The sequence below is a fragment of the Xenopus tropicalis genome, chromosome 2 (genome assembly GCF_000004195.4).
Source record: "Xenopus tropicalis strain Nigerian chromosome 2, UCB_Xtro_10.0, whole genome shotgun sequence".
NCBI classification, from domain to species: Eukaryota; Metazoa; Chordata; class Amphibia; order Anura; family Pipidae; genus Xenopus; species Xenopus tropicalis.
The window spans coordinates 62,784,212-62,916,696 of NC_030678.2; the positions used below are offsets into that span (position 1 = coordinate 62,784,212).

General features: G+C 38.5%; 2 protein-coding genes across 3 annotated transcripts; both read right to left on the reverse strand.

Annotated features, from left to right (window-relative positions):
- Positions 1-7,497: 7,497 nt before the first annotated feature.
- Positions 7,498-53,153, reverse strand: c4bpa (complement component 4 binding protein, alpha). Of its 2 annotated transcripts, XM_012964062.3 has the most exons (13): positions 53,043-53,153; positions 51,606-51,703; positions 43,318-43,409; positions 41,495-41,677; positions 40,076-40,172; positions 37,957-38,036; positions 26,763-26,942; positions 24,090-24,269; positions 21,095-21,283; positions 19,430-19,609; positions 17,172-17,360; positions 10,902-10,928; positions 7,498-8,665 (listed from the first exon to the last, which is right to left on the reverse strand). In XM_012964062.3, exons 3-13 carry the CDS (start codon positions 43,397-43,399, stop codon positions 8,604-8,606), a joined length of 1,449 nt encoding a protein of 482 aa, XP_012819516.1. In that variant the 5' UTR covers positions 43,400-43,409; positions 51,606-51,703; positions 53,043-53,153; the 3' UTR covers positions 7,498-8,603.
- A 24,755-nt stretch (positions 53,154-77,908) lies between these two features.
- LOC100495298 (complement receptor type 2) lies at positions 77,909-113,739 on the reverse strand. Its single transcript, XM_031896210.1, has 10 exons — positions 113,601-113,739; positions 103,658-103,840; positions 102,886-103,065; positions 102,513-102,692; positions 101,761-101,940; positions 101,387-101,566; positions 95,048-95,254; positions 94,329-94,535; positions 80,408-80,614; positions 77,909-78,207 (listed from the first exon to the last, which is right to left on the reverse strand). Exons 1-10 carry the CDS (start codon positions 113,737-113,739, stop codon positions 78,194-78,196), a joined length of 1,677 nt encoding a protein of 558 aa, XP_031752070.1. The 3' UTR covers positions 77,909-78,193.
- Between the last annotated feature and the right edge of the window lie 18,746 nt (positions 113,740-132,485).

Genomic DNA, 132,485 nt, shown 5'->3' on the forward strand with positions numbered 1-132,485 from the left:
GTGATTAACATCAGTCATGCTCACAGACATACCACAGATATGTCAGGAACCATTACACCCTAGATCACAAAGGGGTATTCAGCAGGGTTGCCCCCTCTCCCCATCATTTTTACTATAGTTATGGAACCATAAGCCTGCCCAATATGGAAATTACCCAATATTGAAGGGCTCAACTGGGTAATGTTACTAAATGATACCGACATAATTTACACCCATGTATACTGTTCAGGCCTTAATGTAAAAAGGTCAAAATCAGCTCTTTTCAAATCCCTCTCAGTCTTACCCAGAGGCCTCAGGAATATAGGTATCTTTGTATAACCATATACTCTGGTCTCAGGAAATTTGTTGAACTAAATGTCCAACCAATGATTGCTGCTCTGGAATTTCAGATAAAGGCCTGGATTTTCTTAGAAAGTACACAATGTATTTAAGGAATAGAGCTCCATGATGGCATGTATTGAGCTTTCTTACATCCAGTGAAGGCTCCTCTAGTACAGGAGGGGACAAAAAAGTTACAAAAGAAAGACAAGTTGTTGTATGGGGATTCAGCTACTAGAAAGGTGGATAAAGGTGGATAACAAGGAGCAATAGACTGAGGTAGCAAAATTATGACAGGAGATGGTTGAGATGTTATAGTAGAATCAAGATAAGAAGAATGATTGTAATGTTGGATCCAGGAGGTCAGTTTATGACATCAATGTAAAGGGATACAAGAAAAAAGAGCTAAATGACATGAACCTTAAATGAGGAACAATATATAGGTGGAGCAAGTAAAATAACTTTTAATCTGCAGCAGGGAAAAAGGAATTATACTGGACAATGTGATATACAGTATGCCATGATAGAAGCAACATTGGTTAAAACTCTAATATGTATACAAGTAAGGTTTTGGAAGATCAGCTTCTCATAATCATGACAAATAAAGGGTTGAAGTTTTTATGTCAAAAGAAGGTTTTAAAAGACAATTTGTAAGGCTCTGCTGGGGTTTGATTCTGGGACCTCCTGATTGTTGGCTGCTCTCCCTAACCATTGAGCCAGGAAGCCAGCTAGCAAGAGCTCTTTTCTAATTTATTCTCCTATGCACCTGTATACTGGGCTTTGTTACATCACCCCAGCAGCCTTATTGGTTAGGTGTGGTCAGCCAATCAGGATCAACTTTGCCCTATATAAGCCCAACCCTCCTCACATTCTTTGTCTGAGCATTGGCATTACATTGAGCACTGTGGCTTGCACATGGCTCCTTTTCTGTGTTTCCTTTTCTCCAGTCCCTTTGTCCTGTTCTAGTTTCACCCCTGTTCTGCTTTTGTTCCTGCCTTTGCTCCAGCCCTGCTTCACCCTGTCCTGGTCCTAATCTTTGCCTGCTCCGTCCTCCTGTCTGCGTCCTCTCCTCCCTATCACTGATTATATGAACTTGTCACCCTGTTCTTGCCCATACTTACATACGGCGTACGTTGTTGCAGTAAAAGGCTTTATCTGCCAACAACGTGCACCATACGTTGTTTGGCAGATAAAGGTACTCTCTGCAGAAGTGGCATGTGCCGTTTTTAGCGATGATAGCCCCATGGGCAACGAGCCAGGGGGGCTGTCACGTTGGCCCTGCAACGCAATCGTCACAGGGCCGATCCCCTCTTCACTTCCTCCTTCCTGTTTCCCCTCCCCCAAGCACCGGCCCCGGATGAAGACTGAGGCAGGAGGACCAGGACAGGTAAGGTGGGTTTTTTTGCACTTACACACACTCACTTACACAAACTTACATACATTTACACACACTTACAGCAGAAAATTTAGCAGTTTTTTTTTAATTTTGAACACTTATATATACTTATATATACACACTTACACACTGTCACACAACTTTTACACATGTACACACACTTTTTTTTTTTTACCACTTTGTTTTTAGTTTCTTTTCCCTAAAAACTGTATATTTGACAGCGTGACTATTGGATCAGATATTCTGACCACTAATTACACTGTTGTGCGACTTATTTTGTCATTTCACTAATTTGCACAATTTTTGTGGTTTTATTGCATTTTAATCCCTGTATTAGTGTTCCTGATCTGTTTTTAGCATAGCTTTGCCATGTGTAACTTTGGTGTAGAAAAATAACTTTACCTATTTTAAATTCAATCACGCTGACAGGGGGCTCTGTATGCAAAAGCTGAGTTGGCCGGCAAGAAATCCTTATGCGCTATTTTCATTTTGGGGTCAGTACATACCACAGACTTTGGTATATCTATGCATATTGGGCATCAAACTGTTCAGTAGACCATAGGTGTTTCTATTTGGGGTGATTTGCCTCTGTATGCAAAAAATTGTGTGAGATAAATGCGGCAAATTGCAACATTTTTAGGCGATTTTCTGAAATGTCATAAAAATCGGCAAACAGGAAAGCTTTACTGCTTGGTACTTTGGAGTAAAAAGAAATGTGTACCCATTATAGATTCAGGGGAATGTGTACTTTCCAAAAATATATGGCTTTGTGGGGTGAGTGTACTTTTTTTGTACCATTATCCCACATAATGTGTAAACCTATACATATTGGGTATCAGTGCACCCCTGGGGTTCGAATTTAGGGTGTTTTATCTTGGTACCTAATGCTATGTAGGAGATAAGATGCTGCACAGTGGAAGCTTTGGGGGGATTTTTGCAAATGTCATCAAAATTGCTACATTTAGTAAAGCTTTGCGGCTTGGTACTTTGGAGTTGAAAGCCATAGGTACCCATTTTAGATTCGGGGGAATGTGTACTTTCCAAAAATATATGACTTTCTGGGGTGAGCGTACTTTTTACTAGCTTTATCCCACATATAATGATGTAAATGTGTTGATTTTGCTGGAGCTGAAATGACAGAAATGATAGATCATATGGGGTATGTTCACTTTGGGGCCCCTACATGCCACATTCTTGGGTAAACCTATACATATTGGGCATTAAACTGTTCAGTGGACCCCTGGCATTCAAATTTAGGGTGTTTTATCTTGGTACCTAATGCTATGTGGGAGATAAGATGCTGTAAAGTGGAAGCTTTGAGGGGATTTTTGGAAATGTCATCAAAATTGCTACATTTAGAAAAGCTTTGCCACTTGGTACTTTGGAGTAGAAAGACATGGGTACCCAGTTTAGATTCGGGAGAATGTGTACTTTCCAAAAATATAATGATTTCTGGGGTGAGCATACTTTATACTAGCTTAATCCCACATATAATGATGTAAATGTGTTGATTTTGCAGGAGCTGAAATGACAGATCATGTGGGGGTTTGTTTACATTGGGACCCCTACATGCCACATACTTAGGTAAACCTATACATATTGGGCATCAAACTGTTCAGTGGACCCCTGGTGTTCATATTTAGGGTGTTTTATTTGGTTACTTTATGACCTATAGGAGATAAGATACTATAGACTGGAAGCTTTGAAGTGATTTTTTAAAAAATTTCACAAACTGATAAAAACCAATAACTTTAGGAAAGCATTGGCACTTGATAGTTTGGAGTAGACCAGGGGTAGGGAACCTATGGCTCGGGAGCCAGATGTGGCTCTTTTGATGGCTGCATCTGGCTCGCTGCCAAATCTTAAATAAAAAAAAAAATAATGGGGGTCATGGCCTGCGCTCGGCGGATAGAAGACGTGTTCTAAGCCTTAAAACACGTCTTATATTCGCCAAGTGCAGGCCACGCTCCCTTCCTCTGCATTAGATCCGCATCCGGCATCCTTGGGACCCACCCGACCTTGCCCCGCAGCATCCGCGGCCAAACATATTGTATGGCTCTCACGGAATTACATTTTAAAATATGTGGTGTTTATGGCTCTCTCGGCCAAAAAGGTTCCCGACCCCTGGAGTAGACAGACAGTTGTGCCTATTCTGGATTCCCCAGAATCTGTTCTTTGCAGAAATGTGTAATTTTCTGGGATAAACCTTCTGTTAGTGGAATTTTTGGACTTGAAATCTAAAGTATGCAGCTTTCCGAAGCAGTGCTTTGAAAATTTGGTAGTGTACTGCTGGGAGTTTTTGACCTATACAAATGAGAAATCGTCATAAAACTATATATACAGTGGTGTGAAAAACTATTTGCCCCCTTCCTGATTTCTTATTCTTTTGCATGTTTGTCACACAAAATGTTTCTGATCATCAAACACATTTAACTATTAGTCAAAGATAACACAAGTAAACACAAAATGCAGTTTTTAAATGAGGCTTTTTATTATTTAGGGAGAAAAAAAATCCAAACCTACATGACCCTGTGTGAAAAAGTAAAACCTAATAACTGGTTGGGCCACCCTTAGCAGCAATAACTGCAATCAAGCATTTGCGATAACTTGCAACGAGTCTTTTACAGCGCTCTGGAGGAATTTTGGCCCACTCATCTTTGCAGAATTGTTGTAATTCAGCTTTATTTGAGGGTTTTCTAGCATGAACCGCCTTTTTAAGGTCATGCCACAACATCTCAATAGGATTCAGGTTAGGACTTTGACTAGGCCACTCCAAAGTCTTCATTTTGTTGGTGGATTTGCTGGTGTGTTTTGGGTCATTGTCCTGCTGCAGCATCCAAGATTGCTTTAGCTTGAGTTGACGAACAGATGGCCGGACATTCTCCTTCAGGATTTTTTGGTAGACAGTAGAATTCATGGTTCCATCTATCACAGCAAGCCTTCCAGGTCCTGAAGCAGCAAAACAACCCCAGACCATCACACTACCACCACCATATTTTACTGTTGGTATCATGTTCTTTTTCTGAAATGCTGTGTTACTTTTACGCCAGATGTAACGGGACACACACCTTCCAAAAAGTTCAACTTTTGTCTCGTCATCCACAAGGTATTTTCCCAAAAGTCTTGGCAATCATTGAGATGTTTTTTAGCAAAATTGAGATGAGCCTTAATGTTCTTTTTGCTTAAAAGTGGTTTGCGCCTTGGAAATCTGCCATGCAGGCCGTTTTTGCCCAGTCTCTTTCTTATGGTGGAGTCGTGAACACTGACCTTAATTGAGGCAAGTGAGGCCTGCAGTTCTTTAGATGTTGTCCTGGGGTCTTTTGTGGCCTCTCGGATGAGTTGTCTCTGCGCTCTTGGGGTAATTTTGGTCGGCCGGCCACTCCTGGGAAGGTTCACCACTGTTCCATGTTTTTGCCATTTGTGGATAATGGCTCTCACTGTGGTTCGCTGGAGTCCCAAAGCTTTAGAAATAGCTTAATAACCTTTACCAGACTGATAGATCTCAATTACTTTTGTTCTCATTTGTTCCTCAACTTCTTTGGATCTTGGCATGATGTCTAGCTTTTGAGGTGCTTTTGGCCTACTTCTCTGTGTCAGGTAGCTCCTATTTAAGTGATTTCTTGATTGAAACAGGTGTGGCAGTAATCAGGCCTGAGGGTGACTACAAAAATTGAACTCAGGTGTGAAAAACCACAGTTAAGTTATTTTTTAAGAAGGGGGGCAATCACTTTTTCACACAGGGCCATGTAGATTTGGAGTTTTTTTTCTCCCTTAATAACGTAAACCTTCATTTAAAAACTGCATTTTGTGTTCAATTATGTTATCTTTGGCTAATAGTTAACGGTTTTTGATGAGCAGAAACATTTAAGTGTGACAAACATGCAAAAGAATAAGAAATCAGGAAGGGGGCAAATAGTTTTTCACACCACTGCATTTGGTATTGGCACGTCCAGGAGACATGGGACTTTCCAAATCAGTTGTATTTTTGTGCATAAAATAATTTTTGTTTCTGGTATATGTGTTTATATTATGGAAAATGTGATTTATTTAGAAGCCTATATCTTGTTACAGTATTGGAATTACACCAAATTTCTACCATATTTTGAAAGCTTAGGTTGTCCTGAAAAAAACAATATATTGTTTTCCTGGGTAAACTAAAAGTCCCCCTGAGGAAAGGCCCCTAAAGTGCAAAATGTTCAAAAACTGTCTGGCAGTAGAAGTTCTGCTTTGACCAAATTGGCTGGCAGTGAAATGGTTAAAGACTTGCCTTTCCCTTCTCCTCTCTAGCTCCCCCCCCACCTTTTCAAAAAAGCAGGGCCCAACTCAACAAAATAAGATGCCTAAAGTAAATGCAAAAAAACATTTTATTCTGTGCCCCCTTTACCACTCCACTTTGACACTCACTTTAGCTGTAGGCCCCATTTACAATTTTTTTTTTTTTTTGCACTATGCATATGAAGAATGGCTACAGGCTTCTGAGGCATGCCATCTGTATCGAGTGCTGACTAGGTTAGTCAGTGTTTGATCAATGTTTAGTGAGCAGGCTAAGATGTGTAGGCATGCTGCATGAGGAGACTGTATATTTACATTATATAATATTATATATATAAATCAAAAGTGGCATCAACATCACATTATACAACAAGAGCAGTGGGTTTTGAATGAACAACAATACTGACACCTCCTGAGCTTATCATAAGGAAGCAGCCCAGTTATACGGTGTTTTGGCCATAAAGGAGATCCTAAGGTATCCTAAGAGATCCTAGCACAAAAGAAGCATGCATAATGAGGTCAATCTAGTGTCTCCTTTCATGACCCTTAGAGCAATCAGAGAATATTGCACACCTATGAAAATTTACCAGCCTGTCCACAACAGCAGCTGCCATATCATAATAGGAAGGCTTACCATAAAAGAGTACATTTGGTAGATGCAGTACTGTATGCTGTAAAATTGTTGTTGAGTATTTTGCATAAAAGCCAGTGGCAAGTGCCTTTAAGTAGATATAACTGGCTTGGTTCTTACCCAAGCCCGGATTTGTGGCAAGACCTAGGGCGGCACAAACTTAGGGGCGGCATGCCGTCCCGCCGCAGCAACATTTTTAAATTTTGCTCCCATACGGAGCAATGGGGACCTTTCCCAAACTGCTCCATATGGGAGTTTAAACGTTTGCGCATGCGCACTCGCGGGGAGGGGGCACAGAATGGGGGCAGCCTCGGGGCGCGCAAATTAGGAATCCAGCGCTGTTCTTACCCCAAACAGTTATGTTTTGTTCTCACTTGTTTTTTCCTCATATTGGTGTTTCTTTCAAATAAAAGGTAGCTAACTATGGATTAAAGCATTCAAAGCTAAACTCAAAAATGTAGAGATTTACATTTCAGAAATCTGTGGATTTAGTTAAAGACTTATATTGTAAGATCAATGGGGCAGGGACCTCCTTCATACTGTGCCTCATACCACATGGTACTTAATCTCTGTGTATTTATACTTATTTATTGTATTTATTATAACACTTGTCCTGTGTTTAATTGTGTATACTGTAAAATTGTACAGCACTGCATATCCTTGTAGCGCTTTATAAAGTTACATACATACATTTTTACACTGATTTGGTAAGATTACTATTACAAATACAGCGTTATAAAAACCATTTCACCAACAGATGGCACCATTTGAATAAACCCGATTAAAAATTAGAATATACTGTAAAAATCACTTAACATTTACATTTCGTAGTGTACAAAACTGCATTATAAGGCCATTAATGATTAAATGAATGCAAACAACAACCACACTCCACTTTTATTGAATTAATAAATTAATGATGAGATGGAACAAGTGCCAAGTGCAACAATGTATACACATATACACTACTGTTATACACTTCTGTTAAGAAGGTGAAATACAAGGAGTCCATGGATCTAAGGTAGAATGATTTTATTAATGTTCAACCCAATTAAATAAATAAAGAGCAGCAAATGCATTTGTAAAACAAAATTCTGATACCTGCCAACCCCTTTGCCCTCCCACCTAAGAATATAATATCATTGTACCTAATATCAGAAGTGTACAAGTTTTGGACAAAAAGGGAAACTCGTGGGCTTACTTAGCTTGTGATACAAACAAAATAACTTGCGTGGTGTCAAAGAGTGAGTGAAGGTGACAAGTTAAAATTAAGGAACAGATTAGGTAGGGTTAACAGGCACCGATATGTTAAAAAAAAAAATTCTCTTTGGCCTCTTTTACATTACAGTGCCTTGTGTGTAAGGTATCTCTTTGGGATTATATTAGACAACCTTAATCACATCCAGTTACAGTCTATGGAAGGCAGTCAGACGGAACAAACTAGCAGTTGCTATGGTTGAGCACATTTTGCAATGAGCTTTTTTATGTCCAATATCAATACATTTGACTTCAATCACACAATAGAAGTGTAAAATAAATCTTGGGATAAAGTACATTAATAATAGAGCATCATTACAAATACAGTGTGTAGTGTACTATGGAGATAAATAAAATAAGACCCAGAGCTAACAACTACTTCTCCTGACTCAAGCCTAGCAGTTGTTAGCACTTTTTATATGTTATGCTTTACTTATACAGTATTGACATATTACTTGTAAGCATTCACATCATTCCCTGAGTCAGTGTTTCTAAAGGCAATTAACCCATTGCAGCAAGAAAAAAAAAACCCTTATAACAGGGATACTATGCACAATCTCTGCAGGGGTACCACAGACCCAAGCCCAAAATCAAGGGCCTTTTGGTATTTAACATCCACGAAAAGGATTTGGCAAGGTGTCTTCGTAAAGTATAAATTTACTGTTTGTATGTGGCTCCTTGGCAAGACAGATATGTTCACTTTAGGCTTAGACCGTTTAGTCCATCAGTTCAGAAGAATTTCCCAAGTACTTGTGTTACAATAATCAGTGTAAGCATCAGCACAGTGTTTCCTAAAAAGAAAGTTTAATATATATTATAAAAAGGCTAAATACCCCATATATTTAAATATACATTATATCTATATATCATTGGTGCTTAGTGATGTAATTTGTGTCACAGGGGGTGTTCTTTTTTCCCATGAAAACGAGCAATGCGCCAGAGGCCACCCCTTTAGATTAGAGGAACGGGACTTCCATTTGAAGCAGCGTAGGTGGTTTTTCACGGTGAGGGCAGTGAGGCTGTGGAATGCCCTTCCTAGTGATGTGGTAATGGCAGACTCTGTTAATGCCTTTAAGAGGGGCCTGGATGAGTTTTTGAACAAGCAGAATATCCAAGGCTATTGTGATACTAATATCTACAGTTAGTATTACTGGTTGAATATATATAGTTTATGTATGCGAGTGTATAGATTGGTAAGTATAGGTTGTGTGTGCTGGGTTGAACTTGATGGACTCTGGTCTTTATTCAACCCTATGTAACTTATGTAACATAACTCAAGGAAATGTTAATGTATTTAATGTACTATTCTTATATATCCTTCAGTCTCTTATTTAAAACACTTCCTGGCTGCTATGAAAAACTGGACCCTTGCAACAAGATAGCTGCTGAAATCCCACATTGGGGATGGAGAAATTGATAAATAATTCAAATACCAAATAAAAAAAAATGCAAATTGTATTAGAATATAAATGTCTATCATACTGAAGACTTAATATAAAGGTTAACCACCACTTTAAACGGATATTGTCATGATTGTTATGGTAAACTTCAAAATTTTATCCTTGAACCAACAAATGTATTTTTTTGTAGTTGTAATATTAGTATGTATGCAGCCATCTTAGTGCATTGTGCCTGAGTCTGAGCTTTCAGAAAGAGCCAGCGCTACACATTAGAACTGCTTTCAGGTAACCTATTGTTTCTCCTACTCCCATGTAACTGGAAGAGTCCCAAGCCAGACTTGGATTTCTTACTATTGAGTGCTATTCTAGTATCTACTGGGAGCTGCTATCTTGCTACCTTCCCATTGTCCTGCTGATCGGCTGATAGGGAGGACACTTTGCAGCTCAGCAGTAAAGTGTGACTGAAGTTTATCAGAGCACAGGTCACATGGCTGTGGTACCCTGGGAAATGAAGAATATAGCTAAAACATTTTTTTCCCATGACAGTATCTCTTAAAGTTTAATTAGGTAATTCAGGTGAGGGTCCTTGCAAAAACAGGACCCTGAATGGACAAGTAGAATGGTGTACAGATTACCACAGTAACCAGGCAGTGGTTTGAATGAGAGACTGGAATATGAATGTAAGTAATAACAAAATAATAATAAAATTAAAATTGTAGCCTCTCAGAGCAGTTTACAGTGACCCCTGTTTAAAAGCTTTAGAGTCAGAAGGCAAATAATTCAAGAACTATAGTTAAAAAAAAAATTCGAAGACCAATTAAAAAGTAGCTAAGAAATGGACATTCTATAACATACTAAGGGGCTGATTTACTTACCCACGAACGGGTCGAATGGAGTCCGATTGCGTTTTTTTCGTAATGATCGGTACTTTGCGATTCTTTCGTATGTTTTGCGATTTTTTCGGATTCTTTACGAATTTTTCGGATCCAATACGATTTTTGCGTAAAAACGCGAGTTTTCCTATCCATTACGAAAGTTGCGTAAAAAGTTGCGCATTTTGCGTAGCGTTAAAACTTACGCGAAAAGTTGCGCATTTTTCGTAGCGTTAAGTTTTAACGCTACAAAAAAACGCGCAACTTTTCGCGTAAGTTTTAACGCTACGCAAAATGCGCAACTTTTTACGCAACTTTCGTAATGGATACGAAAAACAAGCGTTTTTACGCAAAAATCGTATTGGTAACGAAAAATTCGTACAGAATCCGAAAAAATCGCAAAACATACGAAAAAGTCGCAAAATGTTCGTTTTCAAGTCGGAACTTTTCCAATTCGGGTCGGATTCGTGGGTTAGTAAATCAGCCCCTAAGTGTTAACTTGATGGTGAACTACTTTAAGGCAGTGTTTTGGGCTAAAATGGTAAATTTATAGGTATTGTATTCAGAATATGAAAATTAAAGTGCTTTATATATTTAGTGGAAAAAGTGGTAAATATAAGTAGGTAGAATACAACACAATACACACAGAAATATGCAGATATTAGAAATGCACATCTAAATACTGTAAAAATATGTAATGTGTATATACCGGTATATATACCGTCTGTTTGCGTACAAGCATACAGTGAACTTACCTAAAATTACCCCAGCGGTGTTGCCATCTAAAATAAATAAAAGTAATAAATTATTTGTAGGTAATGTTTCATCTTTACATTACTAAAGAAGGGAGCCTCATTTACTAATACTGTCAAGTTTTATTCTTAACAGTGACCTATAAAAAACGAATGGCAATTAGCTTTAATCAGCCTACCAGAAGCAGAATAATGCTGTAAAACAGTTGTGATTAGTTGCTACTGCAATGGTGCAAATGTCAACACTTTTTCCAGCGTGGTTAATACCTTAATACCCCAGTTTTGGGGGTCACCAGTGATGCAGTTCAGGAGGAGACCTACCTGCTTGTACCTGGTTATAAAAAACAGAACACTGCAGCAGGGTTGGCATAACGTGCATTTGGTGCTCATACAGACCTGCCTTTTACTGCACATGCTCTGTTACCAGGCACAGCAAATAGTTGAACAAACAACAATAGTGGCAGATGCAAAAAAAAAAGCCTTTCAATTATACAGTGCAGTATGTAACTAGGCATAAAAAAAAGTATTCCTACAGAAACTGACATGTACTGATAGTGTCGGACTGGCCCACCAGGATACCAGGAAAACTCCCGATGGGCCCAGGTGCCCTCTTGCTTCTAACTATTTGGCCAACTGAATGGTCATTGGATGGAAGGATAGAAAAAAAGACTTGGATAATAAAAAGGTTGAGGGAGGAGAGGAGGAATAATAGTTTAGAAAATGGGCCTATGGTCCAAGGTTTTTGGTGGGCCCCTGGCATCTCAGTCCGACACTGTATACTGACATATCTGCAATTTCTCTGAGGTGCTTTAAGCAACCTGGCAAAGGGTGTTCACGATGAGGGCACTAGGGAAGCAGATTTGAGTCTAACCCTCTGTTCCCTTTTCACAAGAAAGTAGTATTGGAGTAAAAGACAGAGCTGCGTCCATTCATTGGCTCATGTATGTTCTGTGTGTAAGCATCATTTGTACAAGCCACGGGCAGCCCATATTATATATATTTATTGATTACATGAACCAATGTATGTACACAGCTCTATTTTTTACTCCCACACACTCATTTTACAGTTAGAAATAATGAGGAAATAACTGAAGAGGAAGAAGTGTTGGACTAAGTGTAAGACTGAGACAAAGATCTGCCCATCTTCTGGCTGATAACTAGCTTGCATGCATATGCTTTTTAGTGCCTCAAAAAAGCCACAGGGCACACTTTGTATAAATAAAGCATTTTCTTGAAAATTATATTCTAGGGGGCACATTTACTAAAACTCTAACATTTCTCACTCAAAAAAAAAAATCATGACAAATTCACGTGTCAAAAAAGTATTGAAGCAAAGGAAGGATCTTCCAGAAAAGGGAAGGGACATCTGCTATTGACTACACAATCTCAGCAAGTTTTAGCTGGTGAATTGTTGGACTAGAATTTTAGCTGTTTGGATGCATAGTAAATATTGAAAAGTTGCAACTTTTTTTTTCTGCCACTTCTAGCACTAAAAATCCCCCAAAAATGTGAGCATTAGTAAATGGCCCCCTAGTAGTAGTCCACCCTCTGGCTTTTATGTGGCACTGTGCTTCACATCAGGTTACAGCCAATAAATGGCTATATCATAGAGCTTTCAGTCCTACACTTATTCCTGTTACAGTTAGATCCTGCATTATTTCCTACTAGGTGATCAGTGAGACGCAAACAGAAATCACAAAACAGTGGCTTGAGAAAAAAGTTGTAAAAAGTGTAATATATAAACATTTTATAAAATTGTTATCAGGATTACTTATGATATCAATTATCTGTTGGTTAGCTTTACCCACAGAATGAATACTTAACCAACAGATAATGTATATCCTCATAAGTAACCTAATAAAAAAATCTTACCAAATTAGTAAATATGTTGGTAAATACTCCTCTTTTACATAGTTTACCTTGAGCCACCACTCTATGATGGTCTGTGTGCTCCCTCAGAGTTCACCTGACAGGAAATAATGCAGCTGTTTGTTTATTGGCTGATGTATCCTAGCATGCATGCATACCCTTGTTTTGCATGTGAGCACAGTGCACTGTGGTCCTTGGAAATTATTATAATAGTTTCTTTTTAACAATATTTTATACTATATATATATATATATATATATATATATATATATATATATATATATATATATATATATATATCCTGATGACGATCCCTAGTGGGTCGAAACGCGTCGATATGGAAAACTAATAAAGGTTTTTTATTGATTCATAAGCCGTGAGTGCTATTTATGGAGCGAATGTAATATTTGATATGCACCCGGCTCCTGCTTTTTGCGTATGGTTAGGTCGATAAATATTTGGACAGAGACAACTTTTTTCTAATTTTAGTTCTGTACATTACCACAATGAATTTTAAATGAAACTACTCAGATGCAGTTGAAGTGCAGACTTTCAGCTTAATTCAGTTGGGTGAACAAAACGATTGCATAAAAATTTGAGGCCACTAAAGCATTTATTTTTAACACAATGTCTTAATTTCAAGGGCTCAAAGGTAATTGGACAATTGAGTCAAAGGCTATTTCATGGGCAGGTGTTGGCAAGTCCGTTGTTATGTCATTATCAATTAAGCAGATAAAAGGCCTGAAGTTGATTTGAGGTGTGGTGCTTGCATGTGGAAGATTTTGCTATGAACAGACAACATGCGGTCCAGAGAGTTCTCCATGCAGGTGAAAGAAGCCATCCTTAAGCTGCGAAAACAGAAAAAACCCATCCGAGAAATTCCTACAATATTAGGAGTGGCAAAATCTACAGTTTGGTACATCCTGAGAAAGAAAGCAAGCACTGGTGAACTCAGCAACGCAAAAAGACCTGGATGTTCATGGAAAACAACAGTGGTGGATGATCGATCATAGAATCATTTCCATGGTGAAGAGAAACCCCTTCACAACAGCCAACCAAGTGAACAACACCCTCCAGGGGGTAGGCATATCGAAATCCAAGTCTACCATAAAGAGAAGATGCAAGCCTTTTATAAGCCTCAAGAATAGAAAGGCTAGATTGGACTTTTCTAAAGAACATCTAAAAAAGCCAGCACAGTTCTGGAAAAACATTTTTTGGACAGATGAAACCAAGATCAACCTATACCAGAATGATGGCAAAAAAAAAGTATGGAGAAGGCGTGGAACAGCTCATTATCCAAAGCATACCACATAATCTGTGGCAGTGTGATGGCTTGGGTGCACATGGCTGCCAGTGGCACTGGGACAATAGTGTTTATTGATGATGTGACACAGGACAGAAGCAGCCGAATGAATTCTGAAGCGGTCAGAGACATACTCTCTGCTCAAATCCAGATAAATGCAGTCAAATTGATTGGGCGGCGTTTCATGATACAGATGGACAATGACCCAAAAAAACACAGCCAAAGCAACCCAGGGGTTTATTAAAGCAAAGAAGTGGAAAATTCTTGAATTTCCAAGTCAGTCACCTGATCTTAACCCAATTAAGCATGCATTTCACTTGTTGAAGACTAAACTTAGGACAGAAAGGCCCACAAACAAAGAGCAACTGAAAGTCGCTGCAGTAAAGGCCTGGCAGAGTATTAAAAAGGAGGAAACCCAGCATCTGGTGATGTCCATGAGTTCAAGACTTCAGGCTGTCATTGTCAGCAAAGGGTTTTCAACCAAGTATTAGAAATTAACATTTTATTTCCAGTTATTTAATTTGTTCAATTACTTTGAGCCCCTGAAATGAAGGGATTGTGTTAAAAAATGCTTTAGTAGCCTCACATTTGTATGCAATCATTTTGTTCACCCCACTGAATTAAAGGAGAACGTCTGCACTTCAACTGCATCTGAGTTGTTTCATTTAAAATTCATTGTGGTAATGTACAGAACCAAAATGAGAAAAAAATTGTGTATATATATATATATATATATATATATATATATATATATATATATATATTACTGTGAGAGATGCAATGGGAAAGGTCATTATTTGGTGTATTTCCACCAGTATTTAAGGTGGGATGCAAATGGCCTAAGGTAAAATACCTGGTTTTACAGCAGGTAATGCTGTTTTAGAGTAAATCTCCTTTAAGGTTTGATTTGGCCAGCTGTAAGGAGCTGCCTGATTAGGCTGCAGGTGAGCAGCCAATAAAAGGGCTGTATGATTTACACAGAGGGTTTGGAGTTGGAAATGAACTGTGACAGTGTGAAGGTCACTCTCAGAGCAGGGCACAGAGCAGGAGGGCTGCCTGTGTTAGGAACTCCCAGAGGAGCTGGGGGTGCCACTTGCCACTGCCAGGGAGCAGAGGGAGTTCTGACCAAACGGATGAGTGTTGAGAGGGCTCAGCAAGGCTTACTGTGAAGCCTGAGTGTTCCAGAGTGTGGAACCAACCCTGGAAGGTGAGAACCCTGAAGAAGGGACATCTCAAAACCCTGAACTGTTTACTGAACTGTCTTTATGCCTCTGTTGGGAAGAATGGGCCCTAAATAAACCTGAGTTTTGCCTGAAGACTTGGTGTCCCTGTCTCTATGCTCCAGATCCTCTGCATGCCTGCCTGCCTACCATTGATAATTCCCCCAAAATTGCGTGTACAGGCATTCAGCATGTCACAATACATACAGCTTTTGAGAAAGTGGTGTGATACCACGAAACACATCAAGCGAATGGTCTTTTTCTGTATAAGTACAACATGCTTTTAAAGAGACTAAATAAATAAGGATTTTTGTAAACAGCAGTGTTGGTGTTGCTCCACACAAAGTTTTTTGTTTGCAGACAGATTTACCGTCTGGGTTCCGGCTTGGCGTTGAGCACACACTGTCTGTCCGGTAAGTGTTCCCGTGATTTCAAAAAACTATATAATATATATATATATATATAATATATATATATATATATATATATTAGAATAAATATATATATATATATATATATATAAAAATATATAATAGAATAAAATATTGAAAACATTGAAAAAAATATTGAATTCTATTCTTTTTATTCTATACAATATTTTATTCTATTTATTTCATATTCTATTCTTTATTCTATACGGCTCACTACACCGCCACAGGACTTGCAGTTCAGCAATAGGGTGTTTTCTGTTCTATGCGTCTCTTTTCTTGATTTTGTTCGTTTCTTTATGATTCTTATTTATAACTTTTGGGTGTTTGTGTTTATGTGTTCATTACAATTACTTTTCTTTATTTGAATTTTTTGTTATTTTTTGATTCTTTGTGTTATACACGGATGGGGGTGGGTTTAAGCTGACGACAGTGTGACGTCATCAGCCTGTTTTGGCGCCACTATGGGTTTATCAGTTGTTGGTTGTGTGTGTCATTTTACTTTGAAAAAGGCTGCAGCAGCAGGCGAAACGTTGGTTTGACGTTACAATAAATAAAGTATTTTCTTTTTTCTCCACTAAGACCTGTGAGTGCAGCATTTTTTTGTTCTACATGCTGTAAAAGATTCCTTTTTAATACTGCACCCAGGCAAATTTACACCAATATGGTATTATGTATACTGCACAGAATCCCAGCATTTTTTTAAAGATTCGGTTTCGGACGAATCTGCGGTCCCGACCGAACCGAATTCGAATTGGCATATGCTAATTAGAATTCGGAAAGGGTTAAATGGGCAGTGAAAATAATTTTTGAACCCCTTCCGATCCTAATCAGCATATGCTAATTAGGATTTAGATTGTATATTTATTTACACACACACACTAAGGGGCTGATTTACTTACCCACGAACGGGCCGAATGTGTCCGATTGCGTTTTTTTCGTAATGATCGGTATTTTGCGATTTTTCGGCTAATTGTCGCGACTTTTTCGTTGCCATTCCAAATGTTGCGCAAAATCTGGCGATTTTTTCGTAGCGTTAATCCTTGCGCGAAAATTCGCTAATTTTTTGCAGCTTTCGCGCTGAGTACGAAAGATTCGGATTCATTCAAGCTTCAGTATGGTGACTTTTCTTGGGCCAGGTTGGAGCTGCAGGGTGCCATTGAGTCCTATGGGAGGCTTCCAAAATCATGCCAAGTCTGAAAGTTTCGCCAAGATACGAGCGCATCGTAATGAATACGAAAAACTCGCGTTTTTTCGCGCAAATCGTATTGGTAACGAAAAAGTCGCGACAATTTACGCAAAGTCGTAAAGGCACCGAAAATTCGAAAAAGTTGCAAAATGTTCGTTTTCCCATCGGAATTTTCCCAATTCGGATTCGAATTTGTGTCTTAGTAAATCAGCCCCATAGTATATAGAATAAAATTTTTGAACCAACAACATGAATATGTCCTACCATTACAAGAAGGTACAATAGAACTCCATTTGCCAGTAGCTGTGCAAAATCTGGAAGGATCCCCAACAATTTTCGTGTTATTAAAGCATTGATATGTCACACTCTCCTTGTACAGGTATTGATCCTTTTGTGGAATAAAATGTCCATTTACAATATTTTCAGGTGGTGGACAGATTTGGGCTGAACTGTCTAAGGGTACATAATACAGACACATTTTAACTTTAAATCTAGTTATGAAAATTATATATAAGTATACACAAGCACACAGATAAAATAGGTAAATAGGTACAATGATAAAAAATATTTGTCTGGGGGTCTTCTAAGCAGTTTGATGCCCAATATGTATATGATTACCTAATTATATGCAGAATGTAGAGCACCCAAAAATTTACCATAGGAATTTTCATGGATAACCTTTTTTTAATTAATCATTTTTGCAATTTAACATTTTAAGAAAACCATTTAAAGAAAAACAAGGGAGGAAGAAAGAGAACAGTAGAAGAAAGGAAAAGACTGGAGAACCATACGTACCAGTGAGTGCTTAAACCCAAGCATATAGTTGATCTTTCAAACTATAGATGTTTCTAACAGTTGCTGCTGAAGCTATGCTGAGGATGCAAACCTTGTTTATAAAGTGACTACGTTTTGTTTCAGTTTGTATCTTCTCTAGTGATGGTAACTTTTTCCAACTTCTAGTCAATAAAGTTCTGCTAGTGAATAATGTTTGTAGGATGACATGTTTATGTCTTTAATTTATCTGTTGTTTAACAATCCCTAAATGCGCTAGAGCAAGCTTAAGTTGAAATGCTGGGAAAGTGAGTATTTGTACCTCCTTCCAGAATAATTTTTGATACTGAGAAAAACTACCAGATATGAAAAAAAAGTTCCTGTCTCCTTTTGATACCACCAGCATTGTTGCATGGCTTACATTTCAGTTTCAACAGATGAGGCAGAATTGGCCGCACATTTCATTTTGTCAGAAAGAGCAATTACAAATTCGCAACACAAATAACTGCGTTTATTTTTATACATTGCCACGATTGCGCTAGACCTAACTTCCCCCACATGACCACAATGGTGCTGGAATTAAAGGGGAAAATGCTGCATTGTTGGTAAAAAGAAAAACATAGCAACTGGATCCGAAACTGCACTTTAAATATTGCACATGCAGCTGTAAATGACACCTAGGGGTACATTGCACAATAATGTACGGTTGAGTCCGAATACCAAAAGTTCATATTTTCTGCGTTTTTTCCGTTAGTTTGCACAAGTTTTTTGTACTTTGTGACAATTTGTGTGACAAAATCGTATTTGTCTCAACGAGTACGAAAGTTTCAGAATTCATTCAAGCTTCGGTATCATGACTTTCCTTGGGCCAGGTTGGAGCTGCTGAGTGCCACTGAGTCCTATGGGAGGCTTTCAAAAACATGCCCAGAAGGTTCAAAGTCAAAGTTTTTCGCTCCTTTTACGATCGTTCAGATACGAAAATTTCATAACTTGGTTATCGTACCACAATATTTTCGTACAACCACAATGTGAAATTTTCATACTTTAATTACACATCAGAAAATATCGGATTTAATAAGAATTTTTTGTATTGTGCTTTTTAATGTCCGAAATTTGTACTTTGATTAATGTGCCCCCTACTGTTTGTTTTATATGTGGCAAAAGCAAAGGCACACAAGGCTTTTTTCTACACCTGTGTAGAAACTTTTAATCCACTCTATGTTCTAAGTGCACAAGCATCGAATTGTCAGTGCACGCAGTGGATTTACTTTACTTAATAGCAGAAGAGTAAGTTGACCCCAGAAAAACAATATTTTCAAACTTTGTCCCTGAGGAAGAGCATCGTTAGTGCTCAAAACGTCGGATCTTTTTCAATAAACATTTTTTATCTTTTCCAAAGTCCCTGTGTGTGCAGTACTCTGTTTCTGTTTTGTTGCTTTTTGACCAGCGCCAGGGCGCTTGATTCTCTGAAGGGTGTGCTCCTTTTGTTCTTGTACACACACACACACACACACACACACACACACATTATTAATTTATATATATATATATACATATATATATATATATATACATATATATATATATATACACATATATATATATATACACATATATATACACACACACATATATATATATATATATATATATATATATATATATATATATACATATATATATACACACACACACACACACACATTCATGAATAAAAATGTTGAACCTAAGACAACATGAATATTTCTTACCATTACAAGAAGGTACAACGGAACTCCATTTCCCGGTAGCTGTGCAAAAACGGGATGGATCCCCAACAATTTCCATGTTATTAAAGCACTGATATGTCACGCTCTCCTTGTACAAGTATTGATCCTTTTGTGGAATAAAACTTCCATTTACAATATTTTCAGGTGGTGGACAGATTTGGGCTGAAATGTCAAAGGGTACAGACACATTTTAACTTTAAATCTAGTTAGGTAAATTATATATAAGTATACACAAGCACACAGATAAAACAGTTAAATAGGTACAGTGATAAAACATATTTGTCTGAGGGTCTTCTAAGCAGTTTGATGCCCAATATAACAATCTCTAATAGCACTAGAGCAGGCTGAAGTTAAAATGCTGGGAAAGTGAGAGATTGCAAGTATCTGTACCTCCTTCCAGAATATTTTTACCAGATATGGAAAAAAGTTCCCGTCTCCTTTCGATATTTCCAGCATTGCTGCATGGCTAACATTTCAATATCAACAGATGAGGCAGAATTGGTTGCACATTTCATTTTGTCAGAGAGCAATTGCAAATTCGTAACAAGAACAACTACGTTAATTTTTATGCATTGCCACAATTGCGCTAGACATAACTTCCCCTGGTGACCACAATAATGCTGGAAGTGTTGCATTGTTGATAAAAATGCTGCATTGTTGATAAAAAGAAAAACATAGCAACTGGGTCCGAAACTGCACTTTACATACTACACTTGCAGCTGTAAATGACTCCTACTGTTTGTTTTGTATGTGGCAAAAGAACATGTTTTAATCCGCTCTAGCATCAAATTGTCAGTGCATGCACAGTGGATTTGCTTAGGTATTTCTGTTGCAAAATCATCTTTTTTTGTCCACTTGTGTGCAGAAGAGTAAGTTGACCCCAGAAAAACAATATTTTTAATGTGTATTTGAAATAACATTACTGTTCGGCAGTTTTCTATGGAAAGCAGTAAGGACAGAGCTGGCCTACTCCTGTTGATGCTGTCCTCTGCACCTTGTTGCTCTATCTGGCACAAGGTGTAGAGAACAACCTAAACTGGGGCAGAAGTGCTCCTTGAACATGGACTAAGGGGTGTGCTCTTGTGCCCCTTAGTGCTCCTGTGCTTCTGCCCCAGGTCTTAGTATTAACTGTTTGAAATAGGGAATACATTTATAGGAGGGGGCCATTCTACCACTTAGAGGGCTGGTAAGGCTCCATCTAGAATATGCTGTGCAGATTTGGTCTCCAGTGGTCATATGGTCTAAGTTATGAGGAAAGACTGACCAAGTTAGTATTGTGAGGATAAGATAACTATGTATAAATATATAAGGGGCGGGGGTTATATAATAATCTCACTATGCTTTACTAGTAAGTTCTTCCAGCAGACACAAGGTCATCCATTACAATTAGAAGAAAGGATGTTCCATTTAAATATTTGTAAAGGGTTTTAACAGTGAGAGCTGGGAAGTTGTAGAATTCTCTCCCTGAATCCATTGTACTGGCCAACACATTAAATAGCTTCGAGAAGGGATTTTTAGCAAGTGAGAAAATACAGGGTTACGAGGAACAGGCATGATTGGCATCTTTAAGTCAGGAAGAATTTTCCCCCTCTGTGGCAAATTAGAGAGGCTTCAGAAGGGGGGAAAACATTTAAATTGTGTACTTACATGTACAGAACACATCAGGGGTTGACCATGTGGCATCATGGCAAATTATTGTGGAATTTTTGCCAGAGATAGGGTTGTACCCAATGAGGCAAGCATATTGCACTTCTGCTCCAGAAGAAAAGGTCTTTTGATCGACAAAGTCTGGTTTCAACTCTGCATAAAGAAGACTAGGGGGAGAACCACAGCGCCCTAACAAAGAAACATAAATTTGATAAACATAAAATGCATCATCACAGATCTAAAAGCGGGTTGTATGAAATTCTGAAAGGCTCATTAACACTGCGCATATGCACTCTCCAGATGAAAATCACCATGTTTTTTCTCACGGTTTACATAGAGAAATCCAGCATACTTCTATTACAGGCAAGCATCAAGTTGTGTCTGGCAATATCCTATGCACAAGTAATCACACTAATTAACCCTTTCACTGCCAGACGTTTTGGACAAAGCGGAACTTCTACTGCCAGACAGTTTTTGAACATTTTGCACTGTTGGTTCTTTCCTCAGGGGGACTTTTAGTTTACCCAGGAAAACTATATATCGTTTTTTCAGGACAACCTAAGCTTTCAAATTTCCAAAGCACTGCTCCAGAAAGCTGAATACTTTAGATTTTAAGGTATAACATTCCACTAACAGAAGGTTTATCCCAGAAAATTATAAATTTTTAGAAAGAACAGATTCTGGGGAACAAAACTACAAGTTGCCTAAAGTTACTGGTTTTTATCAAAATTTGTGAAATTTTTTAAAAATCGCTTCAAAGCTTTCAGTCTATAGTATCTTATCCCCTTAAGGTCATAAAGTAACCAGATAAAACACTCTCAATATGAACGCCAGGGATCCACTGAACAGTTTGATGCCCAATATGTATAGGTTTACCTAAGTATGTGGCATGTAGGGGCCCCAATGGGAACATACCCCCATATGATCTATCATTTCTGTCATTTCAGCTTCTGCAAAATCAACATTTACATCATTATATGTGGGATAACGTTAGTAAAAAGTACATTCACCCCAGAAAGTCATATATTTTTGGAGAGTACACATTCCCCCGAATCTAAACTGGGTACCTATGTCTTTCTACTCCAAAGTACCAAGCCGCAAAGCTTTCCTAAGTTTGACGATTTTTATGGAATTTCCAAAAATCACCTCAAAACTTCCACTATGCAGCCTCTTAATTTCTACAGGTCATTAGGTACCAAGTTAAAACACCCTAAATATGAACCCCAGAGGTATACTGAACAGTTTGATGCCCACTGTACATAGGTTTATCAAAGCACATAGCACTTAGAGACCCTCCAAATATACCTTGTGCACTCTAATTTCATGGCTTATCTTTACCTAATTCATAAACACATGGCAGTTTTATGAGGGTTAGAAGCTGCAGAAATGTAGGGTAACCCCTAAAAACCCTATATTTTTGGAAAGTACACATTCTGACAAATCCAACATGGGTAAAGAGTCCTTTCTACACCAAAGTACCAATCTGTAAAGCTTTCCTAAAGTTAGTGGTTTTTATGACATTTCAGAAAATCGCATAAAAATGCGAAAAAATTTATCTCACACAATTTCTTGCATACAAAGCAAATCACCCCAAATAGGAACACCTAAGGTCTACTGAATAGTTTGATGCCCAATATGCATAGATATACCAAAGTCTGTGGTATGTACTGAACCCCAAATGAAAATAGCACATGTGGATTTCTCGCCTGCCAACTCAGCTTTTGCACACAGAGCCCCCTGACAGCGTATTATGTGCCGTAACCCCCCTAACTATACAGAGACCCCCCAGAAAACCATATATTTTTGGAAAGTACACATTCTGATGAATTCAAAATAGGTAAAGTTATTTTTGCATACCAAAGTTACACATGGCATAGCTATGCTAAAATCAGATCAGGAACACTAATATAGGGATAAAAATGCAATAAAACCACAAAAATTGTGCAAATCAATGAAACACCAAAATAAGTCACATGACAGCATAATTAGTGGTCAGAATATCTGATCCAATAGTCAGGCTGTCAAAATAAACAGTTTTTAGGGGAAAAAACTAAAGACAAAGGGGTAAAAAAAAAAAAAAGTAAAAAAAAAATTGTGTATATGTGTGTACACATCTAAAATTTGTGTGACAGTGTGTAAGTGTGTATATAAGTATGCTAAAGAGTGCTAGAGTGTGCAAAATAGCATAAAAAAACTGTGCTAAATTGTGTGTGTGTGAATTAGGCAAATAAACAGCACTTACCATTAGAAGGTCTCAGGGATCACACAGGCAGGGGTCTTCTCTGTGGTCCTTCCAGTACAGGAAGTGCGTGGCGGCGCTGGGGGGGAACAAGCAGCAGACGAAGACACAGCTCGATGCAATCGCATCTGCTGCTTGTAGGTCCATGCTGCGATGCGATCGCATCACTGGAGCGACTTGCCAGCCCCCTTGGCTCGTTGCCAAGGGGGTTGGGGGCACAGCTGACTCTCTGCACCGGCGGCAGAATTGCATTAGCACCAATAATGTAGGTACTACGTTGTTGGCAGATAACTGCTTTTTTTTTTTTTTTTTTTTTAAAACAATGTAGTACCTACGTTTTTGGCAGGGAAAGGGTTAAACTACACTTTTTTTTATGAATTGCGCACAATTAGCAGGTAGCATTGTTTGACTGGGAATGAGGTCACATCCAAAGCAATAATGCAATAGTCTTGGATTTAGCATGTTTGTTGCAAGTCAGTTGGAGCTATTGATGCAATTGTGCTATAAGAACCCTGGGAATTACTCCCACCTCTAGGCTGGAGGTAATTCTAGGATTCTCTATAGCAAATACACTTGCATTCATAAAAGCAGGCTTATTTCATATCAAACTTTAAAGTATAATTTCTATACTTTAAATTATAATTAATGCAGAGTATTAAGTTTATAAAGGCTGCAATTAGGAATGCTACAAACAGGAAAAAAGCCTAGTTTAACAAGTTTCATTCAATATTTTAGCATATAAAAGCTTATACTTACCCAAACACTGAGGCAATGAAGGCTCCCACTGACTATCAATATTGCATTCTATAGTAGATTGTCCAAAAATGTCAAAACCGTCATTACATTTGAAGGTAATAGCAGAATTGAGTGTATATGGGCCAGAAAATCCTGATAGCCTTTTTGAGTTAGGAACATCTGGATTGGCACAATTAACACCTGTTGTAAGAAACATGCATCATTTTTACCAAATATATGTACTAATATGCCAAACCACTGAATGATTCAACTGCTTCTTTATCATTAGAATGAACAAACATCCAAATAAATTCTATAAACAGAAATGATAAGTTCTTATAAGAATATAAGTATTCAGAATCACAAGTAATAGTGTTCTCAAACAATTGTCATAGAGGGCAACACAGGAGAAAAAATACACAGAAAACAAAGTTGGTATCTATGCCTGAAAACAATTTATGTGATCATTGAGGAAACGGATATCCTTTAATTCAATAAGCTGGCCCTTTAGAAATAGGAGTTTTCAGTATAGTATCCAAAATTTGTTATTTTAATATTTTTGGCAGGTAGTTATTTTGGAATTCCTGACTTGGTAGAAAGTTTTGGTTGAATAAAAACAAGATTTACTACCAAATAAAGCCCCCTGTAAGTGGACAGTGTGCATAGAGGCTACTTAATAGCCAATCTTAGCCCTTATTTGGCACCTCCATGAACTTTTATGATGCTTGTGTTGCTCTCCAAGTCTTTTTACATTTGACTGCGGCTCATGAGTAAGAAAGGTTGGGACTCCTGCCCTATACCCTACAACCATGCCTCCTGGGAATATTCTAATATACACAATAGTACCAATTTACCAGTACAGATATGGGATCCATTATTATTATTATTATCCCTGTTATCCAGAAAATTCCAAATTATGAGGCCTATGAAGTCTATCTCCCATAGACTCAATTTTAATCAAATACTATAAAATACATTTTTTAAAAATTATTTTCTGTAATAATAAAACAGTACCTTGTACTTAATCCCAACTAAAATATAATTAATTCTTATTGGATTGCTGGTTCCTATTGCGTTAATTTAATGCTTAAATGTTTTTAGTTGACAAAGTATGGAGATTTTTACCAAACCACGGATTCCTGATACAAAAAAGAAAACCAACAGGTCCCAAGCATTCTGCATAACAGGCCCCATAACTGCATTTTAATTCCCCTAGTCATAACCAAATGGATTTCTCTACTAGATGGATTCTTAGCAAGTGAGGGAATACAGGGTTATGGGAGATAGCTCTTAGTACAAGTTGATCCAGGGACTGGTCCGATTGCCATCTTGGAGTCAGGAAGGAATTTTTTCCCCTCTGCGGCAAATTAGAGAGGCTTCAGATGGGGTTTTTTGCCTTCCTCTGGATCAACTAGTAGTTAGGCAAGTTAGATATAGGCATTATGGTTGAACGTATGTCTTTTTTCAACCCAACTTACTATGTTACTTTCTTTTTTTTTCTACCTGGTTAATGTCTACACAATTAATAATAGACAGAGAAAGAGACCATCTAATAGTTATATCTCACTGTTAGGTCCTGAATATAAATAATCAACAAACTTACCAGTGAAACAAAAAACCATTTATTGGCTCAAATTATTAACAAAAAATTCAAAAAACAAATCAAGCAACAAACAGGTGCTTCCCAGTGCCTCATGGTCCCCATACTGCCCTCCTTACATATTACACACCACTGGGTGATTCATCAGAGGAGGTGTGGCATTACCATATCACTCCCTTTATATACCCTCTATCTATATGTTATACATCATGCAGGGCTACAGTTATACCCTGTATTGAGCAAATAATATACCAATATATAAAATATGCCCTCCACAGGGCCCTAAGTAGAAATCCCCATACCCAGCATAAATCATATGTCTCACCAAATTTTAAGGGTCAGTAACAAGTCAGGGACCTAAAACAAATACAGGTATAGGACCCCTTATCCGGAAACCCGTTATCCAGAAAGCTCCGAATTACAGAATGCCCGTCTCCCATAGACTCAATTTTAATCAAATAATTCAGAATTTTAAAACTGATTTCCTTTTTCTATGTAGAAATAAAACAGAACCCTTGTAATTGATCCCAACTAAGATATAATTAATCCTTATTGGATGCAAAATAATCCTATTGGGTTTAATTACTGTTTTATTGATTTTTCAGTAGACTTAAGGTATTGAGATCCAAATTACGGAAAGACCCCTTATCCGGAATACCCTTGGTCCCGAGCATTCTGGATAATGGGTCCTATACCTGTATCATATTTTTTATTTCTCATATCTTAGTGATCTACCCCCCCATTAGTTTAATAAAATCATACTCTTTATAATATATGATAATTTAGTCACTTTAGTGTTACTAATGTTGCTATTATTACCATATTTCCCAATAAAACAAAACTTCAAATACAAATACATTCCATATTTAATTATAACCTAAAGTGCATAATAATGCAATTTATTGTATTAAATAGTTCTTAATGTCTCCCAAACTGAGGTATTCTTAAGTACTGAGAAGCTAGCTTTAGCTTGAATTCACAAATACAAAAAAAATGTTTAAAACTCTTGAAGAAATATATATTTAATGATATTTCCCCCTAAAAATACAATATTTCTCTTTAGAATCAACTTTTTAATATATTATATGCAATACCTTTACAGTGAGGAACAGCAGAACTCCAATTTCCAAATTCTGTGCAAAACATAGAGGATTTCCCAACTAGTACTAAGTTGTTAATGCATTTGTACGTCACAGAATCCTGGTAATAATATTCATCTTTTGTTGGATTAAAACTTCCATTTAAGATATTTTCTGGCGGTGAACAGATCTGGGCTGAAATATAAAAGATTGCATATATTCAAAATAAAGATCAAATAAATAAAATATACCCCATAGCATTTGATTATCATCATCAGGCAAAATCTTTTCATTTTTATCCTAAACACCCCCCCACAATTTCTATGAGTCCGTTTGTATCTCAAGAACTTTGTTTCTCATGTCTTAAGTCTTTGGTTATTGTGGCATTTATCAATCCTATGGCAAGCTGCATTTCTTCATAATTATTGAGCGTGTCTGGAGTTTGTTTCTGTCTAACTTCTTGTCCTCACATCCAACAATGAAAAATGTCCTCTGAATTGAACTCACACACAAGAGCCTATTTATCAAATTGTATAAAAAATGAATAAAAAGCAGTGTGGAACTAGAAAGGGAAGTTTGAGAACAAACTTCATATTGGGTTGAAAAACATGAAGTCACTGAATGGGCTCTGCCCACTTTCTCTGACCATGGACCACAGTTATACAGTAAAAACCACTGTGCAAAGTTTGGGGACCCTGGTTTTAATAGTGTCTGCATGGCAGCAACTTAAATTTCCCCACTGAAAGTCAATGACATCTGATTGGCGGTTATTGGCTCCACCCCCTTTTTCTAACCTGGAACTGCAGTTACCCAGTGACTAACTCTGCGAAGTTTAGGGACCCTAGGATTAATAGTTAAAGAACGGCAGCAATTACACCAATAAAAGTCAATAGGTGAATTATGATTGGTGGTTCCGCCCACTTTTTCTAACCTTGAGTCAAAGTCACCCAGTGACAAACAGTGGGCACCCTGGCATAAATAGTTTGAGAATGACAGCATTTTAAATTTAAACCAATAAAATTCAATGGATGAAATCTGATTGGCTGTTAGTGGCCCAACCTACTTTTCCTATTTTTGAACTGCAGTCCCCCAGTGACCAACTTTGCAAATTTTGGGGACTCAGGAATTCATTGTGAGGCTGACAGCATTTTACACTTCAGGTGAAATGTTATTGGCTGTTGGTGGCTCCGCCCACTTTTTTCTAACTTTGAAAGGCAAATACCCAGTGACTAACTCTGGAAACTTTAACAACCCTGGAATTAATATTTAAATAATGGCTTCAGTTTAAATATAAGCCAAGGAATCTAATGGGTGGAGATGGATTGGCTGTTGGTGGCTCCTCCCACTTGTTTGGGAACCCTGACATAAATAGTGTGAGCAAAGCAACATTTTAAATATAAACTTAAATAAAAAAATTCAATAGGTGAAGTCTGATTGGCTGTTGGTGGCTCCACCCACTTTTTAAAACCTAAAAATGTAGTTCCCTAGTGACCCTGGTGTTAATACTGTGAGAATGGCAGCAGGTTGAATTTCCCATTGAAAATCAATAGGTAAAATCTGATCGGCTGTTGTTGGCTCCACCCACTTTTTCTAACTCTGCAAAGTTTGGAGACCTTAGTATTAATATTTAAAGAATGGCCGCAGTTTAAATTTAAACATATGAAGTCTATAGGTGAAATCTAATTGGCTGTTGTTGGCCCCACCCACTTTTCTAAACTTGGAACATAGTCACCTAGTGACAAACTGTGCAAAGTTTGGGGACCCTGACATTAAACATGTGAGAATGGCAGCAGTTAAAATTTTCCCACTGAAAACAATGAAAGAAATGGGATTGGCTTTTAGCGGCCCTGCCCACTTTTTCTAACCTTGGGTACAAAGTCACGCAGTGACTGACTGTGCAAAGTTTGCGAACTCTGGCATCAAACCAATAAAATTCAATAGGGGAAATCGGATTGGCTGTTGGTGGCCCCGCCCACTTTTTCAAAACTAAAACTGTAGTCCTCTAGTGACAAACTGTGAAAAGTTTGGGGACCCTGGTGTTAATACTGTCAGAATGGCAGCAGGTTGAATTTCCCCATTTAGAGTCAATAGGTAAAATCTGATTGGCTGTTGGTGGCTCCACCCACTTACAAAAATACAAACCCAGTGTCTGACTTTGCAAAGTTTGGGAAGCCTGGCAACAAACCAATAAAAATCAATAGGTGAAATCTGATTGGTTGTTGGTGGCTCCACCCACTTTTCAAAACTAAAATTGCAGTCCCCTAGTGACCAACTGTGAAAAGTTTGGGGACCCTGGTGTTAGTACTGTGAGAATGGCAGCAGGTTGGATTTCCCCATTGAAAGTCAATAGGTAAACTCTGATTGGCTGTTGGTGGCTCCGCCCACTTTTTCTTACCTTGAATGCGTAGTCACCCAGTGACTGACTGTGCAAAGTTCTGGAAAATCTGGCATCAAACCAATAAAAATCAATAGGTGAAATCTGATTGGCTGTTGGTGGCTCCGCCCACTTTTCAAAACTTAAACTGCAGTCCCCTAGTGACCAAGTGTAAAAAGTTTGGGGACCCCGACGTTATTACTGTGAGAATGGCAGCAGGTTGAATTTCCGCCAAATCAATAGGTAAAATCTGATTGGCGGTTCACAGCTCCGCCCACTTTTGGGCATCCAATAATCATCCTATTTTCATTCAGGCTGACCCCATGACTATGTGATTCAAGTTTGGGGAGTGAAGCCTCAAAGCTGTAAGATTGGCAGCAAGTTCAATTTCCCATTAAAGTCAATGATTAAAATTTGATTGGCTGTTGTTGGCCCCTCCCACTTTGGGGTCATCCAACAAATGTTGCTGCTTCATTCGGGGTGACCCCATGATTAAGTTATTCAAATTTGGGGGGTGTAGCTTCAAAGCTGTAAGTGTGGCAGCAGTTTGAAAATCTTCCCTGTCAAAGTCAATGGGAAAATTGGGGTGTTCGGAGCAGCGCCACAAAAAGACAGGGGGCAGGATCGCTTAGAAAAGCACAAGCAACCTGCTCCGCTATAGGGCGAAGTGTGGAGAGTTTGGGTATTGTACCCCTAAAACTGTAGGAGGAGTAGCGTTTAGAAAATAGGGGGCGCTAAGAAAAAGCGGAAGAATAAGCTAAAGTCGAAGAACAGTATGTTGGGGTTTTCAACCCAACATAATAAACTGCATAGCTATAAAGATATTTACTTTTTAAGTTTCCTGGCTGCTGTATTTAATGCCATTATATACACCTCTTCAGATCTTGCTTAAGTCATTAGTGTCAATGTAAAATATTCAGGCGGCAAGCAAATTCCAGTTGAAAAATGGTTTTAAAAATGACACCCATGACAAGCCACTCCCCATTCTCCAGATGCATCCTCAGTGAAAGCAAAGCAGCAAGCCTGACATTAGGGGGCAGATTTACTAATCCACGAATCCGAATCCTGAATGGGAAAAAATCGGATTGGAAACAAACATTTTGCGACTTTTTCGTATTGTTTGCGATTTTTTCGTCATCGTTGAGACCTTTTCGCGAATTGTCGCGACTTTTTCGTAGCCGTTACGACTTTCGCGAATTGTCGCGACTTTTTCGTATTGAGCGCTTTCGTACTCGGCGCGACGACGACGAAAAATTCACAACAATTTGCTAAAAAGTCGTGACGGCAACGAAAAATTCATGACAATTCGTGAAAAAGTCGCGACGGCGATGAAATAACGCAAAATACCGATCATTACGAAAAAAAACGCATTCGGACGCTTTTGGTACATTGGTGATTAGCAAATCTGCCCCTAGATCAGGGGTGTCGAACTTAATCAGAGAAGGGGCCAAAATCTAAAATCCAGCCTAAATCGCGGGCCGAATGGTTTACTGAACAGTCATAGACAGCCATAGACAGTAGCCCCCACACACAGTGCCCCCAATTGCCTCATACACAGTACCCCTCCATAGACAGTAGCCCCCACACACAGTGCCCCCAATTGCCCCCATAGAAAGTACCCCCAATTGCCCCCATAAACAGTACCCTCCATAGACAGTAGCCCCCACACAAAGTGCCCCCAATTGCCTCATACACAGTACCCCCCATAGACAGTAGCCCCCACACACAGTGCCCCCATACAAAGTACCCCCAATTGCCCCCATAAACAGTGCCCCCAAAAATAAGTACCCCCAATTGCCTCATCATACATAGTACCCCCCATAGACAGTAGCCAGCCCGCACACACAGAGCCCCCACAGAAAGTACCCCCAACAGACCAGTGATGTCGGCGGCTCCTTCTCTCTTATGCCGCGGCAACAGGCACTACTATAAGGTTGCGCCTCATCGCTGACGTGTGACGTCATACGCACGGGCGCAACCTTATAAAAGGGCCTGTTGCCGCGGCATGAGAGAAGGAGCCACTGGCGAAGACTTGCTTGGTATGTTTTTGCGCCGAGTGCGCACTCTGCGTAGGGAGCGGCGGTGCTGGGTGCCCCCCTGGGAGTTGGTGCCCTACGCAGAGTGCGTACTCTGCGTATAGGGAGCGGCGGTACTGCGCATGCATAATAGATTGTCCGGCGAGATCACAAGCCTCCTATGTCACCGCGGTCACCTATGACAGCGCGGTGCGGGCCACATTGCAAGGCCTGGCGGGCCGGATTTGGCCCGCGGGCCTTGTGTTTGACATGTGTGCCCTAGATGTATGTTGGGAGCTCTAGCTGAACACCAACTTGGGAGTCACAGGTTGAGGTCTAAAAGCAGCTAAAATAGGCTTTAGATATATACCAAAGCATATTATACAGAGAGCAAAAATATAGCATTACCCGTCACATTAAGTGAGAAATAGTATGTCCAGCACATTATTCAGTCAAAGGCACTGGATACAAGAACAACAGAAACACAAAAAGAGGCAGTGACATTGGCACTCCAAGAACATTATACACAGTTAGGGGCAGTGGAACATTAGGATTAAGATGTGCTGGGGGCAAATGCATTACCAATTTAATTTAAAATGCCCCCGGAACATCTGTAAACATTATATATTAAAGTAGGATAAATACAGAGTTAATTCAATGCATAATACCACCAAACACAAGGCAGAATACTTGCAGATACAACACGTGCTGTGGCAGAGGCCCACAACCATATTACAGATGTAAATAAAATGCTCAACACCTTACTTACATACTTTTTTGTTGTTCCATGTGTCTTTCATCTTTCTGTCATTTTTTTTCTTCTTCCAGTGTTTCTGCTCTTGTATTTCCATATTTACCCATCTCACATTTTCTGGTGATTACTCACATTGCTGCACTCTGCTCCCTTCTGCATTTCTTGGGCTCCCTATTATGATTTTCTTTTTCTCTACAGCCCTCTCTATTATATTTGTGTTCTTTATCTGCTCACTTCCATTTTTTTATATTGCTTATCTTGTACCCATTTGTCTCTCTTCTCTGGTCTATGTGTTCTCCTGATTTGTGTATCCCCTTTTCATTCATATGTCAAGTTCTCTCCTATTTTTCCCTTCTCCTACTCATTTTTTCTTTTTAACAGTATATCATAAAGTAATGTAGCATGGACAGTAAACAAAACAATTGTTTTCTATTCCTATCCCCTCTTTCTCTGCCCCATTTCCACCTCTATATTTTCTAAACTCTTTGCTGCTAACCTGTGGTTTTTTTAATAACTGTTTGTCTGCCTTTTTATAGCTTCTCCCCTCTTATTATTTCTAATTCGGTCATCACTTTTTGACAATCTTTTCCTCTCTAGCCTATTTTCACTGCTCCCATTCCCTCATTCTCCCCTGCACCTGTATGATTTTCAATCTTCTATGCCACTTGCTACTTTTACTTTTGCTCCCTTTACTAATCCCTTTTGCAACTTGCCCCCCACATTTCAAAAATTCCCACTGTCAACACTAAAGTAGTGAAGAACCAGAACGTACTGAAAATACTGCTAAGTTAAGTGTTCAGATTTATGATGCGCCCTGTTTTAGATCAGGGTGCGGGCAGTGTTCCAGTTCTGGTTCTTCACTACTTTACAGCACAGCAATGGGAGTTTCAGATAAACAACAAAACACAGATTACGTGGGGATAAAAGGGAGAGCACATAGGCCATGCAAATGGAAGAGGAAACAGAAGCCATCCTAAGAAGCTGTATTACAGTCTCCAGGAGATGTGCGCTTCTCAATGCGAAGCAAAGCCGTGAGATTGGAGAGTCTGCACAGGGTCCCCGTGGAACAGGGACAGATGGGAACATTATGTCATGGGCTTCTTGGTATGTTAATCAGGGGTCACAAAGAAGGAGCCCCAAAGCATACGTTGTTGCAAAGCCCTGTACTCAACCATACTTAACTGCTTATATACTAAAATGTTGGACTGCAAATCTCAGCATGTTATCAAGGAAGGGCTACAGAATTCTAGCAGATGTAGTCCAGCAATATTAAGGTTGTATTCTTATTGAAATAGAAAGGTTAATTTACTGAGGAGGGTTGTATTAAAAAAAAAAAAAAAAAAAAAAAAAAAAAAAGAGAGAGAGAGAGACCAGTGCTATTTTTTCCAGAATGGAGCACTGGCCCATTGAAAAGACTAGTGAAAAGACAAAAGCTAAAGATGTTAAGATCTCCTTGTTTAGGAAGGTAGTTAAAATCAGGCATAATTGAAAAACAAGGACTGCATTATTGTGCCTTGATCCGATGGCAAAATCAAACCTGCCTGATCAATATCTGGAAGATTTTTAGCAAGATATCATTTAGGCAGGCCTGTTGATTTCACTTGGGCCAAAAAGCAGAGTGTACTGAGTCAGCAGTTTTTATTGGGCTGTGCATGGCCACCTTTAAAGGAGAAGGTAAGCCATAAGCACTTACAGAAAAGCTGCACTGAGTCCTCTATCAAAAGAAACACAGGATTTATTTTCTACTTTTGTGTACACCTGTTCTTCTGTGTCATACTTCCTGCTCATAGAAAAATCCTTCAGGGCATGGCACAAGTCTTCTCAGTTTGCTCCTCTCTCCCCCTCCCAATTGTGCTGTGTAATCTGAGCTACCAGCAGCCAGAACTGCACCATGGAAGCTACTGAGACCAAGCTAAAATTGCAGCTGCTATCTTTAACAAACAGAGAGTGTTTTAGGGTTGCTAAAGCTTTCTGCAGAATATAGTGTTCAAGTTTGCACTGTGGGTAATCTATTGGCAATAAAATGCCAACATGCCTTTCCTTCTCCTTTTAAATGTAATTCACTCCAATAATCCCACCTATTCTGTGTAAATCTGGCTCCATGTTACCATGTTCTAGTAAACAGCAGTCTAATTGGTGAATGCTACTGCATCTGTAATTAAGTTTATGATCCGTAGCATTCTTAACGCTGAATTGTATTGCACATGTAGTTATGGTTTTTGGTCAAAGTTTGTAGAGAACTGGAGTGCACAATGAGACAGTGTTATGGAGGTTTTAGTTCCCCTTAAAGCAGAAGAAAAGGCTAAGTCCTTGGGGGTGCCAAGATGTTAGGCACCCCCAAGTGACTTTTAGTGCTTACCTTTTATGATGGGCTGGTGCCCCTGTTTGGAGAAAACCGCACCAGCCCGGGGTACCTGCAGCGAGCATCTCCTCTTCCTGTTCGCGCTTGCGCAGTAGAGGGAAAAGCTGAACTTTAACAAAAAAGTCAGCTTTTCAGTCTACTGAGCATGCGCCGGCCCTGGGATTTGCTGGCAGAGCGAACATGGAAGGAGGAAGCGCTCGCTACAGCTACCCTGGGCTGGTGCGTTTTTTTCCCAACAGGGGCACCAGCCTGGGGTAAAAGGTAAGCGCTTAAAGTCACTTGGGGCACTTAGCCTTTCCTTCTCCTTTAATGCGCGCTCATGCAATAAAACACAAGGTACACAGCGCAACACAGTAATTTAGGATGAAAAAACAAAACATGTCCATAGAGTTTAACCTTTTACGTACTAAATGAAAAATGCTTAACGGCTAGTTGATCCATAGGAACACAAAATACCCCACCTGAAGCCTTTCCAATTTGCTTCACAGGGGCATATATCAGAGATCAACTTTGTACTAACAGCTATTTTCAGTAAACCTAAATTTTCTCACTTGTTGAATATCAGGACTGTAGAATTAAGTGCCATATCTTCTCCTTGTATTGTTTAAAAAAAAAAAAAAATAACAATAATATCACACACACAACTCTACCTAGTGAATAGCCAGAAAATGAGGCTTGGAAGCCAAAAATGCTTCTTAATTCTGTCAGACTCAAAAAAAAATCTAAAACCAATATTCTCAAATCATATAGGAATTTATGGGAGAACAAAAGGCTTAATCACTGAGGGGGAAACCAAATTGTTAGGCTCCCCACAGTGATCCAGCCAGCAATCCATTGAAAAATCACTGGCCTGGGGTACTATTTCAGTGGTTTTCATCTAAGTTCTGATTTTACTCTGCTGCACGTGTGCACAGCCCAGCCTTGGTTCCCTGGGGAAGGCAAAAAAAGCTGTGCAGCACTCAGTTAAATAGTAAAAAGTAAAGAGGAGTGTTGGCCAAGGGTCTGCAGTAAGCTATTTTAACAGACTGACCCGAAGGATATAAAAAGATTAGGGAAATTACCTTTAGTTTACACAAATGTTTATTATCAAGCAAATATCAGTGTGTGTTGCTCCTTCTCAGAGAACCTTCCTTAAAAACTCTGCACTGGAATGAAAAATTTACCCTTTCTAAAGTTTTCTTGCATTATTTAAAAAACAACCAATGGTGATGTGATACACTTGGGTACTAATTCTGCATACAATAAAGGACAATAAGCAAGTTTTCAAAAAATTGTAACATAGTAAGTTAGGTTGAAAAAAAAGATGTCAAGTCCAGCCTTTTATGTCTATATAACCTGCCTAACTGCTAGCTGATCCAGAGAAAGGCCAAAAACCCCCTTCCGAAGCCTCTCCAATGTGGCACAGATGGGAAAAAAAATTCCTTCACAACTCCAAGATGGCAATCAGACTAGTCCCTGGATCAATTTTGTACTATAAAATGCTAAGCGAGTGTTGCGTGTGATCTAAGTGTTGCATGTGAATTAACTGTTTAGCAGATGTTAAAAACCAAAAGGTATTATACCAGGAATTGCACCCAGTGTAGTTAAGAGTTCCAGTGGGTTTGCCCATGTCACTAAGTGTATATCTTGTCGCGTGTATGTGATTTTGGAGCAGCAGCTCCATGCAGCATTTACTAGTAAGAGATGCAGGTGGGATGCAGACTCTAACGGGGGAACTTGCAGCACTGAGGGCATCTGCAAACATGGGGGAGGATAAGAGGCTCACGGAGCAACCAGTGGCAGGGGTCAATGTAGTGAGGGGGGAAGAAAGGGCCATGGATCCTAATGAAGAAGACAAGTTTGTGACAGCCAAGAGTGAAAGGAGACGGAAGGGTAGGGGGGCTGGTCCACAGATCGTCCAAACCAACAAACTTGAGTGAAGATGCTGTGGAGGACAGCTCTGAAGTGGCATGTATGGGGAAGGCCGACTTTCAGAGCACCCTGGGGGCAGCACCTTTAATAGTTTAATAAGTTGGAGGAATTAGTGCTAGTAAAAAAAGAAAGGTGGATAAGGTAATCTGTCGAAAGGACCCTACATGCTGAGCTGTATATTGCTTGCCTAGTACATGTGGTGGAACAAGTAGATTATTGGAAGGGGCTGGGGAAGACCTGGTGGTCTTGGTACACATGAGCAACAATGACAAGAGGGAGGGGAGGTCCTCAAGAACAATTTAAAAAGACTAGGTTAAATGTTGAGGCCGAGGACTTCCAAGGCAATTTTCTCACCTGTGCCACGAGCAATGTTAAGAAGGCAGTGGGAACTTAGGGAGATTAATGCATTTCTGAGACATTGGTGCAGAGACGAGGGCTTTGGGTTTTGGGGAACTGAGCTGATTTTTCAATCAAGGTAGCTGCACCATCATCGAGGTGCAGCCCATCCCTGGCAGAGAATGGCTAGAGAGTTGGAGGAGATTTTAAATTAGGCATGGGAAGGGATGGTGCAATACGTAATTCTGTGGTAGACAGGTTAGATGAGGTAGCGGGCACAGGAAAGGAAAATGGGGGAGGAGACTTGCTTGGTGGTATTGATAATGACAGGGAGCTGAAGCCTTATGGTTTGAGCTTTTCACAAATAGTAAAAGAGTTCAGCAAATTAATTGTAGGGGTATGCTATAGACCCCCTAATATAAGTGAGGAGGAGGAGGCTCAGCTCCTGTTGCAAATAGAAAAGGCTGTCAGTTTGGGGCACGTAATAATAATGGGGGATTTTAATTACCCTGATATTGACTAGAGCAACAGTACTGCCAGGACAGTACATGGTAACACGTTTTAAACTTGTTGAATGACAACTTTTTGTCACAGCTTGTTAAGGAGCCAACGAGAAACCATGCTGTACTGGATCTAGTGATCTCTAATGACCCAGAACATATAGCAAATGTGCGAGTGGTTAAACCCCAGGGTAATAGTGACCATAATGTTATTTCATTTGATATTTAGTACAAAAAACAAATTCACACTGGGGCAACAAAGACTGAATTTCAGAAAAGGACATTTTAACTCATTAAAGGCTGTCCTGCAGAACATAGATTGGGGCATTATGTTTTCTGCTAAAAACACAGAGCAGAAATGGTTGTCATTTAAAATATTAAATCATTACTGTTCTCAGTTTATTCCCTTAAGAAGTAAATGTAGAACCTTTGTGGCTTAATTCTGAAGTAAAGAAGTTAATATGGAAAAAAGGAAAGCATTTAAGAAATGCATGTCTGAGGGGACAGAAGCTGCAATTAATGAATATAAACACTAATACAAATGTAAAATAGCAATTCGGAAGATAGAAAAAAATAGTCACATTAACATTTTTCCACAGCACTTTTTCTTGAATACACAAGGAACAGCAACTTGATTTTTGATAAATCTGCCCCTTACCTTAAAGGACAAGGAAACCCTGCTTTATTTTTTGAAAAAAGTCCACTGGCCCGGGGAAAATGAATGCAGTGCCAACCCTTCCTCCTTACTAACCTTTCCTTGGCGTCCTCCCTCAGACACAAACTCTTGTACGTCCAGTACAGTAAGATATTGTACTGTGCATGTAAGTTTAGTTCTGAATTAGGAATGCAAAAATGGTGTTGCAGTGCAGCACAAGTTACTTTTATGGACCGGTCATGTTTTTTTTCCCCCAGTATATCCTTGTTCATAAAGATTCTTCCTGTTCCTTATTTCCTTACCTTCACACTGTGGTACAGCATTACTCCACGTTCCATCAGTTTGACATATACGATAATTAAACTTTGAGATCATATTGTACCTAAAATGCAGTAGGAAAAGTTCAATTTTTTTAAAATATCATAGAAGAGTAAATCCCACTTATATATAAAAATGTACTTATAATACTCATTGACTTCAGGAACCATACTACATAATGGAAAGAGAAGCTGAACAGAAAGCAAAAAACATTCTTTGCTGTATCTAGTAGAATTAAGTCTAAAACAACTGGACTTTTCTGAGTTTTTCTTACTTACAAAAGCAGCCCTATCAGCAAAAAATGATTAACCTGACCCTAGATAACTTTTTATGTAGCTTCATATTTTAAAAAGTATCACTTTAAGGGTAACTGCCCCTTTAATACTAATAATACACAGTCAAATGACTTTACCAAACTAACACTTTATTAAAGTACATAATTATGGATCTTACTATACTGATACAAATTAATAGAGCTATCAAACACAAATGTAATTTTCAGTGTTCAGGAGCGAATAAAATCTTGATTGACCAGGATACTACGGTAGTAAGGCGTTTAAGGAAAAAGCTTGTACGTTTTACTTACTCAGTTAGCCAATAAAAGGTATTACCTAACTTTACATTTTCTGCAAGGTACCATAAACAGCTAGTGAGCAACGGTCTCGCTGCAATTCAACTAGAACTCTCATTGGAGATGGACAAGAAGATTGAAACTGTTGTCACAATAAACTAATCAGCACAGTCTTCAATAATGTTAAAATAGGGAGGGTGATATTGTGAAGGTGTCAACGCACCATTAAAGAAACTGAAGGCATGGACAGTAAAAGAAACTGCAGAGGAAACAAAAGCAGAAGAGAAAAGGGAAGGGATGGATAAAAAATAAAGTGAAATAAAGGAAGAAATCTGTATGTAAGGAGGAGAGATGTAGAAAGAGAAAAGGAACGGAGGAGAAAAGTAGAGATTAAAGGGTAATGTTATATTAACCTGTTTTAAGAAGCCCACACACTGAACCAACTGAAACAGCCCATCATAGATTTCAATGTAAAATGCCTAACAAATGCTCGTCAGTTTACCTAGAAAAGCATAGTGAAAAGCTCTCAAGCCACAATTGGCTGACAAGTGCCGACTTAAGCACTTGCCTTTCAATGTACATTTAGCTCAATATTGGACTGCATTAGAGCCGGGTGTTTGGGCTTAAAGAAAGATCACTTAAAGCGGAACGGTCACCTTAAGAAATAATTTCAAATTGTTTTCTATTGTGTTTGGCAAGCAAAATAAACTTTACTTACACTATATAAATTATTTTAATCTTATTTTCTTCAGCCTTGCAATTCACAATTGCAGCAAGCAGGCAGGGGCCATTTTGTGGACACTGTTTTCAAAGCAGGCATTGCATCCTGCCAAAATCTTGTTTCTGTGCCAGTATGGGGGGACCTGAGGCCCATGTAGATGCACTGGTTACACAATTACATTGTGTGGAGGGAGGGGGAATGTGAGGAGGGCAGCCACATCTAAGAAGTTCTGAATTGAAAGTGAAAGTAACTGTCTGCCCCACCTCTATGCCTAAGGCATAGAGGTGGGGAAAGCAATATATGATTGACAGCTGGGATTTTTAATTGCCTGTATAATGGGTATGGATGTGGTAATAAAAAAATTATTTTGGGTTTCATGTTTAATTTGAAAAGGGTTTTTATTATACAGCTTTTTATGTCTGGGTAACAGGTCCACTTTAAATCACCTAAAATATCCCTGTAAAAAAAATTGGGTCCACAACTCTGCCTATTGTGGCACACAGCGCTCAGAGATACATTAAATATATATGTCGGACATGAGTTCCTTGCAAAATCATTTTTAAATTCTAGAATTTATATAGTTAGCTACACCATGGCTAAAATCTACATTAATCACATGAAAAAACAGTCAATAAAAATGAATGAAAAATTGTTGGTTTGCACAGATTAGCACCAATAGTGCTGTGAGAATTATGGATTGATTTCCAGGCAACATATCCCAAACCAGCATATTTTAAGTTATATCAAATAATGCCTTCTGAAGAATTGTGCTGGTACTGGACTGCATAAATAAAACTTTGATAAAACTTACCCTACATTACATGTATAGTTTACTACAGAGCCAAAATTAAAGTCTTCTGCATGAAATTCTCCATTCAGAGTATCTCCTGGATTCCCACAACTTCTCACTGCAGAAAAGAAAATATACAGTAATATGTACCATGCGTACAGGAAAGCAACCCCCCGCCTTCCAATTTAAAAAATAAAGACTGCTTCAAAACAAGGACATTATCCATTAGCAAAGGCTCAAAATATATTGGAATTTGTGTAGAATTCTTTTTTTTTAACAAAATCTAGGCTTCTAAATACATATAAATTAAAAAAAAAACAAAAAAAAACATTTTTGTGATACAGATAGAAAAAGTCCCGTATCTACTGAACACATCAACACCCAATATTTATTGTGTTTTCGGACTCGTATAGGTCAAACAGCAGAACCCTACCAAATTACCAAAGCACTGTTCCAGAAACCTGCATAATTTATATTTCAAGGTTTTACTGCAGGAAACCATACATTTTTGGAAAGAACTCATTCTGCCAAATCCAAAATGGGTAAATATTGCTTTCTATTTCATGTTATCAGTTGTTATAACATTTTCTAAAAAGACTGCAAGGGTCTACTGAACAGTTTAGAAATATTGGAGGCACTATGGAAGAACCAAAATACTCCAAATACCAGGTAAACAGTAACGTAAATGCAGACAATCTTGTAGATAGGAAAGTCCCAAAAGAAAAAAAAAAATCTTCCCACAAAAAGGCATCTCAGTCCCGATATTGGTAACCACAGGCTTTGTGAGATGCCAGAATAAAAATAGTTCATATAAACAATCATTGTTTTCATTTTAGCTACTACAAAATGAACACATTTCTGAAGTTTGGGTATTTGTACGGTAAAGCCACAAAAATGTAAGTTCACTTCAGAAAAGACGGCCATATACTGTACACATTCTCCCTAATCCAAAATGGTTAAATATATGTCACTCTACTCCAAACGAACAATTTGAAAAGCTCTTCTAAAGTTAGTGGTTTTGATTACATTTCTCGAAAATCACCCTAGAGCTTGCACTTTTGGATCATGTCTCTGAACTGATTTGACAGCCCCTTCGGCACAATGCTGAGTGGGCGGTCACTGCTCCTAGATTTCCTCCAGTAGTAATTACTAACTGCCAAATGTAATTCATACATTCTTACAGGGCTTTTTCTTGTCAGCATGTAAGAGATATGCCCTTATCAGGCAAAGGGTTAAATTTAAATATTAAATCCAGTGAATGGAATAAACAAATATTGCTACTAATAAAGTGTACTTCATCTTTTTAAATATATGTTTATGAGTAATATGCTTGCAGTAAGTAAATATGTAACATTCTATAGAATAAATACAGTGATGGCATGGAAGGGAATGTGGCAACAAAAAGGTTAATCTAATAAAAATCAGGGTAAAAATACTTACGCTTACAGAATACATCAGGGGTTGACCATGTAGAGTTGCTTAAACAAGTGATTGTGGTATTCCTACCAGGAATTTTTAGGTAACCAGGGCGGCAAACATATTCCACTACAGTACCAATAGTAAAGCTGTTTTGTGTAGTTTTCAGATCAGCATCCTGAAGTCTAGGAGGAAAATCACAGTCACCTAGTAAAAAAAACCAAAACAAAAAAAAAAAAACAACAACAATTTGGTCAGATAATAGAACAAACAAATTTAGCACCTATGCTGCAGGGGCATACAGAGATAAAAACTAAATAGACAGGTAAGGGGGAGAGTGTAAAATATGACTTTGATGCAATACAAGAGCTTTTCTAGGGGAATGTACAATCACTACGCAGGTCATTTGACAATAAGAGCTTTAAGTATATTCCTTCTGGTATGAACTGGGCCGAACAAATACCTAATTAACACCTAGGCATTTAGTTAACAATATGCTCACCATTATTGACTAATGCCAAATTACTAACTAATGCCATGCAAGGTGGCTCACTAGTTATCCTTGCTCGCTTGCCGCAGTAATAACATTTAGTCAGAGCCGCCCCCTTGCCTAGCGAGGCCACATTACTAATGCAGAGAGTGTTATTGCTGCCGTGGCTTTTTGCCACCCCTGGTAACTTGCTAGGCGCTGCCGCCTGAGGAGAGTTTCTCAACTCGCCTCATGGCAGCAGCACTCCTGCATTTAGTATGGCCTACACACAGGCAGCTAAGGGCAAGCAGTGTATGGCACTGTGGGAGGTGAACCTGGCATGGGTTTGTTCTGGGAATTAGTTAACAGTTGGAAATTAAATGGTTCCCAAGGTGTATAATTACGTGCTGGGGGTTGTTGTGCTATCCACAGGGGAGGAGGAGGCAAATGGATTTGAGGGTGTGTCTTAATTTGGGTTTTTGCTGCACTACCACCATTAATGTGGGCATGGTCTTGTGATAACATGGGTGTGGTTTGAAGTGGGTGTGGTTTAAAAAAGGGGAAAAGTGGTCAAAACTGGCTTCAATTCACGGCCCTCCACTTTGTATGCTAGAGAAATTCCGGCCCTCGGCCCGCCCACCTCGACCACGCATACACGCACAGCCCCCTACTCGCATCACAACTCATACGGAACATTGGGGAGAAAACGCGCTAAAGTTTCGGCGCGTCCTCTCCCCATTGCTCCGTATGCGGGCAAAATTTTTCGGTGCGCCAGGGCAGCATGCCGCCCCTAAATTTCTGCTGCCCTAGGATGGGTCTTTGTGGCCTTGCCACAAATCCGGGCCTGCCAGTTCTAGCTATACCAAGCAATGCATTTCACACAAAATATCTTTCAGACACAGGTGCAAATGTGCAAAAATGTTTACTAAATTGTAGTACAGGTATAGGACCCATTATCCAGAATTCTCGGGACCAAGGGTATTCCGGATAAGGGGTCTTTCAGTAATTTGGATCTCCATACCTTAAGTCTACTAAACAATCAATATAATATTAATTAAACCCAAAAGGATTGTTTTGCATCCAATAAGGATTAGTTATATCTTAGTTGGGATCAATAACAAGGTGCTGTTTTATTATTTCAGAGAAAAAGGAAATCAGATTTAAAATTCTAAATTATTTGATTAAAAAAGGAGTCTATGGGAGACGGACTTTCCGTAATTCAGAGCTTTCTGGATAATGGGTTTCAGGATAAGGGATCCCATACCTGTATACATTTTTCCATAATTGCAATTTCATTCAAATATTTAAATTATTAAATAAAGGATACCACCTACAATGTGCATAAAAGTAACAGAATCTAAAAGTACCAAATGCATACCATGAGTCCCAGAGAAGAGGGCTGCAATGATTATCAGAAGAAAAATACACCAACATCTGATACAAAAGGAAAATGAAATCATCTTGATGAATCTGCAGGAAAAAAAAAATATTTCTAATACAAAAGTACTATAGATTGCAGGCATACATATTTAACTCACCGAATTCCTAACTTCTAAGAGAAGCATTAATAATAATTAAAAAAAAAAAAATATTAACAATACAACCTAACAAATCCTTAGACTCAGTTGAATGGCCCTACCTGTGAGAGGGTGTAATAAAGATTCCACCTGGGGAAAACTTCATTAAATGGATTAAACTCCTGTACCAAACCCAGAGAGAGTAAATAATGTCTGTTGACCCACATTTAACATCACTAGGGTAACAAGGCAAGGGTGCACCTTCTCCCCACAGTCTTCGGGTCTCTCCGCCAATACGAACCCTGCTTGTGCATGCGCAGTTGGTGGAAATCTGCTTAAACTACACATGTGCAAGCAGGGTCCATGTCGGTGGTGAGACCCGAAGACTTTAAAGTCTTTAAAAGGAGAAGGAAAGGCTAATAAAGAGTTAATCTCAAAATGCAGGCATACCTACAGTTGTCTCAATAGTGTCCTTAAGTCTCCCCATATTTCTTGTGTTTAGATGATCAGAAGCCAAACAGGAAGAAAAAACGCTGGGCTGGGTAGAGAAGATTCCCATAATGCATTGCTCCTGCACAGACACTGTGGCCAGATCTTCAGTTAGCACACAACTGTGTGGGCAAGTTGGTGTGTGAGCCGGGGTGCGCTCCTGATATGTGCTCAGTTGTGGGCAGTTGGTGCGCTCCTGATATGAGCGCAGTTGTTGTGTGAGCCGGAGTTGTGAGCAAAACGCAGCCGGCAGGTGCGGGGGGGAAAGGGAGCGGAGAGGGGATCAGAGCGGGGGAGAGTTGGTGTGTGAGCCGGAGTTGTGAGCATGCACAGTAGAGACGGTGAGGGAAAGGGAATGGGCATCCCTTGTTAAAGATGGCGGCGCCGTTCACTAACACAAGTATGTAGTTTTTAGTCAGTGTATCTCTGTAAATCTTTCATTAGGCAACCCAGGAATATAGTGTTTTTACACAGCAATAGTAGTACTATTTAATTGTGTGCTTAATAGATTTTGACTTTCCTTGTCCTTTAAAGTTAGAGATTAAGCGATAAGGGAGAGGTGAGAGGGGTCAAGGCAGTGCTAGTTAGGGGGTATAGTTCTCCTTTTATTGTATATAGTTCTACATTTAAATACCTAGTTTGATGTTTGTGCCCTGTTCCCTTTGTTAGTATAGTAAGTACAAAAGATGGTTTTACAGATATCTTATCAGGGTCACCACTATCTTTCAGCAAGATTGTTAGCGTCATCTTTCCCTGCCCCCCTCAGGATCACGCAAGCAGAGCACTGGTGACAGGATGCTCTTAAGTTTTCTGCATGTCCTGTTCCCAGTGATCCATATACGAGCAAATTGAGGTGCATCGGGGCAGCATTCCGCCAATAAATATGTGCCACCCTAGGCCTGGGCCTTTATGGCCTTGCCACAAATCCGGGCCTGAAGAATGTACCACATTCTTCACTCTCCTCCTGGAAACAGTGGTTTTGTCTGTTGGATCTGTTTCTCCTCTGGGTGAATTTTTTTTAAACCTTTTGCCTCTGGATTTCTGCACCTTCAAAGAACTTTCCTATTCTATGGATTATCTCCTCCCTACAATGGATTTCTCTATTACTTATTTCCTTTAGGAAGTGGCTTCTCTGAGAGCTCATTCTACTAATGGCATAATTAATAATAAGTGCTTCATGAAACTTGACTTTGTACAAACAATTGCAATGTTCTATATAAAAAAGTTTTTTATGCACACATTTCAAACATAGCTTTCAATATGCAGTTGTTTCAGCACTATTTAAAACAAACTTCCAGCACAGCTGAGGCAAATGCACAAAGTAGGCCTCAGTTTTTTTCTTTGCAACAACTGTTGCAAAGATTATACATAGTTATTTACACAAATTACTGGCCAGTAAAATTAACATTTAAAGATTAACAAACAAACAATATTTGTTAGCTAAATTCACCCCACCATACTTTGTATTGATTGTTTAAAGTCTGTATTTGATATTAATAAAAAAAAGGAAATTGACCCTGCACATTGTCCTTAACTTGTCTCAAACAGTGTCACTGTGCATGATGTGACACCTAGGTCACCTATACAGCAAGATGCAACTCAGTATATCACAGACAACCATTAGCCTGTCACAGGTTTACTGAAAAAACTTCTTACCACCTGGTCCAAACTACCCCTGACCTCCACCTGTAATAATTAGCTTCTCAACTATTCTTATTCTCACGGTGGTTTAACCCGGACCCATCTAACCCCAACATGGCCCTACAGGCAACGTGATTTCAACTTTGATCATCCAGTCTTAACTGATATATACAGAGTGTGGGCTACAGCTCTTACACAATGTAAAGTGAACCCCTACCTATCCTTGTCCACTTAGAGCACTTTTAGAACAATTAAAATATGAACGTCAGACTAAAACAGCATCAAAGTACTAGCAGATCTAGCTCATGAGGGCACCTTTAAAATCTATGACCAAATCAAATCTGCCAAACCTGAAAGACTACCCAAATGCTTTGTTTACCTGCAACTAAGGCCAACTTTTGCCAACAATTTCAACACCTACAGGTAGAATGTATTGCAATTGGCCTGGAAAGTATTATTTGGGCCTATGACTTATTCTTCAAGAGCCTAGTGGCCATGATTCCATCACCCTTTCAAGCATCCTTTGATAAATGGAAAAAAAATCATGTCCGGCCTGAATTCAAGGCTTTGCACAAGGCCACAGCCTAAGCATATGAATATCTCATATTGTCCAGGGATAGATTAATACAACTTGAAATTCCAAATCAACTTTATTAATCAAGTGCTTAGCCAAATTCCAAAATCCAGAGCCTTACTCCGCCATGTGACTTTACTCGAACCCTTAAAGAGTTAAGAGAAACAGTGGCAATAGCATTACCCTTAATTAAACTCACCTCTCTAGGGGCTGCCCCCAAAAATATGAAAATGTTTGGCAACCATGGGAAAATATGTAAAACACTAGGATCTGTTATTAACTTACATACAGCTTTTGACTCAAAAATGTCTGCATTGTACCCCACCACACTTTATTCAGCCAAGTACATTTGAACTAAATGTGAATGCAACTTTCTTCTGAATCTGACATAACCAATTTACCATTCCTTCCTATCAATTTGTACTCCATAATATGTATTTGCATTGCTTTTCTACTTTGTGTTTAAAGGAGAAGGAAAGGCATTTTGGCATTTTACTGCTAACAGTTTAGTCACATTAGTGTAAGCTAGAACACTATATTTATTCTGCAGAAAGCTTTACTATACCCGAGTAAACAGCCCTAGAAGCTCCCTCTGTTAGCTTAACATAGCAGCTGGCATTTTAGCTTGGTCTCCATAGCTTTTTGCTTCAGCTCTAGCCACTGGTAGCTCAGATCACACATTCTTATGGGAGGGGGGAGCAAAAAAAGGGAGGGGGAGAGGGAGAAAGGAGAGCTGCACAGACTTGTGCCCCAACCCTGAAGGAGCCCTAAAGGAGAGGAAGTCTGATACTGAAGAACATGTTTACACAAAAGACGACAAGAAGTCATGTGTTTCTTTACTTCCCCTTTAAATAAAGCTTTAGAAAAGACTAACAAAACAGAAAAATTATGCTAAGATAAACTGTAAATCAGTTCAGCATTTCCTAAATACTATACAAACTGATCCAGTGAAAGGGGAATAAAAACCCAGCAGCCCAGCTGCTCCCAAACGTAGGAAAACTGCCAAATCATTTATTTGATTGTACCACACATACATACTGGGGCCTAAATCATCACAGAAAACCATCATTAAAGAAAAATAAAATCTCTCTCACCCACCCCCCCCACTCCTGCTTTCATCAGTTGGTACTAAAGCTCTTTTTGTTACACCCAGAGTCATACAGAACACCAAATCTTAAGTCCCAGTAGGTGGGACGGCATTAGTGTTTATGTGGGCATCCAGTTCTAGCCCACATAAACTTAAGCAACAAAAGGGGAAAGACTTAGATTAGAAATCTGTTGGCCTTTTCTACTAATGGCATAATTACTAATGGGGCTGAGAACCTGGACATTTTATCTTCCATGTGAGTCTGCACAAGCCATTTGGTTTATATAGCTCATTGTGTCTCACTATGAAACACCATTTAAATAGATCTGATATATCAACTGAAATGAAGTCAGTGGCGTGTTGTCAAAAAAAAAAAAAGGCTTGTGCATGCAACCAACCCCTGGACTGTTCAAGAAGGTGGGCAGAGTGGATGTATTATATCCACATAACCCCACCCTTGGTGCAGTTTACCACTGAAAGATACAACAGATAATAATATGAGAGCTTAAAGGAGAAAAAGGTAAAAACTAAGTAAGCTTTATCAGAAAGGTCTAGGTAAATACAGCCATAAGCACTCACAGGAACGCTGCACTGACTTCTCTGTCAAAAGATTTCTTGTGTCTGTAATTCATGTGCCAGGGACACAGCTTTCTCTTTCTCCCCTCTCCTGCTCCCCCTACCTCAAGAATGCTAAGAACTCACTCCCCCTTCCTTAAGAATGTGGATCTGAGCCAATCAGCAGAAAGCTGACTCATAGGGGCTGATTTACTAAGACACGAATTCCGACCGAATTGGAAAAATTCCGATTGGAAAACGAACATTTTGCGACTTTTTCGTATTTTTTGTGAAAAAGTCGCGATAATTTTCCGAAAAAATCGCAAAATACCGATCATTACGAAAAAAACGCAATCGGACGCATTCGGCCCGTTCGTGAGTAAGTAAATGGGCCCCATAGTCTTACAAACTGAGCATGTACACGGGTCTTGCTCTTGGTGCAGGAGCAAGGCATTATGGGAACTTTCTTTACACAGCTCAGCGTTTTTTCTTCCTGTTTGGCTTCTGATCATCTAAACAGATGAAATATGGCGAGACTTAAGGGCACTTTTGAGAGAACGGAAGGTATGCCTGCAGCTTGAAATTAACTCTTTATTAGCCTTTCCTTCTCCTTTAACCAATAATAAGCAGAAGAATTTAGAATGCATCTGGTAAATGTATGTATTCGTCTGTAAGACTAAAGATAGCAAAATTATCCACCCTTTTACTGATAATCCTTTCTATCGAAAGGTTGAGAAAACTTACAAAATGTAGTAATTTTGGTAATATAGCAATCAATCAGCATTCATCTTTGATATATCCACTTTTAGAAAAATTTAATTGGTTGCTGTAAGTCATGTTACTACACAGTTTAGTGATTTTTCCAGTTAAGGCCTAAAATATCATGTGTGCCATTCTTCAATATTATCCATATAGCATAGCTTAATTAGCATAATACATTTATATCTACATATATATCCATTGTGCTACGTGCAAAATATTAGCATCCCTGTACTGTGTGGATTACATATACTGTGTGGTTTAGATATTAGAGATACTATGTGAAAAAAGAAGTTAATAATCTTTAGCTCAAGAAACAGGAGATTAAGAAATTGCTTTAGCTAAAGAAATGCATGCTTAAGAAAAGTTATGCTATGGGTTAATCCACACTTTTTTAACAATTATATTAAAAATCCATTCCTTACTGTAGTAATATGTTTGGGGACTATGCATACATACCTGCAAGTGTATGATTTTAGTATCATTTAATTGTATGAATGTACATAGTGCACAAGATATCTGTATAGATTTAAACAGTCAGTCAGATGTTGCTTAAGTTGGGAATGCTTTGAAGTGCCTATCTCTGGAAAAGAACCGTGGTTGTTTCCTTTTACCTGGTTGTGGTAAATATTGGAATATCCAGTATATTTGTAATAATATACTACATCTACACGATACACAACACTTACCTAGGCAAATAATCAAATAGACCGTCTATTTTGGTAAGCTACAATCAAACCTTCCACATCCATCCTTTTTAAAATCTTGAAAATTTCATTATCCAAAAAGGAAAATGGATACAACAAATCCCTAATCTTACACAAGAAAAACTGTTAACCCTACATTTTAGATCTCTATCGCTTCTCAATTCAAGTAATTTTCACATTATGTTTTTTGTTTTTTACTAGTAGGGGTTATTTTTCCCCAGAACTACGTTAAAAAAGTGGGTTGGTCTCAATCAGATGCATGCTTAAAATGTCATGCCCCAAAAGCAGATATCTTTCATTGTCTATGGTCCTGTCCTTTGATTAAGTTATTTTGGGAATTAGTCATTATCTACGGCAGTGCTGTCCAACTGGCGGCCCGCGACCCCCCTCTGTGTGGCCCCCCACCTGTCTGGCTGCTTTGATGGTTTACCTTTGAGTAAGCATTAAATGGTATCAGTACTGAGATTAACTGGCCCCCTGCATGGTTCTCACCTCAGATTCGGGCTGTAATCCCTCTGTATTGTTTAAAAATGTAATCCCCTGTGTTTTTCACACCTTTTAATACCTGCATTGTTCACCCCCTGCAGTGTTCACACCTCAGGCTCAGAGTGTAATCACTCCCATTGTTCACTTCTTCACACCTCAGACATAGGTACTGTAGGCAGAGTATGGCACATACAGCCAGCATAGGGCAGGTAGAGTATGGCACACACAGGCAGCATAGGTCAGGGAGGGTATGGCACACACAGGAAGGGTAGGGCAGGCAGAGTATGGCACACACAGGCAGGGTAGGGCAGGCAGAGTATGGCACACACAGGCAGCATAGGTCAGGGAGGGTATGGCACACACAGGAAGGGTAGGGCAGGCAGAGTATGGCACACACAGTCAGGGAAGGGCAGGCAGAGTATGGCACACACAGGCAGGGTAGGGCAGGCAGAGTATGGCACACACAGGCAGGGTAGGGCAGGCAGAGTATGGCACACAGAAGCAGCATAGGGAAAGCAGAGTATGGCACACACAGGCAGGGTAGGACAGGCAGAGTATGGCACACACAGACAGCATAGGACAGGCAGAATGCTGCCTTTGTGTGCCATACTCTGCTTGCCCTATACTGCTTGTGGGAGGTGAACCTGGCAGGGGTTTGTTGTGGGAGTTTGTTAGCAGTTGGAAATAGCCATTAAATTGTCCCTAAGGTGTGTAATTATGTACTGGGGGTTGCTGTGCTATCCACAGGGGAGGAGGAGGCATATGGAATTTAAGGGTATATCTTAATATGACATAATTCTTTCACATATGAATGATGGTTGATATCCACACAGTAAGGACCAAGCATTTGGGATTTTGCTGTGCTACCACCATCGTGATAAAATAGGTGTGGTTTGAAGTGGGTGTGGTTTCAAAAAGGGGAGTGGTCAAAACTGGCTTCCATTAGCGGCCCTCCACCATGTATGCTAGAGAAATTCCGGCCCTCAGCACCGTAGAAGTTGGACAGCACTGATCTACGGCAAAGATACATTACATGTTCAGATAGATCTTACTCCTTTATCTGCTATTTTTAGAGTTGAAACCTTTTTTTCTTCCTGGGTAAAATACGTGCAAACACTATCCCCTACACGACAACAAGAAATACTTTATAAATTCAGGCTCACCACTTGGTATATGTCTGAGGAGTTAGCAGGGAAAAACCCTTTAACAAATGTAACTTAAATAAAAAGGATATTGACCAAAATTCTGATGTAATGGTAGCTGAAACAAGAGGAGCTCTAGGGAAAAAAATAAATCATCAATCTTCAGGGTAATTTAAAGTGTAACATGTGAATTGGATCATTGTGGAGGGTCAAAAGAAGGAGTGTGTAGACCCAACTCAGTTCATGTATATAACTACTGTTTATGCAATGGCATGTTATTTTATGTATATGTATTTTATTGGTGCAAATAAAAACATAAAAAAAAAAGGAATGCTGCTTATAGAAACTTTGCCTAAAGGTTGTGCTAAATGCCAAATTAAGGATGAACTGTTTTGCTAACCTCTGATGATGCTATGGTACCAGGTTAATAAAAAGTATTGTACTGGTCAGTTGGGGAGAAGATCTTTTCAAGCCACTGAATGTGTATGTATTCTGTGCTGGCTTAAATAAAACTTCCTTCTCTGATGAAGTACTTTCTGCGACTTGGCTGAAGTTCTGTGGGTTACTCATACCGTGGTTATCAGGACCTAACATTCTATATATTACTTATAACTTATAAGTTATATAACTTAAACCCAGTTTTAAATAAATTGTAAGACACAATAATAGATTCCCCTTAGTGAAAATATTTCATTTTCCATAGCCTTACCTTAATTCTCAGTGTCTTTCTTATAATCTCTTCAGGATTTCCACAAATAGGTTCTGTGCTTTGTAGGGTTTTTTCTCAAAATATATTCAAGAATGATACTTCAAAATAAAACAGGTTTAGGTTAGATTGGACCTTGTACCCATGTTTATAACAGAAGATTTTTTTTTTGCAAAAGCAGCCACACAAATAGAATCACAACTGGAAACATTTCCATGTGTTAATACGTTTGATTCAAAATGTGTTGTGACCTGAGATAATGTTTAAAAGAAATGCGTGACTAAGTTAAACACTGAACTGATGAACCGTGAAAGCTTATTTACCCGGTTTACCAGTAACATAATTACTGAATAAATTAAACATTTTGCAGATGAACTCATACAGTGAATATAGTATACATTTATTAAGTTTAGATTAGAAATATTCAATAGTGATATAATTATGTTATTAACCCACAAATCAAATAATGTAAAAGAAAGTTCATGCTTTATTTACTACCACCCAAAAACCCAAGCCAAAACTTTTGAACAACGAATGCAAATAAATGAAATATAACTATATGAACTTAATTCAGATATACGGTAATAATAACGTGATAAAAATGTGACGTAAATTACTTGATTCAATAACTTGCACTATTAAGTTTTTAGTGATTTCAATACATATGGGAAAAGAGCATCAGAGGTAATGAACCCCAGAGTTCTATTTTAAATTAATTTACTAATGATTTTCCAGAAGTAACCACAAGTACAGTACATTGGAAATTGAAGCAGACTGAACTATATTATTTCTCTAAATACTAGGCTGCAGTAGGAGTATACCTATATTAATAGGCTACAAACTGTGTTGTAGAAGGCAGAAAAGTGCAATCGTACAATCAATGTGAAACAGCCTAGTACATAGAGCAGTGAGCAAACTTTTTATAAACACTTGATATCAGCTACTCTGAGTCCACTCTATTCTGCTTCTATTACTTGATCCCCCCAATCTTATTGTACAGCGATGCAGAATATGTTGGCGCTTTATAAATAAATGTTAATAATAATAATCATGGTCTATTTCAGGTTGCATACATTGGCTGCATACATTGACATCCCAACTTGCTGGGGGAGAAGAACGACACAATAGTATTGTGAAGAAAAAAGAAAAAAAATAACTAGAAAAAAACTAAGTTATATGCATTCAAACAGTCCATTACAATAAGGGTAATAAGAGTTTTCTTTTAATTAATTTCGAAGCGAGTAAGTCACAGTGTAAAGAAAAAAAACGAAAGTGCCTTTGTTTCATACGAGTAACGGGGGACCCTTGCTCTTCCTCCATATCCTATCTCCTCATCGCCCACATACACTCACACCCGTCACCCATGCAAAGGACACTGAGAATAAGTCAAGTCACGATGCTCGAAGTATCTATGTTGCCATGATAATATTTCGTTCTCACCTGCACCATTAGCGATCCCGACTGCTGTATGCACCAGTCTCTCTGTTCCTTGGAATCAGGTGAATTGTAGGCGCTACGTCACCAAACAGGGGTGGGTATTACCTCTCCTCTTTTAATGGAAATGTCTGTGACATATATTATTGGGCAGTTTGCCCACGAATAAGGCGTCAGGTTGCTGGCGGAAATGAGTCATAAAGGATGGTAAATTGGTAAGGGCAAGATAATAGAAACTGGGGAAGTGTGCGTATCAGGCTTTCGCCATCAGTTGTTTAAACAACCGCTCCTCAATGTTGAAAGCACAATTTCTAATTAAGGAAGTATTAGTCTACAGAGTGTATGATGCGTCTATTGAATATAATATACTTTAGTACACCACACAGTCTAAAGGAAATTAAAGCTGGTGTGGGGATACACCTGAACGCCAAGCTCTTAGGCCAATTATGGTAAAACCTAGAGTGTATAATATATTTACTGTTATAGATATTCTTGGAACCACAGCTGATCTTGTTATGAGCTAAGAGAAAGCTCTGACTAAAGACTATAGGTTTGATTCACTAAAGTGCGTTAAAACGAGCGCTATTTATAGCATGTGTTGAAAATTTTATTTTTTGCGACTTAACACACGATTCACTAAAAGGACAGGTGTCATAATTAAGATGCAATGTTATTTCACCGCGTGCTATATTAGTGCACGATTTAACGCACGTAACCATTACTTTCGGAAAACTACTTTTCTGAAAAATACCATTTCCCTGGAAACTGGAGGATGCATCACTCTAGGGCAGGGGTGTCAATCTCAATCACATAAGGGGGCCGAAAGCTAAAACACAGGCTAAGTCACAGGCCAAATTTTTTATTTTTTATTAATATACTTAGTAAGATACTAAGGGGTATATTTATCACAATGTGTATGTTGCTCATAGCAGCCAATAGATGCTTTGCTACTGTTGAAATCTGATTACTGATTGGATGCTTTGGGCAACATTACTAGTAATGCTTAACTCCACTTTTTACACAGCATGATAAGTATACCCCTTAGTCTTAGTTACTATGTGAGGAAAATGGAAATTGATCAGGCTGGATGGTCAGACACACCAAGGGCCACATAAAACAGCCAGGTGGGCCGGATTTGGCCCCCGGGCCTTGTGTTTGACATATATGCTCTAGGGCAAACACATACATAGTTACATAGTTACATAGGGTTGAAAAAAGACCAGTGTCCATCAAGTTCAACCCATCCAAGTAAACCCAGCACACTTAACCCACACCTACCAATCTATACACTCACATACATACACTATATATACAACCACTAGTACTAACTGTAGATATTAGTATCACAATAGCCTTGGATATTCTGATTGATCAAGAACTCATCCAGGCCCCTCTTAAAGGCATTAACAGAATCTGCCATTACCACATCACTAGGAAGGGCATTCCATAACCTCACTGCCCTCACCGTGAAAAACCACCTACGCTGCTTCAAATGGAAGCTCCTTTCCTCTAATCTAAAGGGGTGACCTCTGGTGCGCTGATTGTTTTTATGGGAAAAAAGAACATCCCCCAACTGCCTATAATCCCCTCTAATGTACTTGTACAGAGTAATCATGTCCCCTCGCAAGCGCCTCTTTTCCAGAGAGACAGTCTCACCTCATAGTTTAAATCTTTCATCCCCTTAACCAGTTTACATGAAAAAATCCCACTGCAAAGTCCTTGTTGTGTTGCCAAAAGCAAGCCTGCACAAGTAGGTGTTAATTTTCGCACAGTCAAATGCGATATTTAGCTCATTTAACGCTTCATATGTGTTTGTGAATCACGCGTTAATATTATATCTATGCGAGAATTAACGCAATGCGAGGTAAATAACGCATGCAATAGTGCGCATGCGATATGCATTTTAACGCATGCGAAATGACTGATGAATCGGTACTTATTTATCGCGTGCTTTTTAGCGCAAAAAAGCATGTGATAAGCGTTATCGCACTTAAGTGAATCGGCCCGTATACCTCCAAAGGGGCCTAAACTGAAAATGTCCATCAACCAATGCTCGGTGTATTCCAAGTTGATCCATATAGAGATGTTAACCTGCCATATCAGGGAAATGGGGAAGGAATTTTCACTTTATAAATTATTTTTTTTTCAAGACAAACGTATTCATAGGGGTATAATGAGCCAAAATTATATATAAAAGACAACCCCTTAATTAGAACCACTATTTACTAATATTTGCTGTTAAAGGAGGCATATCAAATAAAAATTATGAATGTACCAGATAATTATATTCCTCTAAATATAGAAGGATTGTGCTTAAAAAAGTTGTGTTTTTATTGAGAAATTCCACCAAAAACCCACTAGTCCCGCCCATCTGTTCCACTTCCTGCTGGCTTAATCTTCTGGATGTGCAAGGGAGCAGGTGAACCAATCAGCAGCTAGGCTGACCTGATAGGGAACTGAATCCTGTCTTTGCTTGTGTGAGTGCAAGGCTGTGATTAGCCAAAGACTGCTGTGCTTCTAGCAGGGACCATTAGGACACGCCCACCCTTCATTTGAAACAGAGAACTGATAGGATCTATAGGGAGCTCCAATAAAGGGGCCATTTTTACAGATAGGATTTATGCTTAGCCCAAAGTGAAACCAGCTCCATATATTATTCATAATTGCCTACAAAATTAGGGGTTTTCCATTTATCCAATATGTCTCCTTTAATCACTCAATTATCATATTAGGCTGATGGCAGACGAGGCGTAGGGCACATATTTTCGGCAAGCGGAAAAGTGTTTGCCGAAAATACTGCCCTACGCCTCCCACTTGTGCCTGCACCTGAATGAATGGAATACACTCGTGTGCAGGCACATTTAGCCGAAATACTCATAAAAATGCGTGAGAAGTGCGGTATTTTCGGCAATCGCTTTTCCACTTGCCGAAAATATCAGCCCTATGCCTAGTCTGGCATTAGCCTTAATAAGGAGATCCTTGATCAGTCTGGAAAAGTGACTAGTACCAATTGTACAAATATCGCTTGAAAAAGTGCAGTGCTATTTTATAAATAATATCAATATGAATGTTTACAACCCAACAGTACATTGATTATAAAGTGTAAGTGCTATATATCCAATCAGGTGCTAAATTAATTTCAAATCATTTAATCAATTCATTATGAAGTGCAAGTGCCAAATCTTTCAGTCAATTAGTACCAATTACTTAGTTTGTTAACCAAATTGAATCCTTTCAGTAACTGGATCTAAAGTGCTAGTGCCACATAAATCACCTACTAATACCCAATAATCCTCCAGATCAATGAGCATAAATACTCCCCAATGAAATAGATAGTAGGAAAAGTAAAAATTTAAGATGTGGAGATGTCCCAATTATTGCTTCACTGTCTCATTTTTACTAACTGAGCTATCGGATACCACAAAGCAAAGATAACGCAGGTACCAAGTGGCTGCAGTCTGAAAATTACCTTGCCTATTATTTTCAATAAGGGCTAGTTTAACCTATAAAACCACAAACCTCAAGGACCTTAGAGAGAAAACAGTCTACCTCACCAGATTCTCACAGTACCTCAATGGCAATATTGCATCTTGGATTGATAAAATAGTATGAATTACACAGAAAACAGAATAAAACTCCACTGTATTTTCTGCAAGCGATTTTTGGCTTGCTGAAAATATACGCCATACGCTCAGTGTGGCATAAGCCTAAGGGGTTGTCTTTCATATACAGAGATGTCAACCTGATTTCAAAAGGTTTTTGGCCCTGCCTTTTACACCTCACCCCTTGCTCCACCTAAGACAGGCATATTTATAATATTCATGATGGGTGCAGATGAAAATGAATAGTCAATGCATAGAACAACAGTTGCTGGCATGTTTGTCCTCCATTTTATTTTAATCTGCTAATTGCTATCATCAAACTCTAAATAGAAGAAAATATTTGAAACAGGAACAATTTATTTAGGCTGGTTAGCTGCTACAAACACTGGACATTTTCGCTCTACCTATGCTAGGGATCAGTTATCAAGAGTGGGGCATGAATAAATGAAAATGTATATCCCCTTTTCCATGAATTTTGCTTGGGGTACTAAAAGATTAATGTGATTCTTGTCCCCCTTATATGAGTAGGATGGGTTCAGTTGAAGGATTTTTAGTTGAGCTGTGCTAAGTACATGAAAATACCTATGTTAGCATCAAGTCATAGAAAAGGAGTAGTGTGTAAAGTGCAAAAAAACATGCAGTGTCCATGGACAGGGCCAGCCTGCACCCCTGCCACTGCACTGTCACATTACATGCTCCTGCACTTCTGCCAGGGATGATAGTAAATGATTCCTCCAGTATCATTCTGTGAACATTAGGTGAAACACGGAAAGGTGCTATTGATATAAAGAATGCCATTAATGGCCCTGTTCAGCTGGCTATGACCCCAGTCAGTGATGGAACTAATCTGCGCTAGGCCCCCTGCAAAAAAAATCTTCAGAGGGGCTTGGTCCAGTTTTGCAAACCCACCCGGCCTCTTGCCCCAGCCCTGATGTTCTATGGCTAACATGGTACAACACTCTGCTACTATGTTCTATATATACAATATATTGTGAGTGGGTCCTAAGCTAAGGTAACTGACAGCAGCACAGAGCATGTGCAATGAATCAGAAGAAAAGAAGATGGGGGGCTACTGGGGGCATCTTTGGAGGCACAGATCTTAACTTCTAAAGATTCTGATTGCCTTCAACTATTACACGAGCCCAAAACACAATGTACAGCATTTTAACATACTTCTTTAGTTAGCTTAAGTTTTAGAACTACCCCCTTTCAATTTGCCATACAACTTTGTATAAGATATGTTTTCCCTGCAGGGATTAAAGACATGTGATCTCTACACTAACTGCAATTACAGTACAAAGCTGTAAAATGTTAGCACAAAAACACTTGGCACGTATTAAAAATAATAATAAAAGTTGTCTTATCTGAACACCTTTGCAGGGTATGTCAGAGTGTCTGTTTTTCCTGGAACAGTTCACAAACTTTATCACATCAATTATTACAATGTACCACTCTTGACTTCATAACAGAGACATTTAGAAGAACCAGAGTATAATATGCCCTATGCATTATATACAGCTGTATTATTCTGTGACTATTGTTCAGTAATTCACAAATGAATACATATAATACTTCTTTCCATTAAGGGTCTGTAATATTACCAAGCGGCTTTTTCCATGCATTATAGGGCAACTAAGGAAATAGAGGTTTTGCAATTCAGTTGTTCAGGATACAGTGATAATAATATTAGTCAATGCAAATGTATTTTTTAGAATTGGTTGGCAGTTTGTACAGCACAAGAAATTGTGGATCTGTCAGTAAATTGCTGAATAATTTTGGCTGGGAAAAGTCGCAAAACTAATTTTTTTCAAATTGTCGCACCGAAACCTCTACTTTTTCGAATTGTTGCACAAAAAAAACAATGTCAAAAATCCAAAAAGTTTCTAAGCAAAAGAGTATCCTCCAGGGAGGGGAAGGGACATCTGCTACTGACTTCTGCATGATCTCAAGAAGTTTTAGCTGGCGAATTTTTGGACTTAAATTTTTAGCCATTTTGTTGCATAGAAAATCTTCTGCAACTTTTAGCGCTAAAAAATCACAAAAAACCCTTAGTAAATGGTCCCCATAGATTTAAGGTAGGATACTAAACAGTAAGTAAGAATTTACAAAGCTATTGTAATAACTTTTAGTACTAAAGTCATCCAGGGACTGGTCTGATTACCCTTTTGCCCCTCTGAGGCAAAATGAAGGGCTTAAACTTGTGCAAACTAACTGCTAATTAGAAAAATTTTACGTAATTGTAGGCTTTCTAGTTCTTTGTCTATGCTACTGGGTTTTATGAAGGGATCCTATGAAGGGACCAGTATCTCTGTATGTGGTACAACAAAATATAGTTCAATCACAGTACTTAGATTCAGGGAGACCTGGGTCTTGTTCTTATGACAACCACTTTGAATATATATATCGTGCACTTCATAATGTCTGGATTGAATAATATTAACTTTTTCAAAGGTTCAGAGTACATTACAAGGTGTGTTATATAATCAGGTGCAAAGTGTACAGACACAACTAGATCCACATTCCACAACTAACGAGATTAACTGGCCCCATGCACACCTCAGATTAAGGCTGTAAACCCCTGTATTCTTCACACCTTTAAGACCCTGTGTTGTTCACACCTTTTAGTGCCTGCATTGTTCACCCACTGCATTGTCACACCTCAGACTCAGACTGTGAACACCCACATTGTTCACACCAGTATAGTATGGAACACACAGGAAGCATAAGGCATGCAGAGTATGGCACACACAGGCAGGATAGGGCAGGCACAGTATGGCACACAGGCAGCATAAGGCAGGCAGAGCATGGCACACACTGGCAGCATAGAGTATGGCAGAGTATGACACACAGGCAGGGTAGGGCTGGCAGAGTATGGCATACACAGGCAGCATAGGGCAGGCAGAGTATAGCACACACAGGCAGGATAGGGCAGGCACAGTATGGCACACAGGCAGCATAAGGCAGGCAGAGCATAGCACACACTGGCAGCATAGAGTATGGCAGAGTATGACACACAGGCAGGGTAGGGCTGGCAGAGTATGGCATACACAGGCAGCATAGGGCAGGCAGAGTATGGCACACACAGGCAGGGTAGGGCAGACAGCGTATGGCACACACAGGCAGCATTGGGCAGGCAGTGTACTCAGTTGGAAACAGTCATTATATGGTCCCTAAGGTGTGTAATTATATGCTGGGGGTTGCTGTGCTATCCACAGGGGAGAAGGAGGCATATGGATTTAAGGGAATGTCATAATATGATGTAATATAATTTTTTCACATATGAATGAAGGGTGATATTCCTACAGTGAGGGTTTTTTGCTGCACCACCATTAATGTGGGCATGGTCTTAAAAGCTCTTGAGATAACATGGGTGTGGTTTGAGGTGGGTGCAGTTTAAAAAAGGGGAGTAGTCAAAACTGGATTCCATTATTGGCCCTCCACCATGTAGGCACAAAAATTCTGGCCCTCTGGGCCACAGAAGTTGGACAGCACTGGCCTAGACTAAAGGACTCATTTACAAATGAAAAAGAGTGCCATGTTTTTCATCCACAGTGCAGTTTTTCCCCCATATTTCCAGTATAATAGCAGTCACTAGATGCGCAATTGTGCACTTTAATGTGAATTGGACTTGGTCATGCTGAAAATATTCAGTGTTCACAATAGTGTATGTAAGTGTTCTGTGCCCGTTGACACAGTCTGCTCTGAAAATCCTGGAGCTACCATCCCCATACAAGTGGATTCCTCTTGTGGTTCCAAGCCCAACTATGAGAAACTGCAGAGAGAACCTTTTGTTGCAAGTATTTTTGAACAGGATTTGTTTGCACACCAAACATACAGTATTATTAATTGATTATATTTAAATTTAATTTTTATTGACATAAGATGAAGCTCATATTACATTTTTATTTTTACAAAAGTCCTTGTTTACACCTTATAAAGGCACTGAAAAAAGGTGCATATTGCTGATAGACAAGTTGCAGTGTTTGCTGTCAAGCATCAATATAGACAGCCCTCAACAAGTGTGTAGTACTGTAAGCAAATTACTGTCTCTGGCTGCACAGTAGGTATAATAATTTGTGCCTTCAAAATAATTTCTTTAACCAAAAGAGCTGCACCCATACCCACCCCATACCTTCTGTGTCATTCAGAGGCCCAAGGTACCCAGAGCAGCAGGAGGTACAGTCCTCATCTGGGCTCATGCGCCTGTTAGTTCTCTTGCATCCCTAATGGTTGTAAATGACTGCCAGTATCTTTAAAATCATGATATCCCCCAGGCCCCTTATGGCTGAGTCTGCTAATATATTTAGGGGCTGATTTACTAACCCACGAATCCGACCCGAATTGGAAAAGTTCCGACTTGAAAACGAACATTTTGCGACTTTTTCGTATGTTTTGCGATTTTTTCGGATTCTGTGCGAATTTTTCGTTACCAATACGATTTTTGCGTAAAAACGCGAGTTTTTCGTATCCATTACGAAAGTTGCGTAAAAAGTTGCGCATTTTTCGTAGCGTTAAAACTTACGCGAAAAGTTGCGCATTTTTCGTAGCGTTAAAACTTAACGCTACGAAAAATGCGCAACTTTTCGCGTAAGTTTTAACGCTACGCAAAATGCGCAACTTTTTACACAACTTTCGTAATGGATAGGAAAACTCGCGTTTTTACGCAAAAATCGTATTGGATCCGAAAAATTCGTAAAGAATCCGAAAAAATCGCAAAACATTCGAAAAAATCGCAAAGTACCAATCATTACGAAAAAAACGCAATCGGACTCCATTCGACCCGTTCGTGGGTAAGTAAATCAGCCCCTTAGAGTTTGGCAACAGCAGACCAATCTTAAATAGGGCAGAGTTTACAGACTCGTATATGGTGTAAAAGTATGTTTAAAGCAAAATCTATGTTCACATGGACAAACTTTAATAAAGAACAATACATTTAGAGCAACTGTTCATCTTCTTTATGCATGTGTGTCAATAACCCAATAAGCAGAAAACAGACTAATATTATTTTCATATTTTATCATATGTGATGCCTTCTCCTATTGGTTTTTCTTTAAGATATATGCACTATTAACAGTTAACAACATAGAAGGGCTGCATTATAGATTAGCCAATTCTCAGCAACTTTTTGTTTGGTTTTAACCTTTTTACTGCCAACGGCGTATGGGATACGTCGTGGCAGAAAAAGGGCTTAACTGCAAATGATGTGTCCCATACATCGTCGGCAGATGAATGATTCTCTCTGCAGCGGCGGCATGTGGCAACGAGCGGCATGGGCAACGAGCCAGGGGGGCTGTCATGTGGGTCCTGTGATGCGATTGTCGCAGAACCATCCTAGAAGCAGCAGACGCAGTCGCGTCTGCTGCTTCCTGCTTCCCCCCAACTGAGATCCTGCAGAGATCCTAAGATCTCTTGGTATATTCACTTTGGGGCCCCTACATGCCACATACTTAGGTAAACCTATACATATTGGGCATCAAACTGTTCAGTGGACCCCTGGCATTCATATTTAGGGTGGTGTATTTGGTTACTTTATGACCTGTAGGAGATAAGATACTATAGACTAGAAGTTTTGAAGCGATTTTTAAAATTTTCACAAATTTTGATAAAAACCAATAACTTTAGGAAAGCATTGCGACTTGATAGTTTGGAGTAGACAGACAGTTGTGCCTATTCTGGATTCCCCAGAATCTGATCTTTTTTAATGTACAATTTTCTGGGATAAACCTTCTGTTAGTGGAATTTTTGTCCTTGAAATCTAAAGTATGCAGCTTTCTGAAGCAGTGCTTTGGAAATTTGGTAGTGTACTGCTGGGAGTTTTTGACCTATACAAGTGAGATATCTCCATAAAACTATATATATTTGGTATTGGCACGTTCAGGAGACATGGGACTTTCCAAATCAGTTGTATATTTGTGCACAAAATAATTTTTGTTTCTAGTATGTGGAAATTTTGATTTTCTTTTCATTTTTAGACATTTAGAAGCCTATATCTTGTAACAGAATTGGAATTACACAAAAATTCTACCATATTTTGAAAGCTTAGGTTGTTCTAAAAAAAACAATATATTGTTTTCCTGGGTAAACTAAAAGTCCCCCCGAGGAAACGCCCCTAAAATGAAACAGTGCAAAATGTTCAAAAACTGTCTGGCAATACAAGTTCCGCTTTGACCAAAACGGCTGGCAGTAAAAGGGTTAATTTTACATTTTGTATGTTATTAATTACCTTTCTGTTTTGATTTTTCAACTGAATATGTTCTGATTGTTGACACACAAAACATATTGCCTTTGGGAATTTATTTTTATAATTTCTTAATTTACTGTTTCTCTTGCTATTTATGCCCTCTTTAATTCATGATATATTATATGCTGTTTTCTGGTTACTAGAAATAATTAAGCATTAGTAACCAGATTGCAGCCTAAATTCTACAAAACCAAAAAGTAAATCTTTTAAGAGCCACAAAGAATTCAACATGATCTAAAATGAATGTTCAGATGAATTACCCCTTTTCAAACTGAATAATACATTTACAACAAAACAAAAAAAATGAAGGAAAACAAAGCTTCAAACAGAAAGACCAACTGTTTTATAATGCAAATTTTTACATGATAGTGTTAGTTAACAGTAAAACTAACTATCCCTACAGATACTATTTTGGAGAAACACCAATTTTGTATGCAACTTTTCAGAGCCGATATCTGCTGTGTGCGCCTGCACCTCGGCTAACACAATGGTTCTGGGTGCAGCCAAGGTAAGAGGCTGATGCCAGTGGAGGGACTGATTCCCAGTCTGTTTTTTCTGTGGGCCAAGAATCTGCCCAATGTTGCATCAGCCTAATCAGTTTACCTTACTTTGTAACTGGTATAGAGTGTGAGGGAGGGATTTAAAAATTGTGATTTATTGATTCATTTAGGGGTTATTAGGGGTTATTATAGGGGTTATTAACCTGATGTAATCTGTGTTAGTCCTTGCCAGCTAGACTTTGAAATGCTACATAAGATAAAAAGGGGAGAGTATATTAGCATGTATTTCTAGATTATTTTTTTATATACACAGAATACTCCACCCATTATTCCAGTGTTTAAAGTATGCAGACATTGTGACACATTTATTAACTTTATGACTTCAAGTGAATTAGATTATGAAATATGAACTTGTACAGGGTAATGTAATAAAAGTTGCAGAGTTTGCACCAGGTGTAGTAAACCATAACAATTAATTAGATATTATATGAATTAGATATTCATTTAATTTAATTAATACAGCTAGTTTTTTTTCACACTCTGGCTGCTGCGGACACCTGGAACAATGATGCCCTGGTCGCAGTATTCTGGCAAGGGTTTAAAAGGAGAAAGAAAGGTAAAAACTAAGTAAGCTCAGAAAGGTCTTTGTAAATACAGCCATAAGCACTTACAGAAATGCTGCACTGAGTTCTCTGTCAAAAGATTTTGTGTCTGTTTTCCTCTGCTAGAGACACGCAGCTTTCTCCCCTCTCCTGCTCCCCCCCCTCAAGAATGCTAAGAACTCACTCCCCCCCTTAGGAATGTGGATCTGAACCAATCAGCTGGAAGCTTCCTCATAGTCTTACTAACTGAGCATGTACATGGGTGCGAGGCATTATGGGAACTTTCTTTACACAGCTCAGCGTTTTTTCTTCTTGTTTGGCTTCTGATCATTTCAATGGGAGAAATATGGGGAGATTTAAGGGCACTATTGTGAGAACTGAAGGTATGCCTGCAGCTTGAGATTAACTCTTTATTAGCCTTTCCTTCTCCTTTAATGATGATATTAAGGATGAGTTGACTGCCATCTCGGTTTGAATAACTTGTATGCCTTGTTATTTACATTGACACCAGAATAAAGGGGAGACAATTTCAGAAGTCACACCCGCAAACTTGTAGTTCCATCTTCTGCTGTGTCTGAGCCCCCCATCGATTCCATGTACACTGACTGATGAACCTATGCAGTTAGGAGCCACACACCTATGTCTGGAGGAAAGAACATATAGGAGGGTTTCTGGTCTCTACTTATAATGTGGGCAAAATAGTCATGTCCTTAAAGGGGTTGTTCACCTTTGTAAAACATGTACTAATCTAATAGTTCCTGCTTCTTTACTCCTGCACAGACCCTGTCCTTTGGTGGGGGGGGGAGTCGCCGACCCCCCATGAAAGCTACAGTCGCTGCTTTACTTCCTTATTTGATGTCATACATAATACTGGCAGTAACGGCTTCCAGATAAAAAGTGCATGCGTAATGATTTCCATATGACATCACCTATTGGCTATGACGCCCATCAATCTGCTGTGATCCCTTATCTGTTTTAGTGTGCCATTTTCTAAAGTGCTTGTGTGAGAGCAGTGAAACATAATACTTGTAACTGTAACAAATTTCTTTTCAATTTTTTTTTACTAATCTGCTGGAGCCGCAGGGTGAGGGAAGCTGTGTGGGCAGCGTCGGACTGGGGTGTCAGGGGCCCACCAGATAACCTTAAACTGCGGGCCCTGTCTCCAAGCAATTTTTCCTTCTCTCTTCACTTGCATTATTTATTCCCTCACTTCCCCATACATATTATTATTTATTCTTCCTTCTATTTATTTTCTTCTCATATAAAAATGAGGAATGACTGTGGTAAAGGTATACAAGGAAAATGGCTGGGTGAGCAGGAGGGCCCACTGACTCCTGGGCCCACCGGGAGTTTTCCTGGTATCCTGGTGGGCCAGTCCGACACTGTGTGTGGGTGGTGCTGTGGGAACCTAAGGCACTCAGTCTAGGCTGTGTCAGTTTGGGGAAGGGAGCTGTGAGCATGGTGCTGAGGGAAGCTGAGCTGTGCGGCTGCTGCTGGGGAATGTGAGGGTGTCAGTCTGCCTGTCAGAGCTGCCTGTGCAGGTGGTAGGGTGCGGAGAGAATAATTTATAATTTTACAAGTTTGGGCCACAAGGGTGGGGTCGTGTCTGTAGGTGCAGGCTGTTCTGGGAGAACTTGATGGGACATTACTTTATAAAGTTTGAGTACTTGCGCAATTGGTGGTGGGGAAATTGGATGGTGCAGAGCTGGGCATAAGGTGGGGGGGGGGGTTGGTTGCAATAAGTTCTGAGGGTGCAGGGAGGGAGTTGTGTGTGATCAGTGCGGGGAACCTGGGGCTGCAGAGGGGAATATGTTTTAAGTTTACCCCATGGGTGTTGGGTGCATGTGTGCACAATCAGTGCTTGGGAGTGGAGGGTATAGAGAGGAAAATTTCACAAATGTGGGCTGCGAGGGGTGGGTGTGTGGAATTGATGTGTATGCAATCTCTGATGTGGGAACCTGAGGATGCAAAGAGGACAATTGTAGTGTGGGTGACAAGGGAGGTAGCAATAGGTGTGTGTGATCAGTGCTATACAGGGTCCATTTATCTATGTGGAAGTATGCGACAACAGCCAAGGGGGGGGAGAAATTAACCAATGACCACTGAATTTATGCAACTGGTTAAAGTGCACAAGCAACCAATGAGTTACTGGGGGGGGGGCAGTAAGTAAGGGCAAAGCCTGGAAGTGATGATGTAAGCATCGTATATATTTCTCAGTGTCAAGTTCAAAATAGGCCACTCCCATACCTTCAGACAGTTGATCAGAGAGACAGGTGAAAGACTGATTTAACAGGTCTGTTTACATCTTGTTATGGAAAATAGATTTTCTAACACATTGAGAGCATGGCTAGTGGTTTCATAAGCTTTGAACTTTGAAGGTGAACAACCCCTCTCAAGTCATGTGAGACTTAAGCACCAGGGACACATTCCCGCCTAGGAGTGAGTGGGGTGTCTTCCCTAAGCAGATATCCTGTCTTCATGAATTTTTGTTCCGGCTACCTTGTCCTTTTCTTCCAAGTCATTCCCATGTCAGGCCTTCCTGGATTCCAGAGCAGCAGGAAATTTCATAGATGCCTCCTTCTCTAAGATCTGCAATCCCTCTCTCTCTCAAGATGCCACTCCCCGTCCAAGCTGCCCATGGTAGGCCAGTTTCTCCTGGTCTCTTAACTTCTGCTCCTGTACTGTTGCTACTGCAAGTACATTCTGGTTACATTCTGAAGAAATTTCCTTCTTGATCATTAAGGGGTATATTTATCATGCTGTGTAAAAAGTGGAGTGAAGCATTACTGGTAAAGTTGCCCAGGGCAACCAATCAGCAATTAAATTTCAACAGTTAGAAAATCAAAGCAAAGCATCTGATTGGCTGCTATGAGCAACATCACCAGTAATATTTTACTCCACAGCATGATAAATATACCCCAATTGTGTCCTGCCACTCCAGTCATTCGTAGTGTACCTAGATGACATCCTGGTGTTTTCTTTCTCTCTACCAGAACATTCGCCAAGTCAAGATTGTTTTGCAATGCCTTGCCTCCTGGCAAGTATTTTCATTGAAGAGATTTTTTGTCTCTGTTGTTCTTACCAGAAGGTCCATTTGTCTCTTCCGTTTCTGGTGCGCCTTCTGCAAATTGTTGGGGATTGGTCTGAACTTCTCTTCAGCGTATCTTCAAAAAGTAATGGGCAAAAAGAGAACCAATCAAGCCCTGGAGCAGTTTCTTCGCTGTTTTATTTCCCAGAACCATGACAACTTTTCAGAACTACTTCCCTTTGCTGAATTTGCCCATAATAACCACAGGCATGAAGCTTCGGGCTCTTCTCTATTTTTCTGTGTCTACAGCCAGAATTCTCTCACCCTACCTTCTTCTGTACTTAAAGCTGATGTTCCTGCTGCTGATGTCACTGTCCATGACTTTGTCTATTTGGTCCAGAGCTCATCAAGCTCTTTTGAAAGCTTCTGACCATCAGAAGAAGGTGGCCGATAAACCTTCAGGCAGGCTCCTTCCATAAAAGTTGGGGATTCAGTTTGGTTGTCTACTAAGAACATAAGAACATCTTCTGTCCCCCAAGTTGGGTCCTTGCTTCATTGGGCCTTTCAAGGTTAAAGAAATCATCAATCCGGTCTGTGTTAAACTTAAACTTCCTCCCAGTATGAACATTTCAAATTCATTTCATGTCTCCCTCTTTAAACCTGTGGTCTACAATACATTCTCTTTTGATTGTCTCTGGTGGGCATCAAGAATTTGAGGTTCCGGAAATTGTGGATTCACCCCCAGTGGGTGCTCCAGAGAGGGGGTTACTGTTATAAGTGCCAGGAAACCAGCGCTCATACCTGCAGGCGTGCCGGTCCCCATATGTGTCTTGGGTGCGGTACGTCAGCGCAGGTTCTGGTGCAGCACACATGCGCGCATGCACAATAATTGTTGGCGCAGCATCCTGACATCGGCAGATGCACTGACGTGACTTAAATAGCAAACCTAAATAGCATGCCTTTGCTTGGTTTTCACTGCCTAAACTGCCTCTGAGTATCCAGACCTTAGCTAATCCTTGTTTTTGATTGTTCTACTGGTTATTGACTCTTTGCCTTGTTTTTTGATGCAGAATCTTAACTGCCTGCCATTGACCCGTTGCCTGACTCTCATGTTGCCTTTGCCTGACCCCTTTTCTGCCGAGTTTCTGTATCAACCTTGGAAGTGTAAAAGTATGAGCCCCCAAAAGGGCTTCCAGGTTGCCAGGGCTCTTCTCTATTTCACATAAAAGGTTGTACTAGCAGTCTAAGGGCTTCTTCGTATTACAGTCCGTAACACAGATGTGATATCTACTTGTACCACCCAGGAACAGCCAGCCATTGCACTGGATAAACCATAATCACAAAATAGGGAGACTGCAAGAAAAAAAAATCTTAATTAAACATACCAGCTTTTTATAAGAAAGATCCAGTGGTTTAACTACCATGAGGGCAGGGGGTATGACAGCACTGGGCCCACTGGCCTCCACCCCATTGGGCTCACAGGGGGTACCTTGGCACAAGTTTTTGCTTTGGTTCCTGCTTTCAGTGTATAGCATCTATTGATGCTGCAAAATATAAAATGCAGAAGAATGAAGCTATACTTAACCCATTTAGCGCAACAGATAGATGTAAAAAAGTCTCTAAGCATCACCTCTCATCTGGTCTGAACTGGGAGTAAAAATAAACCCTGGCATTTCAAGTACACAGAAGCCAAACAGCCCCCCACCAGCTCAGTAAATGTCTATGGCATCTTACAGCAGACCCTCTGGCATTTGCCACAATCCACAAATTGCCAGTTCGGGCCTGCCTCTCACAGATAGAATAATGCTTCTATTTTGACTAGAAAATTGTTTTATTGCCCATTACTAGTGTAAGCACTGAGGACTTTGTATAATGACTTTGTTTACTTGCATCCTTAATGATTTTATTGCATTTTTACTTTTTACTCTTTTTGGTGACTTGTTTTTCCTGTACATTGTACAGTGAGACAAGTAAAACTAGATTTTTGACTAAATGTTATCAATTTTTATTAACTTTTATATGCAGCTAAAACAAGCCTGAAGCATAATTATTAGTAAAGCAAAATTCCATTAAGACATTTAAATTACACAATTTTATGAAATTTTTACCAGCAAAATAATCTTAAAGCAAAAAGGTACATTTTGATAATTTAATAAAACAAGACATTTCTAATTTTGATGCCCAGTGAATGAAATGGAACAAACTCCATTCTAGAATATAAAAGGGAAGATTCTTCTAAAGTCTATTCATTTGAAGATGTGAGAACTCTCCTTTTCAATAATATTACAATACTAAAAATCCAAATTGGAAAAAATAATCTCACAGTTAATTAAGGGCCCCTTAAAGATCCACTCTTCGGCAATTTTGAGAGATTTGTAGCCCTAGGTAGTGCAAATTTAACTGCGGAAGTGATAAAGGGTTAAAGTGTCATCCATTAAAATTTTTAAATCTCTACATGCCAGATAATTGGGTAATCTTCTGTTTACTGGTTATCAAATCAGTCAGGCAACCCATGGCATTCACATAGACGGTATAATCTTATGAATTTAAGAACTACCTTTTTAGATATGAAAACTGATAATGCATTGTTTTATTCTGTATTCTCTAGGAAGCTGCACATTTTTGGTACTCTTTCATGTACAGGTATGAGATCAGTAATTAATCTTCAAACCTGTTTTCCATCACCCATAATGTCCATATTAATCAAGTAATTTAAATGTTTAAACAATTTCCCTTTTCTTTGTAATAAAACAGTACCTTGTATAGGTATGGGATCTGTTATGCAGAAACCTATTATCCAGAACATTCCAAATTATGGAAAGGCCATCTCCCATTATAAACAAAAAATTCAAATTTTTAAAATTAATTTCATTTTTCTATGTAAGAATAAAACAGTGCCTTGTACTTGATCCCAGCTAAGATACAATTCATTCTTATTGGGAGCAAAACACTTCTATTTGGTTTATTTAATGTTTAAATAATCTATTAGTAGACTTAGGGGCAGACTTATCAAAATGTGAGTCTAGAGCTTAATACAAAAAAACTCACCCATGTTCTATTCATTTCTATGGGATTTTTAGAAGTGTATTTATCAAATGGTGAGTTCTACCGTTCACCCATTAATAAATTTGCTTCTAAAAATCCCATAGAAATGAATAGAACATGGGTGAGTTTTTTTGTATTAAGCTCTAGTTCCCTTGCATTTATATTCTGGAATTTAAGCTTTACAGCGCAGCAGTAAAGAGTGACTGAAGTTTATCAGAGCATAAGTCACTTGGCTGTGGCACACTGGGAAATGAAGGATATGGCTAGTCCCATGTAAAATTTTGAAATTAAATATAAAAAAAAAATCTGCTTGTACTTCTAAAAAATGGATTTCAATGCATTATTGCATTTAAAGGAATACTGTCATGGGAGAACATTTTTTTTTTTTTTAAATGCTTCAGTTAATAGAGCTTCTATTAACTGATGATTTTTGAAAAAAACATGTTTTCCCATTACAATATTCCTTTAAATTGTATTTTTACATTCATAGTGGTGCATGGGCAGCCATCTCAGTTCATAATACATTATTCTGTGCTTGTATAGCCAGCATAACATCATACAAGACCTTTCAGGCAGTTATTGCCTGCCAATGCATACTAAAGGTGGGGAGGAAGGCAGTGAATCAGTGGTTTAAAAATAAGATGGCGAATAAATCACCATGTGTGACACTAGCCTTATATCCCTGTAATAAAGGACAAAGTTATTCTCCCCCTATTTGTCTGCTATGTGCTATTTTGTCATCTGCCACTAGATGCGTAGAAGGATATTTTGCAGTTTGTTGAGCTAATTTTGGCCTGTAGGATAATGAAATGTGCTTCAGTCTACTTTTTTCTGTAATAATAAATAGTACATTGTACTTGATCCCAACTAAAGATGGCCCTGCATTAACCCTTTCCCTGCCAACAACAAAGGTACTACAATGTTTTTTAAAAAAGCAGTTACTTGCTAACAACGTAGGTACTACGTTGTTTTAAAAAAATCAGTCCTGTGCCAACAACGTAGTACCTATGTTATTGGTACCTAAGCGATTCTCTCTGCACCGGCGGTGAAAGCCGCCGGTGCCGAGAGACAGATGTGCCCCCAACCCCCTCGGCAACGGTCGGTCCTGCGATGCGATTGTCGCAGGACCGTTCTACAAGCAGCAGAAGCATTGCATCTGCTGCTTGTACGGCTTCCTCCTTTCCCCCCAGCGCCGCCTGCCACTGACTTCCTGCCAGGACTGCAGCTAGAAGGACCACGCAAGTGATCTGTGCTTCAGGACAGGTACGTTTTTTTTGCATTTATACACATTTTTACACACACTTACATACATTTCCCAACAAATACAGCACACAATTTAGCACAGGTTTTTTTTTTTTATTTTGCTCACTTATATACACTTATATACACACTAACACACTGTCACACAACTTTTACATGTGTACACACATGTATACACAAACTCACTTAAACTTTTTAAATTTTTTTTATTGTACTTCTTTTTTTTTTATGTCATCAAATTGTCATCAAATGTCATCAAAATTTCCAACTTTAGGAAAGCTTTGCAGCTTGGTACTTTGGAGTAGAAAGACATGGGTACCCATTTTGAATTCGGAGGAATGTGTACTTTACACAAATATATGGCTTTCTGGGGTGAGCATACTTTTTGTAGCTTAATCCTACATAAAATGATGTGAATGTGTTGATTTTGCAGAAGCTGCAATAACAGAAATGAAAGATTATATGGGGGTATGTTCACATTGGGGCTCCTACATGCCACATACTTAGGTACGTTTTTTTTGCATTTATACACATTTTTACACACACTTACATACATTTCCCAACAAATACAGCACACAATTTAGCACAGGTTTTTTTTTTTTATTTTGCTCACTTATATACACTTATATACACACTAACACACTGTCACACAACTTTTACATGTGTACACACATGTATACACAAACTCACTTAAACTTTTTAAATTTTTTTTATTGTACTTCTTTTTTTTTTAGTTTATTTTCCCTAAAAACTGTTTATTTTGACAGCGTGACTATTGGATAAGATATTTTGAACGCTAACTACGCTGTTGTGTGACTTATTTGGTTGTTTCATTGATTTGCACAATTTTTGTGGTTTTATTGCATTTTTATACCTGTATTAGTGTTACTGATCTGTTTTTAGTATAGCTTTGCCATGTGTAACTTTGGTGTAGAAAAATAACTTTACCTATTTTGAATTCATCAGAATGTGTACTTTACAAAAATATATGGTTTTCTTGGGGTCTCCTTCTAGTTAGCAGGTCTTACGGCACATAATACACTGTCAGGGGGCTCTATGAAAAAGCTGAGTTGGCAGGCGAGAAATCCATATGCGCTATTTTCATTTTGGGTTCAGTACATACCACATTTGGTATATCTATGCATATTGGGCATCAAACTGTTCAGTAGACCTTAGGTGTTCCTATTTGGAGTGATTTGCCTTTGTACACAAGAAATTTTGTGAGATAAATGCAACAAATTGCAACATTTTTATGCAATTTTCTGAAATGTCATAAAAACCACTAAGTTTAGGAAAGATTTGTAGAAAGGACTCTTTACCTATGTTGGATTTGTCAGAATGTGTACTTTCCAAAAATATATGTTTTCTGGGGTTTTCTGTACAGTTAGGGGGGGTCTTACAGCACATAATACGCGGTCATTTGGGCTTTTTTTTGCAGCTGAGAGAATTCCTATGCACTATTTTCATTTGGGTGCCTTTGTACACCACAGACTTTGGTAAATCTTTGCATATTGGGCATCAACCTGTTCAGTAGACCACTGGCATTCATATTTAGGGTGATGTGTCATTATATGTAAGAAATGTTGTAAGATAAATGTGGCAAATTGCAACAATTTTAGGCCTTTTTCAGAAAAGTCATAAAAACCATTAATTTTAGGAAAGCTTTCCAGATTGGTACTTTGGTGTAGAAAATCTTCTTTACCCATGCTGGATTTGTCAGAACAAATACAGAACAAAATGCCACATACATATTGGGCATCAAACTGTTCAGTGGACCCCTGGCGTTCAAATTTAGGATGTTTTATCTTGGTACCTAATGCTATGTGGGAGATAAGATGCTGCAAAGTGGAAGCTTTGAGGGGATTTTTGGAAATGTCATCAAAATTTCCAACTTTAGGAAAGCTTTGCAGCTTGGTACTTTGGAGTAGAAAGACATGGGTACCCATTTTGAATTCGGAGGAATGTGTACTTTACACAAATATATGGCTTTCTGGGGTGAGCATACTTTTTGTAGCTTAATCCTACATAAAATGATGTGAATGTGTTGATTTTGCAGAAGCTGCAATAACAGAAATGAAAGATTATATGGGGGTATGTTCACATTGGGGCTCCTACATGCCACATACTTAGGTAAACCTATGCATATTGGGCATAAAACTGTTCAGTGGACCCCAGGTGTTCATATTTAGGGTGTTTTATCTGGTTACTTTATGACCTGTAGGAGATAAGATACTATAGACTGGAAGCTTTGAAGAGATTTTGAAAAAAATTCACAAATTTTGATAAAAACCAATAACTTTAGGAAAGCATTGCAACTTGGTAGTTTGAAGTAGACAGACACTACCAATTCTGGATTCCCCAGAATCTGTTCTTTCTAAAAATGTATAATTTTCTGCAATAAACCTTAGTGGAATTTTTGGCCTTGAAATCTAAAGTATGCAGCTTTCTGAAGCAGTGCTTTGGAAATTTGGTAGTGTACTTCTGGGAGTTTTTGACCTATACAAGTGAGAAATCTCCATAAAACTAAATATATTTGGTATTGGCACATTAAGGAGACATGAGGCTTTCCAAATCAGTTGTATTTTCATGCATAAAATAATTTTTGTATCTGGTATATGTGTTTATATTATGGAAAATATTTTTTTGTTCAGTTTTTAGACATTTAGAAGCCTATATCTTGTTACAGAATTAGAATTACACAAAAATTCTACCATATTTTGAAAGCTTAGGTTGTCCTGAAAAACACGATTATTGTTTTCCTGGGTAAACTAAAAGTCCCCTCAAGGAAAGGCCCCTAAAGTGAAACAGTGCAAAATGCTCAAAACTGTCTGGCAGTAGAAGTTCCGCTTTGACCAAAATGGCTGGCAGTGAAAGGGTTAAAAGAACCACTCATTTGGCGAGGTCAACAAGATAATAGAACTCTGTGTTCTGTTTTAAACAAGAACAAACATGCACATTTTTTTATGTCTTTTTTTTCTTCAGAAGTGCATGAAGCAATAAGGAAAGTGGCTCTCTTCACACAAGTGTATTATGCCTCACTTCTATCTACAGAAAGTATGTATTGTAAATCTTGTTCAATTACTGGAAACAATTTCAACACACTATTTATCTAAAACCTGTTTTACTAGTCTCTGACTTTGGCATTCTAAATGTTTCCTGATAATCTCTCCTATATTTAAAAGGCTGAACAAAGGATATAGTAATATTAAATGTATTAGCACCACCTTAATGCAGTATGTTTACATTTATACCATGTAGGTCACCATACTGAACATACACAGCATTTCCAATAGGCTTAAACTCTACTTTCTAACACTCTTAATAAAGATTTTAAAACGGTAGTTTTTGCTTTATAGAGGCCGATTCACTAAAGGTTGTTAACACGTAACCCATAGTTTTATGTTTTTATAAGTGTTTGCAATTTGCATGCGTTATTACTCATTGCGCAAAAATCTCAATAATCGCAAAGCGTTATGTCCGTCGCATTGCGATAATTATTTAATAGTAATAATACGCTTAATTCACAGACATATTTAAAGCGTTAAAAGCATAAAATGTGGCGATAATTACTGCACAGCTTTTGTTTTCTGACAAAAAAATTTCTGAAGATCGCAAATATCATGAAAATGCTTACGAAACAATCGTATCGTATCGTCACGATAATATCGTATTGACAATCATAAAGTCACGAAATTTTCGTACTGAACGATCGAAAACAGCGGCATAACCGATCCGATTTTTTCGCGCTAAATTTACGAAAAAGTTGCGAAAGCGTCAAAAAAGTCACGGAAGATACGCGGAAAATAAGATTGGACAGATTGAACGAACGCTCAGAGTGTTCGTGGATAAGTAAATGTGCCCCATAGTATAGTAAAGGCATGTTCTAGCCAATATTTAATTATTCATTTTTGCTATAGTTTTTGAATGATTAGCCTTCATGTTCTGCATCTTTCCAACTTTCAGAAGGGGGCCACTCCCCCTGGCAGCCAGAAAGCTATTGCTCTATAAGGCTACAGTTTACTTGTTATTGTTACTTTTTATCAGATATCTTTCTATTTATGCCCTTACCTATTCATCTTCAAGCCTTTCATTCACACAGCTCTCTGATTGCTAGTGTAAGCTGGACCAGAATTTGCTAAAATTCCAAACTAGAGAGATGCTGAACAAAAAGCTAAATGATTAACTTTAAGGTAAACTACTTTAAGCATGGTAACTAGAATGAGTTGGCTGAAAACTACACAATAAAGGTTATTGCAGTTGTATTGCAGTTTTGGTTAGCATAAAGTGCTGTGGCTTTAACACATCCAGTTTCCTTGATAGTTTAATTTGTTTAATTTGAACTTTTGCCATCTATAAAAAAAATTATGATTCCTGTAAATGACTGCAATATATTATGTATAAGTAGGCTTAACAAAACATTTGATTTGCAGCAGTTTTGCGCTTATTTTGGTAGTACAATGCAAACATTGATTAGGTAGTACTTTATACATTTCTTTATTTTATAGTAATATTTCATTTTGTGAGTCCATTACATCTGGGTTTATCTGAGATAAATTTTCAATTGAGAAGTTGATGTGTAGTATTTTATTCTAATCAATAGATAGCATTATCCCAAGTTTCATATAGTTTTTTTGTAGGAAACACAAGACCTATGCAGCAGCAAAGAATCCTCTCTCAAGTTGCAATTCAACCCAAACGCATGTGGCTTTTTTGCATGTGTCAATAAATTGTAAACTTTATTCTCCTTACTTTTGACAGAGGCTGTGCTTTTGAAATAAATATGTTCCAGTTGAACTTGTTTTAGTAGCTGATTGTAAGACGGATAACAGGGGATATTCACCTCTCTATTGTCACTGTAATCTGCTGTGGTTATGTTGTGCTCTTTATTCCTTAGTTGTAAAAAAAATCAGGAATTATTTCCTGGTTACGGTCAAGGTGCAGTTCATTAAGTATTTTTCCACTTTCTGTTTTCTAAAACATCACCAGAAATAACAATCTCAGTTGTTTGTTTTGTCTTTTATTTTTCATTTTTCTAATACTGAAGTTTAAGGTTTAGATGCACTAAGCATGTAAGTGTCACTGACACTTAACAAAATTCAAGATGGGGAGCTACTGTTCATAACGTTGATGGCCTGGATCACTACTATTAGAGAGATGCTGAACCTGGAATTCTTGTCATATTCATTTTAAGGGTTCAGGAAATATAACGGAAACAATGGTCGAGAGCATGCAGATGTCCCTTTTACAATTAGAAGGTCTCTTTGATTTGTGATTTTAGAGGTTTTCTGATGCTGGCTTTAGTACGACAATATGAAAAAGTCTTAATTATCATGGGACAAGTTAAAAAAGTTGTGGTTTTCCCGAGACCATGGTCAGACTGGGCCACCGGGAAAAAACCCTGTGGGCCCTGGGCCAATCCCAGCAGGGCACTATACAGAGCCACCGGTCTCCCTCCCGCTTCGCCTCCCCCGACGCGCTGACCGTAAGTTTAATTTGGGCGCACTTTGGGGAGGGGGTCGGACCGATGGGGGGGTTGAAAGGCTGCAGCGGGGGGCAATTGGGGGCTGCAGGGGCTCCAGAGGCAGAAGCCCCAGTGGGCCCTGCACCCCCCAGTCCGACCCTGCCTGAGACAGGTCAAAAAAGTGACTTTTTTCATTTGTGAATTTTCAGTTCAGATCTTTTGATGATTGACTGCTATTTCTGGAAATTAATTTTTTCAGGTTTTTAAGCAAATATAAATATGAAAAAAGGAGTTTTAGTAAATCTGCCCCAAAGTGTTTTGATGGTGAACAACCCCTTTAATGTTTATATATACAGATGTTCTGTTGCAGTAACTTGTGTGCTTCTATTTGAACCTACTTTCATTTGGTTTAATCAGCAAGATGAAAGGCACAGAAAGCAGTGCCAGTGGAGTGGCTGCTGTTGCTTTTGTAGCTCCTGTCTGAGTGGCTTTGGCCAGTAAAAAGAAATTTAAACTGATCATTGTGACTATAGCATATAGTGACTACATGGGCAGTCCTGCTGTATTGGGTATACTGAACATGAGGCAGATCTTGTCTAAGGACCCTTAAAGGAGAAGGAAAGGCAAAGTGACTTGGGGGTGCCAAAATGTTAGGCACCCCCAAGTAACTTAAATCGCCTACCTTGTACCCCGGGCTGCTGCCCCTGTTAGGAGAGAACAGCACCAGCCCGGGGTAACTGCAGCGCTTCCTCCTTCCTGATTCACTCGCGCGCATGCGCAGAGAGTGAAAAACCGAACTTTAACATAGAAGTCGGCTTTTCACTCTACTGCGCATGCGCAGACCGCTGGCATTTGCCGGAAAAGGAAGCGATCACTACAGGTACCCCAGGCTGGTGCTGTTTTCTCCGTACAGGGGCACCAGCCCGGGGTAAAAGGTAGGCGATTAAAGTCACTTGGGGGTGCCTAACATTTTGGCACCCCCAAGTGACTTTGCCTTTCCTTCTTCTTTAAAAGTAGGTTTCAAAAGAACAGTGCCTCAGCTGCCCCCGGAGGAGAGGTCAACAATGGATAATTCAACTGCTCTCAATTTTTAATTGTTAAAATAGTTAAACTGATATCAAATCAATATCTGCAACTATAAAACAAAATCATTTATTTAAATATTTTAAATGTCAGTTATTTCAAACATAGAGCAGGTTTAATACTTCTTTTCTGTTTACTATTTCACAGTAATTCAAGAAGTGCAATATTTGAACTCCAGCTCATATTTTCAAATTAAGACTGACTTTGCTTGATAGAAGTGAAAGCTGTAAGTAATAATCAATTTTATGTTAAGACAGGTGAAGAGATCTACAAAATCGACATCTACGTTTTCTTAATTTGCTTCTTCATTATCAGAATACATAAACAAAACATTTTTATTGTTTGTTGCCTAAAAAGGAAAAAAAGAAAAGATATTAAAACACATTTTGCAGTCAGTGTCAAAATATAGTATTACTTACAATTAAAGGGCCTATTTACTAAGGTTTTCTGAAAAAAGTTTGAATGTTTTGAAGATTTCCTCATGTGTTTTTTAGCAGTATACAATTGTCTTCTTTGTTTTCTCAAAAGATTTGAGATAATTCTGAGTATTTTCTCAAAAAATTAGATGAACGAACTAACGTTCCAGGTTTATAAAAATTTGTGACTTGTGTAGACTGACAAAAAGTATTCCAGGTTTAAGCTGCCGAAAACCATTGAGTTCTATGGAGGCTTAGAATAGTAGAGAAATACTGTCCTTGACACATTTTCAAGGGGAAGTTAATCCCATCATTGTTTTCTATTTCACACGCTTTCAAGGGGAAGTTAATCCCATCAATTCTTTTCTAGTTCACACGCTTTCAAGGGGAAATGAATCCCATCACTGTTTTCTATTTCACATACTTTCAAGGGGAAGTTTAATCCCATCCATTGTATTCTATTTCACGTGTTTTCAAGGGGAAGTTTAATCCCATCCATTGTATTCTATTTCACGTGTTTTCAAGGGGAAGTTAATCCCATTATCATTTTCTATTTCACACATTTTCAAGGGGAAATTAATTGTTATTTTCATTTTAACAAATGCAAGAATGATCGTGTTTTATTCTAAAAAATACCAAGTTTATATGAGTTTCAAGGCCAGAAAAATTCTAGTTTTAGTAAATCTACCTAAGGGTTTTCAGCAAAAACCTAATTTGAGGGTATATCTTTAATGTGCTGTCCCTACAAAAATGGTATGTAAAATTTTATTAGCATGCTTTCCAAAGCACAATTGTTACTATTCTTCTAATTATTAAAACCTAAAAGTAATGACCATTGTTTAATCCTAAATAGAAAATTGCCATTTTAAGATTGGCAATTTTGTTTTTCGAATGATTCACAGTGCTCCCACACAAACCAAGACTACATATACATGCTAGGTTACATTAGCCAGTTGAATGGACAGAGCTATTATACTTCTTTCTGTTAAAGTAAGAGCTTCATTATTTCCTGCAGATATGATTCTTTAATATTTCCTGTGGTAGGCATTTTACTAGGTCACTCATTGTGTTATTAATTATTAATTATCTCTTGGTTAAATGTTCTTTCTGAAGGTATAGTTTTCCTTTAAGAGAATATAACCTTCATACAAATAGGAAATGAATAATGAGGTACATTTACCCTTTAACATTAGTATTGCACAAATACTCATAGCCTTGAATGTTTGTTAAATGATATAAACATAAATTAGTAATATGAAATATTACTTTTGTTATTCTTACATTTTAAAGTAGTAATATATTCCTTTTTCCTCATAAAAGGAATACACTGCAGTACTGATATGCGGGTCGACAAAAAGTCAACCTGCACCAGACCCTAACCTGCCCACTGACCCAGCAATCTACCTCTGTTTGTAGACCCACACCTGACGTTATGCCTATAAATAAAGGCTGCTGGAGGCAGCAGGGTATAGTTAGGCCACAGGTAGGGAGGGCAGAAGATGTTGGGCTGAACCCACAAATTTTGTTTGGATGTCGGCCTGACCAGCCCCACCTCTGGGTAAACTGCCTGCAGGTTTCTGGCCAACCTTCACATGTAGCCATGGGGGCAGCCAATCAAGCTGGGAAATAATATGAAAAGGCACAGGTTACATAGCAGAAAACACATAATTTGTGCAGATTGCCATTGTATTCTACAGAGTTTTCTCTGTTATCTGCTATGTAACCTTTGACTTTTCATATTATTTTCCACCTTGATTGGCTGTCCCCATGGCTACATCACAACTGTAGAAGTCTTTCTGAAGCAAACATGAAACTTTTACCAATTACTGTGCCTTTAAGGTTGGTGTTAATTCCAAGGTTCCCTTTTCTTGTACACAATTGCATGTAAGAAATATGTATTGATATAATTATCTTAATGAATAATGTCAAAACATGCATTTATGCATTCATTTTAGCTTATTGCACTTGTGCTTGTGTTTGTAAATTCAACCTACCGCCTTTTATATTTATAGCTAACATTAGGCTTAACTATCTATAACTGAAAATAATGTATTGCAGTTCAACAGCTAAATCACTGCAGTTTGTAAGACGCTTCTTGGTGTTCTCTAAATGCCAAATTACAGCTGAACTTACCTTGGACACAAATTGGAAGATCTGGTGACCATTCAAAATAGCCACCACATTTACTTCTTTCATTTCCATACATTGCAAAACCTGGTTTGCACTTCACTTGGACTGTGTCACCCAAGAAAAAAGAGAAATTTAGTTCTGGATTATAAGTGTCTCCATTCCTAAGAACAATCAGCCCATTTTTTATTTCTGGATAACTGCACCCAAGTCCTAAAAAGGGACAATTTGGAAACAAGTGTCAGAAAATAACACACATAATGTATAGCTATAATTCTAAGTATGGCAGTATTCCATAACCAGATAAATCACACACTGCATATGCAATTTGTATACAATACATACTACACAATTGTTGTACATGCTTTAACACTGCAGTTTCAGTGAGCTGCGGAAACATGGCTTCTATAGGGATTTGAGTGTATGTCAATTGAGTATGTAGATGTAACCTGCTATTAGAACACCGGAAGTACCATTTCCTCACAGCAGTTGTTACTTGCAGGGATCACCTGTGTCTGTGTACCCTCTACTTTGCACTTGGGCACAAATGATCTATTGCAGTGCTGTCCATCTTCTGTGGTGCCAAGGGTCAGAATTTCTCTAGTATACATCGTGGAGGGCTGCTAATGGAAGCCAGTTTTGACCAATCCCCTTTTTTAAGCTGCACCCACTTCAAATCACACCCATCTTAAAAAAAAACTTTTAAGACCATGCCCACATGAATGGTGGTAGCGCAGCAAAATCCCAAATGCTTGGGGTTCACTGCGGGGATATAAACCATCATTCATATGTGAAAGAATTATATTATCTCATATTAAGACACACCCTTAAATCCATATGCCTTCTCCTCACTTTTGGATAGCACAGCAACCCCCAGAACATAATTACACACCTTAGGGACCATTTAATGGCTATTTCCAACTGCTAACAAACTCCCAGAACAAAGGGCAGGCAGAGTATGGCATACACAGGCAGTACTCTGCCTGCCATATGCTGCCTGTGTGTGCCATACTCTGCCTGTCCTATGCTGCCTGTATGTATGGCACACACACAGGCAGTATAGGGCAGTAACAAGATATAGGCTTATAAATGTCTAAAGAAAAATAATATGTTCCATAATATAAATACATATATCAGAAACATGAATTATTTTATGCACAAAAATACAACTGATTTGGAAAGTTCAATGTCTCTTGAATGCACCAATACCAAATATGTATAGTTTTATGGAGATTTCTCACTTGTATAGGTCAAAAACTCCCAGCAGTACACTACTAACTTTCCACAGCACTGCTCCAGAAATCTGCATTCTTTAGATTTCAAGACCAAATATTCCACTTAGAGTAAGTTTGCCATAGAAAACGATACATACAACAATCATTAGATACCAAGATAAAACACCCTAAATATGAATGCCAGGGGTCCACTAAACAGTTTGCTACCCAATGTGCATAGGTTTACCTAAGTATGTGGCATGTAGGGGCCCCAAAATGAAAATACCCCCATATGGTGTATCATTTCTGTCATTTCAGTTCCTGCAAAATCAACATATTTACTGCATTTTATGGGGGTAAAGCTATAAAAAACTAAGTTTACCCCAGAAAATCATATACACATTCCTCCAAATCTAAAATAGGTAACCCCTGTCTTTCTACTCCAAAGTACCAAGCCACAAAGCTTTTCTAAAATTGTTAATTTTGAGGAGATTTCCGAAATTCACCTCAAAGCTTTCACTTTGCAGCATCTTTTATCAAACATACTATTATGTACCAAGATAAAACATCTTAATTATGTACCCCAGGGGTCAATTGAACAGTTTGATGCCCCATATGCATAGGTTTACCTAAGAATGTGGCATGTAGGGGCCCCAAAGTGAAGATACCCCATAGGATTTATCATTTCTGTCATTTTAGCTATCGCAAAATCAACACATTTACTGAATTTATGCTGGGTAAAGCTATAAAAAAAAAGTACATTCACCACAGAAAACCATATATTTTTGAAAAGTACACATTGCCCCAAATATAAAATGGGTAACCATGTCTTTCTACTCCAAAGTACCAAGCTACAAAGCTTTCCTAAAATTGGCAATTTTGATGACATTCCCGAAAATCACCTCAAAGCTTTTACTTTGCAGCATCTTATCTCCCACATACTATTAGGTATCAGGATAAAACACCCTAATTATGTACCCCAGGAATCCACTGAACAGTTTAATGCCCAATATGTATAGGTTTACCTAAGTATGTGGCATGTAGGGGCTCCAAAGTGAAGATACCCCATAGGATCTATCGTTTCTGTCATTTTAGCTATTGCAAAATCAACACATTACTGCATTTTATTTGGGGCAAATCTATCAAAAAGTACATTTACCCCAGAAAACCATATATTTTTTAAAAGTCCACATTCTGCTGAATCTAAAAAAAAAGAAAAAGCTTTGTGGCTTGGTACTTTGGAGTAGAAAGACATGGGTCTTTTTACTCTAAAGTACCAAGCTGCAAAGCTTTTCTAAAATTGGAAATTTTGACGAAACTTCTGAAAATCACCTCACAACCTCCACTCTGCACCATCTTTTCTCTCACAGGTCATTAGGTAACCATATAAAACACCCTAAATATGAACACCAGAGGTCTACCGAACAGTTTGATGTCCAATATGCATAGGTTTATCAACGTATCATAGACCCCAAAACACTATTTTCATGTCTTACATTTACCTAATTCATAAACCCACGGGCAGTTTTGTGTGGTAAAAGAGGCAAAAATATAGGGTGACCCCTGAAAACCATATTTTTTTTGGAAACTACACATTCAGACAAAAATGGGTAAAGGCGCCTTTCTACACCAAAGTACCAAACTGCAAAGCTTTCCTAAAGTTAGCATTTTTATGTCATTTCTGAAAGTCACTTAAAAAGTTGCAATTTGCCATTTTTATCTCACAAAATTTTTTACATACAATGGTAAATCATATATAGATATACCAGAGTATGTGGTTCTGTACGCACCCCAAATACAAGTAGTGCATATGAATTTTTTCACCTGCCAACTCAGCTTCTGCAAACAGAGCCCCTGACTTCATATTATGTGCAATAACACCCCCTAACTGTACAGAGACCCCCAGGAAATCATATATTTTTAAAAGTACACATTCTGACAAATCAAACATGGGTAAGGACATCTTTCTACACTAAACAACAAAGCTTTCCTAAACTTAGCGGTTTTGATGACATTTCTAAAAATCACCTAAAAAACGTGCAATTTGCTGCATTTATCTCACACAAGTTTTTACATACAATGGCAAATCACCCCAAATATCAATGCCGGAGGTCTACTGAATAGTTTGATGCCCAATTTGCATATATACCAAAGTATGTGGTTAAGTACAGACCCCAAATAAAAGTAGTGCATATGCATTTTTTTCACCTGCCAACTCAGCTTCTGCAAACAAAGCCCTGACTGCATTTTACGTGCCATAACACCCCCTAATTGTAGAGACCCCCAGAAAACCATATATTTTTGAAAGTAGTCGTTCTGACAAATCAAACATGAGAAAGGACATCTTTCTTCACCAAACTACAAAACAACTAAGCTTTCCTAAACGTAGCAGTTTTGATTGCATTTGTAAAAGTCACCTAAAAATGTTGCAATTTGCCACATTTATCTCACACAATTTTTCACATGTAATGGCAAGTCACCCCAAATATGAACGCCAGAGGTCTACTGAACAGTTTGATGCCCAATATGCATAGATATACCAAAGTATGTGGTATGTACTGACCCCAAAATGAAAATAGCGCACAGGGATTTCTCGCCTGCCAACTCAGCTGTTGCACACAGAGCCCCCTGACAGCGTATTATGTGCCGTAAGACCCGCTAACTATACAGAGACCCCCAGAAAACCATATATTTTTGGACAGTATATATTCTGACAAATCAAACATGGGTAAGGACATCTTTCTACACCAAAGGACCAAACAATAAAGCTTTCCTAACCTTAGCATTAGACATTTTGTTATCCACAGATCCTTCTTAACTGAGGGTACCACCAACACACTACGATTTTGTGTATAACTCACATTTATATTATTTCTACCACTGTGCATTACTTTGCACTTTCCAAAATTGAACTTCATTTTCCAGTTTGCTGCCCAGTTCAAAAATTTGGTTGAATCACTCTGCAAAGTTGCAGCATCCTGCATGGAACTTATATTTTTGCACAATTTAGTATCATTGGCAAAAATAGGAACAGTTCGTTCAATGCCCACCTCCAGGTCATTAATAATCAAGTTAAAAACCAAAGGACCAAGGACTGACCCCTGCGGTACTCCACTAACAATGCTGGTCCAATTAGAAAATGTTCCATTTATCACCACTCGTAATTTATCCTTCAGCCAGTTCTCTATCCAATTACAAATATGTTCCTGGCAACAGGAAGTTAATCCCATCATTGTTTTCAGTTTCAAACATTTTCAAGGGGAAACACATTCTATGATTGTTTTCTATTTTACCCAATTTCAAGGGGAAGTTAATCCCATCATTGCTTTCTATTTCAAACATTTTCAAGGGAAAGTTAATCCTATCATTGTTTTCTATTTCACCTAGTTTCATTGGTAAGTTATTTCCACCACTGTTTTCTATTATACCCAGTTTCAAATTTCGAGTTTTAACAATACTTTCAGCTTGAAAATGTGATTTTCTAACAAACTCAAAATATTCATACGACCAATAACAGCAATATTGTGACATTTTATAAATACAACAATGATGGAGTTTTATTCAAATTTATACCATGTCGAGTTTATACAACTTTAACCCTTTAAGTGCCATGGGACGTAGATTCTACGTCCAAGGCACTAAAGGACCAAAGTGCCATGGGACGTAGAATCTACGTCCAATGGCACTGTCGGGTTTACAAGCGCTGCGCTCGCTTTTAAAGCAGCGCAGCGCTTGTAAACCCCTCAGATCCCCCTAGGCAACGAGCAATGAAGAACATACTCACCGATCCGGGTCCCCCAGCCGCACCGATCGCGTCGCCAGCCAATGACAGCAGTGGACACGCGTTGATGACGTGTCCACTGCTGTCCCTTTAAATATCGCCGCCTACTGTCGGCTCCTCACTCCTGCTGCGCACTTCGGACAAGATGGAGCTCCCCTGCTGCCTTCCTGCTGGATTGATCGCCCCTGATCGTCTGCCTGCCTTGGGTAAGCTGAACTACAACTCTCTACCACTGTTTATTTTGCTTATTTCTATCTCAACTGTCTAAAAAAATTTTTTTTTTTTTTTTTTGCATTTTTTCTTCTATCTTTGTCATTATTACACTTTTGTACACATACACACTTATTTACAACTTTCCCAAGCACACACAGACACTTGCACACACACTTACACTTTTTTTTTTTTTTTTTCTTTCTTTCTTTTCTTTTCTTTCTTTCTTTGCTTTCTTTGGCAGTCTTTTTTTTTTACTAAAACTTTATTTCTGATCTTGCTCTATAATTATCTGATTTATTTGGTTGCATTTTAGTGTTTTTTTGGCATTTTCATAATTGATTTCTGTTTTTGAATTATTCTATTGCACTGTAACTTTTTTTATTGCTATTTGGTGCTGAATTTGCAGTGACGTTGGTGGATCCAGGGCTCTGACCACCGATTTCATTGCAATTATTGTTCTTCTGTTGGTTTAGGTGGTTTTATTGGATTTTACTGATTTTATGGTGTTTTATCTTTGCATTGTTCTTTATTGTGTGTTTAGTGCCCCCAAAAAGGTTGCTTTTGCAGTGACATTGGTGGATCCAGGGCTCTTACCGATTTCATTGCAACTATTGTTCTTTGATTGCTTTTAGTGGTTTTATTCCATTTGATTTCAGTTGTTCTAGAAAGGTCCAGAGGTGCTAAGATTGTTCTGGTAGTTTCTATTGCCAAGGGTTAGGCTGATGCCACATGAGGCGTAGGGCTGATTTTTTCAGCAAGTGGAAAAACGCTTGCCGAAAATTTAGCCCTACGCCTGCTACTTGTTCCTGCACCCGAATGAATGGGATACGCTCGGGTGCAGGCACGTGTAGCCGATATACGCATGAAAACGCGAGACTTTGCATTCTCACGCGTTTTCATGCGTATATCGGCTACATGTGCCTGCACCCGAGCGTATCCCATTCATTCGGGTGCAGGCAAAAAAAAAGGGGTGCATAGAGTGCAGCCCCAATATTATGCATTTTCAGGTTTGGCGGCCATGTACTTATGTGCAACCAGACATAGGTATCGTTTTATTCAGGGGAACTTGCAGATTGATGGTTAGTAAGTTTTTGGTAGTTGCCATGGAGATTTTGGGGAGAAATCTAGGTTTTTTATCTGGTTTTTCCTTGATTTCTGACCAAAATCTAGGTTTGTATCTGGTTTTTCCTTGATTTCTGACCAAAGCGCTGACTTCTGCAAGGGACTACGGCCGCAATTTTCCATGTAGAAAGAGAAGAGTGGCGTCTCTGAATAGCTGAAGGTGTGCACTTTTCGTAAATATATAGATTGTGGGGGTTATCTCACAGGTAGGGGGGGTTAACACTGAAAAACTGCAGGTAGTGCACATAGAGCGCAGCCCCCAAAATTTCAACTGAAATTGCCCTTATGCATTGCCCCTGTTTGGGGGCATTTGGTGGCCACGTCTTTATGTGCACCCATACATATGGGGTATCGTTTTATTCAGGGGAACTTGCAAATTGAGGTTTAGTAAGTTTTTGGTAGTTGCCATGGAGATTTTGGGGAGAAATCTAGGTTTTTTATCTGGTTTTTCCTTGATTTCTGACCAAAATCTAGGTTTGTATCTGGTTTTTCCTTGATTTCTGACCAAAGCGCTGACTTCTGCAAGGGACTACGGCCGCAATTTTCCATGTAGAAAGAGAAGAGTGGCGTCTCTGAATAGCTGAAGGTGTGCACTTTTCGTAAATATATAGATTGTGGGGGTTATCTCACAGGTAGGGGGGGTTAACACTGAAAAACTGCAGGTAGTGCACATAGAGCGCAGCCCCCAAAATTTCAACTGAAATTGCCCTTATGCATTGCCCCTGTTTTGGGGCATTTGGTGGCCACGTCTTTATGTGCACCCATACATATGGGGTATCGTTTTATTCAGGGGAACTTGCAGATTGATGGTTAGTAAGTTTTTGGTAGTTGCCATGGAGATTTTGGGGAGAAATCTAGGTTTGTATCTGGTTTTTCCTTGATTTCTGACCAAAGCGCTAACTTCTGCAAGGGACTGCGGCCACAATTTTCCATGTAGAAAGAGGAGAGTGGCGTCTCTGAATAGCTGAAGGTGTGCACTTTTCAGAAATATATAGTTTGCGGGGGTTATTTCACAGGTTATGGGTGTGTTTAGACTAAATAACTGCAGATAGAGCACAGCCCCCCCTTATGCATTGCCCCTGTTTGGGGGCATTTGGTGGCCACGTCTTTATGTGCACCCATACATATGGGGTATCGTTTTATTCAGGGGAACTTGCAAATTGAGGTTTAGTAAGTTTTTGGTAGTTGCCATGGAGATTTTGGGGAGAAATCTAGGTTTTTATCTGGTTTTTCCTTGATTTCTGACCAAAATCTAGGGTTGTATCTGGTTTTTCCTTGATTTCTGACCAAAGCGCTGACTTCTGCAAGGGACTGCGGCCACAATTTTCCATGTAGAAAGAGAAGAGTGGTGTCTCTGAATAGCTGAAGGTGTGCACTTTTCGTAAATATATAGATTGTGGGGGTATCTCACAGGTAGGAGGGGTTATCACTGAAAAACTGCAGGTAGTGCACATAGAGCGCAGCCCCCAAAATTTCAACTGAAATTCCCCTTATGCATTGCCCCTGTTTTGGGGCATTTGGTGGCCACGTCTTTATGTGCACCCATACATATGGGGTATCGTTTTATTCAGGGGAACTTGCAGATTGATGGTTAGTAAGTTTTTGGTAGTTGCCATGGAGATTTTGGGGAGAAATCTAGGTTTGTATCTAGTTTTTCCTTGATTTCTGACCAAAGCGCTAACTTCTGCAAGGGACTGCGGCCACAATTTTCCATGTAGAAAGAGAAGAGTGGTGTCTCTGAATAGCTGAAGGTGTGCACTTTTCGTAAATATATAGATTGTGGGGGTTATCTCACAGGTAGGGGGGGTTAACACTGAAAAACTGCAGGTAGTGCACATAGAGCGCAGCCCCCAAAATTTCAACTGAAATTGCCCTTATGCATTGCCCCTGTTTTGGGGCATTTGGTGGCCACATCTTTATGTGCACCCATACATATGGGGTATCGTTTTATTCAGGGGAACTTGCAAATTGAGGTTTAGTAAGTTTTTGGTAGTTGCCATGGAGATTTTGGGGAGAAATCTAGGTTTTTATCTGGTTTTTCCTTGATTTCTGACCAAAATCTAGGGTTGTATCTGGTTTTTCCTTGATTTCTGACCAAAGCGCTAACTTCTGCAAGGGACTGCGGCCACAATTTTCCATGTAGAAAGAGAAGAGTGGTGTCTCTGAATAGCTGAAGGTGTGCACTTTTCGTAAATATATAGATTGTGGGGGTTATCTCACAGGTAGGGGGGGTTAACACTGAAAAACTGCAGGTAGTGCACATAGAGCGCAGCCCCCAAAATTTCAACTGAAATTGCCCTTATGCATTGCCCCTGTTTTGGGGCATTTGGTGGCCACGTCTTTATGTGCACCCATACATATGGGGTATCGTTTTATTCAGGGGAACTTGCAGATTGATGGTTAGTAAGTTTTTGGTAGTTGCCATGGAGATTTTGGGGAGAAATCTAGGTTTGTATCTAGTTTTTCCTTGATTTCTGACCAAAGCGCTAACTTCTGCAAGGGACTGCGGCCACAATTTTCCATGTAGAAAGAGAAGAGTGGTGTCTCTGAATAGCTGAAGGTGTGCACTTTTCGTAAATATATAGATTGTGGGGGTTAGCTCACAGGTAGGGGGGGTTAACACTGAAAAACTGCAGGTAGTGCACATAGAGCGCAGCCCCCAAAATTTCAACTGAAATTGCCCTTATGCATTGCCCCTGTTTTGGGGCATTTGGTGGCCACGTCTTTATGTGCACCCATACATATGGGGTATCGTTTTATTCAGGGGAACTTGCAGATTGATGATTAGTAAGTTTTTGGTAGTTGCCATGGAGATTTTGGGGAGAAATCTAGGTTTTTTATCTGTTTTTTCCTTGATTTCTGACCAAAGCGCTTACTTCTGCAAGGGACTGCGGCCACAATTTTCCATGTAGAGTGGTGTCTCTGAATAGCTGAAGGTGTGCACTTTTCAGAAATATATAGTTTGTGGGGGTTATTTCACAGGTAGGGGGGGTTAACACTGAAAAACTGCAGGAAGTGCACATAGAGCGCAGCCCCCACATTTTTAGCTGTAATTGCCCTTGTGCATTGCCCCTGCTTTGGAGTGTTTGGTGCCCATGTCTTTATGTGCACCCATACATATGGGGCATCATTTTATTCAGGAGAAGTTTGTCTTTCAAATATGCCTTTGTTAGAAAATTTTTATGAGATTTTTTTTTGTCAAATCCACATTTGATCATGCGTCCAAGTTTACGTTTTAGAAAAAAAAAAAAATGTCATAAAAAGTTCCAAATTTCACAATGCACTGACAAAAGGTATTTGGCTTTTGAGTGAAAACTACATTGCACCTAGAAACCTGAAGGTCTGTAGTTTCTAAAGATACCAAACATGAGGGGATATTTTAGATTTACATATAAGTTATGCTGCATTAACTGTTACAAGCGCTTTTCTGCTTTGTTCTGGTGTGATATTGTACTAAGTATTGCCTTAGTTTGGGGGTTACTTCTGGACAGGAACTGTGGGGTACCACCACATATTTGGTATCGTTGGAATTGGGAGTATCAGGGCTTTTACAAACAATAAAAAAAAGTGAGTAAAATTAACTTTTCTATGGAAAAAAACCTCAAAATATACAGAAATTTTTCATAATTTTTTTTTTTTTACATATTTCACCCAAAATACACATCATATCTCCAGAAAAGTTATAAAATTTGGTATGTATGTCGAAGCCCAATTAGTGACGAAAAAAACGATATATAATTTCCCTAGTTTCGTGGAGATTTTCCTACCAAAAAACATTGTTAAAGTGAATGAGTACAAAATGCTTAAAAAACGTCTGGCACTGGGGGGAACCGAAATGACGAATTCGGCTGGCACTTAAAGGGTTAAAGGCCAGAAAAAAATAAATTTTAGTAAATCAGCCCCATAGTATTGTGATTTGCAATATATTCAAGTATCCTATACTTTATTGTCCCTTACAAAAGCTTTCCTACCACTGATGTCAGACTAGCAGACCTAATGGGATCCCTTTTTGAATAGTGACACCAACTCAGCAATTCACTAGTCTCTCAGCACCATGCCAGACCTCAATGAATACCATCCAGTCCAGACCTTTGTTTACCTTTACATGTTTTGAAATTTCTCCCGAGTAAACCATGCATCAGTAGGTATATTACTGGAAATGGATCTATTAACTAGGAAGCCTTCATTAGTTGTTCCTGTTCTCATCAATCAACTGCCCCCCCCTGTGATAACGGCCCCACCCCTTCTTGCTGAATTTTTTTTTACTATTTACATATTTAAAAAATATCCTTTTCTATCTTTATTTTTGCTTGTAAGCTGATGTAAGTTTCAGCTGTTCCAGCTAACTTGAATGCTTTAAAAGTATGTTTTTTCTTACCAACCTGTACCTCAACTTCTTACCAACACTTTTATCAAACCATAAAGGTTTCGCTTTGTGATGTCTTACCTGTTAAGAAATATTTTAAAGTTATTCCATTTTCCTTCTGTGTTTAACCCCGAAGAAAGCCTTTCCTAGTTGATATATTGCAGAGATAAAAAATTTGATCGTGTCATGTTAAAAATAACCACAGCTGAAGGGAGTGCAACTGACAAATTGAATACTATAGGTAGATGGTTATAAAGTTTTGCCTTTAGAAATGTCTTCCTTGGGTTACCATACTTTACCATGTCACCATGTGTAATCCAGGAAAAGGATCAGTATAGCTGCCATCTTTACACTGGTAACAGCTATAGTATTTAATCTGCAGTGATTCTACCCCATGCAGCCTGTATATACAGGTATAGGACCCATTATCCAGAATGCTCGAGACCAAGGGTATTCCGGATAAGGGGTCTTTCCGTAATTTGGATCTCAATACCTTAAGTCTAATAAAAAATCAATAAAACATTAATTAAACCCAATAGGATTGTTTTGCATCCAATAAAGATTAATTATATCTTAGTTGGAATCAATTACAAGGTTCTGCTTTATTTCTACATAGAAAAAGGAAATCAGTTTTAAAATTCTGAATTATTTGATTAAAATGGAGTCTATGGGAGACGGGCATTCCGTAATTCGGAGCTTTCTGGATAATGGGTTTCCGGATAAGGGGTCCGATACCTGTACTTTGCTATATTATGATGATACATGTATAGGACCTGTTATTCAGAATGCTCGGGACTTTCTAGATAAGGGATATTTCCATAATTTGGATCTCCACACCTTAATGTGATACTGACACCAAAAAACTACTCTTCAAAATATTAATGTACATATAAAGTTCCCTATAGGTCATGTTGATCATTTCTTGCTGATAGCACTGCTTTTGTAAGTAATTGTTACTTGAAGTCCCCAAGCCTGACTGTTTTGCCAACCTGACTGTCCCTACTCAGCCTGTCAGTTATAGCTTCAAACGGACTCCTGCTGCACAAATGCGGCCGCCCCCTCATGGGGTATCAGATAGTTGATGTAAAAGCATCAGGCAGATACTTTTAAGGCAAACATAAATAGCATGCAAAGACAACATTATGACAGATGTAAAAAAATGTTTAATTTCTGGTGTCAGTATCTCTTTAAGTTTACTAAAAAAAACATTTAAACCCAATAGGATTGTTTTGTCTCCAATAAGGATTCATTATATCTTTGTTGGGATCAAGTACAAGGCACTGTTTTTTTTATTACAGAGGAAAAGGAAATAATTTTTAAAAATTAGAATTATTTTCTTATAATGGGAGAGGGCTTTTCCATAATTCAGTACTTTCTGGATAATGGATCCCATACCTGTATAATGTACAGTTTCAGTAAGCACTGTTATTTTCCATTTCTCCCTAGTTTATCACCTTCCCCTTTGTTAAGTTTTAGTATGTTACAGTGTGACCAATTCTTATCAACTTTTTAATTTGCATAGTTTTTGAATTATTTGCCGCCTGCTTCTTCCTCTTTCCAGTTTTCAAATGGAGGTCACTGACCCCAGCAGCCAAAAAAACTATTGCTCTATGAGGCTACAATTTTATTGTTGGCGTTACTTTTTGTTACTTATATTTCTATTCAGGCCCTTTCTGTTCATATTCCAGTCTCTCATTCAAAACACTGCCTGGTTACTAGGGTCATTTAGACCATAGCAACCAGATAGGTGCTGAAATTCCAAACTGAATAGTCACTGCACAAAAAGATAAATAACACATAGTGAGAACAGTACAATCACACTGGATTAATGTTGAAAAGTGTTCAAATGTGATTTATTGGCTCACAGCTGCATATAGGCATATAGTATTCGATAACCTTCAACAAAAAAATACTTTGAATTATGGATTCTGTGTGTGGACGACTTCATCTGCGTATGTTGAAAGGTTTCAGAGAGGATCATGGGTATTGTAGGCAGAATGAATAATAAAAGATGCTTGTCAGGTAACACAACGATTTATCACTAACCATGTTTTATTTTGTCTGAACTTGAGAATTGGACATTAATCTTACTTATACCTGTATATGTTGCAATACAATTAATTTGTTTTGATCCAACCCACCAGTTTCCTGTTCCTTCCCCTCCTCCTCACACCACCAACTTCCTCACATACTTACTTGCTTGTTTAGACTTGATAAAGGGCCCTGTGAGCCCCGAAACATTGTCTATATGCCACTGTGAGCCAATAAATCAACTTTGAACACATTTCAACATTAATCCAATGTGCTACAAATTTGCGGGCTCCAGTCCTTAAGAAGGATATTAATGAGCTGGAGAGAGTGCAGAGACGTGCAACTAAACTGGTAATGGGGATGGAAGATTTAAGCTATGAGGTTAGACTGTCGAGGTTGGGGTTCTTTTCTCTGGAAAAGAGGCGCTTGCGAGGGGACGTGATTACTCTGTACAAGTACATTAAAGGGAAATATGGGCAGATAGGGGGTGTTCTTTTTTCCCATAAAAACTATCAATGCACCAGAGGCCACCCCTTTAGATTAGAGGAACAGAGCTTCCATTAATGCAGCGTAGGTGGTTTTTCACAGTGAGGGCAGTGAGGTATCATGTTATCTGTTCAAATGTATTATACCTGCTCTATTTCTGCAGCGCATCTATATAGTGAAAATATAAGAATATTGTAAGTCACCAAGAAGTTTTATTATTATACAAAAGCACAAGGCCGCAGTCCAAGTGCTTTTATACAGGTCATGAAACTTCAAGGTGACTTCTAATATCCTCATATTTTACAAAAGGGGGTACATAAATTATCATAAAAAGTTTTAGTAATTTTCATTGTAATGAGACACTACCTTTTAAGTCAATGTTTATGGTTAAACCTTTTGACTTGTTCGTGAATCCCCACTCCTGGCTCTACCTCAGCTGATCAGAAAACCCTTCACTACACTGATGAGCCTCAAGAATGGCGAAACCGGTCTGTAGTTGGGAATCTGATCAGCTATTATCCTGGCTGCTGCTTTAAAAGCCCAGTGGGTGAGCTTTATCCAATAGAAAAATCCCATTTATATGGGTTTATCCTAAGAGCCTTAAGGATTTTTTTCCCAGAATCCCTTTTGACTTATTTGCATACGTATGAGGCGCTCTCCTCAACCCTGTTGACTTGTTGGTTAAACCTGTAAATGGAAATGAATTTCACTTACTATGCTCACAGATGGGAATTCTAGGATGCCACTTCATATCAGATCCACAAAATATGGAGTTTTTTCCTTTTAAATGGTGCTTGGGATCACATTTTAGTTTTATAACATCACCAACTTTATAGCCCTTTTCAATCCCATTTCTCAAGTAAACTGGTGTCCCATTTATTATTTGTCCATGAAAAACTTTTGGTTCAGGGCAGAAATGTTCTAAAAAAAGAGATAAGGAATATAATTATTAATTTCAACTGCTTGCTCAATATATTGCTAGACCTGGAAATTACATAAATCATGTCCCCCCCTCCCACACAAATGTGCGCACGATGGGTGGCAGGGTTGCCGGGGGGGGAACATCACTTATTGTTAATTCTGTCTGTGCTGCAGTTTTACTACATCTGTTTTTAAATTATATACATATATTTTAATAAAACTAAATTCTCAGTTGTGTTTCCGAGTGCTTCCCAGCATGGGTGGGTTTCCTGAACAAAAGTGTGCAGAATTACATAAAAGGCTGAAAGCAGCTGATTATTTTAAAGACAGCTGCATTAATTGGCTCCAGCTTATTGGCTAATTCCTTCAGAAAAACAACTGCAGTTTTCAGTAAACATTGTGTAATACAGAAGTGTGATAAGTTACATTATAATCAAAAACTATTAGGAAGAAAAGCTGCAGCTGTTTCCATTAAGACATTTTTTTTTTTTTAAAAAAGAAAAAATACTTACTAGGTTGACACACTGGAATATTAGGATACCAGAGTAAATCTGATCCACAAGTTAAAATGTTATGCCCATTCAATCCATAATGAAGGTCACATTCTATTTTAACCAATTGTCCCACACTATATCCTTCTGAACCTGAAGTTCCATTTAAGACATTTTCTTGCTTCCTTATGATGCCATGAGGCACTATAGGTTCTGGACAGGCTTCTCCTGCAGTGGCTAAAAAAATGCATCACAGTAATTAATGTTATTTTTGGAACTGCACATCTCAGTGTCAGATCCACACACATGCTGAAATCTTATGACACACTGAAATCTTATTGAAGAATTTGGCAGTCTGAAATTATGCCATACTTAAAAAATATTCAGCACATTAAGGGCATGTGCAGTGGTTTCCATTTTGACAAATTGGACACAACTGTAGTAGGTACAGCATTTCATGGCAATAGCGCATGAAATTAAACTTTGAACACTTTGTCTATGTAAGTGAACATGGGCCATTATTTTTGCTTTAATACAACAAAAGGTATACAAAAATGTATAATGTTAATATAATATTTAGCATACTACCTAACCATTTATAAGTACAGGTATATGATCCCGTATCTGGAAACCCATTATCCAGAAAGCTCCAAATTACGGGAAGCCCGTCTCCCATAGACTCCATTTTAATCAAATAATTAAGAATTTTTAAACTGATTTCCTTTTTCTCTGTAGTAATAAAACAGTACCTTGTAATTGATCCCAACTAAGAAATAAATAATCCTTTTTGAAAGCAAAACAAACCTTTTGGGTTAAATTAATGTTTTATTGATTTTTTAGTAGACTTAAGGTATGGAAATTACGGAAAGACCCCTTATCTGGAATACCCTTGGTCCCAAGCATTCTGGATTACAGGTCCTATACCTGTAATAATATATGAGTTTCACCAGGATTCATTAACTGTGCGTACCTGTGCAGCGCTCTTATATAAAAACATAGCAGTACAGTAGGCAAAATATTAAACATCAATATTCACTATAATTGCTTCTATATTTAGATTGTCATGAAACCTTCCTTTAAATAGTATTTTCTGTCTTGTCAAACTAATCTTGCCCCTAGTGGTAGTGCTGATGACACTGTTTTAATTCCATTTGTAAATGTTCAAACTTTTCTTTCTTTAACCAAAATAATGCCACCATTATGTTCACTTGTGTTAACATTTTTCAAATCTTTTTCCACCAGTTTACCAAAATGTGGCCTTGAATCTCATCATGTATAATCTCCTTTTGTCAGCCTTTTTTCCCTCTCAAATATATTTTGTTACTTCCATATTGTGTTTAAAAATGTGTTTCCTTATGGAATGTTCCAGTGTTTTTTTGTAACGTGTTAACATTCAAAAGGTAAAAAAAGGTATTTGAGATTGTTTTTCTATTTGACTACTCAGTCTCTTCTCCACAATTTAAACTGGGTCCTTATGCCCTGGATAGTAAAGGTATCTACATGTGGTATCTCCACAGTTCCCCAGCATCATAAGTGCACAATATTTATCAATAGAGGAATGATGGACAAACTGGCAACCAAGTGCAGAAGTGTGTTTGGTTGCAAATACCTCCACACTCACTAACTCTCTTTAAGAAAAAGCTCAGCTGTTACCTTCTGGAGCACTAAAACACTATTTTGCCTAGTCCTGCTCTTAATGGCAAATGCCCATACCTGGTGCACTTTTACCTTCCAATTTGTGCCTGTACGTTACCCAACCACTTAGATTGTAAGCTCTATAGGGCAGGGACCTCTTTCCTACTGTGTCTCATACCACATGGCACTTACTCCCTTATATATATATATAGAAATAAATATTCCATGGCTGGCACACCCTTAAAATTTTTCAAAAGTTTATTCAAGACATATTGTTAAAAAATCAGACGTTTTGGTCCTTACTAGGACCTTTCTCAAAGAATTTTGGCTGTGCACCCCGCAAAGTATTAAGCTTTGGAGTGCAGACACTACCAGGACTGATATATATATATATATATATATATATATATATATATACATACACTTGTCCTCCCTGTGTGTAATTTTGTATTTTGTAAGATTGTACAGCGCTGCGTACCCTTATGGGCATTATAAATATAGTTACATACATACATACATACATGCCTTGCGTTAACCCTTTAACTGCCAACGATGTACGGCGTATGTCGTTGCAGTAAAAGGCTTTATCTGCCAACGACGTTGTTTGGCAGATAAGGTTACTCTCTGCAGAAGTGCCAAGTGGGCAATGAGCCAGGGGTGCTGTCATGTCGGCCCTGCGAAGCGATTGTCCCAGGGCCAACCCCCAAGCAGCAGACGTGATCGCATCGCTGCTTGGTCCCACTTCCTGCTTCCATCCCAGCGCCGGCCCACTGTCTAGGGGGATTTGCTGCTCCAGGACTGCAGCGCCAGGACAGGTAAGGCTGTTTTCTTTTGCATTTATACACACTTACATACATTTACACACAACATACAGCACACAATTTTGCAGTTTTTTTTTTCATTTTGCACACTTATCTACACCTATATACACTTATATACACACTGTCACACAACTTTTAGACATGTACACAAACTTTTTTTTTTTACCACTTTGTTTTTAGTTTCTTTTTCCTAAAAACTATTTATTTTGACAGCATGACTATTGGCTTAGATATTCTGACCACTAATTACACTGTCGTGTGTCTTATTTTGTCGTTTCACTAATTTGCACAATTTTTGTGGTTTTATTGCATTTTTATCCCTGTATAAGTGTTCCTGATCTGTTTTTAGCATAGCTTTGCCATGTGTAACTTTGGTGTAGAAAAATGACTTTACCTATTTTGAATTCATTAGCATGTGTACTTTCCAAAGATATATGGTTTTCTGGAAGTCTACTGCACATAATACACGGTCAGGGGGCTCTGTATGCAAAAGCTGAGTTGGCAGGTGAGAAATCCATATGCGCTATTTTCATTTTGGGGTCAGTACACACCACAGACTTTGGTATATCTATGCATATTTGGCATCAAACTGTTCAGTAGGCCTCTGGTGTTCCTATTTGGGGTGACTTGCCTTTGTACGCAAGAAATTGTGTGAGATAAATGCGGCAAACTGCAACATTTTTATGCGATTTTCTGAAATGTCATAAAAACCACTAACTTTAGGTAAGCTTTGCAGATTGGTACTTTGATGTAGAATGGACTCTTTACCCATGTTGGATTTGTCAGAATGTGTACTTTCCAAAAATATATGGTTTTACAGTTAGGGGGTCTTACAGCACATAATACACAGTCATTGGGCTTTTTTTGCAGAAATTGTGTTGGCAGCTGAGAAAATTCCTATGCACTATTTTCATTTGGGGCCTCTGTACACCACATACTTTGGTAAATCTTTGCATATTGGGCATCAAACTGTTCAGTAGACCGCTGGCATTCATATTAGGGTGATGTGTCATTATACGTGTAGGGATCCCCAGATTTGGGCCCCTTAGGTGGGTTCCCATTTAGACAGGCACTATAGGGTGGCCTCATGGGATTTGGACACCTAAATGTGTTCCTAGATGTTTTTGGGCTAAAAGGGAGTTTCCCCTGCATTTCTTACCAGCAACCACTAGATGGGGTGCTGGGATATAAAAGGGCATGCAGCCATGTTCTGTGAGGTCCTAGCTCTGGGACTGCCTCTGGAGAGGTGTTCCACCAGTTTAGGTATACTTTAGAAGTTCCTTGTTATAGATTGCTCCAGGAGTGGTATGTAGGGAGAACAATTTAGAATGGGCAGACATTGCCCCTCCAGGAGTGTAGAGGGGTTAAGACCCCCCAGCAATCCATCTGCTGGAGATCAGGGACCAAAGTGTCTAGGTAGGTGGATCAGTCACCGTTAGATGGGAGATTCCTAATCTGAGGGTGTCCAGGCGTGAGTCCTTGTGGTGGGTCCGCCTAACGTGAGTACCGGGGAGAGCCCTTAGAGAGGGTCTTCCTGGCGAGGGTACCGGGGGGGAGCAAGTAGATAGGATCACCTGGCGGGAGTACCGTGGGACCCAATAGGAGAGAGGTTCTCTATGAGTGGAGTAAAGGAGAAGGTGCCCTGATTGTATGTGTTGCACTCCTGGAGAGGTCAGCCCAAATAAAGCACTTCATTTGGTTCAACATAACCTTCTGTGTACGGATCTTTCATAACCTAAAGGATCACCTACTGGCCGGTAAGGTACTACCCCACGGGAGGGGCAAGGTGCCGGGAGTTGTGTGGATCCCAGTCAAGGGTTAAGTACCACATCAGGTTCCCAGGGCGGGAGTTGTAGTCCCACAGAATCACCCCTGGGTGGGGGCACGCCAAACAGCATTAAGACACCTGTCCCCCATAGTAAGTGGGGCTCAGGGCTCCTGTAGCGCCATAGTAATACTCAGTAGCAGCACAACCAACGAAAGTAGGCTACATACGTAAGAAATGTTGTAAGATAAATATGGCAAATTGCAACAATTTTAGGCCTTTTTCAGTAAAGTCATAAAAACCATTAACTTTAGGAAAGCTTTCCAGATTGGTACTTTGATGCAGAAAGTCTTCTTAACCCATGTTGGATTTGTCAGAATGTGTACTTTCCAAAAATATATGGTTTTTAGGGGTCATGCTACATTTCTGCAGCTTCTACCCCTCATAAAACTGCCATGTGTTTATGAATTAGGTAAAGATAAGCCATGAAATTAGTGTGCACAACCCATGGACCCATGGGTACCCATTTTAAATTCAGGGGGATGTGTACTTTCCAAAAATATGACTTTTCTGCCAACTTTAGGAAAGCTTTGCAGCTTGGTACTTTGGAGTAGAAAGACATGGGTACCTGTTTTAGATTCAGGGGAATGTGTACTTTCCAAAAATATATGATTTTCTGGGGTGAATGTACTTTCTACTAGCATTATCCCACATATAATGATGTAAATGTGTTGATTTTGCAGAAGCTGAAATGACAAAATGATAGATCATATGGGGGTATGTTCACATTGGGGCCCCTACATGCCACATACTTAGGTAAACCTATACATATTTGGCATCAAACTGTTCAGTGGACCCCTGGTGTTCAAATTCAGGGTGTTTTATCTTGGTACCTAATGATGCATGGGAGATAAGATGCTGGAAACTGGAAGCTTTGAGAGGATTTTTCGAAATGTTATCAAAATTGCCAACTTTAGGAAAGTTTTGCGGCTTGGTACTTTGGAGTAGAAAGACATGGGTACCCATTTTAGATTCGGAGGAATGTGTACTTTCCAAAAGTATATGAGTTGCTCGGGGGAATGTACTCTTTACTAGCGTTATCCCACATATAATGATGTAAATGTGTTGATTTTGCAGAAGCTGAAATGACAGAAATGATAGATCATATGGGGGTAAGTTCACATTGGGGCTCCTACATGCCACATACTTAGGTAAACCTATACATATTGGGCATCAAACTGTTCAGTGGACCCCTGGCGTTCATATTTAGGGTGTTTTATCTGGTTACTTTATGACCTGTAGGAGATAAGATACTATATACTGGATAAAACCCAATAACTTTAGGAAAGCATTGCAACTTGGTAGTTTGGAGTAGACAGACAGTTCTACCTATTCTGAATTTCCCCGAATCTGTTCTTTCTAAAAATGTATAATTTTCTGGGATAAACTTTCTGTTAGTGGAATTTTTGGCCTTGAAATCTAAAGTATTCAGCTTTCTGGAGCAGTGCTTTGTAAATTTGGTAGTGTACTGCAGGGAGTTTTTGACCTATACAAGTGAGAAATCTCCATAAAACTATATATATTTGGTATTGGCACATTCAGGAGACATGGGACTTTCCAAATCAGTTGTATTTTCATGCATAAAATAATTTTTGCTTCTGGTGTATGTGTTTATATAATGGAAAATATTATTTTTTTCATTTTTTAGACATTTAGAATTATTATTAGAATAACAAAAACTCCACCATATTTTAAAAGCTTAGGTTGTCCTGAAAAAAAACCAATATTGTTTTCCTGGGTAAGCTAAAAGTCCCCCCGAGGAAAGGCCCCTAAAGTGAAACAGTGCAAAATGTTCAAAAACTGTCTGGCAGTAGAAGTTCCACTTTGTCCAAAACGGCTGGCAGTGAAAGGGTTAATATGTGCTCTCCATTGCATTATTATAGAAGTTAATTTGTTGTCCAGTACTATAGGATTATTGGTAGTAACTTCCAAATAACTGAAATCCAGAACAGCCGAAAAGCATTCTTTCCTTTGCGATTAAATGTTAGATTTACATCGGCCAGTCACAAGTAACAGAGCTATTTATGCCATTTGTTTTTACATTTAGTTGCCCTTTAAATATTCAAAATGAATACTTACGCAGACAGCTGGGTATTTGTGGTTTCCACTGACTATCAACGCCGCATGTTATAGTGTCAAATCCTTTAATTGAAAAACCTTCAACACATTCAAATCTAACAATATCATTTAGTTTATATGGACCCATAGATGCCGACAACTTCTTTGAATTAGGCACCATAGGAATTGAGCAGTTGACACCTTAAAAAAAAACAAAAGAAATCTATGAGAGAAATACATGTGAGAACCACAGTCACAATGCAAAGTTCTCTGAAACCAATGGGCCAATTTGCAAACATAATGCTAATAAAGATTTGTGCTATAAACCACATCTTATTCCATACGTCTACCTTTATATTTAGTTGCCCTTTCATATATACAAAATAAATACTTACGCAGACAGCTGGGTATTTGTGGTTTCCACTGACTATCAATGTTGCATGTTATAGTGTCAGATCCTTGCATTGCAAAACCTTCAACACATTCAAATCTAACAATATTATTTAGTTTATATGGACCCATAGATGCCGACAACTTCTTTGAATTAGGCACCATAGGAATTGAGCAGTTGACACCTTAAAAAAACCCAAAAGAAATCTATGAGAGAAATACATGTGAGAACCACAGTCACAATACAAAGTTCTCTGAAACCAATGGGCCAATTTGCTAACATAATGCTAATAAAGATTTGTGCTATAAACCACATCTTATTCCATACGTCTACCTTTATATTTAGTTGCCCTTTCATATATACAAAATAAATACTTACGCAGACAGCTGGGAATTTGTGGTTTCCACTGACTATCAACGCCACATGTTATAGTGTCAGATCCTTGCATTGCAAAACCTTCAACACATTCAAATCTAACAATATCATTTAGTTTATATGGACCCATAGATGCTGACAACTTCTTTGAATTAGGCACCATAGGAATTAAGCAGTTGACACCTTAAAACAAGCAAAAGAAATGTGTAAGAGAAAAAAATGTGAGAACCATTTCCACAATACAAAGTTCTCTGAAACCAATGGTCCAACTTGCTAACATAATGCTAATAAAGATTTGTGCTATAAACCACATTATATACCATACAGTATGTCTACATTTATATTTAGTTGCCCTTTCATATTTTCAGAATTATTACTTACGCAGACAGCTGGGTATTTGTGGTTTCCACTGACTATCAACGCCACATGTTATAGTGTCAGATCCTTGCATTGCAAAACCTTTAACACATTCAAATCTAACAATATCATTTAGTTTATATGGACCCATAGATGCTGACAACTTCTTTGAATTAGGCACCATAGGAATTGAGCAGTTAACACCTTAAATCAAGCAAAAGAAATGCATACAATAAATAATGGTGAGAACCATTTTCACAATACAAAGTTCTCTAAAACCAATTGTTCAACTTGCTAACTTAATGTTAATAAAGATTAGTGCTATAAACCACATTATATACCATATGTCTACCTTTATTTTTAGTTGCCCTTTCATATATTCAGAATGATTACTTACGCAGACAGCTGGGGATTTGTGGTTTCCACTGACTATCAATGCCGCACGTTATAGTGTCAGATCCTTTCATTGAAAAACCTTCTTTACACTCAAATGTAACAGCATAATTCAGTTTATATGGGTTAATAAATCCTGACAACTTATTTGAATATGGCACCACAGGATTGGGGCAGATGACATCTAATAATAGGAATAAGAAATCCATATGAGAGAAGGAGAAAGAAATGTAAGAACTGCTGCTACATACAAGTTCGCTGAACTGACCAAACTGATCCAGTTTGCTAACTTATTTATATGTATTAAATTACATTTGTGTTGACTATACACAAGATTGTATTGTACACAATTTTAGTCACTTTTTAAAGTAACTGTAGATTGGTGTGTGCATGCGTTGCACCATAGAAGCCTTTTTTCTGGTCTGCTCTGACCACTCTATAACATAAATATAATCTTGACCAACTGATGACAAACCATGTATGTAATCAGTAGTATCAGTCAGCCTGGAAATGATCATGTCTCATTTCTGTGAGTGTTTCACCCAAGGTGTGTATGGAATGGCCATTAAAGGGTTGAATTACAATCCACCAAAAAGTAATACAATTATAGGATTTATTATCTGCAATGCTTAGAACCTAGGGTTTTCAATCACAGCCCAGCAGGGATATGTGGGAAGCAGTTTTCACCAGGAACAAAAACTTTGAAATGGAGTTAGCCCCTGGGAAAGGGAACATATACTAACTTTATCATGACACCTTCAAAAATGAGTTCCCACCTATGCATTTTGGAGGATGATTGCTCCAGGTTCCATCCTCTGTACAGAAGGTATAACGTTCACCTATAATCTCAAGTTTATCAGCAATGCATCGGTACTTTACAGACTCCAAGTATGTATATTCTTCTCTTTGTGGATTATATATAACACCTGATACATGTTTCGGAGGTGGACATGTTACAGCTGTAAATAAAAGAGTTTTATATTTTTAATAAAGAAAGACAACACTGAATGATAAAAAGAAGTGTAAACAGATGCATTCCAAGGCCCCCAGAGCCAGGGGCTGATTTATTAAAGGGGTTGTTCACCTTCAATGTCTAAGGGGCTGATTTACTTACCCACGAACGGGTCGAATGGAGTCCGATTGCGTTTTTTTCGTAATGATCGGTATTTTGCGATTTTTTCGTATGTTTTGCGATTTTTTCGGATTCTTTACGAATTTTTCGTTACCAATACGATTTTTGCGTAAAAACGCGAGTTTTCGTATAAAACTTACGCGAAAAGTTGCGCATTTTTCGTAGCGTTAAGTTTTAACGCTACGAAAAATGCGCAACTTTTCGCGTAAGTTTTAACGCTACGAAAAATGCGCAACTTTTTACGCAACTTTCGTAATGGATACGAAAAACTCGCGTTTTTACGCAAAAATCGTATTGGTAACGAAAAATTCGTAAAGAATCCGAAAAAATCGCAAAACATACGAAAAAGTCGCAAAATGTTCGTTTTCAAGTCGGAACTTTTCCAATTCGGGTCGGATTCGTGGGTTAGTAAATCAGCCCCTAAATCTTATTAAACCACCAACAATGCTCTGTGTGTTAGTAAAGTAAAAATGCCACCATAAAAGCTACTTTTTATACCTGTTAAATCAGTCCTTCTTCTGTCTCTAATCAGTTTTCTGAATTGATAGGAGTAGCCTATTTTGAACCAGACACACTAAGAACTTCCTATCTGCTTACATCATCACGTTCAGGCTTTGCACTTACTTGTTTCCGCACTCTAACCAGTTACATAAATTGGAAAGTCATTGATTCGTTTTTCCCTTGCAATGGCAGACGCATCATCACAAATATAACATACTGCTATATTAGATTTGCAGAACACTGTCACAGTCACAGGAAGCAATGTCAGACAGGAGGCACAGCCAATAGAAATTAAGTCTGCTGACAGTACTATGGGTGACATCATATAAGGAAGTAAAAAAGCATCTGTAGTATTTATAGGGGTCACTGACCCCCGCAGCTGGGTCTGTGCAGAAGTGAAGGATCAGTGAAGGGATGATTTTGAGATGAATATCTCTTCAGCTGCTCATTTTTTAATTACTATGTATAGGGCAAAGATTGTTCAATTAATTTGGACTGTTGGTGAATTTTGTGCAAAGATGAACAACCCCTAAATAGGTGTTAAATTGCACTAGTGCAGGTACCCACAGCCACCAGTGAGATCTTGCTTTTATTTTCTACATTGTAATTTGTTCATAATTAAGCTAATTGGTTGCTATTGGCAACTACACCTAAGTTTTATAAAGTATTGCCATATTAATTACATTGTACATATAAGATATAAAAGTATCTTTTCAATTTTAACCACTGTGAAACTTTATATAGATATATTTTTTTCCACTAGCATTTTTGCTTTTTTAACTGTGTATAATGACAGAAAAACATCTGGAATACTGGGTAGAGAAAAAAATGTGTTGTCAGCATTTCTGGTATTTCTTGCTTGTATACAAAAAAAGAGGTGATTGATCAATGCGACTGGGCTGCGAATTTAAATGGTTATACACTTTTTAGGAGGGACAGAGAGATTAAAAAGTGTGGAGGGGTTTGTCTTTACGTAAAGTCAGACTTAAAGCCATGTAATAAAGACATTACCAATGAAAACGTCGAATCTCTTTGGGTAGAAATTTCAGTAGGGCTGAAGGTCACAAAGAAAATGATCATAGGTGTATGCTATAAACCACCCCGTATAGATGAGGGGGATTAGGCCCAGCTATTGTTGCAAATGGAGGAGGCTTCAAAACTGGGTCAAGTTGTTGTTATGGGGGACTTTAATTATCCGGACATTGACTGGAGTAATGGGGTGGCTAAGTCAGAAAAAGCTAGTAGGTTTGTAAATATGCTAAATGACAACTTTTTATTTCAGGCAGTTCAAGAACCCACTAGGAATGACTCTATTTTGGACCTGGTGATTTCTAATAATAATGAACTCATCTCTAATATTTGTGTGGGTGAGCATTTGGGGAACAGTGATCACAACATGGTCTCCTTTGAGATAATGCTGCAGAGACAGCGCTATAAGAGAGTAACTAAAACGCTCAATTTTAGACGTGCAGACTTTGCCAGTATAAGGGCATCTCTGCAATGTGTCAACTGGGAAAGGCTTTTCATGGGGTTAGACACAGAAGGAAAATGGAACATCTTTAAAACATTGCTTTGTAGGTATACACAACAGTATATCCCCCTTGTAAGCAAGGAGAGGCATCGCAAAGCAAAACCTTTATGGCTGAATAAAAGTGTTATTGTCGAGGTTGGTAAGAAAAAACGTGCTTTTAGGGCATTCAAGTTAGCTGGGACAGCAGAAACTTTCATCAGGTACAAGGAAGCAAATAAAGCATGCAAAAAAGCTATCAGGCAAGCTAAAATAGAGATGGAAAGGGATATTGCAGCTAGGAGTAAAAAGAATCCTAAATTATTTTTTAATTATGTGAACAGTAAAAAAATAAAGCAAGAAGGGGTGGGAACTTTATTATCACGGGGGGGTAAGTTGGTTGATGAGAACGGGGAAAAAGCTGAAATTTTGAACTCTTATTTTTCATCTGTCTATACATCTGAGGAGCCAGATAATGAAGGCTTCCCTTGTAATAAGCCCAGTTCTAGTAATTTAGCTACTGGCGCATGGGTCACTCGGGAGGAAATTCAAAAGAGACTTGAACATGTAAAGGTAAACAAAGGTCCAAGGCCGGATGGGATTCATCCCAGGGTATTAAATGAGCTGAGCGCTGTGATTGCCAAACCTCTTCACTTAATTTTTCAGGATTCATTGAGGTCTGGCATGGTGCCAAGAGACTGGCGGATTGCTAATGTGGTGCCGTTATTTAAAGGACAATGAAAGGTTAATATAAATTAAAAGTACGTTTAAAGGCATTCTTTTTAAGTACTTACTGCATATCTAAATTCCCAGATCCCTGCTTGCTTCTCTGAGATATGGTGCTGGCAGCCTACAGCAGTGTGAAGCCTACAGTGACATCACTGAAATCTCTCTCCCCTTCCTGTAGGTGCCAGCGGCAGCCTTCCTATTCTCTGAGCATGTGTGTAACTTGATCCTGTCTCCTGTTCTGAGCTACACATGCCCACCAGCCAATCAGAAGCGGATCTGGCAGAGGGGAGGGGGGGAGGGAATGAAACACATGTGCAGTATGAAGCAAGGAGGGAAAGGAAGGGAGAATACCTTTTTAGAGATGGCTGCCTGTTCTAGAAAATGTGAAGTAAGTGTGACTGAGTAAATATTTGATTAGGTGAGCCAAAAGTGTGGCGTTGTTACTAAACAATAGGAGGACTATTGGGCAGTATGCTTTTTACATTTTGACTTGCATTCTCCTTTAAAAAGGGATCCCGTTCTCAGCCTGAAAACTATAGGCCTGTTAGTCTGACATCAGTAGTAGGAAAACTTTTGGAAGGGGTAATAAGGGATAGGGTACTTGAATACATTGCAGTTCACGATACTATTAGTTTGTGCCAGCATGGTTTTATGTGTAACAGATCTTGCCAGACTAATTTAGTCGCCTTTTATGAGGAGGTGAGCAGGAACCTTGATGCTGGAATGGCAGTTGATGTCATCTACTTGGACTTTGCTAAAGCGTTTGATACAGTACCTCACAGAAGGTTAATGATCAAATTAAGGAATATTGGCCTAGAACATAATATTTGTAATTGGATAGAGAACTGGCTGAAGGATAGAGTACAAAGAGTGGTGGTAAATGGAACATTTTCTAATTGGACCAGTGTGGTTAGTGGAGTACCGCAGGGGTCAGTCCTTGGGCCTTTGCTTTTTAACTTGTTTATTAATGACCTGGAGGTGGGCATAGACAGTACTGTTTCTATTTTTGCCGATGACACTAAATTGTGCAAAACTATAAGTTCCATGCAGGATGCTGCCGCTTTGCAGAGCGATTTGACAAAATTAGATAACTGGGCAGCAAACTGGAAAATGAGGTTCAATGTTGATAAGTGCAAAGTTATGCACTTTGGTAGAAATAATATAAACGCAAACTATCTACTGAATGGTAGTGTGTTGGGGGTATCCTTAATGGAGAAGGATCTAGGGGTTTTTGTTGATAACAAGTTGTCTAATGCCAGGCAGTGTCATTCTGTGGCTACTAAAGCAAATAAAGTGCTGTCTTGTATAAAAAAGGGCATTGACTCAAGGGATGAGAACATAATTTTGCCCCTTTATAGGTCCCTGGTAAGGCCTCACCTTGAGTATGCAGTGCAGTTTTGGGCTCCAGTCCTTAAGAGGGATATTAATGAGCTGGAGAGAGTGCAGAGACGTGCAACTAAACTGGTTAAGGGGATGGAAGATTTAAACTATGAGGTGAGGCTGTCGAGGTTGGGGTTGTTTTCTCTGGAAAAGAGGCGCTTGCGAGGGGACATGATTACTCTGTACAAGTACATTAGAGGGGATTATAGGCAGTTGGGGGATGTTCTTTTTTCCCATAAAAACAATCAACGCACCAGAGGTCACCCCTTTAGATTAGAGGAACGGAGCTTCCATTTGAAGCAGCGTAGGTGGTTTTTCACGGTGAGGGCAGTGAGGTTGGGGAATGCCCTTCCTAGTGATGTGGTAATGGCAGATTCTGTTAATGCCTTTAAGAGGGGCCTGGATGAGTTCTTGATCAATCAGAATATCCAAGGCTATTGTGATACTAATATCTACAGTTAGTACTAGTGGTTGTATTTATAGTTTATGTATGTGAGTGTATAGATTGGTAGGTGTGGGTTAGGTGTGCTGGGTTTACTTGGATGGGTTGAACTTGATGGACACTGGTCTTTTTTCAAACCTATGTAACTATGTAACTATGTAATGCACATTCCCTGGTCCCATGCTTCATTAGGGAATGTGTATTGATCAATCCCCTCTTTTGGATTTTTTTTAAGTAATTTGGCCAAATCAGTTGCACTTTCATTGTATTATATATTTTACTTACTGGAGGAGTGCTTATTAACAGTGCAAGAGTAATGAAGAGTGATGTCCTGTATTAATTTTCTTGTCATAAACAAAGTTCATTTAAACAAGTTAATGCACTATTCAATCACCTTCACATACTGGAGCAGAATTACTCCAACTTCCATCTACTTGACAGTATCTGTAATTCTTCTTTGAGATCATTATATATCTAAAAACATAAATATGTATAAATATAAAGGAACATTTTTGTAAATTAAATCATATTAAGAAAAAGCTGATTTCAGTACTGGGAAATACAAGTGTTGGGAATATTAAGATATTGTACTTTATTTCATAAAAAATTAAATAGGGTCAATTATGACTGCAAGTATTATAGTCTCATGTCTTAGACTTATGGCACATGTTGCATATGGCGTATATTTTCGGCAAGCTGAAAAACACTTGCCGAGAATATGTGCCATACGCTCCTACCTGTGCCTGCACCCGAATGAATGGAATACGCTCGGGTGCAGGCACATGTAGCCAATATCCGCATCAAAATGCGAGAGAATGTAAAGTCTAACTTTTTTCATGCAGATTTCGGCTACATGTGTCTTCACCCGAATGTCTCGCGTTTTATGCAGATTTTGGCTAGCGAAAATACATGCCATACGCAGCATGTGGCATTAGCCTAAACAAGCTCCTTGCACTTCTGTATAGTTGTACCTGCTAGGACTGCTCTGAAGCACCTACTGATACTGAGGAACTGTGGTTAAAACAGCAATTTCAAGTAAAAAAAACTGCACTTTGTACACATTCATTCTCTAATTTTTACACTGATCAAAACTAAATGCTGGTTGGTTGCTATGGAAAAATGCACCTAAGCAGTTTAAAAGATTGTAAATGAGCTTTGCAAGCAACCTTATATCTTATGCTTAGCTGACCTGACCTGTTTTATGAACTTAGTAACTACTAACATTAACGTCAAACATGCTATGTAAAAAAAAAGGGCAATGGCGGCAAATCCTTTAAAAAAAAATGACGGCTTTAACTCAAGAGTTTATGTTCGACAGAAAAAACTAAGAAAAAAAGAGGTCTCAGTCTGGGAATTATTAACAAAGTCACTATGTCAACAGACATTTTCTGGATCTGATGAACATTTTCCTTCATTGCTTTGATACTGCATTAATACTTTTGTTTATTTCAAAATTATTATTATTACCATTATTGGTACTCAGGGTTTGAAGAAAAAACCTTTATTGAAAGACAAGTTGGACTCAAAAAATACACTGAATTCATAAACGGAAAGCAAGAATATAACAAACTATAATATAATATAATAAACTAAAAAATCTGGATTTAGGCATTTATTTATTATACCTTCTCTTTAATAAAACTTTTTCAGCATGTATCTATATTACATTTACTTGCACTTAACAGTTATTTATACTCAATCTGCCTTTTCGGAGCAGTGAGATTTGTAGACTCTCCCAAAGCATAAAAAAGTTAGTTGACTAAATATCAAATAAGTAATTCCATACAGGAAATTGCTGGGCATGTATGGGAAACAGAAATACAGGTGCCATTTTAAAGTCAATGATTGTTTTAGTTGGGGGGGGGGGATCAGGTGTCCCTTTAATACAGAACAAAAAAATGTTTTGTGGAGGCGTAAAAAGAATATTGAAAGTTCTGTTTGTCCTGGGTCTGGATTCCTTTTTTTCTGTTAATTGAACCAGTGTATAGAGGACAGAGCACACAAAAAGACCAGATTAATTAACTGCTTATTAAAGGTGAAGGAAAGGTAAAAACTAAGTAAGCTTTATCAGAAAGATCTAAATACAGCCATAAGCACTCACAGAAAAGCTGTCCTCTATCAAAAGAAACACAGGACTTCTTCTCTCCTTTTTTGTAAACATGTTGTTCTGGTGTCTGACTTCCTCTCACAGAAAAATCCTTAATTCCTGGGGCCTGAGTCTGGGCAGCTCTCTCCTCTCTCCTACTCCCCCCTGCTACAAGAATGCTAAGAACTCCCTCCCCCCCTCCCTTAGGAATGTGTGATCTGAGCTATAACGGCTAGAGCTGCAGCAGGAAGCTATTTAAAATGGCAGCTGCTATCTTAAGCAAACGGACAAAGCTTCTAGAGCTGTTTACTCAGGTATGTCAATGGTTTCTGCAGAATAAATATTGTTCTATGTGGCACTAATGTGGCATTTTATTGCCAATAAAATGCCAAAATGACTTTCCTTCTCCTTTAAGGCCTAAGAGTTCATGGTGTTTGGACCAAACTGTGTTCCTAACAAACACATCATGTACAAAGATCAGTAAATGAGTCGAAAGACACTTGGATAAACATGTCCTTTAATGCATTTGTTTAAGGGAAGAAATTAAAATTATGCAAAGATTAAGCAAAACCAACAAGGTACGCTGGTCATACCTTCACAGAGTAAAGGGACATAACTTAAAAATTTCAGTTTGACAATTATAATTATATTTTTTTCTTACCTATACCTTTTTTTTTTTTTTAAATAAAAAATAAGGTATAGTGTCCCTTTTACATGAAGTATTACATGTGTATAACAATACATATTGTTATTTAGATATGTAAACAGATGCACAACTCACCCTTTATCACAAAAGTAAGTTACCCTTGATCCAACAGAAAAATCAGTTTCATTAAAATATCCATAATATATATCACCGGGGTACTTACAGACTTTCTCTGTGAGAGAGATCACATTACAATAAGTAACCCTTAATATAAACAAATTATATATGTAACTAGATATTCTTGTGGTATACTGTATTACATGTGTAACCATTGTGCTCGCCCCCAGAATGTGGAATGCAGCTTCAACTGCACATTTCAAGAAGATGAATAGTTTTCTACCACAGAGACCTCAGAAAACTCATAGAGGAGACAGCTTGTTCCATATGTGCCAGTTCAGAGCTCTAGTCCAAATCTACATCTTAATTCATTCCAAAATGGTAAATCTGTTGTGGGCTAGCAGGTGCAGGTGGTCGATTTGTGAGCTGCCTATTCTCCCCATGTTTGTAGCGCCACGCAATGTTGCAGTTTGCCCCCCATTAGACAGCAAACTCATGCATTTAAGCTTAATAATGGCACAAGAGGAGTTAGTTATTTGACTAATTGTAACTGTCACATTTTGTGATTTGTAGCTTACCCCCCCCTTTCAAAGTAAATGCAAATTGACATAATAGTACCTTGTCAGACGTGCATACAGACATGTATAGCTCAAAAAGGCAGTGATACTTGTCTGTAATTACACAAGACAAGGGACAATTGTGGCATTTTGCATTCCGTTTAAAAGGGGGGAAGATTTGTAGAATTTACCCCCACCCTCACCACTACTCTGAGGTAATAAATAACTGGGTTACAAAATGCTGCAAATTACAGAATGTGCAATTAAAATTGCTTAAATTGGTTTAAAATGCATGAAAAACTGATTTGTGACAATTACTGCAATTTTTCTTGACTTTCCATAATTGTGGTTTATGAGTTTAACTTAATATGTAAAAGAAAAATTGGAAAATCATTTGCATAGAGCTCTGTAACTGTGGAAATACATCCTCTAAGGGGGAGATATATCAAGACACGAACGCTCCGAGCGTGCTTACGCCGACTTTTTCAGACGCTTGCGTGAAGAATTCGGAAAGGCTCTGCCGCAGTTTACAATCGTTCGGTACAAAAATTTCGTGACTTTCGGATCACCAATACGATATTATCGTGGCTAATACGATTTTTTCGTAAGCATTTTCGTGATATTTGCGATCTTTCGTTTCCAATCCGAATTTTTCTCATTCGGGATTCGAACTTGTGTTTTGATAAATCTACCCCTAAGAGTGATAAATGCCATTCTGTCATCTGACAGTCTCAATAGACTGCTTAAATGCGTAAAAGCTGATGGTAAGGTTTGATGTAGAAGCAATGATTTTCTTGCCAATTTTGCACTTCCTACAACAACAGTTTTGGAAAACCCTTTCCTATTTCAGCACAATAATAACTCCTATGCACAGAGCAAGGTCTGTAAATAACTGATTTGCTGAAACTGAAAGAACTTGACCAGCCCGCAAACAGTCCCAACCTCAACCTACAGCTAGTGAAAAGATTACTCAAAAAAGGTTGGAGAGTCGTCTACTAATGGTTGGGTAGCTTCCAAAAGCTGTAAAACTTCATTTATTTGCCACATGGCTGCATATTTCTGCATATTTTCCATGTGAACCACCAACAAATGCCAAAGAATTACAACTTAGGACTAAATTACTTACTGACATGTTTTATATTAGATGGGGGAAATTTCAAGAACTCTTTAAGCTCCCATAGTAGAATGCCCATATTAGTAAGGGTATGTTCTAATGTGATTGAAAAGCCAAACTGGCAGAAACACCATTAAAAAAAAAAAAAAAAATTATTAACTCTTTAGATTATTTTAGATCATTTTTACATCGTTCAATATAATATCAGTGTGCACGGTACAGCACAAGGTTTGTAAAAACAATGTTGCACCATTAATAATGTACATGGATCTGTACAGTCTGTTCTGCTACTTTTATAGATATAATAGTTAAATCCCAATAGCAGTTTCTATTTTTATTTCCTCTTAATTATAGGAATATTCTCTACCTAAGATATAGTACTGTATTTGGTATTATGGTGTGTTATGGTGTTACTTTTATATCTGCCTGTTCTGGGCAAAGCAATGGATTTCACCAAAGTGTTTTTACACTAACTTTGAAACACAAATACACAACTGAATTCACTTACTTTTGCAGAATTCATCTGGTTTTGACCAAGTTGCATTAGCCAAGCACTCTGCAGTATATTTTTTCATTGGAATTTTCATGTACCCAGGCCGACATTCATACCGCACAACTGAACCTATAGGGAAAATATTTGTATCCATGTGTTCCGTTTTCAGCCCTGCATATGAAAGTCTTGGGGGAGAATCACATGAACCTGCCAAAATAACTACATTTTGTTAGAGCTGGCATCAGACCATCTTTAATTATGTTTTGTTAGTGCTTATATTCTGTCATTCTCATATCCTTCTTTACTATATAATGAACTGAAGAAAACCCTACTGATAACTTAAAGCAGGCATCCCCAACCTTCTATACCCATGAGCCACATTTAAATGGAAAAACTGTTGGGGAGCAACAGAAGCAGGAAAGGTTCCTGGGGGTGCCAATAAGAGCTATAATTGGCTACTTAATAGCCCCTATGTGGACTAGCAGCCTACAGAAGGCTCTGTTTGGCATTATACTTGGTTTTTATGCAATCCAAACTTGCCTCCTTACCAGAAATTAAAAAATTGCACTTGCTTTGAGACCATGGGGAGCAACATCCAAGGGATTGGGGAGCAACATGTTGCTCATGAGCCATTGGTTGGGGATCTCTGACTTAAAGTATTAATTTTACTGGCTTGGCAGGTAATATTTCAGCCAGGTGTCAACTATAAACAGAGGTCACAGTGATCCCCCTAGCATTAAGGGCTCCGTGATTGCTAGCAACTCCCACCAAGGGACAGCATAATGGTCCCGGCATTTAATAAAAACACACCCACTGGCATGGTATAAACTTGTAAAAAACATACCCTGTAGAAATTATTGGTAGACAAACTTGTTTTGGCAGGACGAATGTATTGCAATGTTATGGTATCTTAGTTGCCATGAAGATCTAAAACTTACAGTGAACTGATAGAAAAAAGGTATAGATAGTAGCCGCCCAGAATACAACTGAGTTTGAATTGTTGGAGCCACAGATCACATTCTTTGTCATGGTTGCACAATTTGCTCTTTTCTCCCAGATGGAATACACATGCAAAAAAGAGAGGAAATTAAGGCAAGGTTCGGTGACTCTCTCTGTTATTTAACGATGGGCTTCTGTAACAAAGAATAAATAAATAATAATAAAGAATTATTCTGGTATGCAGCCTTGGAATCGGATGATAAAAAGTTATGGAAAATAATGGTCAGGTATATGGTAAATAAGGTCAAACAGCTTGCACCAAAGGCAATATACAGTAAAAATGACAATTATAGTGGATGGAGTGTTACTTGCAGTACATTATTATCATTACTTACTTAAAAAGCACCAACACAATTCACAGTGCTGTACAATAGAATGGTGTGAACATTGAACATACAGATAAAATTAAAAAAATACAACTGATATAAACCATATTTTTGGATAAGGGAACTACTTATGTTGGGTTGAAAAACCCAACATACTGTTGTTCGACTTCAGCTTATTCTTCTGCTTTTTCTTATTATTCTTTTTCCATTTTCTAAACGCTACTACAGTTTTAGGGCTACAACACCCAAACTCTCCACACATCTTCGCCCTATAGCGGAGCGGATCCCGTCTCCCATCTTTTTGTGGCGCCGCCCCCCAAACTTGAATAACATAGGGTGGGAGGGGCTAACAACAGCCAATCAAATTTCACCCATTGACTTTTATGGGGAAATTGAAACTGCTGCCAATCTTACAGCTTTGAGGCTTCACTCCCCAAACTTGAATCACATAGTCATGGGCTCAGCCTGAATAAAAATATGATGATTTTTGGATGCCCAAAAGTGGGCGGAGCTGTGAACAGCCAATTAGATTTTACCTATTAGCTTGGCGGAAATTCAACCTGCTGCCATTCTCACAGTAATAACACCGGGGTCCCCAAACTTTGCAGAGTTAGGCACCAGGTAACTGCAGTTCAAGGTTAGAAAAAGTGGGTGGAGCTACCAAGAGCCAATCAGATTTTACCTATTGACTTTTAATGAGAAAATTCAACCTGCTGCCATTTTAACCCCAGAGTCCCCAAACTTTTCACAATTGGTCACTAGGGGACTGCAGTTTTAGTTTTGAAAACTTCGGCGGGGCCAACAGCCAATCAGATTTCACCTATTGAATTTTATTGCTTTAATGCCAGGGTTCCCAAACTTTGCACAGTCGGTCACTGGGTGGGGCCACCAAAAGCCAATCACATTTCTTTCATTGTTTTCAGTGGGGAAATTTTAACTGTTTCCATTCTCACATGTTTAATGTCAGGGTCCCCAAACTTTGCACAATCAGATTTCACCTATTGAATTTTATTGGTTTAAATTTAAAATGCTTCCTTTCTCACACTATTTATGTCAGGGTTCCCAAACTTTGCACAGTCAGTCACTGGCTGATTACATATTCAGGGTTAGAACAAGTGGGCGGAGCCACCAACAGCCAATCCATTTCGACCCATTAAATTTTATTGGTTTATATTTAAACTGATGCCATTATTTAAGTATTAATTCCAGGGTTGTTAAACTGTCCAGAGTTAGTCACTGGGTATTTGCCATTCAAAGTTAGAAATAAGTGGGCGGAGCCACCAACACAATCACATTTCACCTATTTACTTTTGCAAAGTTGGTCACCGGGGGACTGCAGTTCAAAAATAGGAAAAGTGGGTTGGGCCACTAACAGCCAATCAGATTTCATCCATTCAATTTTATTGGTTTAAATTTAAAATGCTGCCATTCTCACACTATTTATGCCAAGGTGCCCACTGTTTGTCACTGGGTGACTTCGACTCAAGGTTAGAAAAAGTGGGCACACCCACCAACCACCAATCACCATTTTCCTATTGACTTTTATTGCTTTAAATTTAAACTGCTGCCATTCTTTAACTATTAATCCTAGGGTCCCTAAACTTTGCAGAGGCGGAGCAACCAACTGCCAATCAGATGCCACTCATTGACTTTCAGTGGGGAAATTTAAATTTCTGCCATTCAGATTCTATTAAAACCAGGCTCCCCAAACTTTGCACAGTGGTTTTTACTATATAACTGTGGTCCAGTTTAGAAAAAGTTAGATCAGATTTCATTCAGTGGGGCTCATTTACCAATGCATCGCAGCGCTATAATAGTCGCAGAGGCAAAACTTTTACCCTGCGCATAAGCATATTTAACAGTATAGTGCAAACACGGTCGCTTAAAGTTTCATGCGCTAGTGTTGACGCAAACTGCTGCGCCATACAAACATGCACATATGATGTCGCAAAACTGCACATATGATGACGCAAAACTTGTCATAAATTGTGTGCATACATGGTGCAAGCTAATGCTCTAATAAACCCGTACCGACTACATGCCTCCTAACTTAAGAACCTAGTCAGTAATGATGTTTAAATGGAAAAAAGATATGAAAGACTCCATCACATTTACAAGGGAAACTGCCTTTATAGATAAGAACAAAGTTAATGTCAAATCTGCCCCTATATATGCGCAAATAGCACATATATAGGCGCAAAGGGCGCGCTCTTGCAAAAATTGAGCACTTAAAACACGCCCCTAGCCATACCCCCAAAACACATGTCGTTGTTTGCGACATTATTGCCCAGTATTTGCGACATGCGCATAAAAAGAACTGGCGGAAAAATAAATGAACCAATGCAATGTAACGCATATGCAATTGCGTCTGCCCACAAAATGGCGCATAATCATAATTGCGTCAGTTTGTGTGCTGCGATGCATTGATAAATGAGCCCCAGTGACTTTACGTTTTTCAACCCAACATGAAGTTTGTTCTCAAACTTCCCTTTCTAGTTGGGATTGCACTTGGCCAAGTTGTTTTAAACAATATCCCATAATAAACATGCTATAAATAACTCAAAATACATTTACAGCCTAAATAACAAATTATACCTAGTAAGAATCCCCACAGCAAAGCCCAGAAGCTTCTGGACATACTGTAGTACAGCACCACACTTGCCATCTTACCTGCTTTTTGTCCCTAGATAGTAGTACTTTTTCCATGATTTGAATTTTTTCAGGCTAAAAATCATGAATTTTAGATTATTGCTTAAAAAACCTGATTTTTGATATTTACTTAATTTTTAAGTGAAAAAACAAATTTCAACGTATTTACATTTTTTTTCATGGTTTTAATGTCTTGCATTTAGTGATGAGCGAATCTGTTCCATTTTGCTGAAAAATTTTGAAAAAGCATTGAAGTCAATAGGTAATACATGCAACTTTTTTCTCACTTCTAGTGCATTCAAGTGAAAGGGAAGTTTTTCTCACTTCTACTGCACAACAAAAATCTTTTCTTACTCATGCAAAAAAAACAAACAAACAAATAATTATACAAATACAAATTTTGATAAATAACCCCCAAAATCTGCACTAGGGAGGACCAGGAAATGCCACACTTACATGTCAACTCCCCAACTCTCCATTTACTTTGGTATTATTTACAATTATTTTCAAAAAGCTAGGCAAAATGCTTTACCTCCGCCTAAATATCTCTGAGATATTACCTGTGCCACAAACTGGGCATAGTAGGGGAAACTGTGTTGGAGCAGTGGATGGGGATAGTATATAGGGTAACGAGGACAAGGCCATATTTACATAATATAAAATGGTGTCAGTATGAAATGTATAATTAATGCAAACAGGCTGTGTGTGAGAGCCAGTGACAAAACCACAGAGGGAACAGACCACATGGCCTGGGGGAGTAGAGGGCCCCCAGGAAAATTTGAGGTAGGGGTCGATGTGATGTGCTCGGAATCACAGATGTATTGCATTTTTGAGAATGCTGCGGGTCACCCAAGATTCTGCTGTGGGGGGTGAGGGCGGAATTTTTTTTTTTTTTTGCTGTGGCGCCCAGGCCTCCTTTGTTACACCCCTGGTGAGAACTGAAATTAGTTCCCTGGCATAACTGCAACTTGACAAAGCAGGCCAGTAAAAAGGATGAAGATGTAGTGGAGAATGAGAGCACTGAAGTAGTGTGGGTTAATAAAGCAAGTCTTTACTTGCGGGGGAGATTTTTAATTCCTAGATATTGGCTGGAGCAATATAACATTGCCAGCACATTTAATGAAGGCATGTTTATAAATTAGCTGCATGACTACTTTACGTCAAAGACTGTTGAAGACTCAGCACTAGCACTAGAACATCTGGGTAACATTGGTCATGTTATTTCATTTAATGTTTGCTGCAACCATAAAACAGCTCAAAAAAATCTCAAAATTTCACTATAAAACCATATCTTTAACAGGTATATTGGGAAATTAGTTTTTTTTTAAGCAAAAAGCACAGAAAATAAATGGTTGTCATTTAAATACAAATAATTATTGGTGGATCGTGCTAAAATCATCAGTTTTATGTACTTGGAGAAAGGGGCTTTTGCAATCATTTTCAGTTTACATAGTTTTGGACAAATATCTAGACACATCTAGATCTCTAATTCTTCATTGTAATATTTTCATTTGGGTTAATTAAAACAGAAGAAGAAGCCTCTACCTATGTATAAAAACAATCTATGAAATAAATATATAATGATGTCTGTAAGCGGTCACAGGCTGCCAGACAAAACCTAATGCCCCTGAGCAGCCAACTGCCACGAAAAAGGGTTAAAATAAAAAACCACAGCAAACTAATTTTTCTAAGGAAAAAAAATATTTAAAACAGTTACTTTTCCAAATTCTGAACTGGTCAATGCAAGGGCCTTTTAAATGAAAGGAGAAACCGAACAACTGAAGCATTTTATATTATGACTAAAATTAGGAGAGAATATTTTTGCAGATACTACCCAAGCATTTTAGTTTATTCTCTGTTTTCCTTTACAAGTAACAATCCACTGAAGCCTTAAAAAGTCTTAAATGACAAATATGAAATAGCACTGTATGCTACCTTGCCCATGGCTTGGTTACATCGGATAAATATGCCACATACCTGCTCTGATGAACAAAACAAAAATGGCGGTGAATATTTACAAAAATGAGATATGAAGGAGTTCCCACATCATACACCACCTGTCTGGTCTGGCTTGTTATTGGTAATCCACTTTCTAAATGTGCTATGGGTAGTATACATACATATATATATACCCCATTCATTGTCATATGCTAATCATAAATAAATATATATTGTTCTTTTGCTGGAGTTTTAGGGTTTCTCCAACTTCCTTTCAACACGCACAAAGGGGAAGCTCTTTGGGGAAAATAATCTTAATCTGAATAGTCTTTTTATTTGGACCTGCCTTAGAACTCTTTCATCATGTATGCAAAATATGAAATCCATTGTCTCATTTACACTCGAGCATGCTTTTGATAACTGCAAAAATACCCTTTTCAAATTGATTTTTGCTCACAAAATGAGCAGAAGGTTTGGAGGCCAACTTTCTTTAGTTTAACTAAACTTGTTCCACTAAAATCCTGTTTAATAACTTTGGGACCCCAGATGTTGCAGGGCTACAGCTCTCAGCCTGCTTACACCCACAATTACTGTATATGTTGGATAATGCTGGGAGATGTGGTCAAGTGAGGCCCCAAGGTTAAAAAAAAAAAAAAAAAAAAAAAAAAAAAAAAAAGGGAGTGACTACCACAACTGATATTGCAGGAAGAGAAGTCACATGAGCTCTCTAAGGTTGTGTTACACTGTGAAACTGGCACATATACCCTGACTTTAATTTATCTCTGCATATAAAAGTGCAGTAACCAAAGTCCACAGTGACCTCCTGCTACTAAATTAAAAATGTTTTTTCATATATTTCATATTATAAATTACTAGTTACATAGTTAAGTTTGGTTGAAAAAAGACCAAAGTTCAATCTTTAAAAGAACCCCAATGCACATAAATACACAAACCTATACATACCTATCTATATATATATCTATATCTATATTATATATATATATATATATATATATATATATATATATATATATATATATATATATATATATATATAGGATCTATTATCAGGAAACCAGTTATCCAGAAAGCTCTGAATTACGGGAAGGCCATCACCCATAGACTCTATTTTAATTACAAAATAACACAGTAAGTTCAACCTTAATGCCTATACATAACTTGCCTAACTGCTAGTTGAAACCTCTCTAATTTGATGCAGAGGGGTAAAGAAATTCCTACCTGACTCCAAGATGGCAATTGGACCAGTCCCTGGATCAACTTCTACTAAGAGCTATAAATAATTCGAATTAAAAAAAAAAAAAAGATTTCCTTTTCTCTGTAATAATAAAACAGTACATTGCACTTAAACCCAACTAAGATATAATTTTTACTAATTTATGGAATAAGCGAGCATTTGATTTGAGATTATATTTGATTTAAAAAAACAAACTCGAAAATTGATAAATAAGCCCATAAAAGTATGTTCATCCAAATTATGGAAAGACCCCTTATCTGGAAACTCCAGGTCCCATACCTATACAAACTAACTGTAGATCTTAAGATCACAGTAGCCTTGGTTATTGTACTTGTTCAAGAAATCATTCAATCAACTATGCTGGCCATAACAGCTCATCCCTTAGGGATAGGCATTCCTAAAATGTGATGTGACATAGTGGCTGAAACTTTAAGATCTTAGTAGCAAGTCCTATCTTCCACCTGCAAAGTAGAGCAGCACTGTGGCTCAGTGGTAGCAGTCGGATTCCAGTTGGGTGCTGTCTGCATGGCATTGCTCTGACACTCATAAAACTTACCGGCAGGTTGACTTCTTTTTAAACTGGCTCTTATGAATGTGACCTTATAATGTAAACTCTGTTGGCACAGGGAATGGTCTATAACTTCTATAAAGTGATGTGTACATGTGTTGATTATATATATTATATATATATATATATATATATAGTCAGTTATGGCCAAAATTGTTGGCACCCCAGAAATTTTTCCAGAAAATCAAGTATTTCTCACAGAAAAGTATTGCAGTAACACATGTTTTGCTATACACGTTTATTTGCTTTGTGTGTATTGGAACAGAACAAAAAAGGGAAGAAAAAAAGCAAATTGGACATAATGTCACACAAAACTCCAAAAATAGGCTGGACAAAATTATTGGCATCCTTAACTTAATATCTGGTTGCACACCCTTTGGAAAAAATAACTGAAATCAGTTGCTTCCTATAACCATCAATAAGCTTCTTACACCTCTCACTGGGAATTTTGGACCAGTCTTCCTTTGCAAACTGCTCCAGGTCTCTCTTATTAGAAGGGCACCTTTTCCCAACAGCAATTTTAAGGACTCTCCACAGATGTTCAATGGGATTTAGATCTGGACTCATTGCTGGCCACTTCAGAACTCTCCAGCGCTTTGTTGCCATCCATTTCTGGGTGCTTTTTGACGTATGTTTGGGGTCATTGTCCTGCTGGAAGACCCAAGATCTCGGACACGAACCCAGCTTTCTGAAACTGGGCTCTACAGTGCAACCCAAAATCCTTTGGTAATCCTCAGATTTAATTATGCCTTGCACACATTCAAGGCACCCAGTGCCAAAGGCAGCAAAACAACCCCAAAACATAATTGAACCTCCGCCATATTTCACTGTAGGTACTGTGTTCTTTTCTTTGTAGACCTCATTCCATTTTCGGTAAACAGTAGAATGATGTGCTTTACCAAAAAGCTCTATCTTGGTCTCATCTGTCCACAAGACATTTTCCCAGGAGGATTGAGGCTTACTCAAGTACATTTTGGCAAACTGTAGTCTTGCTTTTTTATGTCTCTGTGTCAGCAGTGGGGTTCCTCCTGGGTCTCCTGCCATAGTGTTTCATTTCACTTAAATGTCAACAGATAGTTTGCGCTGACACTGATGCTCCCTGAGCCTGCAGGAAAGCTTGAATTTCTTTGGAACTTGTTTGGGGCTGCTTATCCACCATCCGGACTATCCTGCGTCAATTTTTCCCTTCCGCCAATGCCCAGGAAGATTAGCTACAGTGCCATGGGTTGCAAACTTTTTCATAATGTTGCGCACTGTGGACTAAGGCAAAGAGCTTTACCTAGCTATTCACCCAAGGGGTGTCATTAGTTTAGCCTTGAGTGAAGAAAAAGAGGGACATGACCTAGCACTGAATCAAAGCAAATAGTTAAGCAGGGGGTGCTAAGACTGTCAAGACTGGGTTTAAATATGATGTCATATAAATATGTTTACTAAAGTTAAACAATTTGTGCATAGTATTGATTTGGGCCTTTTTTGGGCTAAAAGACAAGGCTTAAAGGAGACATATATAAAAATTTAGAACGTACCAATGAATTGTACTCTTTTAGATATAGAAGGATTGTGCTTAAAAAAAGTTGTGTTTCAGACTTGAGAAATTTCACCAAAAACCTAGTCCCATCCACCTGTTCCACTTACTGCTGGCTGAATTCTCTGGATGCGCAGGAGAGCCATCGGCTCTCAAAACACTGCACTGTAGGATAGGAACCAATCAGCAGGTAGGCTGACTGATTCTGAATCCTGTCTTCTCTTGTGTGAGTGCAGGGCTGTGGTTGGCTAACCCCCTCCTACTGTGCTTCTGGCAGGGAACGTTAGGACACGCCCACCCTTCATTTTAAACAAGGACCTAGAACGGATAGGATCTATAGGGAGCTTCAATAAATGGGCCATTTTTACAGATAGGATTCATTTTTAGCCCAATGTGAAACCAGTACCATATGTTAATCATAATTGCCTACAAAATTGTTTTTTTCCCCCCCATTTATCCAATATGTCTCCTTTAACCCTTTAAATGCCAATGATGTACGGCGTACGTCGTGGCAGTAAAAGGCTTTATCTGCCAACGACGTGCGCCGTACGTCGTTTGGCAGATAAACATACTCTCTGCAGAAGCGGCATGTGTCGCTTCCGCAGAGAGCTTTTAAGCATGACAGCCCCCTGGGCAACGAGCCAGGGGGGCTGTCAGGCCGGCTCTGCAACGCGATCGTCGCAGGGCCTCCCCCCCAAGCAGCAGACGCATCGCGTCTGCTGCTTACTGCCGGCTTCCTGCTTCCTCCCTAGAGCCGCCCACGCGAGTTCACGCAAGATGGAGGGCAGAACTGCAGCACCAGGACCAGGCAAACTTGAAGACAGGTAAGGGTGATTTTTTTTTGCATTTATACACACTTACATACATGTACACACACATACAGCACACAATTTTACAGTTTTTTGGGGGTTTTTTTGTTTTTGTTTTTTGCACACTTATATACACCTATATGCACTCATATACACATTTACACACTGTCACACAACTTTTACACATGCACACACATGTATATTTAAATTTTTTTATTTTTTTACCACTTTGTTTTTAGTTTCTTTTCCTTAAAAACTGTTTATTATGACAGCGTGACTATTGGATAAGATATTCTGACCACTAATTACGCTGTTGTGTGACTTATTTTGTTGTTTCACTAATTTGCACAATTTTTGTGGTTTTATTGCATTTTATCTTTGTATTAGTATTCCTGATCTGTTTTTAGCATAGCTTTGACATGTGTAACTTTGGTGTAGAAAAATAACTTTATCTATTTTGAATTCCTCAGAATGTGTACGTTCTAAAAATATATGGTTTCTGGGGGTCTCTGTATAGTTAGGGGGGTTACAGCACATAATACGCTGACAGGGGGCTCTGTATGCAAAAGCTGAGTTGGCAGGCTAGAAATCCATATACGCTATTTTCCTTTTGGGGTCAGTACACACCACAGACTTTGGTATATCTATGCATATTGGGCATCAAACTGTTCAGTAGGCCTCTGGTGTTTCTATTTGGGGTGATTTGCCTTTGTACGCAAGAAATTGTGTGAGATAAATGAGGCAAATTGCAACATTTTAAGGTGATTTTCTGAAATGTCATAAAAACCACTAACTTTAGGAAAGCTTTGCGGCTTGGTACTTTGGTGTAGAAAGGACTCTTTACACTTGTTGGATTTGTCAGAATGTGTACTTTCCAAAAATATATGGTTTTCTGGGTTTTTCTGTATAGTTTGGGGGTGTTACAGCACATAATACGCTGACAGGGGGCTCTGTATGCAAAAGCTGAGTTGGCAGGCTAGAAATCCATATACGCTATTTTCATTTTGGGGTCAGTACACACCACAGACTTTGGTATATCTATGCATATTGGGCATCAAACTGTTCAGTAGACCTCTGGTGTTTCTATTTGGGGTGATTTGCCTTTGTATGCAAGAAATTGTGTGAGATAAATGCAGCAAATTGCAACATTTTTAGGCGATTTTCTGAAATATCATAAAAATCGGCAAACTTAGGAAAGCTTTGCGGCTTGGTACTTTGGAGTAAAAGGAAATGTGTACCCATTATAGATTTGAGGGAATGTGTACTTTCCAAAAATATATGGCTTTCTGGGGTGAGTGTACTTTTTTGTAGCATTATCCCACATAAAGGATGTAAATGTGTTGATTTTCTGAAATGACGCATCATATGGGGGTATGTTCCCATTGGGGCCCCTACATGCCACATACTTAGGTAAACCTATACATATTGGGCATCAAACTGTTCAGTGGACCCCTGGAGTTCAAATTTAGGGTGTTTTATCTTGGTACCTAATGCTATGTGGGAGATAAGGTGCTGGAAACTGGAAGCTATGAAGGGATTTTTGGAAATTTCATCAAAATTGCTAACTTTCTAAATGCTTTGCGGCTTGGTACTTTGGAGTAGAAAGACACGGGTACCCATTTTAGATTCGGGGGAATGTGTACTTTCCAAAAATATATGACTTTCTGGGGTGAGTGTACTTTTTACTAGCTTTATCCCACATATAATGATGTAAATGTGTTGATTTTGCAGGAGCTGAAATGACAGAAATGATAGATCATAGGGGGGTATGTTCACATTGGGGCCCCTACATGCCACATACTTAGGTAAACCTATACATATTGGGCATCAAAGCAATTTTTTAAAAACTTCCCAATTTTGATAAAAACCTATAGCTTTAGGAAAGCATTGTGACTTGGTAGTTTGGAGTAGACAGACAATTGTGCCTATTCTGGATTCCCCAGAATCTATTCTTTCCAGAAATGTGTAATTTTCTGGTAAAACCTTCTGTTAGTGGAAGTTTTGGCCTTGAAATCAAAGTATGCAGCTTTGTGAAGCAGTGCTTTGGAAATTTGGTAGTGTACTGCTGGGAGTTTTTGACCTATACAAGTGAGAATTCTCCATAAAACTATATATATTTGGTATTGGCACATTCAGGAGACATGGGACTTTCCAAATCAGTTGTATTTTTGTGCATAAAATAATTTTTGTTTCTGGTATGTGTGTTTATATTATGAAAAATATGATTTTTTTTAAAAATTTTTAGATATTTGGAAGCCTATATCTTGTTACCATATTTTGAAAGCTTAGTTTGTCCTGAAAAAAACAATATATTGTTTTCCTGGGTAAACTAAAAGTCCCCCCGAGGAAAGGCCCCTAAAGTGAAACAGTGCAAAATGTTCAAATACTGTCTGGCAATACAAGTTCCGCTTTAACCAAAACGGCTGGCAGTGAAAGGGTTAACATGGTCTTGAAATTTTGACCTCATAGGCGAAGCAATTTGAATTCCATACAATATGCGGGAGCCTTTGCTTTTCTTTAGAAAAATAATTAAATTGCAAGCACTTTAAGATTAGAAGATGAAACAGTGAAACAATGAGAGTTAAGTGCACTACCGGTATGTGATTTCTGATTTAAATAGAAATTAATACACAGTATATTTAGTCATTGGTAATCACAAAGTATTTATTTTGGGAAAGCAAATTGCAAAGGTACAGATGTAGACCTGAACAGAAATACAGATGTGACATTCAATATGTATTAAGTATTTTCAAGTTTTTAAATTTAATTTGATAAAATGTATGCAGGTAGTGTATTTCCCCTAACACCATTGCATAAGTCCTTCTTACCTAAAGGAATACAGGATAGGAAAGTAGATCAAATATGCTATTGCTACATCTTAGGTAACTGGAATTTCAGCAATTATTATTTCTAATTATTTGCTTATTGATTTCTAAAAACCCCAGTATGAACATTCTATATTAGGCTAATGCCACACCATGCGTATGGTGTATATTTTATGCAAGCCGAAAATACGTGCCATACGCTCCTACCTGTGCCTGCACCCAAATGAATGGAATACGCTCGGGTGCAGGCACATGTAGCTGAAATCGTGTTTTTATGTGTATTTAGCCTACATGTGCCTGCACCCGAGCGTATTCCATTCATCTGGGTACAGGAACAGGTAGAAGCGCATGGCGTGCTATTAGCCTTACTATTGCCAGTAATGGGCAATGACCAGTATTACTGCGGCATCATATGCATAAGATATATTAAATTCTTGCTTTACACAAGAGAAGCAATGTGGTTCTTTACACGAGATGAATTACTGTTACTTCTTGATGCTTCAATAAAAGTTAAATCCATGCAGTTTTGTTCAAGTAAACAGAGAGTTATACTTAAGTTAAAACTATCTAAAGTTAAAATGGATGGAATACTGTAAGTATTTGTTTCAAACTAAAGCAATGGTTCTAAGTAAAACAAAGAAAGCAAGCATTCTCACATATTAATGAGATTTTGGCCCTTACAGCCAACTGTTTCACATTCTCTGGATGAAGATAAACATGTACACATACAAGTAAGTATGGCTGCTTCCAATCATGTGTAAAGATACAATACAAGAAATCATGACATTGTGGACAGAATAACCAGTGTAATTTTTTACAAGCATGTACAGTACAGAACAACAAACTCAATGTAAACTCTACTATAAATGTATTGTCTGTTCAAGCTGCATATAATTACAATGTGGCTTAACAGCCCTATGCATCAATTACAAAAACAGGTCCATCTGGGACTTTAGCTCACAAAAACAAATCCAGCAGGTCACAAAGACAGCTGCCAGGCACAAAAAGAAGGATATGGACATGATGGACATGCATAATCCTTTCACAGTACACACATGGATACAGGATGAATAGTTCTCACCTCTACTAATATTACATTAATTGGCACTGCTATAATTATGAACATGCACCCAAACCGTATTGCAAGTTTGAATATTTTTTTTTTTTTTTATATAAATTAATTGCTGTGCATAATAAATTAATTGCTACTGCAAACAACTCAAACATGCTGTTTGGTGTATTGCAAACTGGTAAAATCTGTTAGTCACTCACAGCATCACTGTGTTGGTTGTAGCTAGGGCTGCCTTCATTAGGTTAACAGGTCCCTCCCACTCAGGGGAGGCCACAGTTACTAGGAAGTAAGCCTTGCTAACAAGTAGAAAGGGGCCCAAATGGAAAAAATGCTGTGTGCAAGGTGGAACTCGACAAATAATAAAATAATTAAACATCTAAACAACCGTATCTTTCTTTTTTTATAACAGTTAAATGGGTCCCTTTAAGACAAAGCTGGCATTTTTTATATCAATAAAAAATCAGTGTTTAGATTATCCAACAAGCCATATTTCTAACAACAGCTTTTAATAGAAATAAAAAAAGAAAAAGCAGGTGCTTGGCTTTTGGTATGGGCTGGAGCCTGTTTAGAAAACATTACCACTGGACCACCATTTGAACAGTTAGTCTTAAAGAAGAACTAAGCCTAAGTAAAGAAATAGGCTAGAAAATTGAGTACATTATAATTTGAGTTTCTGTACCAGCCTAAGGCAACCATAGGCCTTTAGCAGGAAATATCTGTGCCTCCAGAGATGCCCCCAATAGTTCCATTTTCTGCTGATTCACTGGCTCTGGTTCTGCTGTCAGTTACTGAGCTTAGGGACCGGCACACAATATATTGTATATATAGAACAGAAATGTGACAATATATAACTAATTAGTCATTATTACAGATAATTACTAAATGGCAGCTCAGAAACCAGTGAAATTAGCATCAGAATTTCATAATCAGACCCGTAGCAGCAGCTTATATGACAGGCCAACCTAATTTTCTGCTTGATAATTTGCAACGATCCGTAAGCTCAGCTTCTCAACAGCTACTCAGTCCACACTGAACATGTGAGTGTCGCAGACACTATATAAGATGGGGAGCCCCTGTGACAAGTTTGAAGTCCTGGATTATGGCTGCTATTGAGATGCTGAAACTTTAGGCTAGTGCAGTAAGTACATAAAATATAAGTAAGTATATAAAATGTTGCATTTTTAGCTATATTCAATTTTAGGATTTAGTTCTCATTTAACACTATCTGCAAGGGAGGAAACTAGACTTTTGCACTGTGCTGAGGTACAAGTTAGTTCCTTTTAGTGCAAGAAAATGAGAGGTATATTATATGAAGCCTTCAGCAGAGGCACTTGCCAAAATAAACATTTTAACGACAACATTTAATAATAGAGATCCCTTCTTTTCCTATTAAAGAACCTGATCATCGGGTTCAGCTCTGATGCAGAGTTTGGCAGCACAAAGTCAGAAGCAGTTAAGGCTGTGCATGCCCTGCCAATTTGCATGAGTCCTGCTGGCTACAAACAATATTAAGCTATGTAAAGGAGTGGGCAAAAGAGGGCATTCACATTAGTGCTTGATGTATTGATAATCTGACTGCTCGGCAAAAATTGTCCTAACCCATGGGCAATTAATGGGAAGTCTGCACTGTGGGTGACAAATCACCTGAATTCTTAATTGTGTGACGTTGCCTTCAAAGGAATGTTGCATTATTATGCGATGTGTTTTTCTCACTGCAAATTTCTTTGTTCTAGTTGTGAAATTATTTCACAAGAGATGTTGTCACTTGCGGGTGACACAGATTTCCTGCTGGTTACAAATCATCCCATGTGCCATTACCCTTAAAGGACAATGAAAGGTTAATATAAATTAAAAGTAAGTCTAAAGGCATTATTTTTAAGTGTTTACTGCATATCTAAATTCCCAGATCCCTGCTTGCTTCTCTGAGATATGGTGCTGGCAGCCTACAGCAGAGTGAAGACTACAGTGACATCACTGAAATCTCTCTGTCCTTCCTGCATGTGTGTAACTTAATCCTGTCTCCTGTTCTGAGCTACACATGCCCACCAGCCAATCAGAAGCAGATCTGGCAGAGGGGAGGGGGGGAGGGAATGAAACACATGTGCAGTATGAAGCAAGGAGGGAAAGGAAGGGAGAATACCTTTTTAGAGATGGCTGCCTGTTCTAGAAAATGTGAAGCAAGTGTGACTGAGTAAATATTTGATTAGGTGAGCCAAAAGTGTGGCGTTTTTACTAAACAATAGGAGGACTATTGGGCAGTATGCTTTTTAAATTTTGACTTGCATTCTCCTTTAAGGGTTCTAGCAATTGGAAAATAAGTTGGTAATAAGTCTGTTAATAAAGGTTATATGCAAAAATGTTGATATTGGCAAGTCCTATTGTACCAGTAAGACGGATGGTGAACATCCCCTTTACTTGTGTACAATTTTTCAGCAGCATCTGCAGCAAAGTGCCTTTCCTACAGCTTTTAAATTAAAATACATATGAAACTTAAAATACCATTTCTTTCTTTTATGAATTGGAAAAGCTTAAAAATGTTTTACAGTACTAATTTTTAGTTCAATATTAACTTTAGAGATCCTGATAATCATTAAGTCTACATTCAAAATGATGTTGTACGCATGAAAAAATATATTAATCTATTTAAAAAAAAAAAAAATCACACAAAACTACAGAATGCCACATAATTTGTCAGAAAGAATGTATAAATATCAGTTTTTACAAGTTAACAGATATCAGCATTTTGAGCTGCATAAAGAGAATAGCTGGTGCGTCACATTCACTACGACATAAATAACTGAATAATAAGTAAAATATGGAGGTAGGGACATCTGAGCTGGTACTTTTAAATAAAAGTAAAAAACCTAAATGCTTTATACAGTTGCTTAGCTTATATACTTGAAAAGCAGCCCAATCTAAGGCCAATGTGCGCATGTACACTTTCTAACATTCAATATATCAAAACAGCAGCTGTCTCTGACTTGTTCCACCAACCAATAAAACGATTTTCTGTTTTAGTACCTAGTTGTGTTAGTTATATATATCAATTATTCATAAATGATACATGTCTCCTTTGAATCAGAACTGTAAACCTATAAAGAGCAAACTGGCAAGTATACGAACTTGCAACAAGGCATTAAATGTTTGCCATTTTACAATACGAAAGACACAAACAAGACACTCGAGGCACTTGTGCAGTAGAAATACTGCTTTTACAATGTGTCTACATATGGCATGTCAGGACGGCAACCCGTTATCCAGAAAACTCAAAATTACGAGAAGTCCATGTCCCACAGAGCCCGTCTTAGGCAAATCATGCAAATTTTTTTAAAATGATTTCCCTTCTTCACGGCAAGGCGGCTTTGTTTTGCTTTTGTTGTACTGTATAGTAACTTAGGTGCATGAATTTATATTGGTGACAAATCAATCCTACTGGGTTTATTAAATGTTTTCATAATTTTTATCCCCATACTGTAAAGTCTGCTAAAATCATTTAAAGACGAAGGCACACAGGGCGCAACTAATCTGCACAGTGAAAACCTGCAATCGTTTAGTCACAGCAAATTCTATTATATCCTACTGATGAAAAGTTGCTGCAATTAGTTGCCGCGATGGACTTAGTTAAAGGTTGTATTGACTAATCGCTCCGTGTGTCTTCGCCATAAATCCCCAGATTCCAAATGTAATCTAATCAGTTTTAGTAGGATCTCTGCAACATATATAAGAACAACATAACATACAATACCTTTATATGTATGTTATGTTGTTCTTATATATGTTGTAGAGATCCTACTAAGACTGATTTGATTAGGAAATACAAAATTGCTTTAAAATGGTTTAGGTAAAAGAAACAATGCTATAGTTTATCCAAACAAAGGCGATATGTAGCTATCAGCCTATTTATTTAAACTGTAGTCTTTCTGAAGCAAACAGTCTACTTTTAGCTGTGCATGGCAACAGTACATTATATTTAAATTAGTTTAAAATACTCTTTTGGTGTTACTGTTCCTTAAAGGATGATGGCTGATTTAAGTGCTTTATGTGCTGTTTTTAATTAGCCCAAACATGTGGTGGTAAAGCACATAAAAAAAGCCAGCCAGCCAACTATTGCCTTGCAGGCACCAATGCAAGCCCTAATCAGGCAACTGAAATGGAGAGTATATGGGGGATATTTCAGGTGCTTTAATGCCACATTTTTGGGCTGCTTCAAATGCCTAAATCCGACTGATGTACCATTACAGTAAAAAGGAATTTTATCTTCAGCTAAAATAGCCTTGTTTCATAAAGCTGTTTTCTATATCATTATTTTGGTTTTGATCTCCATGGAAAAAGCACTTGCATATTAATCCTTGTTTGCGTATCACAGAAGGGCAACATTTATATGCAATTCAAAGCAAAGCTTAACTGATTTAGATTCTGAGTTGCTAGCAGCTTAAGGTCCCCATACACTGGCAGATCCGCTCGCTTAGTGATGTCGCCAAGCGAGCAGATCTTCTCCCACGTACGGGTGGGCGATATCAGGAGAATCCAGGGTAATTCGATCATTTGGCCCTGGGGCCAAACGATCGAATTATAATGACGGGCATAGGCAAAGTCGGTCTGGGGACCACATGAACGCGCTGATGCGGTCCCTGATCCGACTAGATTTTCTAACCTGCCCGATCGAGATCTGGCCGATTTCAGGCCAGATATCGGTTGGGCAGGTCCATCGGGAGTGCCCATGCACGGTTGGATTAGCTGCCGAATCTGTCCAAGGGGCCGATATCAGCAGCTACTATCGGCCCGTGTATGGGGACCTTTAGGCAAACTGATCTGCAATTACAGGTCAAGCAAATTACCTGATCTGTGACTGCACTGGAGGGTCATGATGATTACTTTGAGGAAGTCTAAGGATAGGGCGATAGTGGATGTTTTGCAGCGTCCTGCAGTGCAGT

Excerpts from the sequence above, each read along its gene's own strand:
- LOC100495298 (XM_031896210.1), bottom strand. The coding sequence starts at position 113,739 with ATGGATACAAATATTTTCCCTATAGGTTCAGTTGTGCGGTATGAATGT. Across the intron at positions 103,841-113,600 it reads ACCAGATGAATTCTGCAAAA|CTGTAACATGTCCACCTCCG; the intron begins GTAAGTGAATTC and ends TTTTATTTACAG. Across the intron at positions 80,615-94,328 it reads AATTCCCATCTGTGAGCATA|GACTTGGGTGCAGTTATCCA; the intron begins GTAAGTGAAATT and ends GTCCCTTTTTAG.
- c4bpa (XM_012964062.3), bottom strand. The coding sequence starts at position 43,399 with ATGATTTCATTTTCCTTTTGTATCAGATGTTGGTGTATTTTTCTTCTG. Across the intron at positions 21,284-24,089 it reads TTCATTGCCTCAGTGTTTGG|GGCGCTGTGGTTCTCCCCCT; the intron begins GTAAGTATAAGC and ends TTTCTTTGTTAG. Across the intron at positions 10,929-17,171 it reads TATTGTACCTTCTTGTAATG|ATGGCAACACCGCTGGGGTA; the intron begins GTAGGACATATT and ends TATTTATTTTAG.